At 39.7% G+C, this 142976-nt stretch overlaps 16 protein-coding genes across 27 annotated transcripts; 12 read left to right on the top strand and 4 right to left on the bottom strand.

Moving 5' to 3' along the window:
* Positions 1–2927: 2927 nt before the first annotated feature.
* RB195_015543 (uncharacterized protein) lies at positions 2928–11078 on the bottom strand (the record flags this gene model as incomplete). Of its 2 annotated transcripts, none has more annotated exons than XM_013452685.2 (7): positions 2928–2978; positions 4967–5024; positions 6929–7100; positions 8918–9032; positions 9884–9970; positions 10307–10406; positions 10984–11078. In XM_013452685.2, 7 exons carry the CDS (start codon positions 11076–11078, stop codon positions 2928–2930), a joined length of 678 nt encoding a protein of 225 aa, XP_013308139.2. The 2 variants fall into 2 exon arrangements, with proteins under 2 accessions (XP_013308139.2, XP_064062182.1); XM_064206301.1 differs by lacking the exon at positions 6929–7100 and having other exon boundaries at positions 8918–8939; positions 9002–9032; positions 10984–11072.
* Positions 11079–48998: 37920 nt separating this feature from the next.
* RB195_015542 (uncharacterized protein) lies at positions 48999–53036 on the bottom strand (the record flags this gene model as incomplete). 2 transcript variants are annotated; one of them, XM_064206299.1, is made up of 7 exons in its annotated part: positions 48999–49265; positions 49369–49497; positions 51053–51178; positions 51293–51489; positions 51986–52082; positions 52710–52778; positions 52839–53036. In XM_064206299.1, the coding sequence occupies 7 exons, from the start codon at positions 53034–53036 to the stop codon at positions 48999–49001; spliced, it is 1083 nt and encodes a 360-aa protein (XP_064062180.1). The 2 variants fall into 2 exon arrangements, with proteins under 2 accessions (XP_064062180.1, XP_064062181.1); XM_064206300.1 differs by lacking the exon at positions 51986–52082 and adding an exon at positions 50918–50982 and having other exon boundaries at positions 51046–51178; positions 51293–51424.
* Positions 53037–55516: 2480 nt separating this feature from the next.
* On the top strand, positions 55517–65660 carry RB195_015541 (uncharacterized protein; the record flags this gene model as incomplete). 2 transcript variants are annotated; one of them, XM_064206297.1, is made up of 18 exons in its annotated part: positions 55517–55612; positions 56905–56979; positions 57059–57147; positions 58071–58182; positions 58429–58526; positions 58657–58757; positions 59460–59544; positions 59663–59747; positions 59823–59907; positions 60076–60187; positions 60537–60617; positions 60684–60818; positions 62190–62293; positions 62351–62458; positions 63888–63939; positions 63988–64117; positions 64176–64345; positions 65570–65660. In XM_064206297.1, the coding sequence occupies 18 exons, from the start codon at positions 55517–55519 to the stop codon at positions 65658–65660; spliced, it is 1809 nt and encodes a 602-aa protein (XP_064062178.1). The 2 variants fall into 2 exon arrangements, with proteins under 2 accessions (XP_064062178.1, XP_064062179.1); XM_064206298.1 differs by lacking the exon at positions 55517–55612 and adding an exon at positions 56574–56582.
* Positions 65661–67023: 1363 nt separating this feature from the next.
* Positions 67024–81781, top strand: RB195_015538 (uncharacterized protein; the record flags this gene model as incomplete). Of its 4 annotated transcripts, XM_064206291.1 has the most annotated exons (19): positions 67024–67065; positions 67402–67441; positions 68595–68672; positions 68749–68819; positions 69209–69329; positions 69408–69500; positions 70772–70867; positions 71376–71446; positions 71558–71702; positions 73160–73279; positions 73674–73793; positions 74047–74142; positions 74242–74316; positions 79369–79433; positions 79509–79632; positions 80438–80536; positions 80876–80950; positions 81510–81574; positions 81650–81781. In XM_064206291.1, the coding sequence occupies 19 exons, from the start codon at positions 67024–67026 to the stop codon at positions 81779–81781; spliced, it is 1728 nt and encodes a 575-aa protein (XP_064062172.1). The 4 variants fall into 4 exon arrangements, with proteins under 4 accessions (XP_064062172.1, XP_064062176.1, XP_064062173.1 ...); XM_064206294.1 differs by lacking the exons at positions 79369–79433; positions 79509–79632; positions 80438–80536; ... (1 more) ...; positions 81510–81574; positions 81650–81781 and adding exons at positions 74441–74502; positions 74924–75224; positions 75286–75383; positions 76399–76889; positions 76997–77255; XM_064206292.1 differs by lacking the exons at positions 67024–67065; positions 67402–67441; positions 68595–68672; ... (8 more) ...; positions 74047–74142; positions 74242–74316 and adding an exon at positions 78329–78827 and having other exon boundaries at positions 79369–79430.
* Positions 74519–74893, top strand: RB195_015540 (uncharacterized protein; the record flags this gene model as incomplete). The annotated part of the gene is made up of 1 exon (XM_064206296.1): positions 74519–74893. One exon carries the CDS (start codon positions 74519–74521, stop codon positions 74891–74893), a length of 375 nt encoding a protein of 124 aa, XP_064062177.1.
* On the top strand, positions 77354–77701 carry RB195_015539 (uncharacterized protein; the record flags this gene model as incomplete). The annotated part of the gene is made up of 1 exon (XM_064206295.1): positions 77354–77701. One exon carries the CDS (start codon positions 77354–77356, stop codon positions 77699–77701), a length of 348 nt encoding a protein of 115 aa, XP_064062175.1.
* A 1255-nt stretch (positions 81782–83036) lies between the features above and the next one.
* RB195_015537 (uncharacterized protein) lies at positions 83037–83452 on the top strand (the record flags this gene model as incomplete). The annotated part of the gene is made up of 3 exons (XM_064206290.1): positions 83037–83116; positions 83167–83296; positions 83351–83452. The coding sequence occupies 3 exons, from the start codon at positions 83037–83039 to the stop codon at positions 83450–83452; spliced, it is 312 nt and encodes a 103-aa protein (XP_064062171.1).
* A 2255-nt stretch (positions 83453–85707) lies between these two features.
* On the bottom strand, positions 85708–88496 carry RB195_015534 (uncharacterized protein; the record flags this gene model as incomplete). The annotated part of the gene is made up of 2 exons (XM_064206288.1): positions 85708–85827; positions 88386–88496. 2 exons carry the CDS (start codon positions 88494–88496, stop codon positions 85708–85710), a joined length of 231 nt encoding a protein of 76 aa, XP_064062169.1.
* Positions 86246–86760, bottom strand: RB195_015536 (uncharacterized protein; the record flags this gene model as incomplete). Its single annotated transcript, XM_013439216.2, has 2 exons — positions 86246–86585; positions 86678–86760. 2 exons carry the CDS (start codon positions 86758–86760, stop codon positions 86246–86248), a joined length of 423 nt encoding a protein of 140 aa, XP_013294670.2.
* RB195_015535 (uncharacterized protein) lies at positions 87080–87577 on the top strand (the record flags this gene model as incomplete). The annotated part of the gene is made up of 1 exon (XM_064206289.1): positions 87080–87577. One exon carries the CDS (start codon positions 87080–87082, stop codon positions 87575–87577), a length of 498 nt encoding a protein of 165 aa, XP_064062170.1.
* Positions 88497–90272: 1776 nt separating the features above from the next.
* RB195_015533 (uncharacterized protein) lies at positions 90273–97668 on the top strand (the record flags this gene model as incomplete). 2 transcript variants are annotated; one of them, XM_064206286.1, is made up of 13 exons in its annotated part: positions 90273–90290; positions 91443–91506; positions 91641–91780; positions 93218–93288; positions 93347–93473; positions 93561–93649; positions 93702–93802; positions 94422–94563; positions 94778–94868; positions 94928–95081; positions 95141–95276; positions 97479–97554; positions 97621–97668. In XM_064206286.1, the coding sequence occupies 13 exons, from the start codon at positions 90273–90275 to the stop codon at positions 97666–97668; spliced, it is 1257 nt and encodes a 418-aa protein (XP_064062167.1). The 2 variants fall into 2 exon arrangements, with proteins under 2 accessions (XP_064062167.1, XP_064062168.1); XM_064206287.1 differs by lacking the exons at positions 94422–94563; positions 97479–97554; positions 97621–97668 and adding an exon at positions 94113–94227 and having other exon boundaries at positions 95141–95280.
* Positions 97669–103809: 6141 nt separating this feature from the next.
* On the top strand, positions 103810–106155 carry RB195_015532 (uncharacterized protein; the record flags this gene model as incomplete). 2 transcript variants are annotated; one of them, XM_064206285.1, is made up of 5 exons in its annotated part: positions 103810–103980; positions 104070–104296; positions 104351–104519; positions 104596–105532; positions 105860–106155. In XM_064206285.1, 5 exons carry the CDS (start codon positions 103810–103812, stop codon positions 106153–106155), a joined length of 1800 nt encoding a protein of 599 aa, XP_064062165.1. The 2 variants fall into 2 exon arrangements, with proteins under 2 accessions (XP_064062165.1, XP_064062166.1); XM_064206284.1 differs by lacking the exons at positions 103810–103980; positions 104070–104296; positions 104351–104519; positions 105860–106155 and having other exon boundaries at positions 104650–105561.
* Positions 106156–106206: 51 nt separating this feature from the next.
* RB195_015531 (uncharacterized protein) lies at positions 106207–106644 on the top strand (the record flags this gene model as incomplete). Its single annotated transcript, XM_064206283.1, has 1 exon — positions 106207–106644. One exon carries the CDS (start codon positions 106207–106209, stop codon positions 106642–106644), a length of 438 nt encoding a protein of 145 aa, XP_064062164.1.
* Positions 106645–106750: 106 nt separating this feature from the next.
* RB195_015530 (uncharacterized protein) lies at positions 106751–110557 on the top strand (the record flags this gene model as incomplete). Of its 2 annotated transcripts, none has more annotated exons than XM_064206282.1 (10): positions 106751–106842; positions 108681–108807; positions 108866–108954; positions 109009–109109; positions 109539–109626; positions 109699–109774; positions 109841–109993; positions 110094–110192; positions 110252–110340; positions 110467–110557. In XM_064206282.1, the coding sequence occupies 10 exons, from the start codon at positions 106751–106753 to the stop codon at positions 110555–110557; spliced, it is 1005 nt and encodes a 334-aa protein (XP_064062162.1). The 2 variants fall into 2 exon arrangements, with proteins under 2 accessions (XP_064062162.1, XP_064062163.1); XM_064206281.1 differs by lacking the exon at positions 106751–106842 and adding an exon at positions 106945–107072.
* An 8665-nt stretch (positions 110558–119222) lies between these two features.
* On the top strand, positions 119223–128925 carry RB195_015529 (uncharacterized protein; the record flags this gene model as incomplete). Of its 2 annotated transcripts, XM_064206279.1 has the most annotated exons (16): positions 119223–119337; positions 120664–120765; positions 120843–120917; positions 121766–121884; positions 125112–125175; positions 125313–125452; positions 126813–126907; positions 126966–127092; positions 127154–127242; positions 127295–127395; positions 127707–127794; positions 127868–127943; positions 128010–128162; positions 128458–128556; positions 128616–128704; positions 128829–128925. In XM_064206279.1, the coding sequence occupies 16 exons, from the start codon at positions 119223–119225 to the stop codon at positions 128923–128925; spliced, it is 1629 nt and encodes a 542-aa protein (XP_064062160.1). The 2 variants fall into 2 exon arrangements, with proteins under 2 accessions (XP_064062160.1, XP_064062161.1); XM_064206280.1 differs by lacking the exons at positions 119223–119337; positions 120664–120765; positions 120843–120917; positions 121766–121884 and adding an exon at positions 123966–123983.
* Positions 128926–133356: 4431 nt separating this feature from the next.
* RB195_015528 (uncharacterized protein) lies at positions 133357–141262 on the top strand (the record flags this gene model as incomplete). 2 transcript variants are annotated; one of them, XM_064206277.1, is made up of 9 exons in its annotated part: positions 133357–133478; positions 139413–139539; positions 139598–139686; positions 139741–139869; positions 140393–140468; positions 140535–140687; positions 140790–140888; positions 140948–141036; positions 141172–141262. In XM_064206277.1, the coding sequence occupies 9 exons, from the start codon at positions 133357–133359 to the stop codon at positions 141260–141262; spliced, it is 975 nt and encodes a 324-aa protein (XP_064062158.1). The 2 variants fall into 2 exon arrangements, with proteins under 2 accessions (XP_064062158.1, XP_064062159.1); XM_064206278.1 differs by lacking the exon at positions 133357–133478 and adding an exon at positions 137530–137624.
* Positions 141263–142976: the final 1714 nt, after the last annotated feature.

Raw genomic sequence — 142976 nt, 5'->3', positions numbered from 1 at the left:
TGAGCTTTTTCGCGTTTGTTGTGTGCTTCCTTGAAGGGCTCCAAAGACGAACGATTCGTATAAACATTCGATTCGTATATTCGAGTGAGAATAGCTGGATTACTGGTTTGGGTAATCTGAAACAGTCGAAAAAAGAAAGAGTATGCTTTATTTACAATATGATCAATATGTTCTGAGAAGTTGAGAATATTGTTGACTAAAATTCCTAAGTCTCTTACAGATTAATAAGTGTTAAGAGTTACTCCATTCAAGCTATGCTTAGCCACATCCCTCTTGAAACTTGAATGCATAACCAGAGACTTGTCGGAGCTAATGTGTAAATCTTATTCGGAAGCCCAGTCAGACATACTAACTAGTGATGCCTGAAGTGGAGAACGTACTCCATGGTAATTCTCATCTTCATAGATGCCATAAATCTTAATGTCACCAGCGTAAATTTGGACTCTCACAAGTGAAGAAGTTCTGAGTGCATTCGGTAGATCGATTGTGTACACAAGAAGCAAGAGGAAGGATAGAACTCAACCTTGTGGGACCTCACTTGTACAAAGGAGTTGGAGGATTTACTCAGATTTCTGCAGTTAAATTTCTAGGGGTGTATTCAAAAAAGAAACGACAATTTAAGCGCCATCCGGCACTTTCAATCGCACAACATGTAAAGCTATTCGACAGATATGCAAATCCTATTTCTCAGAAAAACAAGAAGTACTTAGAAGCAGCTAATTCAATAAAGTTCTTAAATTGCGCTACGTTATTCCATTAACCAGTTAGGTGTACATAGTGGGCGCCAAATGTGTTCAACCGGGTGACCGCAACGCACACTGATTCTATTACGAAATCCTACTATAATCCAAGAGGACTTCAGGTCCTCTAGGTGCAAGGGGAGCTAGTTCCGAAAACTAGTTCCGCCTAAATTGCGCTGGCTTTAGTGGATTATAGGAACACTAAGGAATAAGTAAGAGGAATCACGTCTTCTTCCTCTTACTTATTCCCACGATGTCATTCAGTGGATTTCCCGCTCCCTTCGGCATAGAAAAGGCATAGAAAAGTGTACGTACGCAACATAAAATGCGAAAAAACTTCGAAACAGAAGGAACATAAATTCCCGTCTTCTTGTCAGCGAAATAAACAGAAAAACAGCCTTCTGATTTTTCGTGCTTCCACTGGGAAAATCATTGAGATGATCTTCCTACTCAACTTTTTTTATCACGCGTCGAGGTATCCCAAGAATAATATTGGATTCTATAATTTCTTTACTTTTCAAAATTATGTATAAGACAACAAAATGTTTTGATTCAGGTATAGTCTTCATTTTTCACACTTCTTTACATCTTTTCTTCTTCTTATTTTCTCCTTTATCTTCTTCTTTCTCTTTTTTTTTTACCAGTTTTCCGCTTCCATTCTTGTGGTGAACTTTCAAAGCTCTTTTTGAGAATTTACTTTTTCCATGACAAAAAATACTCTTCTAGTCACATTCAAATAAATTACTACCTACACTATACCCATGGAAAACGAGGAGAAAGGTGTTTACATTATTTTTCTGGCGTAGAACTGAACTTTTGACACGTCTGCAATCCAGACTGCTATCCCTAGAGAAAACAACAGTTTGGTAGTACTATTGTTCGTTTTCAAAGTTTAACTGCACCGTCATCCATTTTTCCTTGCATTGCACTTTATGGTTCGCTGCTTGCACACTGATTGAGCTAGATTTGCAGGATTAATCTCCAACTAGAACCATATCCTGTTGGAGAAATTTTCGACCGATTTTAAATAACTTCTATCTTCTCCATTTAAAGAAAAAAACTAGCATCGTAAATCCACGGTCACATGCACTACTATTAAGTATGAAGTCAACTTCAAATAATAATGAGTTTTAGAAAAAAAAAAAGATCCACTCCCCTCCCTCAGCTGACTCTTTCCCTTGAGGCCTATCTCGACTCAAAGAAGCGCCTCTGAGTGACCGTCATAGATAGCGATCATTCGTTCTATCTGTCTGTTAATAAACCACCTAGCGCCCTTTAATTACGATCAAACGTTGTGCGGTAGCCGGTAAGGCGTGCTCGATGTCGTATATCAACCTTAAGAGGGTACGTTGAGAAGAAGACACGAGAGACGCAGTCGTGAGCGACGAAGAGATCCGAGAACTGGCTAGATCCGAGTTTCAGGATCTATTATACTTTGATGGTCAATAATCACTTTTTTTTTGACAAAGCCAGAAAAGAGTTTATAGATTTTATTCACATAAAATAAACAAAGCAAGGAATATTGCGAATCACACAAAGAAAATGCTATAGAAGAAAAAAATAATAAAACATGCCCTCTAGAAAACCTTAATTTCAAAGCTAATCTGATTCGGTAAAACTAGATACATTTCAATATTGGTACTGCGTACAGGGAAACTTCACAACATCGTAAAAAAAAATATCCAGCTTCTCGTAGTAGAAAAAAAAAGAAACTGAAAAGCAAAACCAAGAGCAAGAATATGGAATTCAGCAAGCGAAACTCTTCTGAGGACCAAATTTTTGGAGAGCCTTACAAAAGTCGAGTGTTCCCTTTTTTCGAAATTACAAAACGATAGGTTTAAATCCACAATATCACGATATTTGCAAAGCTCACTAGTAACAATCGAAAATTAATAAAACAAAATCTTCTAAGTACCTAGTTATGGTTAGCATCGGATTCAATTTACTATTGGTACATAAAAAGGGGAGTATTCAGATGTATGTATGTACTGAACTGACTAAATTGACTAATATTAAACATACCGTAATGAACAGCAACTGTTTTGATAATGAGGTCTACTCCCTGATCGAGGAAAGAATTAAAATAACGGTCGGTTTTGTGGGGATTGGTGTGATCGACTGCGCAAACAAACTGAACGCGTTTGATTTGAGGTGATAACCGTAGTTTTTGCCATGATAACGTCATCTTTATGGCCGTTGTCGTGGATGACAGTATGATTGGTCGATTTTGTGAAGTATCTGAAAAAAAAATGAGCATAAAAAAAACGGCCATAGAATAGTGATCAAGAATTTCTGAGTCATCAAAAAAAAAACGAATTAAAAGGATTTATTTGGATGTGTAAAGATTTTGGTCAAACTACACTACAACAACAATGTTACAACAACATCTTCGAATTATTTCCTTCAATGATTCCAGCAAAATGCAAACATAGAATGAAAATCTACGAAGTATTTAGAAGGTAAACGAAAAAACAGGGAAAATTCTTCACTCCAGTGGTGTCATTTAGAAGAGAATTAGAAATAATTTAGATAATGAGATTACTCTAGAATTAGAGTTATCAGAAACTTTCCGTAAAGTGTGCGCATGTTAGGTCACACCGTCACTTGCTGAATTAAACTTTTTTTCAACATTTAGTATTTGGTTCTTACCGAAATTTTTTAATAATTAAGCAATAATTTGTTGCTTGTAGACCAAAGTTGTTGGGAATTTACTTAGATAAACATTTCCAGTGACGCAATTAAGTGTTACGGTTATTTATTTAATCCTAACTTCTATAGAGTCATAAATTTCTATTCTCTATTAAAGTTTTAATTTAATTTGTTGTTTCCCTATTCACCAAGATTCGCTTTGGAACTCAGATGTCTGTCTGTGGTTCTGGAATGTACTGCTTTTTTGAATGTACTAGGAAAGATAAGGAGCGTTTTCGCAATGGAAACTTTTCCATCCCCATTTTTCTTAAATTACACCAAATTTGGACACTGAAGCGAAACCAATTTGATACCGTGCTCTTGGATAGAAGAGCAGAATTTACCCACTGCCATTCTTTTAGGAGCGGATGAGATGGAATTAATTCTGACTTTTTATTTCATCCAATTCCTAGTTTTCATCTCAAATCAGTGGACTTCTGACTTCTGAGTTGCGCATGTTCTTACACCTGTTTGACTCGAATTCCTTCTTCCAAGCGTTACTGACATTCGAATGATTACATCTATACCTAAGGGAGATTTTTTTTAGTGGGCAGTGCTCTTAAGCGCTGTTAAGTTAACCTAAGAACTTAAGGACTGAAAAATTACTAGGGCACAAAAAGCAACTCGATTTACTTGCGCTCCACCTGACCGGTATACCACCTAATGAAATTCTAATCCCTCCGGCGTAAAGTGGTCGATCCAGAAATTCTGGAACTAAGGAGACCAAACAATCTCGATCCCTATTTGAGACGCTTTTATCCCCTATATATTTGCATTTCCAGACAAACCCTCTCATACTTCACCTTATGCCGCTCGAAATCGGATCCGTTCAGTGTTCTCACCTCACCGTTCAAACAGCGTTCTAGACTACGGAATTAATTCGACATGCAATCGAATACGTCTATTGGCTAACAGATGTGTGACCGCCAGTTGTGACCAGTGTTGGTGATGTGTGTGTACTAATTTGAAAGATGAGCTAGGTGACGAGAAGCACAGTTCCCTAACGGAGGGCATCCTGGCAAATTTTACCACAAATCCCCAAGATTCGCAAAATGCGGCTTTTCGAGAAAGTTTCATCATTTTGTCGCGTCGTTCACCGAAAAGAAGAAGAAAAAGATGAGACCTTTGAAAAAAAAAACCTATACTATATTACTTTGCTATGTCCTTCATTCAAAAGAAAAAAAGAAAAAAAAAGAGCAGCGTCCATGACCTGTGCAATAATAATTCATTTTGAATGCGGTTACTGCGTGTTCGACATACATTCATTTTTCTGACGAATATGCTAGGTGCGAGGTTATTTTGCCGGAAACACATAGGACGTACGTATGACAGATGGCCGACACCAGTCAGATGTACGTACACACACACATCCATTTATAGCCAAGAATCAACATTTATTATCGCTTACTTGGCTTCAATTATACGCGACTCTATACGGTCACAGACAATTCCACTCTGGTTAAAAATCTTGGAGAAAAAAAAGGAAGTAAAGGAGAATTTTCTTTTTGAAAAATGAATAAATAAATAAAAACGCTTACCTTGCTTATTGCAAGAACCATAGCGATAGTATCGTCACGCCAGCGAAGATTGTGCAGCCTAAAAATGAAAGAAATTTTCTTTAAAATCTTATTTTAGAGAAGAAAAATGAACTCATCACATAGTTTAGGTTACTACAGTAATTGCAAATTCCTTGAATTACACGGTCCCGTTCCTTCATTTTATTCATGCTCAGTTTACAATACTATAGTGAGTGCAAATTCCTTAAATCCCTTCCTTCTTTTCACTCATCTTCAATATTGATTCACTTCAAATCCAGAAGACCACCTCTCTGCTCCTAGAAGCATCCTCAGTCTGAATTTTAACCTCTTTTAAGCAACTGCTTCGGATTATTAGCAATATAATACAATTTTAATCACTTTCGCTTCACTTTTACTCTATAAAAATAATTACATATACATTATGCACATATTTTCAAGCAGTTTTACGAATGAGACCAAATGCTCTGCCTGTATGATCCTTAGTTCCGCGAAAAAAAAATCGAAAAATGATGTTCATTAGTCCACGTATTTTGCAGCAAACCCGCACAAAAACATCTCCACTCAGTTAATCATACCGGCCAATACACCTGCACTGGCTTATCGTAAGACGCTATAACACCGTAATTTTGGCATAAAGAGAGAAAAAACCACCTGGCTCAATTAACTATCAGGAGAGATAATCGCCGTTAATTAACACTGATCTGTTATCGCTTATTCAAAAAACATTTTCATATTAAAAAAAAATTAAACACTAAATTGAATAATTTGGGGGAATACGTTTTCTGCACACAAACTCGTACATTTTTTCCGAGTCTCTAAACCTAAATATCTAATAATACAAAACGATCTATAGATGGTTCCGTAAAGTATTTAGGTATGGAAGTGCGCAAAAAATCTCATTAACTTAATGTGGTTTCAAGAAGAATTATTTCCAGGGATGAGGAAAAACTACCAGAATATCTAGAAGTGAAAAAAAAAACTGAAAGAAATGCAAAATGTGGAACCGCTCATCCAAAATTTACTCAAGAGGACTTATAAATATCCAAAAATACGATTTTCATGAAAATATTGTTAGTTTCACCTAATTTCAATATGAACTTAAAGTACCAAATTGCTCTATGCTATTCAGTTTTTCGAGGAACCCATCAGGATTTGCCACACCCTTCGAACCCTATTCTTAATCGCCTCATCTCGTGAACCTATCCAACCATAAAAGGCAGATGTGTGCTTTTAAACCTTCGATGATGACGAGTCGCGCATTGATGTGGGTCCGGGTTTCATTAGGCCATATCAAGGTCGTGGAATTCGCTACGTTGTCGCCTCAAGCATCGTGCAATTTCCGCCATTAGCTTCGAGCAGCGGTTCGCAAGCTGCTCAATACGATTCCATTGAATACGTAACGAGACACCACTAATTAAACGATCCCAATCAGCATATTCTGATAGGAAATGACAATTGGCCGGCAGTGGGACACTTGTCCCCACCGGCACCATCGCAACATGTGAGATTTGGATGCTATGCACTCGTGAATTCTTAATATAACTAGTCTTAAGCACGAAACCAACGAAATCTCCACGATTCTCCATCCCCCAGAAACTAAAAGTCCAATCAACGAATCCAGTTGAAAACCACTTCCTACAAGAAACGAAATCCAGTAAATCAAAAAGAATAGTTTGTATTTGTGCGCTATTTCCAAAGAAATGCTGACATCATTCTTCTTTTTCTCACCACCTCTACAATTTCAGGCCTTCTCAGCTCGATATCGCATTATCGAAGCAAATTCCGGCAACAAAAAGTGCAGCAGAAATGTCCGAAAACTTGATTTGAATGACAAGAAAATGCGGGTCACCGAGTGCCCGCTGGCGAGAATAGACAGCGATGAGGCTGGATAGACACAACACATGGAAAATCAAAAACACATGGAAAATCCATAGTTTCGAAATGTGAACCAGAAAAGAAAACCTCTTGACTTTGTGTCTTTTTATTCGCTTTTGCATTATGTGAAATTGAGCCGAACGGCAAAAGAAGTGGACAAGAATTCTGGCCGATACTGTTTCAGTATACATTTCCATACCAGAGGAAATGTGCCCGCAATGTTGAGATGAAGTGAAAAATTGTCCCTCAGCGGAGGTTCCTGCACAGAAAACTTACACAACTACAAAGAATGAAATGTATCGCATGGCGAAAAACAGCACAAAACTATGATGGCAAAGATCATTGCGTTTTTCATTTAAAAAAAGGGTATGTAAAATGGATCGATACGTATAAAAAGTTGTTCTATCCCCTCGCTTCAACTGCGTTTTCAAAAATAAGCCGAAAAAAAAAGCGAAAGCGAATGAGAAAAAATGCACGCAAAAACTATGTGCACTTTCTAGGTAAGCGCTTTTCAAAAGCACTTTCCAGAATTCATTACGTACACATCCCTAGAGAACAAAAGTGTGTAAGAACCCCTTCAGAAAGTGCCGGTAGACAATTATCTGAAAAAAAAAATTCTTCGAAAGACTTGTGGTAGATCGTTTTGTAAGAAAATGAATTATGTGTCCCAGAAGAATAGCTGAATTTGCTTTCTTCGGCAGCATTGTTTGTCACCATTTCGATATGTGGATTTTTTCGGGTCTAAAATGTAACGTTTTTATCTTCCAATGGAAAATGAGTAACGATTTAGGAATTGAACAGTATCGCATGTAGTGGAAGGATCAAATGTTCTCAGGCGATACGTCCCTTTATAAGTGAACTGAACTATTTCCTTTATTTTCCCAATAAATAAGCGAAGACAACATTCCTTAACCCTACCTTTTCTACCATTACATCATTTTACAAGTAGTACCTTTACATAAATGCTGTCGACCTTTGTTTCAGAGTGCCAGTTATCTTATCCAGCTTTCTCTTCCTCTCTACCTCTCCCTCTTCATCCTAAAATCCTCAAAACTACGCAGCTGTGAAAGCTAAATCGATTCAAATTAGGAAAATTTGCATGGCTCAACTAGTTTTGATGACAGGAGCGAAAGGATCTTCAAATTGAAAAAAAAACGAGTTAAACGAATTTTTTTTTCTCACGAAAAGTTAATTCAGTAGAGAAAAGTGTATTTGATGAAAATCATTCTTTCATTTTGTTCATGAAGTATCGATCCGTAAGAGAAATTAAAAGTGAACAACAAGAAAAAAACGAAATTAAAACTTCCGTGATTTTAATAACTTAGAAGTGAGTATGCTAAAAAGGTTACATATGTACGTGTGCAAAAAATCCAGTCTTTCACAGATGGCAATCACTGAGTAGTTAGAAGATATTGGGAGAAAAAAGCGGCACTTTAAGAGAACACGGTAATTTATGTAACTTATATACGTTACTGGATATCGCAGAAACACTTCAATGCAAGCGAAATTCATTTGCATTCACATGATGTGTTCACTTACAGTCAATGAGATACTTCAGCGTACTTATATAGGCTATTAGAGTAGCGCAATTATGTCCCAAATAGTAGTAATCGCGTTCATCCCTCCATCCTTCACGACGATTCTCCCTCGAGGCGATGTCATTCACATTTTCATCGTCATTATGAGATATCGGCAATGGATGGCATATTGCAAGTGCAAAGCATCATCAAAATGTCGATAGAAGTGGATGATGGAGCGTTTGACGAGCACAAACTGACTGGTCATCCATCCAAGTGCTTAGGAGCCGTTCCAGGAATGATCGAGGAACGAAAGCTCACCGTACTATATATGAAAAAGCCTTTTGGGAGGAAACTGAACTATGTCTTCGCTCTCCATCCCACCTCACGGAGGGAAAGGTCAGCTCTTCGAGCGAAGAACCTCTCAATCACGGCGCTCTTCACACTATGAACTTGGCGCTTATTAGGCTTATTTTAGTGATTGAGCCAATCCCGTAGCGTCCACAACATTGCTTACTGACCTTTAATCTGAGCATAAGTGAAGCGAACTATAACTCACTGGCTGTATTCATTGGCTCGTCCTCAATTATAGGAGCAGGAGTTGTTGTAGTAGTGGTAGTAGTGACTAGCTCAGTACAATTACGTTGTATGCAGACAGCATCGGCACCTCCTTGCTAGAAAATGGCCATTTATAGCATTCAACAATATAAAAAGAAACATATATCATAGCATCACTCAATGTGTTTTCACAAAAAAAAGAAGTTTGACTGAAAGAAGATCGAGAAAGTTCTATACTTCTTGAAACAACTGTCTTGGTAGAAAAGGTAACGCAACGAGATCGAATTACTTTCGAAACGAAACCTGTCAACGTAAAGTTGTGATGCACTAGACCTATTTCTACGAAAAAGCTAAGAGTAAACCATCAAAATACTCTGAACCCCTAAGAAGCCCTAACATCTGGAGAAGGACGAAATTTTGCCGTAAAATTTAGGAATCCCTGTCGCTCACCGTTCACAAGTACCTAAGAGACTATTGACGTATGGATTAGAGAAGTGAATAGATTGTTTCCCTAGATGTCAAATATATTCCCCAAGCACTTTTTGTTTTGTACCTTCATCGTCATGAAAAAAGTGTATGTCTAGTGCATTCCCACAAATACGGCGACGTAAAAATCCAGAGAGTGAAAGAATTAGGATTTAACACAACCCTTCGCCTAATGAAGCAATCTCAATACTTTTTCAAGTACGGAAGGGCAAATTAAAAAAAAAAGAAATCGCTTTCGACATTTTATTTCACTGAAAAACAACGATAGCACTAAAGCGCAGATAAATTAAATCTGGCTACTCAAAGAGGTTAATGTGCGTCATTCATTGCTTTTATCGTTATCAATAGCGCAATGTAGCAACGTTTCTTTGGGACTTTTGCATCCCAATACTCCATAGAACTGTAATGTGCGCCAATTGTGCAATATCATTGAAGAACTTCAGTTCACCGTCCCACACACAGGTCAATCAACGTGACTCACCTCAAGCGGAATACATCGCTGCTCGTTCGTCTGGCACTTATCGCCATTGTTCGGGTCGAACTGCATGGAGCAGCACATTGTGAAAGCCTAAAGAAAACGAAAATTGTACGAATCTCATATATTCCCAGCATTCTAACGATTCTATGAAAGAAAATTAGTCTCTAGGACCTCCAACAGAGTTACCGATGAAAAGAAAAGAAATAAAACATCAAGATATTCCGACATAAAATGGACAAATTAAAAACCTAGTGAATCATACTTCCAAATTACTGAAAGGAAACTACAATGATGGATTACTTCCAAAATTCAAAGAATAGCCATTCACATAATTCTTATAAAACCATACCACATCATATAACACCGTATCCTTATAAAAATAGACGGAAAAGGAATCCGAAACAACGTCAGATAAACTTTTCCTACCTTACAATACTGCTCAGACGTCGGCGCAAACGAGGCGATAGAATGACAGCTTTCAAAACGGTCCCGAATCGTTGGATCCCAACCGCTGACTGATAGGTCACTAGAATATTCACATCGTACGTTGTACGCAATTACAGACATTTGCATTTATTGTGGGACACTACGATGTGCAGGAGCGAAGCGTTAACCTTACTGATTCGAATGATAAGTAAGACCATTGAAAATGTGGTAAAGATGTATACTTCCAAGAAGAAGTAAAAGCTCTCTGCTGTAAATATAAAATGGATATTCACTGCCAAGCTAAAATTTTGATTTATGGTGTAATTTTGCGTAAGCGGTTGCGTACAGGTAAAAACGCTTTTCATTCGCTTTTTTGTTGCCGTGCGTAATTTTATATGACTGCGCACATATGTTATCACCGAGGCTGTCGAAATCCAGGAAATATCCAGCCGTGCTCCAGTCACGCGAACGCAGCCGTATATTACGGATTTTGGTGCAGACTTTGTGAAGTGCTTTCAATGCTTTTCTACGTGCTGAGGAAGTGGGACAAAACACGCAATGCTACATTAAAAAATGGCTGTTTTCTTTCAGCAATCTCAAGACTTTCTAAGTTGCCATTAAAGTGTACCGAAAAAAAAAACGAACAGGGGAATTGAATCGAGAATAGTAAAACCTACCTTTGCTCTTCATCAGAAAATTGCCTCCTGTGCCGAGCGTCAATTCCGTAGACGGCGATAACGATGAAGAAGAGCACTGTTCGCGACATAGTCATGTAAGTTTTAGGTGAAGAAAATGAAAAGGTGTAAGTGAGCTGATCCTGAAAAGAAGTGAAGATAGCTAGTACGAGATGAAATACACACGGAATGAAGCGTGACCATCTTAGACATAGTTGGACAACGAGAGTGAGAGCCAATTTTTCTGTTTGAGACCATCAGAAATCCGCCGTAAAAAACAGGGAGCATAGAAAATCGAAAACTAACAGAACCAAATTGATGAATAAACACAAGACCATCAAATCTAGAAACATATCTGGATATCGTAGGAATTAAAGGGACACGAAGCTAATCCAGAGAAGATATCGATGACAAATCGACCACGTCTTTGCTTCCAGAATAAGAATTAGTACGGATTTCTCTTAGCGGGGGCATCTGATTCACCTACGGTGTCGACTTTTTCTCTCGCATTCGCAGATCCCCAGCGCTTTCTAAGGATTAGGCGCCATAGACCAAGTTTCAGAGAGAGTCACCAGGATATAGAATTTCGCCCTCAAACGCAACTAGCGACTCATTAGTAAAGTAATCCTTTCAAGTAAGTCATGAATAATGCAAAAAGATGGAGTGAGGACGAGTATGGATGGATATGCGATGCACAGAGTGCAAGGGGAATTATACGGAAGCGTCGTTGACTAGGAATTAGTGCAAAGGTCCTTTAAACCAATCAAAAAATGCAATAGTACGAATAGAAATAAAGTGTGCCAAATCAATCCACGTTTAGTACACATTCAAGAGAGTACAGAAAGAGACCATCTGGTCTCTTTTGAACCCTTTTAGGCGAGAAAATACTTTGTGTAAGGCTAAGTCTCGCTTAATCCGCTCCGCGACGTGCGTACGTATTTCAATGATGAAAAACCGGCGAAGCGACCGATGAACTGAATCAGGCATGACTCATCCAGGCTTTCGTCGTCATTTAGGGTCTGGAGCGGTCATCAAGGTCCGAAATTGTATGCACTAACGCTGTACTTGAGGTTCTGAAAGGAAAAACCGAAACTAACGCACAGAATCAGCATCTCCGCCGCACTAGGGGGATCATAGACTAAATATCATAGGGAAGACTACTGACCAGTAAATTTCCTATTAATTTCTGGAAATAGGCTGCCCCTGAATTGGGTATGCGTCGTTTAAACAAGAAAAATGTTGAGAAGTTTTCTACTCATACTATATTTACTTCATCCAATTTGTGATGTTCACTGAACACCGCAAATTAGCAACTTGGGCGTAAGAAAAAGATAAAAACGAGATTTTTTCCCAGCTTTCTACTAGAAAGAGAAACGTGGATTTCAAACGGATCAAAAGAATAACAAGGAACGGAAGCAACATAGGGAGGCGCACAAATTAGTTTACTCCAGCAAGTTCCGCCCTTAGTCACAGATTTTTCCCGGAAAAAAAGGAGCATAGTCGAAGTGAAGTTGAGGTGTTGAGTGAACAATTTGTTACATGCTCTGGTTCAAGGATATTATCAAGCGAGGTTCACATGTCACAGCTGGAATGGAGAAGCGTCCTTTCACAAGAAAAGAAGAAAAAAACTACACTCTCTCTTAATTGGATGGAAATGTGGCTAAAAGTGCTGTGTCCTCTCAATCGTCCATTATAAATCCTTCCGAAAATTAGTGGGAAAAAAAACTGTGAGCAAGAACTGTGAAGCTAAAGCACCCGAAACTGTGGCATCCATAGAAAACGTTGAAAGTAAGTTGCCCAAGAGGGAATGAACACCGCGGGAAAATCCACACAGGAAACTATATCCAACGCCGCAAAAAGTGGAATTCCTGCAACGACAAACAAAACTTTTGTTCCAATTTTATAAACCTTACAAACTCCCAAGCGGAGAAGAGGTAGAATCGATCCGAAGCGATAATCTCTTTGCTTTCGTCTGAATACTCAACTATAGAGCTCTAATCCACTAAATCCTACAACTAAGGACCTACGTTCAGTCCCTTAGAGAATCTAACGAACACGAAATCGCATTTGCTTATTTTAACTACTGGTCTCATGACTATGAGCAGCATTGAGGCATCGTATTTCTAGAAAATTGGATTTTATTTTGTATGTACCACAATTCGTGCATACATTCATACGCTTATGTTTGCGTGAAGTACTGTCATGCGCTTTCGATTGGAGCAGGGTAGAGGATAAGCTCAACGGTTCTAAATGAAGAAAGTTCGTGTGTGGCTTCCGATACATTGCGGTACCCGAAGAAAGATCCAGAGTGTGTAGTTCCTACGTAGTCATTCCCGAAAAAGAAAAAAGTGACAACGACGAGGAAAATTTAGTACTTCCTGGCAGAAATAAATAGCAGTCCGCTATACCTGGATAGGAGTCAGGGGATGAGAAATTGTTGACAACTGTTCTCATACGAGTTTATCACGCAAATAACCGCACATACGGATCCGTAGTGTGATGTCACGGGGATCTTAAATTATGTGGAGACATTTTTACATATCCGAACGTACGTATTTACGTATTTACATATACGTAGATGTGCTCGCATAATATTAGACGGAAATAGGCTTCTTCTTGAATGTACAAACATGAAGGACGTGAGGAAAACGCTTGGATGACGATGAATACAATGTAGTAAGCAAGTGGGAATGAGTGTTGTGTGTGTGTTGATCGTGGCAAGACCAACCGGGGCCCACATATAACTCACCATAATCAATTTAGGTTCTCGCAATGCAATTATGCCGACAGACGATAATGCTCGACACCAGCCGCGTGTACACGCAAGCGCTGCTTAAGAATTCAAGACCTTCTCAGCATCCAGAATACTTCCAGAGTTTCGCCCGTACATTTGCGGAAATTTATGCAGACTTGAGTGTACAATAAACAGTATAGAAAAACGCTACAGAACGATTATTATGATGAATAAGTAGACATAATGATGAATCACCTTGGGCACCTAGTACAGTATGATTCAACCCTATAAGCCATATACTTCAAGCCTTAAACTGTTTGAATGAGCTGGTATTTGCTATCGTTGCTGATTCTCACCTGATCAGGGTATGAGAACAGAAGTGAGAACTTTGAAGGCTATGTCATTTTAGAAAAAAAAATGAAATCCTGAATTGAGTGACTCTCAGTGGGTGGAATCTCCCAGACTACATCTAAATGATGGAAATGTCGTTCTTTTCCGCAAGTTTTAGTTCTCATTTACTTTGTTTCCTTATTACTTCAACTGGGATGACCTTTTAGTTTTCTAGAAGAACTAGCAGGAAAATTTTTCTCAGCATATCTAGAAAGAAAACTGCATTTTGAAGAAGCTACCGCAAAAATGCACACAAAAATATTCAATATTTTCTGCTCCTAGTGAACGCGATTATCGCTCGCGCTTCCGTCACGGCTACAACAACAAAACCGCGCAACACCAGTTTTCTGACCGTGACGCGACCGCACGCATCACAATCCGTTGAAGTATAGGAGCCAGGTCGAACAAATTTTTTCCCTCGCTCGTCTTATTTGCTGGAATTGGCTTTGATTTCTTTCCAAAGCTTTTCAGAAAAAAATCTACCGTGGAGAAGGGTAAACTCAACTTGCTGAAAGTGTTTAAATTATGACAAAATTAAAATTATTACAAGTACGATATCCAGAGTAGAATCATGACGTTATGAAATGAAGGAATTTACTTTTGTCTTTCCTAGAAATTTGAAAACAATTGAAAACGGCAAAGATGAATGAATGGTGGAGGTGGAGCCGATTATATTTTCCAGGAAGTCCATGTTCACTGCATGAATTGCTAGCGAATTGCTCGCCAGAGTCCAGACAAAAGTATAAAAATTCACTGGTATTCTGAATGGAAATCACGAACAACCTACTAGACATGGCTATGTCGACATAGCAGAATGTTTACGTACGCTTTCATAGGAGCCTTCTACAACAATAATAATAGCATGTGAATGCACTACATTTATGTCACGTTACGCACTTTTGCACACGGCTGGCACGAGCGACACGCATAAAACGGAAGTCCGTGAAATTGCGTCAATAAAGGTGGTGAAGTAAAAAGTTGTGATAAATTCTGCTGTGATGTGCTGCCGCAACTAGAAACACCTACAGATAAATAGGGATAGACACGCTCAAAGGAGTGAGCTGAGGCTAAAAAGTGGGCGGGGCGTGGCGCTGATCACGCTCTTCGCGGAAATTTCGAACGCAGCACCCATAGAAATTATCGTTTTCTGTAATTTGCATGCATCCATCAGAGAAAAAAACCCTTCCCCTTTAGTCATAATTGTTTAATTGAAGCCCACCCATGGCTTGAATGCCAAGTAACCGGAAAACGTAAGAATTTTCAAATGGACGAGTTTACGGTACTATCCGACACTATTTCCGCGTACAGGATAATGCTGCAGACTCGTCCATCTGAAAAAGTTCCCCGGCAAGTAGCTGTCTGTGACGAGGAGATGGTGTGCTGTGAACTCGTACAACTCGTACATCGGAGCGATGGTGTCATTATTTCTAGACGAATGTAACCAAAATGAAAGATTCCACCTATGGACGCATTAGAACTCGTCCAAATCTACTGCTTAGTAGTAAATCTACAGGAGATTCTATTCTGGGTGATAAATCCAAGATGTTACTGTTCTTGGATCAAGACAAGAAGACATCAGGACGAAGAAAAATTACTCGAATCCTCCAGGAGAATTCTAGGACCAACTCAATATCAGCAAAATCAGAGCGTTAGACAAACCGACGCAGTTTTTTTTCCAGAAAATTGCTCTGACGTATTCCTAAAAACTAGGAAATAGGCCGAACGTCAATTACATTAGAATCATCTTTTCCGTCGTCAAACTGGTATTTTCAAAATAATGTTCGACTTATACATACTACAAAAGGCGAGGTACTGTAAGAGTGATCCGCCGAAAAGTACTGTAGATTTTAATGAGAGCTATTTACTAGCATTTTAGAGTCAAAGTTTGATTCAAAAACTTTAAAAACTGTAAGAGGGAAATTCTAAGGGTAAGAATGGCCGTGGCAAACTGTCCAGGAACGAGGGTAATTTCCCTAATTTATTTCGAGTTTCTCTCTTTTCTTTATTTAGACCTGGTTTTCGCAGTGATTTGAACGTTCCCGCCCAAAAAAGTGAGAAAAACTTAAGTTGGAAAGTTGTATGGGTTTATGTCCGTTAAAGTGACATAACTATGAATAAAGAAACGTGAGAAGAAAAATGACAGTTGTCAATCGTTCCGTGAACAACGAAGCTGTCTGTCAACGGAGACGAACGCCACAATATAATTGACTGCTGAAAGCCGTTGAGGAGTGCGATCGTATTACGTTCCCACTTCAGAACATTTTTCATTGGTGTAGTTTGGAATGTTGAGCAAACAAATATGTATATTCGACTTATATTCACGAATTAACCGAGCTACCGATGTCGACGGCCGATATTAGTGTGATTACGGACTTATTAATATCCGTTCCGTTTATGGCTCTTCTGCACCTGTTCAATTGTGGCTTTTATGGCCAGCTCATGTAGCTTTCCACAGAATTTGTAGCGGAAATATTTTCGTCCTGTAAGAGGCTTTGTGGGATGTGGATTTTCTTGGAATATTTGGATATCGGATTGGATAGATTTTCCGGAAAACTCAAAGGTTTAGATGTGTTTTTCAAGAAGTAGTTAGCTCAAGGAGCAAAGTATTCAGCTGATGTGAAGTATTTAATGAGAGCAGGATGCCGTTGAGAAAAGCTTAGCCTCTGGCCTCAGCTTCCCGTCCGTCCGTCGCTGAGCCGATGCGCAGCGCGACCCGCCACGGCTCTCCTACAGATGAACCCAATTTCTCACTAAGCTTCCGCTGCGTCTCAGCCGAAATCTCGACGAATAATTAGCAGAAAACGTCCTCGCTTTCATCGATTTCTTAGCTGGAGGAATGGATAACGGATGAAGTTACAGGAAAAGGGCACAAGACGAGGCGGAACAATGACGAACATCGCTCTCTAGCCTTTCTTCACGTTCTCTGGGGATTCGATGAAGTGTTGCTGTAATTTGTCCTTGTTTTTATTATTTCAGAATATTCTAGAATGGAAGCCTTGAGAATACGAAAAACTGTGAGAAACTGAACAATTGGGAAGACAAGCGAAAGATGTCGAAACTTTCGCCGATTCAAGGAATCAGCCGCCAACATTCTGTAATTTTGACGAGTTAATTTAAAGCTAAACAATTCCAAATCAATGTAGTTAATTTTGCTGCTTAACTGGCTCCGCCCATCACATATCCGCTTAAGCGCGGCTGCACTATCTATTTTTAAAAGGCATTAATGACGTTTCGATGGCTTACTGTGGAAACGTCGGATAGTTGAGGGATAAGGAGAAGAGGGAGCGGGAGGATCCAGAAGAAGTTTCTCGATAGAGACAAAGAAATGGAAGAACCTTCAGAAAGACTGTAAGGGAGTAAATAAGCAGTGGAGAAATTACCTTGCAGTGTTTGAATGAATTTTATCTATAAACATCAGAATATTCGGAAAGCCGTATGCTTAGAGCCATAGGGCATACCCTAAATGGTACCAATCCAGGAACATGTTTCGGAAGCATTAAGATCTTTTATTAATATCTTAATGTACAGATACAAATGAGGAAATTACATTATCGTTCAATTCTGCCTCCGAATACCACGCAAACCACCTTGTCTTTTTAACGCTTTTTAACGTACAAAAAGAGCCTTTGAAGGTTCCTACTAACGAATCATAAGCGATCGGGTGTTCCGCAGCACAACGCCGACTTCGTACAAGATGAGATTACACTCAAAAGCTATAGCTCCACTCTATTTCAGCAAAAAGGTAAAAGCTTAGCAACGGTAAGGTAGACCCTCCTCAGACGAACCTCCTGGGATTTGATTTCGAGTTGAAAGCTTTGTACCTCAGAGCAGTGGGTACAATTACACTGAAGAGTACTGTATGTAAGAGAGTCTGAATGTATAAATGTCACGAGAAACGAAAAAAAAATGAGCGGGAATCGCTGCGCTGCAGAAGAAGCACCAGACTTCCCCACAACACGGTTGGAGAGGTTTTCTCCTCTATTCCACCAGAGGAAAAATAGAGGTTTATTTCGAAAAATAGTAATAGTAGGAATAATTTTCACTTGCGAAAATCACGCACTGTACATCATCGAAAAAAAAACAGGACCAAAATAATCGGATTAAAACGGCAAGATGTCCGATGTGGAGCAGCACCATAATCGGAATAATATTTAGCTAAGTGCGCAGCTTATGGACGAGGTCAACGGATCAATCACTAGGCAAATCCTTACCCGTCCCGTTAGCTAGTCGCGGTCAACCGATAAGTCAACAAAAAACCGACTGTATCCGACCACTTCTCGCCGCTCCTAATCACTTCACGTACTTACGAGGGATAAGTTACGAACAACTACCCGGGTAATATGTATGATAAACAATTACTACCTCTAAAGGGTCATTTAAAGGACAATCAACGTGATTGCGTGGTTAAGAACCTTAGCTTAAGACGAGTTGGTTATTCTAGTCGAAAAATTACTCTCTAAATATCGATTCATATGTCGACGTTTATGTTAATATTTCTTATTCATCTTTTTTAATTTTTATAATTTATTTATTTATTTATTTATTTTACTATTTATCATTACCATTAAGATATTAATTTGTAGTTTATTATTATTATTTTATATTTATATTTATAATTATTCAATTTCGTTTAAACCCTAGTGAAATCACACATCTACCGTAACCAATTCTGAACTGAAAATAGACGATATACAAGAAATTTCCGGCAACCTGGCAACGCGCCAACTTCAACGACTTCCCTGATTAGATGCCCGGTCATTCTACGCACTTGATGTGTTGCCCTGAAGAAGGAAGGCTGAGGAAAAAAATCGATGTCATGTTTCCCACACCGCTACTTTACGAGTATAAGTAAGGTTAATTACGCATATGAAGCGTGCGGGTCCTATATGGAAATCGCAGCAAGTGACTGCGAAAAAAGCGTGTGAGAGGGTCAGTTCCGAAGAACTGCGTTTTGGAGAATTGCGATTGTTGCTAGTTTACTTAGAGCGAACTTCTAAGCAGCTTTCTTTCAAAAAATCTTTAATCAATATATCGATCGGCGTCTTTGTGACATTTCCGGCCCACAGAGTTTTATTTTCGTCTTGTGAACTTTCACTATGAAAAAAAAAGAACAAAGATGGATTAGAAGTAATTCATTTTACTGCACCATAAAGTGCACTAAGCTCGAGAAATAGATCCAAAAAAAGACTTCAAAGGTTCAAGGAAAATGAGAACACAATAAGGGGAAATTTGAAAGTCCCCTACGGATCCCTTTTATCCTATAAAAATGCTCGGAGATTACGGATTGATTAGTTTTTTTTTTTTTTTTTTTTTTTTAGGGTTTTTTTTGTTGTTTTTTTTTTATTTTTTTCCCAAAGGGTTTTTTTTAAATTTAAAAAAAAAGTGGGGGGAAATTTTGGGGGGGGGAAAATATCCGAGTTTTTCAATTCAGAGTTAAATTAAATATTATGAAAGCTGGGAAAATATACCAGAATTTTTAGAAGTCTAAGATCTCACCATTGGTGAGCACGTTCAAATAGATCACTAGGGATTTTCAGATTAAAATGACGTGAAGAAAATTCAAGAGGAAAAAAAAAACGAGAAAAAAACGAAACTATAAATGTCAATATAACGAATCTTTCCAGAACGTTTCTTTGATTTCCCCCTCTTCAAAGAAGAGTAATTCCCTTTGAAATGATTGAGCACTTTGTGAAAGAGATTGTTTTACAAATATGTGCTTTTATTATGTAGTTCATGTGTATGGTTAATGTTAAATATTAGATCTACAAAAATTACACTGCGTACTAAGCAAATTGCTAACAAAATAGAAAAGGATTTTTTTCGTGAACAATGTAGACAATAAACACTTTTATTACTTCCCCTTATACTTCAATACTCTAAAAACACTCATTAGAGATCAAATTTCGAAAAAGATACCATAAAATAAAAGTACAGTAGTATTGAAATTTTGAAGAAGTATAATATATCCATGTCTTTGAAGAGGTCATTACTAACATATTTTAAAAATATATGCAGTTTTGTAGCAATTATTGACTCTGCTTTCAAATTCTGTATTGTTGGATCTGCATCTGTTTTTTTTTCTGCTAAAAATATATTAAACATCAGTAGTCATAGATAAATCACTAAACTTTTCAAGGAAAGATTCAAAACAAAAGGAAATTTAATTATATGCAGAGGGGTTGCACTATAAAGGTGAGTGATTTTGTAGACAACATGGAAGTAACGCTCTTCGTGGAAAAACATGGAATGGACGCGGTCCTAAATGGAACTTCCGGTAGTAAAATGGAAAACATGGCCTCGATGTGCACCAGAAACACATGGAAAGCAGAAGAACTATACAAAATGTTGGTTGATCTTAAATTTCCCAATCGAACAAAATTTCAAAATTTTTTGCAAGCGTAAGAGCAACGCTACAAAAATCGATGTACTGTTGGAAAAGGAATTGCAGAACTTGCTGTTCATAACTACAATTTATGATGTTTGGGGTGCTCTGAACAGAAACATTCGTTCACTTACGTAGAATCACCCGTTTCTAGGAAGAAAATTCCATTCTTGTAAATTTCCCTTTACGCAAACCCATTACTGAGTGCTTTTACACTAATAGCGATTGGCAGTACAATTAAAAGGTCAGGGAAAAAAACACCAACTAATCCTCCTAATGCTTTTCTCCGGAATGGATCTTTTAACGAGATATGTATTTTCAAATATCAATTGATGCTAAAATATTGCTTATTGCACTATTGATTGTATTTTCCACAAGGAACCGTTGCCGAATTATTTTTATCCCTACCTAGATTACTAGGTTTCGTTTTTAACAGCAGATATTGCTGATATAGTGCTGCGTTAACCCCGACATCACTAAGACTTTGTAAGAAGCCCGCAGAGAGACAAAACATGATAAAATTTAAGTTCTTGAAATAAACTTATATGACGCATTTGGTTATAAGATATGCGAAATCAAAACATGACTCAGGAACTTCTTCGTAGCCAGACAGCAGCTAATCAACGTCCGCACAAACAAAGCGCACCGGCCACTACTAATTGAATTCACGCGAGCAGAAAATATGCATTTCTTGTGCTATTAGCAACCGACGCGCACGCGTGCCATGCTCCCACAGCCTACGCTTTTTTTGCTGCCTCCTCTTCTGGCACGATATCCAGAAAAGGACGCTGCTCCGAGAACGAGACTATTGTTTTACGGCGCCAATCGACCGTCGTGCGAGGAAAAAGCGGCACCGCACACTAAATATAACGAACTATTCACGATCATTATACCGTATACCGGTTACTCCAGGAACAAAAGAAAATATGCAACGATTAAGTGTTGAGTCGGTCAGTACGTCGCCGCCATCCAATGAATGACCTTCGTTCAGATCTCGACGTGAAAACTATAGCTATAAATTCAGCGACCTGGCCTATTCGTTGGTCGAGCAGACAAGATATTTATGACATCCAGCACAAATTGCTGTCGCCGCTTGTTAATAACAGGAGTATCGAAGAGTAGTAGGTGGAAAAAAGTTCGAACTGCCAATTTCGCGCAGCGTTGAGTAGTTCCGACTTTTTGATGAACTACTCGCATCCTGTAGCACCTTGAACAACTTCAATCTCTGTACCGAAGCGGCTGCTGTTGATGAGGGCGAGCAGAAAAGTATAAAACAACTATATATATAAACTACAGTATGAACTATGTATAAAGATCAACTATTGTACATTTTTTCATCTTCCACCCATGCTCCAAAAAATTATGGTGGTTATAATTATTAAATCGTTCTGGTTTTATGATAAGAACATTTCTCATTTCTCCACCAGGCATATATGTAGTACGAATGAGTACTGTATATCAAGGATTGTGCAGTTCTGCTCAGAGTTTTTTTTGTCACTCTATAATGACGATTCTAATTAAGAAAAACGGAAAAACTAAAGCTGCAGTTGTCAGCTTTTGACAGGCGGTTTCAGTGCGTAAAGTCGCCATCCAGAAAGAATTTGAATCAGAAATGAACGATTAAGCGTGAAGAAGAGGCAGCTGTGAGTAAAATTTTCCTATGAAAAATGCGAAAAAAATAGGTGTAATAAGAGAACTAGAACTTTTTTACATTCAAGAACTCTTCAAAATGAAAACACAGACAAATGAACAATAAGCATTCTTTATTTATCGCTTCATTCTTTCAGGACATCAGTGAAGGTAAAATAACATTTTTCTAGGAGGAAACCAGCTCCAAAAGGAGCAGATGTTAAAATTTTTATTGCATTATTATTAAATTACTATTGCATTATTCATTTATTATATTGCAATAGTTTTCTGGTCCTTCTCTAAGGAAACATAAGGTTGTGGGGATTTTGGTGTCTACGGGATTTTTCAGAAGAATTTGTTTCGATAAAACCTGAAAGAGTCATTGTTTTTTTTTTGAAAGGAAACGAAGGCAAAGAAGACGTGCAGATCGTTGCTTGTGTCGCTTTTCTCGTGTAGAATTTGCCAAAGCGATTTCACTCTCTCTGGCAGGTCTTCTCGTTTGAGAAAAAAATTGAAGAAGAGACAAAAAGACATACTTTAACATTAGCTTTTCGGATTAAAAATTGCCAGGGTCAAAAGCAAACAAAATGTTACGGTAGCGCTGCAGAAGAATATGGAGTGTACCATGAAAAAACCATAGCGAAGGAGGAAAAAGTAGAAGTCGAGGAAATGGGCGGCTAGGTGTAAAACTACTACGTACTCACATCAGCCTCAAAAAATATATATCTATGAAGCTGTTCTCGATAAAGCTACAATAAAAATACAGAAAAATATAAAAGCAGCACTTGCAAATGAAAAAATAGAAATTCTTCAACAAAATGAGTAGTTTTTCATGCGTAGAAGATTCCAGAAGAAACAGAAACAATCCGAAATACGAGCGGCATGAGGTTGAGCCGCCGGATGCTCTTAACGCTACCCACGTCTGATCCTTTAATGGCGAATCGCGCTCCTCCCATCAAACCACGCACCGCACGATCGTCGACAGCGCAAAATCGACGGATGCGTGCCAGAAGTCGTCGCCCGGCCACGCCCACTAGGTGTCAATGGGGATGGTCGCATCGGATTTGTCAGTCGAATCTTCTCGTATTTTACGGGGTCGGTGGAGGAGGGTCGTATGGTCAAGGCTGTTTCCATAAATTCTCCAGCCCAACCCAGTTGTTCTGCCAGCAGTAGAGGGTTCTGCGTACGAAATTATTCTCGTTAAGCAAAAAGCGATAATTTTTTTGTTTTAGAAATTTCGGGGGTATAAGTGATATGTCTACAAAAAAAACTAAATTCATGCTAAATTTCTGATTACCAAACTTGGCCAAATTTACCCTCCAATGAGAAGCCTCATTACCATCTTTCTCTTAAAAATGTTTCTATTCACACATTATCGATGGTACAAGAAGAGGATGCATTTTTTGTGAAAAGAAAAAAAAATTATCTCACTCTCTATAAAATACTTTTATAAAACTAAAACATGATAGAATATTCCTTAAGTGCTTCTCCTTCACTCCCCTATGATGTTAAGGGTTCAAAACTTAGAACAAATCGACAATGAATTTATTTCAATTACAATGCGAAGTACCGTAACCACCCTCTCTTCGCTTTCGTGGATGTTTCGCATAACTGTTCACTTTCATATTGAAATTAATTTGGTTGGTATCAACTCTCTACTGCACAATTATAAGAGTAATAAGTTATTTATGTTTTTTTTTATTTCAACGAGGTTTTGGTGAAACTTTATTGTTGGCCTGGCGTTTCGACCACTTTGCCTTTACCAAATGACTTGAAGATTGTCATAACTTGTGTTTTTATTATAAAGATATAATCACAAGTGTAATTCTTATATAGTTTTTAGTTTTTCTACGTATAGTTCTACGTATATTTATATATTGCATATTAGCTTCAACTGAAAGAAAATAGGAATCATAGCCAAGCTTGAAGAGAAAAAGATTGTTGAACTTTTTTTTCCTCTTTAAACAGTACACATAAATGCACATAGACAAATGTGAAGAATTCCACAAAATCATTGCCATTAAATTCGGTAGAGGAAAACTAGTTGAAAATTGTAAAATTCCAGCTATACATACTTTACTCACTATCACAGGAACACTTGGCCCTTCCTTTGGAAAAAGTGCGATATATGAGTGGAAGGAAGAAGGGAAAGCAACAAAGGATGCATTCCTATCTCCATTTTACCTCCTCAAAATAATTCGATGTTAATTTTTATAAGGAATAAATTCTAGTTTGGCTTTTGCAATAATCAAAACGATGCGAATCCCCACACGATATCCGATCAATTGGGTTACTCTGACTGTCAACAAGGGAGTTGATACAGGTTTTGAAGTTTTTTTTCTATAGAGACACAAAACTGCAGTTCGCTATGCATTTCTGGATGACTAATAATTCCTATTCATCGTTTATTACATGTGTGCATAAAGGGTTTCATAACACATTTCTAACAAAATCATTCAACGAGGGAATGCACACATTGTATTCAGTGATTGATTTACTTTCGGGAAATAACTAACGGTCAGTACTGGGTGTGGAAGGGGGGGGGGGGGAGGGCGGCGGAGCGCTAATAGCCGAACATAATCATACTGGATGATTAAGGTGCTATTTAAGGAGAAAATACTAAACTTAAAATAATGTTGGCTTGACAGTCCTACAAGTGAAGCTAATTAACTGGTAACTATGTATCTAGACCTAGTCCGAGTGTGGACGAAATTGTGTCAACAAACCAGCGGACATCGTCAACAAATGAGAATAACGTGAAACGTAAACAAATGAGAATAACGTGAAGAAAACAGTATGTTTTCTGAAAGCGTGATTCTCACTTATTTGGACCGTATTTCATTAAAAGATTGGAAACGGTAATTGCAACGCTAATGGGGGGAAAGGACCGTTCTATTTATAAGGTATGGCTTATATTTATTTTACTTCAAATCAATGTTTACGGGTATATGACGGGGTTTTCTATGTTTTGTGACTATATACTATATTTATTAAAATTATTACCAAATTATCAGATTGTTACTGAATTATTGTTATTTTTTGTTGTTAGACTTGAGTTTGCTTTGTTTAATTTGAATCCACACTATACTAAGAGGTTGCAGGTAAAGATGCAACGAATATTAGCCCAGTACCAAAACTCGTTCTATTTTCATACTATTTCAGCATTAAAAGATTTTTTTCTTTCCACTTTTCTAACCTTGTAAATGGAGATCTCACCTAGCAAAGCCAGGTGAGGGACATGCATAATTCGCGTGGTCAAATATTCCACATTTTACGACGCTCGGATTGCAGCGATCTGCAGAAAATGCTCTGGGAAAACTCCAGGGGAACCGATCACCGACCATGTCTATATGACATTCTAATCGCAAAGGTGAAGTGAAGCTCTATCGTCATTTTAAGGAAAGTGAACGACTAAGATGAAAAAAAGTAAAACTCTTATCTTGTGGAATACATTTCTTGTTCTATTTTCATGCTATTTATTAAGCTTTAAATCAATGTTTATGGTCATATGTGACGTTTCCTGTCTTTTGTGACTATACACTTGTATAATTATAAAAATTATTATCAAATTACTAGATTATTATTGAATTATTGTTGTTTTTTGTTGTTAAACTTGAGTTTGATTTGTTTGCTTGGAATCCACACCATACTAAGAGGTTGCAGGATAAGATGCAACGAAGGATAGAACGGAACTCGTTCTATTTTCATACTAATTCGGCATTAAAAGATTTTTTCTTGAGAAAAATTCTAGTCTTTAGTTTTCAGGGCTGAGATGTCATGTCCATGAAGACCCGGAAGTTCCGAAATGAAATTCTAACACTAAAAACTCTAATCCACCAACAGGCGATGGCATCAATTGAATTTTCACTGAAAACGAAACCATGACTCTCATATTAGAGCTGTGCGGCTATAATGTCACATGTCAAACGTTGTAAAAAAAAGTAATTTAATTTAAAAAAAAAACCAGAAAGCAGCACCCGAGAGCACAGTCGGCTGTCGCTGAGTAATAGCACGGTCGTTGTAGTGCTATTGGATACGTCCGAGAAGCGTCTTAGAAGCGTTTTTGTGTGTGTGTGATGTCCAGGAACAAGTTCTATACGAAAAATATTGACAATGGATCGGATTTGGTGACTGGTAGGATCGTGACTACGACCGGTTAAAGACGAGGTTCGTGGGAATTGTTGTGGTTGTTTTTTCTTTCCAACGTTGGGTAGAGTTAAGTAGATTTCTCTCATCGGGTAAATAGAAGAGTGTTCGAGCTTCTGGGAACGGTATGTAGTTGGGATTCTTGAATGCATTTGTGAGAATATTTTTTTGGTTTTGCCGACATTTCTAAAACTTCTTTTTTTTTCTCTTTCTCAAACTTTCTCAAGCTATTTCTCAAACGCTCCCCATAGCAGAAAAAATAGAACATCCGAAAATTCTGCAAACACTAATATCGAGCGAAAACAAAATAAAAAATAAAAAAAAAATTAATTTAATCTAAAAAATAAACAATAAAAATTTTATGAAATGAAAAAATAAAATATAAACTCTAACTTGCAGAAACTTCAACATTTTATTTTCTCCCTTCTTTTCTCGTAAAACAAACTGACTATAATGCACATTTTTGCCTCTGAGTGAAATGTACATAGGTCCAGGCAGGAAATATCTAAGTGTCTTAACCACAAAGAATGATTACGGTAGATTTCCACCCTGTCCTTTCTACTTATTACATAGATATAGTAGATAGATGTGTATAAGGATTAAGGAGCGAATTTTAAAATTCGCTGATAAGTTTAAAATTTTCAAAGATTTAAAGTTATATATTTTCAAGAAAATGAGCTGTAGAACATTGAAAAGAAAAAAGAAAAAGAGAAAAAAAGAAAGACATAGCGATGTGAAACTCGTGTTTCTATAAAACTATGTATAGTGAGATCGATACTCTTCGTGAAATAGTACAAAGTCGTTAGGACCTCATCTAAGCCTCAGCCAACTACTGCGTTTTTTCGAGTATACCCTAAAAAATTCATGCACGACCAGATAAGAAGTATAGAAAAGAAGTTTTGTCCTCTTGTCCTTCATATATGTTCTCTTCATCAGGGAATCCCAGCAAAATGTTCCTCCTCAGAAAATTATACGCATACCAGAAATACGCGAAAAAAAGAAAAAAATTTCTTTCCGGAGACTTATCCACGTTCACCTACAGATATGGTTGTTCCTTAAAAGTCCCACAAATTTTTAAAAATTAGCAATAGTTACGATTAATCTGTTAATGGTGAGTGGAATTGCTAATGACGGAGTCTTCTATCGGAAATGACTTGTTTAATGCATATTTTCTTATGTGAAACATAGAAGAGAATTTTGTTCGTTATTTATATTTTGTTCATTTTATTTATTTTTATTTTATATGTTTTATATATGTTCCTTATTATTTCATGAAAATACTGTTACTTCCATTTGCTTATTTTATTTTAAAAAATTTTATCCGTAATTTATACTTTATTTACTTTATTTTATTTTTGTATTTTTATGTTTTCGTAAATATTCATTATTATTTCTTGTGGTCACTTTTATTTTTATTTATTTACTTGTGTAGTTTTCCGGTATCTTGAATACTCTAAGATAGTGCAGGAGAAGTGAATTGCTTCAAATTACCGTATTTATTTGTATTCTAGTTTTTAGTAACTAATCAGTTAGTACTTAGAAGAGCTAAAAATAACGTATCATTTGGACGAAAAATAAAAGTAAATAAAAAAATTAATTAAATAAATAAATAAAGTAAAAATTTGTTCCATCTTTCTTTCTAGTCCAGAAAAAACTCAAGGACCTACTTTGCATCCTGTCCTTTGATTATTCACCTATCGAACAATTTTCCATAATTTTTTTTTTCTGAACGGACGCTAATGAGCAGACTATGAGCCGTTCGTAAATCCGCGTCCATCATAAAATATCCTCATTTGGTCCCTGTCATCTGCCTGGTTACCACCGCTGCGCTCTACTTGCTCACGATCAGCGCACCACCACCTGCATACCGTGAAATATCCCGTAGACCTCAACGTCATCCAGCGGGGATATCATGTGTTTGGAGCGGGATTTGATACGACAAGTACTATTCGATGCACTTAGTGATCGCTATGATGATAGTGAAGCGGAACGCATAGTGAGAGTAGGAAATGTGTGGGTGGTGACGACCGCGTGAGAATGGCGACGAGGGTGTGGATCAGGAAAAAGTGGAAAGTGGAGGAAAAGTGTGGAAGGAGGTGTAAGGAATACTCTCCTTGTAGTGTTTTTTTTCCTCAGAGAGGCTACCATATCCATACCATTATGAACAATCGAAGAAGACCCGAATAAAATGAAATGACAATTTTTTTTAATACTTAATATTGAGAAAGTAAGATATGATGGATTTAAATATTAACGTATTAAAGTATATCTTGTAATTTTTACAAGAAAGTTCGGACGAAAACTTCAAAAAAAGACGGGCAAATAACTCTTTGTCTCACCTTTTGTAAAACCGTATAAAACAGTTTAAAAAAAAAAAAAAAAAACAAAAACATGTATGTATAAAACGGTACTTTTAGAAAAGCTACAAAATGACTCAATCATAAAAACAGCGATTGAGTGATTCAATGAAGTTGGTTCTTTTGCAGAATAAAAAAAAAGAAGAAAATTTGCACAACACCTTGAAAAAGCAAATTTTTTTAGAGGATATCAAGTACGTGATGTATCAATAGCAAACTATTTGTAGGATACATGCAGATTTTAAAGCAAAATAGAATAAATAATATATATCTGCTTTTTCTATGAAAACAAACAAAAATAAAATATAATAAACAACAAACAAAAATAAAATATAAAAATAAAAAATATCACCGAAATCCACGACACCTCAGTCAACATCTGACAAGCCATCTGCGCAGTAATTTCAGTATAGCTGTTGAGGTAGATTTCTTAATTTATTAAATAAATTTGTTCCTGGAGCGAGATCCCAACACGTGAAACGGGGAAGGGAAGAAAAGAGCGAAGACGAAAAAATACTGAGAGTAGGGTAAAACAAGGGAATGAAAATGAGAAAAGAGGTGAGGTCGTTGGACCAAATATGTACGTCCGAAGACTAGAGAAACGAAAGATTTGAGAAAAATTGAACGAGAAAGTAAAGGAGTGGCAGTGGACGGCAAAGAAGATATTCAGTACAAGTTCCTGTCTCGAAATTGCAACATACTCGACACGACCACCTTATCGCCGCGATTGGACTGCGATTGGGCGGAGAACAAAAATCTTATATAGTTATGCTAAACACAAGCGAACGAATTCACTCGTATACTTAATTTTTTCTGTCACTATCAGACCCTTCATAGGATCCGTGGATCGTAGAATCCTTGCTTAGAAGTTTTTTTCAAGAAGATTTTTCGAACCAACTAATGATGGGGATTTCCTGAAGAAAAACAACGGAAACAATCTTGGAAACTGAAATCAAATCCCAATGCAGAAAAAATTTCCAACTTTTTTGAATCAGAAGAAAAATAAATATCGTATTCCGAACATTTTCAAGTTCTCCTCTCTATTTAACTTTACATCACTTTATTTATTGCCTTATGTGCATAATAATGAAATTATAATCATCTAATCATGTAAAGTGATATCTTCATTGATTCTCGATGAGATGATATTTTATTAGGTATCTATAAATGTTTTGCTACGCCAAGAAAAAAAAAAGGTTGAACTCGTCTGAAAAAAATCCAGGATTGTTTATTTATGATTATGGTTGGTGTAATTCTTCAAAAAAATAAAAAAATTCGTCGTCTCCAACTGAATGCCTCTGCAATCTTCGTTCGGCTGCAATCATCTGACCAATGCAAAATCGCAACGTGCAATTACAGCATGCATGCGTCCATTTAATGGAATATATTTTTCTCGGCTCGACATTGCCGGTGATTCATGTAATTAGTCATGACATGTAATCGGCACGCTGTCGCCAGCTGTCGCCTGCTTGTCGCCGCACGATATGAGCAGTGAGGACGGCAGCACGGGATCACGACACCGAGAAGGGGAATCCTCAGCGAATTCCATAGATGTGGCCCGCGGCGCCGTTATTAGCGATCGCAGCGAATGAATAGGCGCGACAGCACAAGTGCAACGTGTGTGTGTTTTTTTTTTTTTTTTTTTTTTTTTTTTTTTTTTTTTTTTTTTTTTTTTTTTTTTTTTTTTTTTTTTTTTTTTTTTTTTTTTTTTTTTTTTTTTTTTTTTTTTTTTTTTTTTTTTTTTTGTGCCATCGCCTGAAAGCGATAATGGATTTCTCATCGAGCACTTCTAAGTGGGTTTACGGATGAACGTCGAGGTTGTGTGCGTAAAAAATCCCGAAAAAAGAGGAACTGCCTGGCACACATCAGCTCCAACTAGAACTAATCTCAACCGAATGTACTTTTCATACATAATTTCTGCACTTCAACGTGTATCACCTCTTTGAAATTAGCAGAAATTTCGTTAGTTTCCAGGAGACGAGTCCGGAGGACCAGCAAAAGTGCACTGCTCTCATAATGTATTCATATCGTTCTTGACACCACCGCAGTATGGAGATGACTGATGTGACGGATATCGTGTTTCATTGTCTCCAGGAGAAAAAGAAATAACAAGGATCGTCACAAACTGCAAGCCTCTTGGTTGCTCAGCCATTTTTCACAAAGAAATTTTTTTCCGGAAAGAAGAGAATTTCTCTGGAATTTGCTGATAACAAATGCTATTAGATTGAGGCCCACGCGACTAAGTCAACCATGAAAATTCTTTCCTTTTAATTTTTAAATTATTCCGGAAGAAAAATAACTTTGTGAGAATAATGATAAATATAGGGAGCATAGATTGAAAAAATAAATTTCTAAAAATAACAAAAGGGATTTCAGGCTATTTCTTTAAAGTAATTTTACTCTTACTGAAAGTTTGGAGAAGTTGAATGAAGAAAGCATCAGGCAGCCGTAGTGTCCAGGCAAATGGTTAGGCTACTAATGCACCATTGCAAATGTATCCAGGAACCTATCCAAATATCATATTTCTTTTGCACTTTCCTTTCATAAATGGACACGTAGAAATTGCAAAGCAATGGCCGGGGAAAAAAATAGTAAAGAACGACCGTCATAAATACGTAAGGTGCTTGTCAGACAAGTGGGAACTGACCCGTATTTGTTCTAAGAATCCTGAAAGTTACCTTAAAAATAAAGGATAGGAGATAAACATTAAAATGATTGGCATCGCTTCAATCCATACATACACCGATGCGTTCCCAGTAAAACAGGATCGTTTGAGGTTTTCAATTGCCTTTTAACCTAAAAAAAAAACTCTTTAAGCTCTGAGTGCCGACTCATCAAATTGTGGTTTTTATCCTCATTTTAAAAAATCTTCTATAAATTTATTGATAAAATAGTATCTTGAATTGGGCTGAGAGGAGGCTGAACTATCTACCTCCAAATGTTACTGTAAAAATCCAAAATATGATGAATATGGCGAATAGAGACACAACAAAACACTCTCCATCGCTAATCCTATCTAATCCTTCTTTCTTCAGGAAAAAAAACAGAGAACTCGAAAGAAGACACAGAGCTTCCGCTATGTACGGATTTCGTAACATCCCGTTGTCGTCGATAAATTCCTAGTAATTTAGTTAAGTAAACCGCTGAAAGAAAGAATTATATCAGCAATAGTTTGAACGAAGAGTTTTACTGGCGCTGGAAAATTTTCCACTTCTACCGCATGTTTTACTAGAAAATAATTCTAGCTGGTGCGAGCCACCTCTGAATAGACTTCGTATCCTCAGTATACTTCTTCAAACAGATTTGCGATTTGCTACGGAAAACATAAGAAGTAACAGATTGCCGACTGTCCAGAAAAAAAAATTATCTGGCTAAAGAAAATTAGTTTTTTCTCGCGGGGCAGCAAATAAAAAAAATCGAGTAGAGAGTGGAAGTGATTCTGAATGGGGACGGGGGGGGGGGGAAGGATAATGATTTCTAAAAGAAGTTGAAGAGGTTTTTGGTAACTGCCAAGACTGTATGGAAACGCAACTGTCGGGAACCGCCACAACTACCATTGCTTCTAACTACACAAATAGACTATTTCTAACGGAAATATCTTGGGACCTCGACTAGGATTTACATCAAAAAAATAATACCTATCCGAGTGACTGGGGAATTATTCGAAATACAAGATTTTTCAAGAAATGCCTATTGTTAAAATCTTGAAAAAGGTCACATGTAAAATATTGTTTTTTAAAGGAGAGCTCGTTAATTATTATTTACTAATAATATTTTGGTTGCAGTATCGTTCGGAAATACATCTTTTCTTTTCTTTTTTTCTCTTTTTTTTGAGAGAGAGAAAGAGCAGCTTTAAAGTGATGAGTCATTGAAGGTTGAGCTATTTCAAACCCGGTTTACATCCGTATATACCTACGGCTTATCCGATGTCTATGGAAATTGTTCCTGACTCATTATACTATGTCGCCCTTTCTCTTTAAAAATTATTGTATAATATTTTGTATAATATAAATACAGTATAATATAATAATAACAAAATGGTATAATATAAATCTAATAAAAATATCACTTGTCGTGTTAATTTTATCATAAAAGTGTTCTTAATCCAATATTTGTCTTCTTAAAGGATTGGAAGACCACCAAATTCCACGTACAACAGTTTTTAGAGAATATAAGGACAAAATCTAGGCAGAAATACTTTCTGTTTGATTTTTATGTTACCTGCAGTGTTTTTCTCGTGTTTCTATTCTTCCTGAAAACAGTAGAGAAAAGAATGTAACGTTAGGGTTTTTCCACTTCTCCTGGTGCCGGTACGCATTCCTGAGTTTTTTTCTCAGAACTTTTTCTTTGTACTGGCGGTGTACAAAAAAAAAGGAATGAGAGAAGAAGAACCGGTACAGTATGCAGGTGATTTCCAGAAAAAAAAGTGATCTACGCGGAAAAGCGAGGTACACAAATGAATGAGGTGCGAGCTTTGAGATATGTATGTTGTAGATGTAAACTAAGCACAGATATATTGCAATGAAAAAATTTAAAAAAAAAATATCCAAACGTCTATTAAAGTAAAGCAAAGTATAAAGTAAAATACAACTCTACTAAAATAGGTAAAATAAATAAAATATAAGTCCAATGAACATTAATTTGAAAACCTTCAAAATATTCGATTTTCAGAAATGCTGCTATATTTTCGACTATCGCAAAATAAATATTTTGAAGATTTTCAAAACCGAGTTAAAGAGGTTTATATTTTAGCCATTCAGCAAAAGTCCCTCCTGGAAATATTTTTGGTCGTTCAAACGTTAGTATTAACTGTTTTGTTGTATTTTTGAGCCTGGGCAAAATGTCCTGAAATTTGGAATAAAAAACTTTTGTACCAAGTATTAGCCAAGATTCGATTCGTCTTATTTGTGTGTGGTGAAATACATATGCCACAAAAATATACGATAGTGAGACTATCTAAGACCAAAAACGGAAAAATAAGTCTTCTGGAATGGTCTTTCAGATTCGTGGTCACCATTTTTTTTCTCGTCGTATTGTTTGAGTGTGCTTATTCAGCTTTGCTAGGAACGAATAGAATTTCCGCTTTGTGTCAACATACCCCCTACATAGTTTTGGATTTATTGGAACAGCTTAGTTTTAGCCTGGAACTGTTCATCGTCGGCAGAAAATCAGAGTTTTCTAGACTTCGAAATGAAAAAATATGATAAAAGAGAAGAAGAAAGAGGATTTTTAAAAGTCGCGTTTTCACCAATTCTCCCCGATCTCGAGACCCTCTTGGATAATCGAGGATTAATCGCCATCAAAAGTCATAACGTAACGATCAGCTGTCGATGCGCTCAGTGCTCACCGTGTGTATGCGGTGATTAGTACCAATGTGCGGATCAGGATTCACATGGATTTTCCGGTGCCGGCCGCATCTTTTGATGTTCAACCGAGGATTAGCACCGGCAGATCGCAATCTAGCGCCGACAATTGCACGCATATTAGGTGTTGGGCACGGGATCGCTCGCTCGCTCGCTTAAGAACGATTGTAAGGGATCAACGAGACGTCCACGAAGGGACACTCAACAATTTTAAGTTGCATTTTCATTTAGAGATTTTATTATTATTTATTTATTATTTTATTACTCATTTGGAGATTTCATTCATTAATGTATTATGGAAAATAATTTAGATTTTTTTGAAAACATAAAAAATTTAGAATTAGAAACCAGGAAGGGACACTTTGCAGATTTAAGCTATGTTTCCGTTTAGGAATTATTCATAGACTATGAAATATTTGAAAATATTTCAAAATTTATAAAATGAAAAGAAATTACTATGGTGAGCGTACTGTACATAGGTTACATTGCTACTGCAATACTTGATAGTTGAGGGGGTTAATCCCGGGAAAACCATATCGTGTACCTATTTTTTTTAATCACACCCATCAATTAAAAGTCTAACTAGTAACTCTTTAACTATGACCGTATCCACTTGCTATTCTCTCATTTTTCGTTGATTGCAGTCTGAGATCTCCACAGAGATCTATTGAGGCTAAGAAGCATAGGTTTTTCCAGATTAGCAAGTGAAAAACGTGGACACTCCGGGATTCCTCGACTTCATACCTCCATAGCCCTAGTGATTCTCGATAGTTCTCGTTAGGCATTAAACGCTTCATTTTATTAAAAGAAATAGGGAACCGATGGCTTTTCTGAACCTTAAAATGGAAAGGATTTAAATCTTGCTGCGAACGATCTCCTCGAATATGGATGCTTTTCTTTTGAAATTTTAGTGCACGTCCATGCATGGCCGAACAGGGATTACGGTAAACGTTTCAGGTGGTCCCCAGAGTTACAATGATAGCAGTTTAAATTTTTTTTGAAGATCAATATAATTTTCTCTTGTTTCTATCTTACCCTCACTAGTAATGGCATGATCAAAGAAGAATGCACTTTTGAAGCTTTTGAACGAAATTAGAAAACATTGAAACTAAAGTTAAAAGTAGTAAACAGGAAATGGCAGAGAATATTTGAAAAAAAAAAAAAAAAAAAAACAATAACAACGATAGTACACTGCTCAGTGCACAGCAATGTTGTGCATGACGCCCATTACACAGATAATCCGCCGGAACACCAACAACTCGACGGAACACTCTTGGGTGAAACTGGCTGGAATACCGGTCCGAGCACAATCCGTGGACGTAGAAAAGGAGCAGATGTGCAGACGACGTAGATTAACATGAAAAAATGTGCACAGATTTATTTTCGGATGATGATAGGAATTTTTCTTACACACGTCGATCCAGTCGCGGTAAAAATCCAAGATTTCCCACTTTCACCCCCTTTATTTGCTTTTCACTGCATTTCTGAAAAATTAGCTGCACGAAACATTTTATTTCTGAGAAATTAGCTGCTCAAATGTAAATAAACTCGCTTTTTTAATCCACGTTGATTCACTAGCATTTCACGATTAGAAATTTTAGGTGAGTATTTGAATAATCGCCCTTGTCTACCTCAAAAATATTTTTTCGAAGGCTATCCCTCATAAAAAAAAGAATGCGGGCAGTGGCAGTGTTTTCTAATGTATTTTCTATCATCCACCACTACGAGCCCTTTTTCTACTATGGACTGTCATACAGTAAAACATACTTTCTTTTATCGTACTCGCCTTCCAGAACCTTTGTGCCGAATGTTCACCTCGAGCTTAAAGTCACTAAAAGGGCTTAATTATAAAAAGAGTCACAAGAAAAAGTTTGAGTTATAGGAAAAAAACATATATAAAGCAATGAAATTATAGATATGACGTATTGTTTACTATAGAAAAGAACTGTAAATGTATACAAAAAATAAAAATAAATAATAATTAGAAATAAAAATAAAGTATAAATCGTTTATTTCGTGTGATTTTCTGGGAGCGGAAATTAATTTTTTCAATGGTTTTTGCACCATAATTCACTAAATAAAATTGTAAAAAATGCCCGATTAATTGTTTTTGGACGAACATTTTTCTCTTCTCGAATATTATATTGTGCTATTGTCATAGTACATTAATTATTATATTATTCTATATTGTTATGCCATTATTTATTGTATTCAATATATAATCAATTTTTAGTACAGTATTTGATGATGACATCAACACTGCATTTCTCTAAAATCCAAATTTCCCAAATAATAACGTTGGAGTCGAACAAAAATGCGATTAATTTTGAACCGACCGACGTCGGCCGATAATTTCATGTAATCCTAACCATTTAAACAAATTTAGTATTTGGAGGACTCACTCTTGGATAAAATAACATTATCGGGGAATCTGAATAAAGTGCAGACTATGTACTATGAAATTAAAGCCTTTTAAAGGGACATAACCCTCTTCTGGATGTTTCTTTCCTAATATCTGCGAACTTTGCTTCTTCCTCTCCTGCATAAATCTCCTCCATTCCTGAATAGGTCCTCAAGCGCTCATAAAGGGCACTAAAGGGCAACAAAACGACGATGGCCCAGTGGCTCTTTCGATTCTTTTTACGACCACCTAAAAATGCGCGACCTATTTTTTTCTTCAAGGGAAAGAAACCACGATTTCTATGGAGTTTGTGCTAATGCTTCTTATAAAAATGATGGACGTCTCCGGAGGATGCGGACTTTGCCTCAGGGAGTTCACCGCTACAAAGGAGAATTTCGACGAATGAATTCACTGCTGCAAAAAAAAAAATCAAATGAGCACAACCATCTACCCATCTGGCTTCCATTCGATCACGCAAGGATAAAGAGGAAACGCATAAAAACTGAATTAATAGCTAGGAGACGGAATTTGTGAATGGAAATCGGGCACGCCGTGCTTTCCATTTGTAGTCCTTTAAAAATTCGAAACCTAAATGAAACAGAAGAGGAAGGGATAGAGGGACGATCTTTCTTTGCTAGACGAAATCTTTCCATGAACAAAAAAAAAAATAACATTCAATCAATTTTTCAGAATGGTCTTCAAGGAAGGAACTCCGGAGAACAACAAAAATTATTGCAGCTATGGAGTGAAAAAATTCCTTTTTCCATTTTCTTGATATCTTAGAGAAAACGTCTTATTTATTTAGTTCCTGCCACTGCATCCTCTCTTTACTGTGTGTTTGAACAAATTCAAGAAACTGCATATGTCGTCATCGCTGTCGGGTGCCAAGAATCAAGGTAAATAAAATTGTTGGAAAGGTCTTAAGTGGAAGTAAAACCATAGAAGATCAGTAGAAGTGGATGAAAACAATAACTCAACTTTAAGGAAAATCTTAGTGTAGCTAAAGGTTTGTTTACTCCTCTTGCTCCCAACGATCAAATACAATGTGTAGCCAAAAATCAAAGGTTATCTAAGGGATTTTTAACAATCAACAATTCCGCTTTGATATCGGGAAAACGACCAATACATGATCATAAACGTAAGAGATGCTTTTCCTGCTAGTTTTTTGTTGTTTACTGCCGCTTTTTGGAAGAAAAAATAATAAACCAGAGGCGTTTTTGAAGCAAGTAACTCGGTTACACCACTGAATAAAATCTGAAGTAGAGCGTACTTAAAATTGAGTTAATAATAATTAATAATAATAATGATATTGATTAGTAATTAGTAGTAATAATTCACTTTCACTTATTTTTATGAAGGTCTGCACTGTAACATCGACATGTTGAGAGGCGGCTACAGTAAACCAAGAAGTTGACGAAGTGAGGAAGCATTCGGCAAAAACCCGTCTAAACAAAAGTTTGTTCTTATAACTGAAGTTTAATTGGCCAAAAGTCTCTCGCAATCACCTCGCAATTATTATTGTTATTATTTATTTACCTATTTCTTAACATATTATTATTAACACCTATTTCTAGACTGTTACCTGTACAGTTAAGGGGCGGGTGTGGTGCAGTCGGTTAGAGATCCGTTGTAGCCACACGGTCGAGGGTTCGAAATCGCCCTAGTGCAAACCAGGCCTTTTATCCCTCCGCGGTCGATAAATTTGGTACCAGACTTGTCTGGGAGGATAAAAACACTGACTTGATCATCGGCTGGCCCCCGCAAGTCATTGTATAGGCCAACACGCGTTCCAAAACCTCAACGACTAAGAATTCCAGTAAAACGCGTTGGCGCATCCCAAGTGGATTGATAGTGAGTCTATCCTTTTTTATCCTTTTACCTATAGAGTTTAGATGCGTTTAGCCGATCCCTTCTAGATTCCACGCCACCCAACTCAAAAGACCTTAGCAACGAGCTCCAGCAGAACGTTATATTTGTTAGAAGCACTACACTTGCAAGCACTAACAAATGTTTCCTTCTTATTTCTTTGATTTTGCCATCTTCAGAAGTGATCTCAGGCTCCTACAGCTCTGTCATAACCCTAATGGTAGTGTTAATTGGAGAAATTTTCATCACCATGTTGCCATGATGCATCTCAAGAACCGCATCGGGCAAATTAACGCTGTTCTCATCACAAAAACGTGAACAAAGCGTGCCCTTTTCATCCGGGAATCCGCCAAAGCAAAGCGCATGTGTGTCAGACAATAAACGCACGCACAAGCACCACCGCGTTGCCGCACATTCACATAATGGACGGCATCGGTCACACTTAACGCGCGTAGAACGTGCTAAGACCGCGAGCCTCCTCAGCAGCCACAAACAAATACTCAACATTAGTTCAAGTGGTGGTTGTCCATGTCGCCAAGTCGCACCGGAACATATGCCAAGGTCGTCAACATGCTTTCGTTGAATGTTGATGAGGGAAAGAGAGATTCTCCCCTTAATTGTACCAGACATTTCTTTTTGCAAAGCAAAACTCTTCTGGGTCAAAGAAAAAAGGCGGTGGAATTCCCACCAAATCTCCACAATACTCAGCTTTCCACATATTTTCATTCTTCTGATGGAAAATCATTTAAATTTGTCATCCACGAGGAATTTTGTCTTCAGAATAATGAGTTTTTCTCTTTTGTTAAGGTATAACCAACTTAAGAAGAACAAAATTCCCAGATCTAGCAACTTTGGAAACTTTTCAATATAAATATAAGCAACAAATAACTAAAGATTAAGTCAAGGGTATCAAAAATTTGTTCATGCTTTCGATCAACGAATTGAGGAGTCCTTTCTCTAAAAGATTATGTAGCTGTAGGTACGTTATTTATAGATTGCAGATAATAGCTATTTGGTGGCAACGACGTTAGTGAAAATTGAAAAAAAGTTGAGTTTCAGAGATAAAATTTTAGGGAGGGGGAATATTAACTTTACTTAAATGAAGGACAGATGTAGCGCAGTGGCAAGGGGTTCGGTTGCGACTGCACGGTCGATGGATCGAAACTCTGCTGCACCAACCAAGTCGTTCCCGTCTCCGGAGTCGACAGAGCGGTGCCACGATTGTCCTGGAGAATGAAAATACTTGATAGACCCACTGGTCTCGCTGGATATATCTGATGTATGGGACCCAGGCGGATTCAAAAGCTTCAAACGATTTTGACTGAAGTTATCGTTAGCGCATCAGGGACTTGTTAGTTTCAGACATTTATCCTTTCATCGCTTTCGCGAAATTCATCCTTTTGCGCGAAAAAAGAAGGGAGGACAACGAGCTAAGAATTCCACATGATTTGAGGACCATAGACGTTTTCACAATCTGTTGTATATGAGTAAAAAATCATTACATCACTCATTTTTATATTTTTGCGTTTTTTTTCCTGAAAAATACACAAACTCAAAAGAATGAGACTTTCGGAAGTCTTTAAAGTTTACAACTTTTCTCCACTACGCTGCTTTTCGAGGAAACTAGCGATGATTTCTTCCTAGCAGTAGAAATATGACTTCTTAGCATAAAAGTGAATCCCAGCGAGAGTTCAGTCTTCTAAAGAAGATCAGAAAAGGATCAGTTCCTCATTATAGGCAAGATATCGCCGTCTTTCGAGCTTTGTTTGCAGATTGTTGTCGATCGGGTCGATCCTACCTATGTACTCGACTCGCGCCTCTTTCGAAAGTGCACCTGTTGTCGAGTCAGCAACGGATGAGGACGGACGGCTGTTCAAATATGGTGCCGCCTGCTTGGTCCGTTAGTAACTCTATCATCAACAGACAACAAATAAGGTCATAGGGACCTTTTTGATTGGGATGGTGAGGTGGGTGCTTGGAAGCACCCAATGGATAACTTAATTTTATTGAGTGCGCACATGAAATTAAATTAAGGCTACAGTATGCTGGCCTAGTAAAGAAGTTCATTTATTGATTTATTTATTATTTATCATTTATTATTTATCTGCTATCAAGAATTTTCTATGCTTTCGGTAACCAATTCTAGGATTGACATTCCTTTTTGAGTTCTCGAATAAACCAGTAGTAAATCAAGAGATCTCATTTGTTCTTCAGTGGTCATCAGAATGTTTAGAGTGATGAAGCAGGTGAGGAAGATTTTCAGAAAATTTAACAACAACCCCATCAAACATGAAATAAAATAATATAAATTAAATTAAATAGACCTAAGTGCTGCATAGCGGTATTTTCACTTTAGTTCCAACAAGAATCGTATGCTCTCCAGTACTTAAAATGGAATAATTATCCATATTTCGTTCGTTTGTTTCTTTCATAAGAGATGAATAAATCGTCTTTAACCGGTTAATCTTTAATCGGTTCTACAAAACAAAGGCTAGAGAAAGATATTCTAAAAATCCAATTTTTTCAAGGCAATTGAAAATTTGGATTTATCAAAAAAGAGATAAAAATCACCAATGCCGTTCCTGTACTTTGTTAATTAATTGGAAAAGTTGGAATTCAAAAAAAAAGAACGATCATAAAAGCTGAACAGTTGATGTGCTTCGCATAAATAAGGATTATTTCTCAGAAAATAGTCCAGGCGGTTTTCACATAAGAAGTACCTCCATGTGGCTACAAACAACAATTAATTAATATGTGCCGCAAGTGTGTGCACAGTGGTAACCGGATAGTCTTACCACACCGCACACACCAATACTCTGCCCAACAACCCACCCGAAACGCGTCAATATTATTCGATCGCTCAGACGGATTAGACGATTGAAGAGATTGAAGGAGAGTGAATTTTTGGGCCACCGAAGTTAGTGGAGTTAGAGTTAGAGTTTTAAGAGGAGGTATTTCCATTTTGGTGATTACTATGTACATACAAGTGAAAAAGGCACCGCAAGACGTTGTTTTTGGACCCGGTGCCTTTTTATTAACTCGTAGAAAGTCGGATTATTTAGTGTGGATCATGAGGATTTCGGTGCATCTCTTAAACCTCTAGTTAAACAAAACTAACATGAGAGAAATTTTTTGTGATTATTCTCTTTGTTTCAGATATTGAACTTATTAATTTGCAGCGTTACAGTGTGCACTTACATCTAATACCTTGAACAGAACAGATTCAGGCGAATCAGGTGATTAAAGGCATCACTCCACGAATCTGAGGTGGTACGGAGTATTGGAATACGGGCTCGTGGATTATGGAGAGGGGGGGGATGATTCTGTCCATTTCTTCCTAATCGTCGTAAAAAAAACGGCCTGGAAGCTACGGCTTCGAGCGTGGCGCGCCCATTCAATTTCGACAACGCGTTCGATTGAAAATTGCGTGCCAGAACGCTCGAAGCAGTATCTTCCGGGCCGTTTTTTTACGGCAATTAGGAAGGAATGGACGGAATCACCCCCTCTCCTTAATTTACGATCCTGTATACGAACACGCCACCTGAAATCCGTGCCACCTCAGATTTGTGGGGTGGTGCCTTTAAGGCGATTGGGGGACTTATGAACTGCCGAAGCTAAAACGGGATGTACTATTATTTGTAATAATTAATTATATGTGAAAAAAACATTGGGTTCTCGAATCAACCGCAACCTTAATTTAGTAAATTTGCGATTATTTTTGAGACCAATAACCATTACTATAGATTTCAGTGCCTTTCTTAAACTTTAAATTGATAACGTTGAATAACTAACTAACTCATAAATAACTAAATAACTAATAACTTTGGATGAAAGTAATATGCGAAGAAATTAATTATTTGTTTTCCTTCACATATGTAATCGAGCATATTAATTTGCATGCTTTACCTCTAATACCATGGAAAAAGCTGCATAGCACTTCAAAAACATCTACAAGGATCAGAAACGAGGGGAATGAACATATGAAACGTCCAGGATAGGTATAGGATACAAAAACGCTCGAAAAACCTAATAAGAATTAAGGACAGCTGAAAAAAAATAGGAAGGAAAGATTACCAGGAATAGAAGTTAGGAATGGAAGAAGTTTATACAAGCGGTATGGTCTCCTTCGAGTTCTTGGGCACAATTAGAAGGTTAATTTCAAAAAGAGATGGAAGATAATCAATTATGTAATCTTCCTGGAAATAACCAGCACCGCTGTGATGAAGTGGCTCTGATACCCACTGAAAAAACAACGCAGGAAAAAAGCATCGCTCTAAAAACCAGTTTCGCAATGTTTCCGAACATTCTGCAAAAAAATAACTGTAAATTTTTTTCTGGATTGACCTACTGGGCCCGTTCTCTGAAAACTACTGGGTTCCTCGATGTGCTAGAAACAAACATTTATTTTTTTCGTGCGTCATAAGATGTACAATACTCTGCATGAACATTGAAAAACCGACGGTGAGTGACGGTGAGGCACCGTCGACCACCGTCGCTTGCTCATAACTGCTCATAAAATGGAAACGTCAGGACAACTTATACGTCGTTAGATTCCTCTCTTTGAGATCTATACAAAAACCGAAATATTGTTGAGAAAGGAGCAAAGTGACGCCAAATATGCGCCGAAAAGCAATAATTGGAACCTAACATAGGTAACATAACATAACACATAACATAAGGTTATAGTTGGAAAAGTGTTCAGAGACTCAAACTTTCACATTTGGTCAGAACAGCAAGAAATTGTTGTAGGCAAGTACTTAAAATTGTTGACATCTTATTTTTTAGTCATTTATGCGTCATTTATAGTCATTTTAATTGTTGTGTAAAATAGCGGTTCGTCCTCACTTTGAACGTTTGTTGCAAGGAAAGAAGTTGTCAAAACAGCCTATAAAATCGCGGTTGAGCACAACTCTTCCTGAGTTTCGTGAGATCTGTATTGTATACAGACAGACGAACCCCGCTCGTACACTAGAGGATTGCAAATTTTGAAAATCCCACTTTTCGTCTTTTTCCTTTCATTTCATCTCTACTTTGCACCTCCGTTAATCATCAGAACAGAGGTCAAATCGAAAGAACCTAAGCAGAACGCTTAAAACAGATAATGTACATTAGTTTGTAAGGTTTGTTTTCCTCTGAATAGATTTTATCGCTCTATTATAACACTTTCTTTTCATAACATTCCACAGAAAGGAAGAGTATGAAGCTCACTATTAAATTTTATGCAACTATTTCAATACTATGCTCCTTGATTTACAAAAAGTTGAGTTCGCCACAGCATTTCGAGTTGAATGATATCGTTTCCAAAGTTATTCGAGATTTTTTTTTCCATCTGACTGCGCAGCCCGGCTATTTTCGCACCTCGTTTCCACCAGTTTGTGAAGTCCGGTCCAAAATCACTGACATCCGTCCGAATATGAAGCCTAAGAATTTGGCGACGAAAGCTTACTCAGTGCAGTTTTCGTCGAAAATTTGGAAATTTTCTTACTTGTTTTTTTATTTATTTACATCGTGCGCTTAGGTAAGTATCGTACACTTCTCTTCGTAAGCTACTGTCATTTTATGGGAATGGCACCTGCGTAAAAATACACCCAATATCGTCAGCTACTAATTTTTCAGTCTGTGGTCGCAGTTTTCTTAGTCTTTAGTGTGACCCTCAACAACGACAAACTGGCCTATTTCTACAGCGTTAGTTCAATTTCGTTTCAGGACCAAGATTGGAATTTTACGGAATGCAACGAAGCAGTGAACAACAGTGTTACGCACTAAAAAAATTTATATTCATGATGCTGATCTCAGCGACATGATTGCGAGAAAATATAACCGATAAAATCAAATAACATTAATGCCCTTCAAAAGCTTCTCCATGATAAAAGTTAAAGGATATAGTTCTTTGTTAGAAAAAATTCTGATAAAAAAAAAACAAAATACAAACAAAACTCTTTGGATTTTTCTCGAGAGTCAGCGCAATGAAGATGTGGGGAAACAGATATCATAGTAGGAAACGTCACGTCGATCTCCGTTGATTCCAAGCCGAATCGTCATGGATGTAACAGCTGCACATGGAAGAAACTATGTGCTTTTCCTGCGAAGATTGTGACTAAACCCACCAGCTGGGGGCGATGCTACGAAAAAGATGTGAATTCGTCGTTTAATGGCATTTTTAGTGAAATGCTACGATAATAATTTGAGTAATTGTTTTATCGTTCTTATATTAAAAGTTGCGTTCATAACTATGCGAGTACACAAAAGAGAACATATAAAAAATACGAAAATAACATCGATCTTTGATCTCAAAACAAATTTTGATTTGATCTCAAAACAAATTGATCAAAAAAGAAGCTCGTAAGCTAACATGTGATCCAAAAAAATTACGCACCAAGGGGATATTTTTCGAAAATCATTTCTGCATGCGGTATGTCTATGGAGAATTAAACCTTTGCTTTTACTGAGTTACATAATAATATCTAGTAGTAGAAAAATGAAATTTCCGTCAAGTTCTGAAAATCCTACAATTGTAGATCGTAGCGATCAGCGGCCTGTAAGAGTTAACTACAGGAACCAATATTTTACGGGTGTGTAGCTAAAATTACGGATTTTATTAGCACTTAAAGCAGAAGCCCTTTTTCTATCAGTTGTTCCTATCCTAACTTACACTTGCAGATAATTTAAAAGCTGGGAGATTCAGCAGTAGATTCCTAGAATCCGATAATTGATCTCGTCTTCACAATGATGATCGAATGATGTCCAGATCTGAAGTTGAATGGCCTCAAGTGAGGTTCAGGTTACGAAGAGGGTACTTAATTTTTAGTGATAGGAACCCTGAAATAAGATGTACGAAATGGAATGTGAACTGCTACGCCTACGGAGACGTACATAACTGACTCATAGGATAAAACATGCAAATTATCTGCCCGAAATCTTTGAAACATCGAAATGCTACGCGGATTTCTAGCCTTACACAATCGACGCAGCCCATTTTAGCCTGATTTTGAAGACGCAATTATGCGCCTGGTGAAAAGAAGCTCGTCAAAAAAACAACGTCAAAAAAAAACAGAACAAAGTGTGATGGAGGGGGGAGTGGGGTTGGTAAGAGGGCTGAGTGCGACTGCACGTCCACTGGTTCGAAACCTTCCTAGAGATACCAAGGATTTTCACATCTCTGCGGATGATAAATTGCTACCAGACTTGTACCAAAAACAAAAAATGTTTATATGTCTACCTTCCCCTTTTCCCTCCAATCATTACATAGGAAAATATGCGTTTATAAAATCACAACGATTCCAAATTCCAGTCAAATACGTTAGCGGATCCCAAGCGGATTGATTAACGCCATAGACTTACTCCTTTTTTAGTGACAACTACACTCAGAAACACACACAATTACAGTAACCCAGTATGTTTCGTTGCATTTGTTTACCGTCATATGGTATAATAACACAACAACGAAAGAAAAAAAGGACAGATGGATGAGATGAACGCGCGCTTGGCGAGAATCCATTGCGGGATGTTGGCTATTTGCCATCGCAAGTATGAGGGAGGGAAGTGATGTGTCACTGATCATCTTTTACATTATTTATTACGGTCCTTTAACGGATATTTGATTTATCTGCGGTCTTTGCCGTTGGTAGTAAGATGGATTTTTTTGAATTCGTTAAGAGTAACGTTTAAGAGTGTGCGTACACTCGGACACATCCGAAGATTTGTGGTACCGGTTGTGCTTAATATTTATTTATCCTCCACTATAAGAAACTCACTCATTGATTAACTTACGAGGACGAGTTTTACTGCTGAATCGATCGATAATGATTCAGTACCTTCGTCGGGCAATTGGGGAAGACACACACACACACACACACAAATTCCTTTGACTTTTCAATATACTGATTATAATGGCTGATTATAAAAATATAATCGATAAAATATCAAGTTAAATAAAATGTAAACGTAATAAAAATAAATAAAACAAAACTATAATAAAATATAATTAAAATATAATAACCAAGTATGACGGAAATATGTAATGACTATGACCTTATTTTTTTTTTAAATTTTCCATCATCTAGCAAATATTTTTTAGAAGCGATAGCAATTTTTATGGAGACTGAAGAAATTCGTACTGAACTATTGATAAAGGTTTACAGTAGCAATAGTACATCCAGAAATTCAGTCCTAAAACCCACAGGTATATTTAAAATCTTGTCCACATTCAGGAGACCTTCAGGAGAGAAAACGAATTTATAGTTCTTAACATTACCGTAAGGCGATGCTCTCAGATTATTAATAAAGGTTGTAGATTTTAAAATACGTAGCTCCCGGCAACATGAAGAAAAGCTTTTTTCTATTCGATTGTTTTGAGAAATTTGTAGGTAACATTCGAAAGAAGCTATTACCGTTGGTGAAATCCATGAAATGCTCCTAGAGTACTTTTTTATCTACAACCAGTAACTATTGTGGCAGTTTCTGTTTTGAGGAGGAAAATAGGGCGACAGAAACGGAATTAAACTGTTTCAATTTTAAAAAAAAGCGAGGGCAGATCGAAACTAGGCAGTTTTACCGTATTCTGCCATAAGAGTCTCCCATTCTGCCCTAGTCGGGTTAGTGGACCTGATGAACATGACCTTAAAGATTTGAGACATTTGAGGTTACGAAGGGGAAGATTACGTTCGGAGAAGGGTTAACATTTTGACTTGAGTTGATCAGTGCAAAAAAAAACTTTTTTTTTCACAGCTTTGCGGTACTGTCGCCAAAATCTCAGCTCATGTTTATTTGTGAATCAAATTGGACTTGGAAAATTGTCTCCTGATGAACATGACCTTAAAGATTTGAGACATTTGAGGTTACGAATTGAGAGGTGATGATTTAATTGATGATGTCGAGTAAATTAGCACCTAGCTAATGGAAGGTATTGTAGGGGGGCGCGCGAAATATTAGACGGGTCAGTGCGTTCACGCAATCCGTACCATCTGTATGGTGGTTACCGCCGCTGATTTTATGAGTAGGGGGGATTTTTTGAAAAATACTCTAGGAAGAGAGACGAGCTATTTTCTTTGCATTCGCTTGTATAAGAGACCACTTCAAGCAAATAAAAATAAAAAGCCGATAAAGTCTTTAAAGTAACTGACTCTTCTTATTTTAACTTAACCTATATAACCTATATAAATTCGGAAAGTCTTATAAACTACGAACTATCTGGCACTCTCTCCCTATTGAATAAGTTATTCTCCTTTTTTCCCTTAATTCCTTTTATTTCACAAATTTTACCTTCTTAATTCCTTCCTTTTCAGTTTTCCCATCTAAATGAAGTTTGCCTGCAGTCAAAACTGCTATTATGATTTCTCAGACGTAGTCTCATAAAGTCTGGAATGTTTTTTGTGCATGTTCCATCTAAAACAATGGAACTTTGCTGGAAAGAAAAACACTAGTGGTTTCACGTTTAGTTAAAGGAATGAATCTGAGGTGGTACGGATTTCAGAAGGATTATCCGTCAACGGGATAGTAGATTATGGAGAGAGGTGTGATTCCGTCCATTTTTTCCTAATTGCCGTAAAAAAATGGCCCGGAAGATGAGGCGCGTGTACAAGGCTGGCGCGCTCCAATCGAACTCCTTGTAGAAAATAGCGCGCCGAAATCATGGACGGAATCACCCCTCTCTCTATAATCTACGATCCCGTGCACGAAAACTCCACTTGAAGTCCGTGCCACTTCAGATTCGTGGAGCCTAGATGCCTTTAATTTAGGTGCTTCTGCTTCATTTTTGCTGCTTTTGTTAAGATTAGTCTCCGTGTAGGTTTAATATAAAACCTTTAAGTTATGTCGAAATGATTTGGAAGAATTTTTCAGTTAGAAACTCAATAGGAAAGAGAGTTCATGACGACGGACCGTAGAAAGGTACTATTAAAATTTGACTTTCAGCTGACTGCCGAAACTATAAAATTCTGGAAGTGCTGGAAAAATTTTACGGACTTCTGAGAAATCTATTGATGACTTTTCTTTTGTCATCACATCGTTGAGTATATACGAATGACGAATGAATGGGTGCGTAAAATGCTATGGAGAGGACATCGGAACTCGGAAAGTGCGAAATGTCGCACTTGAAGACGTTTTGCGTGGCAAAGAGACTCTTTCTTCAAAGGATAAACTTAGTTTTTAGTAAGAATGCACGACAATTCGATGATTCCTCGCACTTTTCGGGAAGCAGTTTTCGAGGTGCTCTCGACTATGCAGTAGGGATAATACTGAATGAAGGTATGGTTCACAATAGCATAAGATAAGCATCCAACCGCTTAAAGGCATCACCCCACGAATCTGAGGTGTTGCAAATTTCAGGTGGAGTATCCGTATACGGGATAATAGATTATGGAGAGGAAGGTGATTCCGTCCATTTATTCCTAATTGCCCTAAAAAACGGCCCTGAAGATACGGCTTCGAGCGTTCTGGCGCATAATTTTCTACAAAGCGGAGCGGACTGGAGCCCGCCAGCCTTGTGCACGCGCCGCACCTTCCTGGCCGTTTTTACGGCAATTAGGAAGAAATGGACGGAATCACCCCCCTCTCCATAATCTACTATGACGTATACAAATACTACTCCTGAAATCTGCACCACCTGAGATTCGTGGGGTGACGCCTTTAACTGTATGTGCCACTGTGATAAAAGTGTTTGAGTGTTATAATTGTTGTCATAAGAAGTGAAATTTAATTCATTTTTGAATTTTTTCATCACAAGAAAATGCGCTTATTGAGCCATAAGCGGTTAGTTCTGAATGGATTTTGCAAACCCGATACGCTTATTGCCAACATCGTAAATGTTACAGTATTCACGAATGAACGGATCGCCAAGAATCCATGACGGGCCAAAACTAGGACTAGGATATCCGAATATCGACACGATACATCGGCCATCTCCGACGTGGACAATAAGGTTTTCTGGTCCAACCACATAGTTCTTCTCGCCGATGGTCAGCTCCAGGCTTGGTGTAGCTTTACAATCCACGAAAAATAATCGTTGTTGCTGATCGAACTAAAACGAACGAAAGAGTTTTTTTTTTGCGATTATCGTTACTTGTTACTTGCTACGTTCAAAATTATTACTCTAAGGTAACATCCCAGAAATATTTCCCTACCTTTCCTCCAGCTTTTCTTGCAATTACGAAAGCGATTGCACTTGGAGCGGCAATTAAAGAGGTACCTGTGTCGGAGATCACTTGGAAACTCCTCTTAAGGCTGTAGTCGTCTATTTTCACTTTCGTCATCTAGAAAGAAACCTTTCAAAGTGTTTTTGAAAAGTATTTTATCTGTGTTACTCTGCGTTTTGTTTACATTATGCATCTTTCTTTAAAGGGGCGAGTGTAGCGCAGTCGGTAAGACGTTCTACCCGATCGATCGGGGATTCGAATCCACCTTTTTCGTGCTCACCAACCCTTTCATCCCTCTGGGGTCGATAAATTGGTACCAGACTTGTCTGGGAGGATAAAAACAGTGACTTGGCACACCGGATAGCCCCCGCAAGTCATTGTGAAGGCCAGTTACACGTTCGTGAAGCTCAAACGATTCTGAATTGAAGTGAACGTGGGGGCGCATCCCAATCGCGGAATGATTAATGCCAGAAATTTTATCCTTTCTTTTCCTTTTGAAATTGTACTTGAATTTTCAAAAGAACGCTAGGAAGAAGTGAGGTTTATTTTAGTAGGATTGCAACCATCCAAAGAAGTGCTGTTGATTTAAATCTCAGAGTTTTCTTTCCAAAAGTCCAGAAGTTAAAGAACGTTTTGGGAAAAAAGAAAAGAAGTTCGGCTTCTTTTGAATTTTTCCACCAGGACTGCAACTGCTGGATTATAAATCTAAAAGAAGAGCACCTACATCATAGAAACTTAGCTAAGAAGAACAGTTAGGGTTCTCTTAGTTCATGGTTTCGTATGCGATCTCTTACGGTAAGATAACTTGATCTGTATGGGACATTTGAGAGGATATCTTACGAATGTTTCCAACTTTTCATTTTCCAGGCTCTAATGAAGGCGACGACTTAGCTTTAGCTTTAATAAAGAGTGTTAGATGGAAAAAGTTGTGTCATACCGGCTTTGACTTGGGACATCCAGGCAAAAGTTAGTACAGTTTTAAAACATTTTGGAATCATAGAAATACATTTTGTGAGAAATCGGTAAGAATTCTTCAGGTAACATCAAATTTTTTGAATAAATAGCATGAAATCATTGACTTATGCTCTGGTTCCCTTGTGATTTCGGTTTTCATCTTTATCTTTGTATGAATTTTGTGTGTTCGGGGAAAGAACCTCGATGCAGGTGGTATTATCATCACAGCTCATGAATAGAAAATCTTGCATATTTAACAGTTAGTTGTCCTATCTTTAAACTGACCCGTAATGGACGTTTTAAAAAAACGGAAGAGTGATTCCGTCCATGGCCGTGACCTCAAGACTGGCCAATAACCTTTGTACAAATAAAAATTTTTTTCGTTTTTTTTTTTTTTTTTTTTAAAAATTAAAAAAAAATCCCCCCCCCCCTTTTCCTTTCCTTTTTTTTATTATTCTTTTTTTTTTTTTTTCCCCTCCCCCTTTTTTTTTTTTTGTTTTTTTTAATTTCCCCTTATTGGTTTTTAAAAAAAACCCTCAAACTGCCAGTACGTTGCAGCCGATAGCGGCTGGTATGCACGGACCGGTCCGCAGTTTTCGTCGTCGATTCCACCATAAGTATATACTCCACCGTAAACGTTCTCCCATACTTCAAAAGAGAATTCATTTATTGTTTTCTCCAGCAAAACTGGCTGAAAAATAACACACCGACCTCCTACATTTTTCAAGAATACGGTAAAGATTGGATCGACGAGACCGTCATCAACAGCTTTCAGGAAAGGCGGTGTAACACCGTCAACTGCGATCGACTTGAAGGCCAGGCCAAGAATACCATCAACTGGTTGCTAAATTTTTCTTTCTTTTTTTTTTCTTGAAGAAGAGTGAAACCTATTAGAAGATTGTAGTTAGGAAAATGGTAATTAGGAAAATGTCCATTAATAAAACCATAAAGTACTTACTCGTGCAAAGAATGGAGCCAGAATGGTTGCTTGGCCAAATACAACGCTTTCAACAACAAGCTGTTCTGATTGAGCCGATCCGAAGCGAACTGTATCCATCCCAAGGAATCCAGAGGCCGAACCAGTACCGTACTGAGAGGCAGAATATGAAGGTTGTGTACGCAACTGTGCTACAGGAACCAAGGATAGAAGATCCCCTCAAGTCACGTTTATACTATGAGTGGGAGAATCCCCTTGTCGCGTATTCAAGAGCATTCTCTCGTAGAAGAAAAGGAACGTTTCCAACAAGTTTTACAACTTGGTAGCATTTTTTAAATTATAGAAAATCGTATACAGTTTATAAAGCCACTCTAGTCACCATTCATCATTTTCACTTTTTCCATTTTTTTCTCTTCTATCTTTTTCCCTTTTCTTTTTTCTTCTTTCTTTTTTTTTAGATAGAGAAACCACTGAGGTGTAGAGCTCTAAAATCACATTAAAGAAGCACTAGTTACCCGAATCTCAAATTTACGTCCATCCTTGTGGTAAGTGCTGGATCTATTGGAGTCGAATGAGTTCTTTCCTTCACACGGGTCACGTCCTCTCTCTTGACTACAGCAATTAGGAATGGGACACAAAAACACGCACAGCTCTGCAAGCATCGTTGTAATTATTCTTTTCAAATTTGAGCAAATTCTCTACACAAACAGATACCGTCAGTCGAGCAAACCGTCGAATCACAATCGAGCTTTTCCTTCCCGCATGTTTTATCCGGGATCCAAAGATTAGAAGAGCCGGTATCGAGAACTACCTGAAATTCTTGAAAAAAAAAATGAAACTTTCAGATAGAGAGCGGCAGATGAAGGATTACGGAACTAGAACAATCTTCTAAAATTTTATAATCGTCTTCTAAAAATCAAAATTTTTCTCAAAAATAACGGGAGAAATAACCATAAATTCACCGCAACTTTTGAGGAGCACGAGGATGCTTGAGCCGAACCAGGAGGGTGATTTACAATCATATTCTCACGATTTCAACGCAGTCGTTCTCGACAGCACGCAATTTTCCCAGAATTTCAAGATGTCGCGATGCCGACCTTTCCACAACTCTACTTTGTCTTAGATACCTTGAATTTTTTAAGGGGACATATCAGAAGAATTAGTTTATTCTAACTAATATCAATCGAGTTTAATTTATTCACATTTAGGACTTCGATCTTTTAGGATGATCTAGAGTAAGCCAGCAAAATGAGAACGCTGCAGTAAAATTTTGCGAGTAAAAAGGTTTTTAAAAACCCAGTTTCTGTAAGGAAATCGAAATACGTTTATGGGATAACTTATTTTTTATGGAAATCCCCCTGGATCAACTCGTAATCTTTTGGAATTGCTCTGAAGAGTAATTTCGGAACAAACACATTCACAGCGCTCTACGACCTACCTTAAACTGTTGTTCGGGTGTTCCAATTGTGATGTTCCCGATGTACTCCATGTCGTCATAATCTTTGACCTTAAAAGGAAACTAGCGCTGCATATTTCTTCACGGGAAAAAATTCTCTTTATTCATTACTGGCTGATGTTCAACATTGCCCAGCGCAAACATCTTCGAAGGACGTGCACGTGCAGCTTCTTTCATCTGAACGTGTTTAGCCCAGGTTCCTTCTCGGATCATCTTCGTTCTCATCGATTCCACCCTGATCAACGGTATCTGATGGACGCGAGCCACTGCGGAGCCCACCAACACTAACAATGCTATCGAAATGTGCATTGTACTGGAAACGAAAGGATTTTACTGAACAATTCTAATGCATCCGAAATTTTCACTGAGTCAGAAAATAAAACAAGACCGAGGAGAGTACTTCATAACAGTGCCTTATCACTTAGCCTCGTTCTCTGAGTAATATATGGCTCTTTGAAGTAAACAATGCTCTATTCACTATCAGAAGAGTGCGGATCAAGTGTAACTCAGCGATATCCGAATTGTTTTGCTCGTCCCCGCCATCCTTGCTTATCAAGATAAAGATGAGATCACAGAGGGAAAGGTAGCAGGAACTTTTTATCTACAGAAATAAACTTTTGAACGGTCTGTTTCCCACTACAATTTGCTTCAAAGATAGAGATTTTCGATTTAACATTCTTTTGATTAGTAGCCAGGGTTTCCGACGTAGTTCAAAGGCAAAACATCGGATCCATATCAAAGAGAAACGCCTTCTGTGAATCCAGAACTCAGATGCCTCAGGAGCAACGGAGGTATCAGTTTGCTCAGCAAAGTTATACACTCTAGGGGTGGGCGGAAAATGCATAAAGAAGATTTTATCTTGCGTATGGGTGTAGACGTTCGCCCTGTTTTTATAATTTAATTTTTCAATTTAATTTATAATGTTTTTACCTCATAGTCGCCGTACTATTTCTTTCTCCTCCAATAGCTTCATAACTCGTTATCACCCAAAAGTTTCCTTGTCAGTCAACTGATAACTTCAGTCCTCTTGATCTTATTAACGCCCAGATCCTTACGGGGTATTCAGCGGTGTGGCTGAAAAACCCCCAAATAACAGTCACAGTATTCTCCCCGGTACTCGAAAGAATCCAACATCGAGAATCTCCCCGAAAACTACCTTCAAAAAAATGGCAGCATTTGGTTATTTAACGACAAATTATGCTATAATTGTTATAAAACTGCGTTATCTTAAACAAATTCTGCACTTATAATCAATACCAGTCATCTCATCGCAACAAAGTGCTGTGAGTGATTACCTGACTTTTGTGATGAAAACTAAAATTTCTGTAAGGAGTTACCTAAGTGCTACCTGAGTGCTCAGTAATAAATCTCAGTAATGAATTTTCTGCCAAAACTGCAAATATTGGGGTTATACAAAGTATTGACCACAAATATAGCGTTAGCTATTTTAACTCAAAGTGAACGTTGTTTTTGTGACTCATTACAGAATAACTAGGCAATTTTCAACGGCATCGCTATCACCATTTCAGTTGCTTTTCAGTTCCAATAAAAAAAGCATGGTTGTTTTTCTCCACTAACATCACTGGGAAAATTTATTTCGGCTTTCAGAGATATTGTTCTAATAATAGAGTAACTGTATTTCCTTAAAAATAGTATAGTTGAACAGAATGCATGTTATATTCGTGATTTATTGGTGAAATAACCCTTTATGCAGTTGAAAAGTTCGCCTTTCAATGAACCTCGGGATAGTAAGATGTCGTATCGATTTTAAATGAGCTGTATACGAGATTGTCAAAAAATTTTATTGGCTAAGATCTCGGAAAAATTGTCTGCTTTCTGAAATGGGCGAGTTGCGCACCAAACGTGCGCAAGAATCGTTGAAATCGCCTGCTACGGGAACCGAATAGCAGCAGTTGTATTGAGGAGGAATTCAGAATCTAAACGACCAACTCTCCAAACAACTAAACAGATAAACTCTTAGCGTATTTTTTCAACCTACTACACTGAATGTTTACCTTTTTCCAGAGAAGTCTTGTGCTGATAGCTGAGTGATAATAGCGAATGATTCCAATGTCTCTTTCAGATCGGAAGAACTACCCTATACGATATATGGTACGACTTTCCACCTTATCGACAGACACTCGTCTTTGCTATTCATCTCAGGAATTTTGGGTTGGTTCCAAAATGCGTTCACCGATTTTCGAACCAACGTTTCAGATTAGTGCGCCAAAATGTGAACCCTGATTTCAAAATTGGTTCCGTCATGTTTTGCGTTCTGTGGGTGCCTAAATTTGTTCATTTCCTATTCCTTTTCTTTCCATTCATAAGCTCTTTGATGTGATTGTACAGCGATAGCGCCGTTCCACCAATGTATTCGTCGCCACTACTTCTGCAAGAAATCAGGTAGATTACATTACAACGGATCTCAAGCAGTCTCCTGGTTTACCAATGGGACAAATAATGTGACTCATATCGTAGAAGCGACTCTGAACAAACTGATTTTTTAAATTGTTCGGTGGTCGATCGAAACGGAGCTATCTAATTCTGGTCTCCTCAGACACCACCTAATGGCAGTGCTTTTTTCGTGGGAGATGTGAGGTAAACGGAAAGGTTTCTTATTTGTGCTGCGGGCTCCCAACTGTCGTGCTTGTACACTTTTTCTCTTCACTTCCTCTTGTTTCAGACGTTCGGATTTCATAATCATTAAAAACAGGACTTTTTTTACCCAAAGTTAATCAGTCCCTCCTATACACAAGTCCACTACAAACGGTTTTTGCCGTGGGGAACATATGGTTAATCACGGTTTTCTTTATTTGAAATGGATGAGCAGAAAGAAGGCGAACCAAGATGTCTTTGTTACTAGGCTTGCGAAACAACTTTATTTGGTAAGCCCCGTTTGAGTTGTCAACCTGATCGTGTTAAAAAGGAACCCAATTGCCCTCTCGTTCCTTCCTAGTGAGTCTTGCGTATTCGGACTGTCGCTTCAACAAGTCAAAACATTTGTCTATCTCCGCTTAGATGGCACAGCTGACAAAACAATCGTCGATGTACAGAGAGTAGAACAAAAAGAAGAAAGTTTCAGAACTTCATACGGGTGATTCTCACTTTGGCCAGAAGGAAATAGATAAGGTGAGAGTCAATTTCTGCCCAAAAGCCAAACCTCTAAGTTCTGCAAGTAATTTCCGTATAATTTCAAGATACTGCAGTCGAGGCACGCCTTGAGAAGAACCAGTTACTGGGGTGTTGTGAATCCGTATAAACTGATGGTTCTTCAGTTCAAGTAGATCGAATATAGCCTAAAGGCAGAACGAGCCAATGTTTCAATCTCATGCCTCTTTGATCTCTTTTCTCGCATCAACTTCTTATTTGGGATATTTCTCGTTAAGAAATGCAACCCAGAAAATAGCGCCCCTGAACGCTCAACCCAGCTCAAAGGCATCACCTCACGAATCTGGTACGGCTTCGAGCGATCAGGAGCGCTATTTTCTACAACGAGTTCGATTGGAGCGCACCAGTCTTGTGCATGCGCCGCATCTTCCGGACCGTTTTTACGGCAATTAGAAAGAAATGGACGGAATCACCCCCCTCTCCGTAATCGTATAAGAATACTCCACCTGAAATCCGTACCTCCTCAGATTCGTGGGGCGATGCCTTCAAATTGATGGGAACCTTCCACCCGACAGCGCTTATTGATGCCGCTCACCCAGCAGAACGGATCTGATTTTTTTCGTATTGATCAACATCTATATCATTATCCGTAATACCTCCGCATCTGTCTTGGACGTGTTTATTCCACTTACTTTCGAGCAACACGGGTTTCGAGGGCTTTCCATTTTAATTGTTAGTATGTTAAAGGTTAGTCGCTTTAGTCGAGTCAGAATGACTGGAAACCTAGTCACGTGAGCGGCTCTGGAGACAGCGACTGCGGCTGAACTGAAACCTTTTCTCAGAGGCGCGTTTCCAGCAAGGGAAGGTCTCGTTCTTCGCAACCGTTTGTTCTACTGTGCCACTTCGAACGCAGCCGCTTACGTAACTGCGTTCATTTAATGCAGGATTGCAATCCGATTCTTCCACATATTCCCACGTACATTTTTATAGTTTTGTACATTAAGTCTCCATCAGTTGAAAATACAGCAATGTTGTTCAATCCCTGTCGATTCATAACAGTGCCTTTTAGTCAATTGACGAAAAAGATGACGAACCATTAATCTTAACAACAAATCATTTAAAAACTACGAATGAAAGCTTGGAAGTAAGCTCAGATTCTCACACATAAATTTTCCTCCAAACAGTTTTTAAACCCATTTTATAATATAAAAAGTCGATTATAGTTAGATGCTACTCAAAGTGACAGCACCGAGGAAAATTGTTATGCGAATCTCGATCCGGATAAACTAGTGAATGCTTATGGTTTTGGTAGGTGAGTGTACTCATTTTTCTCAATGTTTTCAAAGAATTCGCTGCAACGCAAAGAACAGTCAGGCGCATGCCTCTTGAGGAACGCAGTGAGGTCGAAAGTAGAACCTAGCTAATGAAGAAAATCTTAAGCAACTGATTCTTTCGTACAAACACACATTCATTCCAAAGCTATGAGATTGGAAAGCAGCCTCCACTAATACTCATATCGACGGCATTTGGTTTCATTTCTTAGCTAGCTGATTTTCCACTTCTGTTAAGGATTCGGACAGTAGCTTGGAAAGTTTGTGAAATTTCAATCCTCATTAATTTCTCTCTATTAAGCTATTCTTCACCAATGCTGCACCATCTGAAACTATAATTTTCAAAATTCACATCACCTAACCGATTGCTTAAAAAATCTCTGTATTCAGAGGCAGTATACCACGAATCTGACGTGGTGAGGAAAGCAAGGAGAGATGAGCGGAACCAACCCTGATCCAGTAATCTACAACCCTAACTCTAGATTTTCCCATTTGTTCACCAAGCCAAATTTTTCCACTGGTACATTTATACAGTGGTATGCCGCCTTTAAATGAACACATAAATTCCTTAAGCGAGGATGCGGCGCGGTCGGTAAGAGATGTAGTGTCACCTCACGACCGATGGTTCAAAACCGCCCTAGTGCCAACTAATCTTTTCACTCTTCCGGTTCGATAAAATGGTGCCAAACTTGTCTGGCTAAAGGTCCCCGTAAGGCATTGTTAGGCCAACATGCGTTCTAAAAACTAATCGATTACGAGTTTCAGTAAAATGTGTTATGCCAAACGGACTGATGCTTTCGGATTGATTGATATTTTACCTCATAACTTCGTTGAAAACTACGTAAATTAAAAAAGTCGGCAAAACAAAAAAGTGTATAACTATTGATAATTTTTGATGTTTTAGATATCAAATGTTCGGCTATTTTCTGTGCGAATTTCTTAACTTTTTCTATTCGGCTGCCTTGTACGTTATGCCATACGTGGAGGCTAATCCTGTGCTTGAATGCACTTACAAGGTGAATAAAGACTTGCTTGGAATATTGATTTGAAAATCTGTTTGAATCCTTATTTATTGTTCTAAGCTTTCATACTGATTACATACATGTGACCCATTTATATGCAGCTTCTTTCATGGGATCACAGTGGAATAAGGAAAATGGAGAGGTTTCTCAACCTTTCATTTTTCTTTCATTTCCAAATATGCGGACCATTAATATGAGATGCAACATTAACAGTAGCGAAATGCGAGACTTTTATTTGAGAACCAATCTCTGAACGTGGACGGAACCTGCTGGATTGCACCAAAAAACAACTACTCTTTAAAAGGAAAATGTGGTGATGTTGGCGAAACGAATTTAATGTAGGCCCAAATTTCAAACAAAGTTTTATAAGCGTTTATTATTGTTTTTTATTCTTTTTTATCTTTTTTTACCCGAGATAAATTATAAATCACTTTGTCATTTGTCATGATTAAGAGAGTGCTCGTTTAGCGTGAAGGATCCCCATCATTCTACAACGCTTATTAAAGAGTTCGGAATAAGTTGCAGTTCGTTCGTATGGAAAGAAGCTGGCCTAACGGCATTCACAGTAGGTGAGAGTGAAGCATTCATTAACCTTTCATAAAAAGGAGGACGAAACATGGGAAGACAAAAGTACGAAAAAATTTCGAGATTAGTATCCTTACGCTGCATACGTCTGTCAAAATAATTGGATTTATAATGAAATAAACCTCGTTACCAAGGTGCACTATTATTATTACTATTGTTATTATTATTATTATTATTATTATTATTATTATTATTATTATTATTATTATTATTATTATTATTATTATTATTCTAATGCGATTCCATTTGTCTCGCCGCACTTCTTTAAAGGCAGCATACTGCGAATCTGGAGTGGTACGGATTTCAGTTGGAGTATCCGTATACGCGGTTGTAGATTATGGAGACGGAGGTGGTTCCGCTCAGCTCTCCCTGAATCACTGCAAGCAGTCGGTCGCTGAATGCTGTTTTGTACGATGACTTCTATTGCAGCGCGCCACCCTTGCACGCGTAGCGTCCCTTACTGCCTATCGGGGCAGTTCGAATTGATTTTCGACGAATCGCAGGACGGAGGCGGCGCAAGAGGTGGAGCATTGTAATAGATGGCGTCGTACAAAACAGCATTTGGAGGCGGCTGTTTGCAGTGATGCAGGGAGAGATTGGCGGAACCACGCAGGTCTAAGACCCTGTATACGGATACTCCACCAGAGTATTTCCAGAGAAGTACTATCTACTTTGCTCGTTTGCAGGAGCTATAATAGTAGTCCCAGCGATGGCATCGATGGCAGACGAATATGGTCGACGAAAAATAACTTTAGCTTCACTTGCAATATCGTAAGTTTTCTTCCAGGGCGTTTCTAACAGCTCTAAATTCCAAACCACTCTTCGTTATCGTTTCGTTTTTAAGTTCAATTTCTTTCGTTCAATAAGTTTTAAAAATTCCTTTTTGTAGGTTTCTCGGTCATTTACTCGCCTCTTTTGCTCCAAACTACTACATATTCATTTTGTTACGCTTCATTATAGGTGCTGCTAGTGATGTAAGCAAATTTATTTTTTCCTATAGTTAATCATCGTTCTCGTATTTTTGCTGCTAAAAATCGCGTCCTGTTCAGACTTATCTCTCATTGTGCGCAATAATGAGCTGTGAATTACTTCCATCAGGGAGCAGAGCTTGGATCACCTTGGTTCAAACAATAGGTTTTATTTGTCTTAGTATTTCTTTCAAAAAAAGAGATCATTTCAACCACTAGCCTACTGTGCTACTTGGCTCTTTCATGAAGTTCACTAGGATTCACGTGCAAAATATTTTACTCCGGTTTATACATGAATAAAGCCGATTGAATTAAAAACACAAAACTTTTTCAGCATGGGTGTTTGGAATGTTCTGGGTCGGTGTGTTATCTCTTTTCGTGAAAGAATGGCGGCTGATGTATATGGCGTGTGCGGCACCGGGAGCACTAACGATTGCATACTTTTTGTAAGCACCTTCAAAGTTTTGATGCCGAGTCAACTGGCGGTGGATAGAGCGATGCCAGCCGGACTAATTCTGAAACATCTTGATGTTATTTAATCATGCGCCAATTTTAATCAAGTGAAATAGAGGACCCAACTTTAAACGAATCTCTTCTCCATTAGTTCTCCATCGTCCTTCAGAATGCTTAGTACTAAAACAGTAATATGGAGTATACAGAGCATCTGGCGGTCACAGCTAACACGAGACGCCTATTCCTTTGCTGCTTGATGCCTATTGATCATCGGTTACCTATCACACTATTTTCAGCAAATGTACTGGAATTTTTCGAATTTCATTTTGCATTTGTTTACAGTTTCCTTCCTGAGTCCCCACATTGGTTGATTCAGCATGAAAAGTACAAAGAAATAGAAGACTATATTAGAACATCAAATAGGTAGAATATTGTTAGCTTGGTGATTACCAAGAAAACATTTAACTGATATTAAAAGTACCGCTTTAGGTGGAACAACACCAAAATCGATGTCAGTGTCTGCAGACGCATTGGCCCACCGCCACAAGAGAAGCGTGAAACGATCGGAGCAATAATAAGAAGTCCAGAGATGCTTAAGCTTCTGACCATCAACGGATTTATCCAGTAACTGCTTCTATTGAGATTTTCTTTAGTTATCATTGGAAAAAGCATGGTCTCATTGTTTCTTTGCAAAAAAAAGGTAACAGATGAAAGAGAAAAGTAGGAAATAATTTTATTTCTCCAAAGAATATTGAGTATCAGCTGGTTTGTAGTTTGAGTTTATAGTTTTTTTTCTTGTTAAAAATTTTTACTGGATATCAGAGCAAACATGTCAACACGTTAGCCAGTTATATATCGTACCTCATTGTTAAAGATCTTAAGAGAGCTTTAAAGGGGTCGAATAAGTGATGATTCAGGGAAGGTGGGGCCATGTCGGTAGAACGGAAGGGGTGCTCTGTCCCAGCCTTGTTCTTCGCTTTTTTGATGGGTCTCCTTAGCTACATGGGGTCTTGCGTTATCGTTAAGCCGAAGCTCATTTCGGATTCTTTTCTCGAACGAGTCCACGAGGCGTAAATGAGAGCCGTGTCCGTGTTTCGTTGCAGGACCAGCTCGTAGTACAGCTTTACAGTGTGTAGGCGACCCGATCGTGGCTTGAATTTGAAAATCGACAGTCCTGATCGTAGTAGTGTCCTTGTGAAATTATCATCTTGCTTAAAATTAAGAAGAGTACCCTGCCAATCGTTATCGTTATCCGCATCCATGGATACCGATGAGGAATTGAGAGTTCTGGACATCTGACAAAAAAAAACCCTGACAAGACTTTCTTATCAACCTAATGCATCCTAGCAACTCATAGCTGAGGTTTCTTTTTGTCGCAAGAAACTACTAGAATATTTAATGTTTCCGCAAAGCACATTTCTATCATTGTAAAAGAACTGATGAAAACTGGTTGCATTTGAAGGCATCACCCCACGAATCTGAGGTGGTATGGAGTATTGGAATACGGGCTCGTGGATTATGGAGAGGGGGGGGGGGATGATTCTGTCCATTTCTTCCTAATCGTCGTAAAAAAGCCTGGAAGCTACGGCTTCGAGCATTCCGGCGCGCTATTTTCTACAACGAGTCCGATTGGAGCGCGCCAGCAGTATGCACACGCCGCATCTTCAGACCGTTTTTTACGGCAATTAGGAAGAAGTGGACGGAATCACCCCCCGTCTTCATAATCTGCTATCCCGTATACGAATACTCCACGTGAAAACCGTACCACCACATATTCGTGGTTCTGCCTTTAAAGCCCATGTTGCGATTCCGTACCATTTTGAGCTGACCATGACTAAGAGCGCAGCGTAGGTAAGTGTAAAGCTTTTCACAGACATGAAACTGGCAGAACCGATCGAATTTCTATTAATCCAATCTTTCCTACCCTGAATTTTTGCGCACGTCTTTGGCATCACGTGTTGGTGCGAACTTCTCGCGACGTTCACTTGACTTCAGGTTCGTGATGTCATTCTACTACTTCGGTCTTTCCTTTCTTTCTGTTGATCTCAGTGATGATCGTTTTACGGCTTTTATGCTCTCCGCTTTTGTTGAGCTACCAGGCGAGTGAACAGTTTTCATCACATTTAAAGTACCTGCATTATTTACAAGGATTACAGGAGGTTTGGTTGTAATTCCTTTAATGTTGTATGCAGGACGTCGAATATTGTGCTTAACTACTATGGTGGTACAAGGCGTGGCTATCATCATTGCACCATTTTCCCGCGGTGAGGCGTAAAATAGCTTATCTTTGGTAAATGATGCCTCTGAAATAATATTGAGCTCACGGAATAGAATGCAACCATTCGTCATAGGTAATCCAAATGACATCAATCGATTATCACTAGTTTGCTATCAAAACGACGTCGTTATATTGAAGGCATCAGTCCACTGTTCTGGGGTGATGCGGGTTTCAGGTGGATCATGCTTATACGGAGTCGTAGATTATGGAGGGAAGGATGATTCCGTCTATTTCTTCCTAATCGCTGTAAAAAACGGCCCTGAAAATACGAATTCGAGCGTTTCGGCGCGCTATCTTCTACAAGGAGTTCGATTGGGGCGCGCCAGCCTTGCGCACGCGCCACACCTTCTGGGCCGTTTTTTTCCTGCTATTAGGAAGGGATGGACGGATCACCCTCTTCTCCATAATATACGACCCCGTATAGGAACTCTCCACTTGAAATCCACACCACACCAGATTCGTGAGGTGATGCCTTTATGTTGAGCTACAACTTCTGCCGGGTACATTGTACCTGCTGTTATTGTTTACGCAACCAATGTGTTACCCAAATCCCAAGGATTGATGCGCCGGCGCCAGAAATTGGGAAAGTGGAGGAAAAAAGAAAGAAAAGGAAAGAAAAGGAAAAGGAGGAAAAAAGGGGAGGAGGGGAGGTTCGCACGGTCTTGGAAGAAGAGTGGTTCCGTGTAATAACTCCAAGTGAATGTGAAATTATCCTTAAATGACTAACGACAGATCTCGCTTACTACTGCCTTTGTCAAACTGGTGCGAATTTATTTGCATTCTTCCTTGCAACCGTAAAGTAATACGTAGCATCGCTACGTTTTTGATCCCCTTACTACTCTACTTTATCTCACACTTATTTTCCACCCATGAATAATATTTTGTAGAATATGTATTCGTTAGTGCCACCTCTACGTTATAGTACGTTTCTATTCCCTCTACATTAGTATATTGCTTCAGTGTTTATTCGTTCGGTCGAAAAAATGAGAAGTATATTGTTTTTGATTCTTGAAGTTTTACTTTTGCATAAAAGGGCGGGTGTAGTGTGGCGGTTAGAGGTTTGCTGCCTGCACAATCGATCGGATGTTCGAGTCCGCCTTAGTGCTCACCAAACATTTCATCCATACGGGGTCGAAAAATTGGTGCCAGACTTTATGTGGGATGATAAAAATACTGACTTAACTCGGCTTAATCGGCTAGTCACAGCGAGTCAATGTATAGGCCAGTTACACGCTCGTGAACCTCAAACGATTCTGAATTGAAGAGAACGTGGTGGCGAATCCCAAGCGGATTGGTTAACGCAAGGCACTTTATCTTTTATCTTTTACTTTTGCATACTAATGTGAAAATTGCGAATGCAGTTCTTTAATTATAATTCCTTTTGTGGTACTTTCTTAAACAGGATAACATTTCAGAACCTGAATGGTGTCTGGTCGCATTTGTGCTGTTCGGTAAAATGATAAACAGGTAAAGACACCTTCTTACCAAAACAGTAGATAAAAAACACTTCTTCAGCGTAACATATGCCGTTCACCCTATTTACGTCTCCGAACTTTCACCTACATCAGTCAGATCTTTGTTTTTCTCGATTATCAACGTACCGCAGAGCATAGGGATTATTGTTGCCCCGTACTTACGTCATCTGGTAGGCCAAGTAATGCACTTGGATATCCACACAAAACTGTCACAATTTCGATCTTTAGGACATTGGACCTGAATATACCAAATACGTAGCTGTTGGTGTACTGTGCATTATTTCTGGTCTACTGTGTGTGTTTCTGCCGGAGACAAAGGATCGTCCATTACCACCGGATATAAAAACTGCTTCTGATAACTTTACTGCAGATTGGAGAGACAGAGAAGAGTTGATGAGGTTGGTGACATCGCCTTTATCTGCTCTCCTAGATCCTAGAGGGTCAAAGTGCAGTGTTCTATAGGAAGTGGCTTTGCAAGACTTCTATGTGTTGATATCCAGAGTGAAAATTCATTGCTAGCTAATATTTTTAATGGAAAACTGATCATGGCTTCTTGCACGATACATTAACAAAACTGATTATATTTTTGAAGCTTTTATCTTGCAATGTTGTAAGAAGATCATCGAGTCGTAAGATCATCGAGAAGTAGAAGATCATCTAGTTGTAGTCTTGCGAGTTCTTTCCCAAAGAGACAAAAGTTAACTCCCAAAACCGTAGTGCTTGAAGGAACAGAACGGTTGAGTGGAACGCCTGGAAAAGTGCAGAGAGAGCTCGGACTTTTAAAGGCAACACACACTTCTTCCTGAGGATTTACAAGCATCGGGCCGGGAGATCGGAGTTACTGTGTGTTAAGATTGTTTAAAGGCAGCATAACACGAATCTGAGGTGGTGCAGATTTCAGGTGGAGTATACGAGGTCGTAGATTATGGAGACGGCGTTCCTCTCGTTCCTCTCCTTCCGCTCCGCTCGGCTCTCCCTGCATCACTGCAAACAGCCGCCTCCAGAATGCTGTTTTGTACGACGCCATCGATTGCAGCACTCCACCACTTGCGCCGCCTCCGCCCTGTGATTCGTCGAAAATCATTTGGGACTGCCCCGATAGGGTGCAAGGGTGGCGCGCTGCAATAGAAGCCATTTTCAAGTTATATAACACAGATATACGTACAAAACAGCACTCAAGGACTGCTTGCAGTGATTCAGGGAGAGACAAGCGGAACCACCCCGGTCTCCATAATCTACGACCCCGTACACGGATACTCTACCTGAAATCCATACCAACCCAGATTCGTAGTATGCTGCCTTTAAACGCACAGGGTTGTCTTTTATGTAGACGTTGCGCACATCTACATATACAAGTTTCATGCACATCGAGCTGTTTTCAGGAAAAATCTTTCCTGACTTTAAGTAGATTTTTTTCTACATGGATATTGTATTTGAATATCTGCGTAGTTTCATGGTAGTCGAAAGATTAAAGTGAAAGCAATGTGGCCTACACTTACTTGCTGCAATACCACTTTATAATAAATACATAAATTCACGTTCCCGCCCAGATGACATAATGTCGACTCTGGTCTCAATTAAAAACCTATCTAGAACAACGGTTAATTTTAATATTATTTCAGGGAGCAAGAACTAGAAGAACACGAGTATCCTGATGAAAAAACGCCAGCTGTTTTCCGAGAAAGTCATTCAACCCCGATTTTTCGTTCCTAGCACATGCTCCAATTCTTAAGGAAGAAATAAAAAAAATCAGCTTGTGTGGTAGACCGATACAGATGTGAAGTCAAATTCTGCACTGGAAATAACTGCGAATTACTTGAAACATGCAAAACAATGTAAAAAAAAAACTTCCACTTTGCTACTACCATTGATTAATTTGCTATGGCTGAGCCCATCTATACCAGGATGTAAGGATTTACAAAATGATGGGACTTTCCTAGATTTTCCTAGAAAGATATCGCAATTCATTAAAGTCCTTCTTGCATTCTTTTCAAGATACACCATTGGTCGAATCTCGCTAAGTAGGGAAACAAAACGTCTCATATTCATCGCACCCAACACCAGTGATTAGGAACTTATTATTAGAGAGATACCTTCATATCAAAGGTAGCTATCATCAAGGAATGTAGCACTTAAATGCATCATTCCACGATTCTGAGGTGGTACGGATTTCAGGTGGAGTATTCGTATAGGGGATAGTAAAGTATGGAGAGGGGGGTGATTCCGTACATTTCTCCCTAATTGCCGTAAAAAAAACGGCCCGGAAGATACGGCTTCGGACGTTCTGGCGCACTATTTTCTACAAGGAGTTTGACTGGAGAGCGCCAGAATTGTGCGGCGCCGCATTTTCCGGGACGTTCTTTTCGGCAATGAGGAAGAAATGGACGAAATCACCCTCCTCTCCGTAATCTACTATCCCTTATAAGAAAACTCCACCTGAAATCTGCACCACCTAAGATAATCGTGAGGTGATGTCTTTAATGGATACGGTTCGGATATGGAAATTGTGGCAGCAGATTCGCAAAGAAATGCTCAAATGCGTGAAATGCCGACGCTTCAGTGCACTACCGTACCCTTACGTACCGTACCCGGACCTTACAGGTCTACCGGCCTCTAAAACGTACGCAGGTAGTACAGAACCCTTAATAACACCTCTGTTGTCACTCTCATCGTTTTGCTTGTTTACATTCATTATGTTCACATACATGCTTTTTATATGTTTCATGCTCGTAACATAGGGCACAGGCTAGCCCTCACAAGTCATTGTTCTTCGTTCTTCTCTCTCTGTCTTCATCTTCTAAACCTAAACCTCAAACGATTCTGAATCGAAGTCAAATGACAGACACATCCCTGTAGGGATTGCTCAAATAAGTGCATTTTATTTTTTATCTTTACAATCTCCAATCACTTGGTTTTCTGCAAAAGATTTTCAAACTACTCTGCATATCTATTTAAAAAGTATATCCTTGCGCTCTACTTTCGCCTTGTTTTTATTGGTAATTCAACGGTCAAACCTGTCCTTGACTTGACTATAAAAGGAATCAGTAATGCGACTAATTGATCGTCTATTCGTTAAATGCAGGAATTTTCTAGTCATATCTTTGCCGAATGCCTACTGGTAGGTTATAACAAAATAATTTGCTTCTAAATTCAAAAAAAATTACCGAATTACAAAGAAAATTAACGGAATTTTCTAAAAATTTGTATCCTCCAAATTCTTTAAATTCTGATTTAAAAATTGCCAACAAATAAGTCTTCGCGTGTGGACAAACGTGTGAAGCGGTTTATGAACTCTCCACGCGCGTGGGGGAAGTTCAAAATCCTCTCCTCGTGTCAGAATGACTCATCCATACTGTGAGCTCCTTTCTAAACTCATATTATAAACAATTCATTGAAATTAGTAGTACTTCACTTCATTCGAAGGTAATTTTAAACGTTACGTCATTCTTTTTAGGCACTCTTCTGTCTCACATGCGCAACCGCCAAATCATATGGTGAGTAAAATATGAGAATATTAAGGTTGTGATTATACTGATTTTCAAGAGTTTCGAAGTTGAAATTGGAGAGTATGTATCAATAAATCGAGCAGTAGGTAAGTCACATAGCGACATTTATTGGCAGTAGTTCGATGTATTGGGCGACAAATATGAGGCCAGCAATTGATTTCTGATGTTAAAATTCATAAAAGTTATATGAACGTAGGATGACAAAATAGTTTTCACCGATCTCAAAGAAACATCAATGAGGGGGAATTTTTGAAAATTTTGGAGAGCTTTTTGGGTAGTGAGCTCTTATGGCGTTGAGTTTTTGTTTTTGTTATTGTTATTTGTGTTTTAACAAGTTCCAGTGTTAAAAGTATCACCCCACGAATCTGAGGTGGTGAAGATTTCTGGTGGAGTATTCGTGTACGGGATCGTAGATTATGGAGAGAAGGATGATTCCGTCCATTTCTTCCTAACTGCCCTAAAAAACGGCCCTGAAAGTACGGCTACGAGCGTTCCGTCGCGCTATTTTCCACAACGAGTTCGATTGGAGCGCGCCAGCCTTGTGCACGCGCCGCATCTTCCTAGCCGTTTTTTACGACAATTAGGAAGAAATGGAAGAATTTTTTACGACAACTGGGAAGAAATGGACGAAATTACCCTCCTCTCCATAATCTAATATCCTGTACAAAAGTACTCCACCTGAAATCCCCACCATCCCTGATTCGTGGGGTGATGGCCTTAAGTGAATGATAGTATGTCGAAAGAAGAACCAAGGCAGAAAGGATAGACTACTATTTGATATTAACTTCCCTAAGGTGCTGAATAACCGTGGATCTGTAACATGTCCTGTGGATCAGAAATATCCAGAATAATACTTATTTCTTCAATGGTTTCTCTTTTACCCTTAGCGGAACATATAATAATCAATGGAATCTGATTCAATAAGGTCTCTCTTTTTGAAAAAGCAGACAAGGGAATTTATTATTTGCGTGGAATAAAAAAAAGGAGCTTGCATACAGTCCCCAACAAACCAACAACGTTCGCGCTAGGATGGAAAACATTTTAATGTTACTCCGACATTCCCTGAGAAAAGCCATCATACCCAAGAATTGTAGATTTCTATTCCTGGCAAAAAAAATAGTCACGAACATTTGTATGTCAGGACCATGTGCAGCCGTTCGCTGTGGATTCAATACAAGATGCATTGAATTTAACGGAAGCGCCAAGTGCTATGACACAAGTACGTAAAGGTTATCAAAGTTCACTTAAAATTCTGTGTCGAGTTGCTTCACGTAAGCCACTTCATTTTTTTTTAGCATGTCCCACCGGCGAAGTCTTTTCTGAGTGTTCGTCCTACTGTGAACCTACGTGCATTCCATCTGACATTGTGAGATTTTCTGAGATGGAATTTAAGCTGAAGCGGAGGAAAAGTCAGTAATGATGCAATAGGCTCGAAAATTCGAGCAAAGAGAGGGGTTTGAGGAAATAAAAGGGCTACAAATAAGATCGGCACAAAATTTAGGGATACGAATTGAGAAAAACATGATTTTCATACTGCTTTACCTGGTATGAAAAGTCACGTCTGCCGGTCCTTTCATGCCAGGATGGTGTGAGAAAAACACAGTAACGCGAAAAGTTTAAGAGTTGAAAGGTGTGAAATTATGGATTATGATGTGTGAAAGCATACCTGCAGTCAGCATGTGTTTTCAAACGCTGCCTCCAAAAAATATTTGCCTCTATTCTTCTGTCATATTTATCCCAAAAATTAACTATCAGGCCTGCATCCAAGTCTGCGGTCCACCTGCCTGTCAATGTCAACCAAGTTTTTTGCGAGACAATGGGAAATGCGTTGATCCCAAACTATGCTCTAATAAAAAAGTTACAACTCAAAGCTACGGTGAGTTCTAAGCAGTTGCTAAACGGTTTGAAAGCTGTGAGTTCTTGCCTACGCCCTTATATAGTTCATATTTTGCAGTAGATGAGCCGATAACACCTTCAACATCGAGTTGTTCTCCTCCTTGTAAACCAGGTTTCCACTGCGATGACAAAACCTGTGTTGCTGACGAAAGTAAGTGGAATCTGGGCGCTAGTATGGCGTAAATTATGGTGTACCATTAGTATAAAATAAATGTACCATAGGAAGTATGGTCTAAAAATGAAGAGGGAGGCGATTGACTTGGATCAGTCCCTTTGGGGAGCACTATCCTGATCGACCTTAAAGGCAGCATACCACGAAACTGGGGTAGTACGGATTTCAGGTGGAGTATCTGTATACTGGGTCGTAGATTACGGAGACCGGGGTGGTTCCGCTCATCTCCCCTGGTTCACTGCAAACAGCCGGACTCTGAATGATGTTTTGTACGATGCCTTCTATTGCAGCATGCCATCCTTGCATGTGCAGCGTCCCTTACTGCCTATCGGGGCAGTGCGAATTGATTTTCGACGAATCGCAGGGGTGGAGGCGGCGCAAGGGGTGGAGCGTTGCAATAGATGGCGTCGTACAAAACAGCATTCTGGAGGCGGCTGTTTGCAGTGATGCAGGCAAAGATGAGCGGAACCACTCCCGTCTCCATAATTTACGACCCCGTATACGAATACTCCACCAGAAATCCGCACCACCTCAGACTCGTGGTATGCTGCCTTTAACGTACCTTATAATAACCAAAGTGGATCCCACGCGATTCCCTATGACGATTAGGGAGAGGTGGGAGAAACATCCCTGATCCCGAAATCTACAATCCCATCGCTAGCTTTTTCTCCGGATTCCTTCATCAAGTCAGATTCGTGGTATGCTGTCTTTGATTCAAAATCGTTTGAGGTCTATGAACGCGGCCTACAAAGTGACTTGTGTCGGTCAAAGAATGTGTTGGTGTCTTATGTTCAGTGTTCTTATCTTACCAGAAAAATTTGGCACTAATTTATCGCAGATGTGATTATCAGTCGGACTGTTGTTAGTGAAGGTGTTGAACCATCAACACCTTCACTAACAACCCTGGCACACCGGTGACTTTTTTACTGTGCCGATCGTCTCCATACTGTAACAGCATACAAAAGTACTGTTGTTGCACAGCTACAGCTTTTAGTTTGTATCTTTCTCTTTTCCCGCAAAGCTCCTAATCGTATTTATAATTGAGTTATCTTTTGTGATCTCTATAAAATTCACTAACCATTTTGAGTTTTGGGCCATTAGGAGCTGAATGGTGGCTTAGTGGTCTCAAACAACAAAACAATTTAATATAGCAGAGCAATGAGGCGTCTACGGTTCTGTTACGACCCGTGCATATTCCCAATGTAAGTCAACGTTAATTCAAATCCAACAAAGATTTATGGATATTTTAGTGAAGATCCCCAGATGTGCTGAGGTCCGTGTGAAGTGCCAAGCTGGGCATCACTGTGAAGACACGCCTACGGGAATTACATGTGCTCCTGATCCAAGTGAACTCTTTTTGAATCCTTCGATTTCAGCAGCTCGCAGAAACTACGGAAGATCATCTTGAAGGCATCACCCCACGAATCTGTGGTGGTGCCGATTTCAGGTGGAGAGCTCCTATACGGGAAGTAGATTATGGAGAGGAGGGTGATTCCGTCCATTTCTTTCTAATTGCGGTAAAAAACGGTCCAGAAGATGCGGCGCGTGCACAAGACTGGCGCACTCCAATCGAACTCGTTGTAGAAATAGCGCGCCGGAGCGCTCGAAGCCGTGTCCTCCAGGCCGTTTTTTACGGCAATTTGGAAGAAATAGACGGAACCACCCTTCTCTCCATAATCTACTACTCCGTATAGGCATGACCCACTTGAAGTTCGCACCACCCCAGATTCGTGGGGTGATGCCTCTAATCGATGAATGGAGTGAACGGCGCAGTGCACTTTCAGACTTCATGAAAAGGGAGATTTTTCTGCCCAAAATATACGCCAATGTAATCATCAGTTGTTTTCGTTGCAGTCTGCCCAGCTAATGAAGTTTTCAACATATGCGCATCGGACTGCGAGCAGACTTGTGTTCCTATGGGGCGAGTGAGTTAGCGCTCTTTTCATTTCACCAAAACCTCTATACGCTACAGAGAACTTCCAAAATACGTGTCTTTAAAAAAGAAATATAAAAGATATGTTTGTCCTTTTCTTAAGCCATGCACGCTGAACTGTCTGCCACCCAAGTGTCAATGCAAAGATGGCTATGTACGCGAAGGTGGAAGATGTATAGATCCGAAGAAGTGTCCAAATCGGAAGCAATCGACAGATCGAATTCACGAATCCGTGATGCAGAGCTATGGTTCGGATTTCTACTTATGCTTCTTTTTAAAAAAAAGTTTACGAAAAGCTACACCTATGAAGAAGATTAGAATGAAAAAAAAACATGGTGGTATAGTCGGGATTGTCATCATCAATCTACTAGAAGTAAATAAGGTTTGAATGCTATAAATAGTAATTATTAACACCACAGCAGCCAGCTAGCTAACAGTACACTGTTACAACTTTCAACATCACTCACTATAGTTGTGATTGATATCATTAGTTGATTACAAACATGGCAACGACCTTCACCTTGACTCCCGGTTTTCTTCAAATGATCGAACTGATAGTGGTTTTTTAAAGCAAAATACATCAGCAGCTTGAAATCTTTGTTTGGAGAACTTTATGCATAGTAATTGGAAAAGAAGTCATAGACGGTCTTTTGCATTCTATTTCTCGATACAGTGGTTGTTCCATCTGCGTTCCTGAGAGCAGTCATCTTCGCCTTGGGATTGAAGAAGTCACAGCGAAAATAGTAAATACTACTTCCCACTGCTTTAGCTTCCGCCAACATTGTTGCTCTTCTCTCCTTAGGTTTCTCCTTTATCGCCTTTCTGCAAAGTCTCGGACGTGAATTCGTGGTTGTATGCAGCTTGTGCGGCCGCTGGAGATTCCAGAGACAGGAATCTCTTCAACGTACTTCAGAACATTTACTGGCGTCGATGATGTGGTGGTTCTCGTCCAGCGTAGAGAGGTTCTTGGAATTGTTAGTTTCCAACATTCCTTTAATGTTTCGGCGAATCCGGTACTTGTAACATCACTAAATATATGCATGAACGGACAAACAAATGATTATGTATAAGGATAGGGGCCACATGAGTCTGTCTCCTGTTCGCTGTGGCTCTGCATGTGATAAATACAATCAAACATAGTATATACGCTCTGAGCATGCCGCCAAAGCTTAACCCAAATATTTCAAATACCTAGAAGGAGAATGAAAATTTTAATAACAGCTCCGCGCCTCCTCACGGTGAATTCCCAGATATTGTCGACGCGAGAGTACTCGTGTTGATTGGCGGTTCACGGAAGAAACAATATCTCCCATACTATGAATCAATGACGAATGAATGGATTCTATGCGAGTTCTCATTGTAGATGGAGATGTTAGGGTAGAGATATGTTCGGGAACGATATGTACCTCGGCGAATATGTGAAATGTCGGTAGCTAACGACCACCTTTCCACCGACTACGTTAGAAAGTTCTTGGGAAAGAATCTTATCAAATCGTCAAACAGGGTATTGTACCATGCTGGACTGATATATATTGAATGGAAGCACATTTTAAGAGATTGGAGGGGTAGAAAAGGGCTGGACGAGCCAACGATAATGTCACCATCTATGTGTTTATGGCGACTTCTTACTTCTTACTTTTTACTTCCTCATCACACCAAACCTCAGTAAACCCTGTAGCATAACCTAACTTTCACCACTTTCCAGTTGATGAACCGATCACTCCGGTCCCACTCAATTGTCAATCGGCAACTATTCAAATCCTCTGTGTTGAAGGATTTCACTGTGAAATTGCCAACGGTGCACCTACATGTGTTCCCAATAGAAGTATGTCAATTTTTAATCACTTGAATGACCAATGAAATTGCAACGTCTCTGGACTTCCTTACGTTTTCCTTTTCCTAAAATAAGATGCTCTCCATTGCTCGTTATGTTTTTGTCCACCCAATGATTAGCGAAAAATTTGGAAAACGTATCCGGATACAGAAAAACAACTGCAAAGCGCACAATCATACAGCGCTAAGGTATCCCAGGCATATTTCGATTCCAGATCGAGTTTCATTCTAAGTTTGTACCTCTAGTGTTGTGAAACACTCCACTTATTGAGGATTTAAAACGTCTTGAAGTTTCTTTTGAAGGCTTTGGTTTTCTGCCATACCTCTCAACTTTGCTTCTTCTAATTCTTCCCACTTTTTTTGTGTATTCGCAATTTTTCTGAAAGGAGTCGCACCGAAAAGAGGATCGCAGCCGTCAGTAACATGCGCCACTACTCTCATGTTATGCAGGGATGGTACACACTGTGAAGACATCAACGGAAAACCCAAGTGTGTGAAAGATAGAGGTTCGAGTTACTCTCACTTATGAAAATAGATAGAAAAGCATAACTAAATGCTGATTTTGGACTTTGTAATATTACTAATCTTAGGACGTGTAATATTACCAATCTTAGGATACAATTGAATTTCTTAGAAATTTTTAATGACGTCCGACCAGGACGATACCTGCCGAACATCTTTGCTTTAAATAACTGAAGTTATTTTTATATTTCTTTACTATTTTTATACTAACATCTATCGGCTAAAAATTACATTTAGGTGTATCTACTGACATGCCATGCAAAAATGTAGTCTGCCCAAGTGGTCAACATTGCGAATTCTATCGAGGTGTTGCTCAATGCACAAAAAGTCCAGGTACTTATTAACCATTAATTCTAAACCTAGTGATGAGTGATGACAAGAAACTTTGGAAGATCTCAGTAGGCTCAGCACTAATCCAGATATCTCTTGCAGGTCCATGTGCGGCCGCATTTTGCGCTGGCGGAGAATGTATTGAATACGACAACACTTTCGGATGTTTCAATACAAGTAGGTCCAGTTTTCAGTCTGTAAGATGTTTTTTGGTCCTGGACCGTCATTTTGCTTCTTGTCGTTCTCGAGAACTTTTCAGTATGTTAATATTAGCGTGCGTATGTGTTTGAACCCAATTAAGACAAAATTATCGGTTCTATAGCAATGACCCACGGATCTCCTTCACTACAGGGATCACAGCAGGTTAGTCGCGGGCTATATGGCGCGTCGCCGGGTGGCGGATAGGGAGCTAATCGCGGACCAAAAGCGACCTTGTGCTTGCTCAGAGACGCAGGTGGATTCAGGGAATGGACTCCCTGTTTCTGCTGAGCTAGGACTGGCTCATGACATTCTTGTACCCCGTACGTCGATCCGGCCAAAAGCATGCAATCAAGTGATTGGGAGGCGCAAGGGAGGCGGCTTGGAGTCGCCTCCAACAAATAAGCTCCACATGTCCACTCCGGGAAAACGGAAATTCTCCCAGAAACTCATGGGACTAGAGGCTTGCAACCTGCCCATAGGTTTTAAAATTTTTATGCAAAACACAGTAGTAGAAAAGAGTCTCCTGATTCCGGAGGAAAGTTTGGTACGGTAGCACCAGGGACGGGATAGGACGGGGTTGCAGGATTCACGTAGGCTACCGAAAGGGAAAAGGACTAGGATGGCGATCTGTTCTTATAACGCACGTACGCTTGCATCGGAAGCGGCCATCGAAGATCTGATGATGCAAGGCAAGAAGATCAAGTACGACGTCAACGGGCTGACCAAGACGAGACAACGTCACCCTTTCAACGCCGTATATGAAACTCTAGAAGAACAGTTCTTAGGAACATGCGACAGCAGAGGTGTTGGTGGGGTTAGCGCCCTCGTCAACACGAGTATGGCAGAGAACATCGACCCTTTCGAGCAACTTACCACCCGAATCGGTCTCTGCGGATGAGAAGATGTGGTCGAACCCCGGCCCTATCTTCGTCGCTCAACATCAAGGAGAAGAACAATTCGAAGCTCTTTATATGGATCCAGAGAAATTCTACCAAGAAGATTATGCCTTCTACAAGGTAATAATTGGCGATTTCTACGCCAAGGTTGGCCCAAGAAAAACGCCTCAGGATTTTCACATCGGGATCCACGGCTTACAATGGAATGAACAGGAGGAGAGACTCTCCTAGTTCATCATGACGGTGACAGCTGTATAACTCAATGATCTAAAAGGACAGAACTAGTAAGATTGCAGTGAGATTTCTTATGCTGGAAATAGCACTACCAGAGATACGAAACGTTCACAACTGTACAAAAAACTGAGACTGAAATTGGACGTCTGCGAACTATTACCTTAGAAGCCCGCTATGAGTAAAATAAAAGCAAAACTAAAGGCAAAAGTTTTAAGACTTTGTGATTTTATCCAAAAAATATTATACGAAATGAAATAATGGAGAACCAGCAAAAAGCAGAAAAGAAAAAGCAAAAAGAGAAGAGATGATGAAGAGAACCTGCTAAAACAGCGAAATCTAAAAGAAAAGAAGGAAAGGAAAATAAAGAAGGAAAAAGAGAAATACAATTATTGAGAATGAAACAAATGCTGTGAAAAACTGATAATATGATTTAGTTTTCTAAGCATATTCTGCTAGAGATTGAACTCAAAGCTGCTTTCTCATGTTAAACACAACTGGAGTAGCGAGAACAAATCAATCCAGTATCTTATTTTCCCAGACCTCTCTCCAAAAATAATAGCGATAGTAGCAAAGAAAGAGTGAGAATGGGAGAAAGCGGTAGAAACCGACGGAAGCATATCAGACCATTGAAGCTCAAAATGTTCAACAGATCAGTAATTATGAAATGCGTTCGAGCGAAAGAGAGAAATTGCTTACGGAATTTTCTGAAAGGACTGAAAATAGGAATTCCGCTCATACCTAGTTAAAATCCTTTGTCAATTATTACCGGTAGCAACACTCACTTAACCGCTAACCATTTCTGCGGACATTTCCATCAAGGGTTGATACGAAATCCCCTCTCCCGACTGTGTATGGTTCGAAACTAGGACTATGTTCGAGGTCTGGATATCAGTATGGTGATGTCAGTATCTCCCGTCCAATATGACAGCTAGGAACATGCGACAGCAGAGGTGTTGGTGGAGTTAGCGTCCTCGTCAACACGAGTATGGCAAAAAACATCGACTCTTTCGAACAACTTACGACTCGAATCGGACGTCTGCGGATGAGAAGATGTGGTCCAACCCCAGCTTTGAATATCTTCGTCGCTTACGCTCCAACATCAAGCGACGGAGAAGAACAACTCGAAGCTTTTTATATGGGCCCAGAGAAATTCTACCAAGAAGATTATGCCTTCTACAAACTAATAATTGGCGATTTCTACGCCAAGGTTGGCCCAAGAAAAACGCCTCAGGATTTTCACATCGGGATTCACGGCTTACAATGGAATGAACAGGAGGAGAGGCTCTCCGAGTTCATCATGACAGCTAAGACTATTCATGTGAACTCGCAATTCCAGAAGCCCTCCTCTCTACGCTGGACGTGGGAGTCATCCGGTGGAGGATACTCTAATGAAACAGACCACATCATCGTCAATAAAAGGTTCTGCCTGTCGCTGTTTTACCAAAGTTCTATACGGGATCGGACCATCGCCTCCTCCGAAAAAGATTTTCCTTCACAAGGAGAGCAGAGAAAGCCGCCAAGTTCAGAGAGAGAAATCCTAGGACTATCATCAACTGGGATCTCTTCGCTACACTAGCCGGCTTTTGGGAAGATTCCGCAATGGACAACATCGACGAAGAATATGACCGGCTTGTTGAACACCTTCACGACTGCGCGAAGAAGGCTGAGAGTTTTAAAACCACCAAGAGACGCCTGTCTCTTGAAACTCTTGAGCTGATACGCCAGCGTGGAGCAGCACGAGCCACAGGGAATCAAGACTCGCAAGGCTTTGCAGAGAGGCGATAAAGGAAGGCCTTAAAGAGAGAAGAGCAGAAGTACTGGATGAAGCTGCAGAGGAGGGAATCCGCTATGCCCGTCGAGACTTCACCAGTCGCAAAACGAGGATGACTGCTCTCCGGAACCCAAAGGGAACAGTCACTGCATCGAGAAGGGGGATGGAGAAAAACATCTACGACTTCTACTCTAATCCCTTCGACAGATATGTCCACTTGCCTCCTTACCATCTAAGGGAAGACGGACAAGTCATTCCAGAGGTTCTCCCGTCCGAAATACGATATGCTATCATGTCGGTAAGAAATCGTACGGAACCCGGTCCCGACAGAATAAGACCAGAACACCTGAAGAACCCGCCAGTACTCATCAACATCCTGGCGAGGCTCTTTACAGGTTATCTGTCGGAATGCAAGGTTCCTAAACAGTGGAAGACCAGCAAGACCGTGTTGTTGTATTAAAAGAGAGATCCACATGACATCGGCAACTATCGCCTATTCTGCTTACTATCCATCATCTACAAGCTTTTTACAAGAGTGATCTTAAATAGGATTAAAAAAGTCTTGGATGAAAGACAGCCATGCGAGCAAGCAGGGTTTCGAAAAGGATTCAGCACGATTGACCACATTCACACTGTTTCGAAGCTCATCGAGGTATCACGAGCAAAGAAGGCCTTCGATTCAGTTGAGACGGAAGCGGTCTGTCTTGCAACCAAGTTGTCCCCATCGACTTAAAGGAGGCCTTCGATTCAGTTGAATCCATTCTAAAAATATATATTGACGTGAAGCGGTGGGTCACAGGGTGATGCAATTTCATCCAAAGTATTCAAGCCACCCTCACCATCGAGTAAACATGGAGTAAGGTGACTGTCGGAGCTACACCAGTTGCCTTTGCTGATGACATCGTACTGGTAACACCTAGCATCAGACAAGCGGAATGAATTCGCCAATTCTACAAAAATGTGGATCATCAGTCTTGACGTGAATCTAAAGAGTTGATGGTCATCGGAACAGGGTCTCGGATGCCACATTCACGCTCAATGGTTCACACAGCTACGTTCATCTGGGTCGGGCACCCTTGAGAACGCAATGCGAAGTTGGAATGGGACGACATGGGAGCGAAGGTTGATGGTCGACAGCTACACCATTTGCGCTTTGCTGATGACATCGTGCGGGAAGAAAAAGGTGAGCGTCATTGAACGCGCAATTGAGAGAGTGATGCTAGGAGTATCCCGTTTCACGCAAGTGAGGGACGGGATTCGAAGTTCTCTCCTACGTCATCGATCGAAGATTAGAGAAGCCGCCGTGTTTGCCAAGGATAGTAAAATAAGGTGGGGCGGACACGTGATGCGCTTTAACGACAACTTTTGGACCGGAGCCGTGAGCGACTTGGTTCCGCGCAATATTAAGCGGCACTACAGGAAGACCGTCGACTCGTCGACTTTCTCCACGAAGTCCTTGAAGAAAAAATTTGACGCTCTTCGTGTTCCACGCGAACCACCACTGGGCTACTCTGGTTCGCGATCGGGACAAATGGAAGAATTACTGGCGCCCGCTCCGACTAGTTCGAAGATCAACGGGAGTCAAGGTGATTAAGGTGATAGCAATGGCATTTTTTCATGTTCGTGAATGGGTTTGGTGCCCCTCAAAGCGCTTTTTTTACGTTAAAATTTCAGCGATACGTGAAAACAACTTTGCTCCGCTCTCTAGAATCCTACACAATTCTTCTATTTCAAAAAAAAACTATGGAGCTTATACAAAATCTGAACAAAATGCATGGCATTTTCTGATAATTGAGTAGTGCAATGTTTTTCTGCTTTTCCCTGTCTGTTTCTCCTCCATTTTTGCCAAATCTGTGTGAAACTAACATTTCCAATTCTGATTCCAAAGCAAAAATTGGTAACCAAAAAAACCAACGTGATTTCATTGCGCAAACCACTACCTAGAAAAGAATTCGATTCTCAACTGCTCGCAGGTGACTGCGAACGCACTATTGAAGCGCAGACAGTGGCTGCCTTATAGGTCCCATTGTGAGGGCATCTTCTATAGACCTTTGCGATCTAGAATAGAGCTCAGAGCGCAGATAGCAAATTTTTGACTGGATCTGCCTTAGGATGACCATTTTTCAGAATGTGGCCCGAATGAAGAGTTCAGGCGATGTGCTTCGTGTGAACCAACTTGTGGACCAATAGTGGTTGGTTATTAGTTCTTTGACGTATACATATATGTAGGTAATCAATATCATAGTAATTATCAAACTGTATTTTAGCCATGTCTGCCTGTTTGTTTTCCGCCTGCCTGTCAGTGCATTGGTGGATATGTACGTGACAATGGAAAATGTATAGAGAGGAATAAGTGTAAGAAACAGAGCGAAACTAATGGGAAGCCGACAAGTGAGCCGAAATTGTTTTTCTCTAGGGTTGTGCAACAGATTACAGCTACACAACAGTGAAAGAGTGGGCAGAGTAGAGACAACACAACACTTGAGACTAGGTTGAGAAACCTCAGAAAGTTTTAAAATAAATAAAACCCTTTTTGTACGTTGTAGATCTTCTATAACAACTCTTTGAAATGTTCTTCTCTACTGTTCAAATGTGTTTTAAACATTATCCTACTCTAATTTCCCCTGTGTCCGACCATATATGCGAGGAAAAACTGTGTTTATTCTTCAATAATTGTTTTCTTTAGTAGAGCCGTACACGAAGTTGTTATATATGTTTATTCTATATGTTCGCACAAATAGATGTATGAAGAAACATAAACACGAACGTAAAAACAAAGCAGTGGTAAGAAAAACAGTTAAATCCAGAAAACAATCTCTTATCTCTATATAAAATGTTCAAAAATGTTCCTGGAGAGACCAGGCTGCCTCGTTCACGGGAAACTAGGGTATGTTTCCACTTCGAACTATTTCGAGGAATGCTTCTTCATTCCCGCTACGAAACTGGCCTGAACTAGTAATATAGGCCTGAAAACAGTAATTTTCTGGTTCCGTGGGTATGGTTTTTTTTTGTTTTTGTTAACTTGTTCACTTAAATTTTTTCCTGACACTGGAGACTCTTTACTCGACAGAATTCCTATTGTGTTTCTGTACTAGCTACACGTTTAGGACACAACCTACACAACTTACCAACGTGCAGAAATTCTTGAGATTTTGAGAAATTTTTGAAGGGTTGATTTCTGATTGTTTTTTTTCAGGTACTATAACTAATAGTTTTCCATGCGCAAAAGTGAAGTGTCCACCTGGTCAGTACTGTGAGTTTTATGAAGGCGCGACTATGTGTGTGCCCCTTCCAGGTAAATCTTCTCCTTTTTCGTGCAAAATAAACACTAACTTGCCCACGAGTGAAAAGACTTGTCATACACATCTAGCCATCTTTTCGCCGGAAATAAATTCTGTAGTCGAGTCAAAACGACATGAAGCACGGACAGTTGCGCAAGCGGCTACGCTCGAAGCGGTGCAGTGGAGACAGCGGTCGGAAGTGAGATGGGACTATGGCGATCTGCAGAGATGGGTGGCAGTAGCGAGGATCCTCATACGGTCCCAACCGCTATGCTCACCACGCCGCTTCAAGCGCAACCGCTCAGGCAACTGTCCGTGCTTCATGTCGTTTTGACCCAGCTATATACTTCTAGGTCCGTGCGCTAGCGTCCGATGTGCAGGAACTGAATGCATCGAATACAATGACACCTTTGGCTGTTTTAACACAAGTGAGTTGGAACCCGTAGAAGAAGGTTGCAACAGATTTCGTCTCTCTGCTTCTCACGCAGTTTGTAGTGTGCGCCGAGAGTTTCACAGAGTACAGAAGCTAAAATCATTGCAGCAGTTCAATCATAGAATGAAATGAGAATGAACTGGGCTTTGTCGTATGGCAGACAAGTAAAACTTGTTCAAAAAGTATAGCATAAGGCATTGAATTAATCGTGCTTTAACTTTCTTAGCTGTGAAAGGAATGTTTATTTCCTTCATCTACTTCAACACACAGAAGATGCGCCGTGGAAACGGAGATCAAAAAAGAACTGAACTGTAACCTGCAAAATGAACGAAAAAAATGTAGGATGCTGCAATCTGACATTTTGGTGCAGTTTTCCAAACTGTTCTACTAATACAGAGCAAAATTTCTTAATGAATTCGAAATGTTTTCAAAGAAACACTTTTGTCAAGGATTGAATGATCATTCTCACCCAGTCGGAGTCAATTTATTATGCTGAGGACGATTTGTGAACAAAAAAACTTTGAATCTCTGAATTGAATCCAGCAGTTTTACAGCATGCGGCCCGAACGAGGAATTCAAACGATGCGCTTCCTGTGAACCAACATGTGGACCAATAGTGGTACGTATCAATTATTGTTTAGGACCAAATTACAATCAAAAATTGGGGCAACCGTTCCACAGTCTTGTTTTCCAGCCCTGCTTAGATGTCTGCCAACCGCCCACGTGTCAATGTAAAGGCGGATATGTACGCAGCAAAGGGATGTGTATTAAGCAAAGCAGCTGTGAGAAGAGTGGAGAACACGGAAACAATCCTTATCACCGATAATTTTTCAAACTAGTAATAAAGGATGAAAGATAATGTTTTTGGCGTGAATCAATCTGCCTGGGATTCGCCCCCACGTTCACTCCAATTCAGAATGCGAATTTTTTGTGGTTTACGAACGTGTAACTGGCCCATACAATGACTTGCGGTGGCTAGCCGATGTGTCATGTCAGTGTTTCTATCCTCTCACACATATCTGGTACCAATTTATCGACTCCGGAAGGATGAAAGGCTTGATGAGCACTAGTTCGGATTCGAACCTCCAATCGATCGTGCGGGAAGCGGAACCTCTAACCGCTACACTACACCCGAAACTAGTGATACATTTCTGTATTCCTTTGCCGGAATGCATTTACATTGACTTGCTTCATAAGTTCATTTGATTTTTTTTCCATTTGGCTAAGCCATTTTTTTGTTGTTCAACTAAAAAGATCAAAGTAGTCATTTATCATCAGCTTTTTAGCAGCATTCACTTTTTTAATGAATTTATCTGAAATCAAACAATCATTACTACTGATTTGAAATTGATAATTACCAAACATTGCTGCAACGGTAATAAATTAAGGAAATATATGAGTGATCATTAGCTTGACTTTCATCTCTAGAACTGTTTCAAATAGAGTTTAAAAAAGCGAAATGTAGCTATGAACCTAATCCGCCAACGCATATCACTTAATTTTAGAATCGTTTGGGATTTCTGACTGATAATACACTTTTGAAATTTAGGACGGATGAACTCTGAAATTCTGTGCACTTTATTGTTTTTTCATGCCAACCTCTTACCAGTGCCCTCGGATCTCCGTTACTAGAGGAATCACAGTCGCCAGGCTACGTGGCGCGTCTTCAGTAGCCGGGCAAAGCGCCAACCAAAGGCGTCCTTGGGCCTAACCTGAGACGCGATTGGATTCCAGGGAAGGACTGAAAGTTTCGACTGTGCCAGTACTGACTCATGACATATTTGTATCCCGTGCGTTGGTCCTACCAAAAGCCTACGATCAAGCAACTGGGAGGTGCAAGCAAGGGGAGGAGGGCTGTTTCGAGTCGCCTCCAACACGTAAGCTCCATTACTTTGAAAGAACGCAACGTTCTCCCAAGGACTTGCCGGACTAGAAGCCAGAAACCTGCCCACCGATCTTTAAATTATTTACAATTCGCAGTAATGAGAAAGCGTCTCCTAATGTTGAAGAAAAGTCTGGTACAGTAGGACAAAAAAAGACGGGAGAAGTCATCTGCGTCACCAAAACGGAACAGAACTAGGATGGAGATCTGTACTTATAGCGCACGTACGCTCACTTCGGAAGCGGTAATCAAAGAACAGACGATGCTGTCACGAAGACGGTACGACGACGCCCTCCTAACGCTGCATAAAACTGAGAACTGTTTTTAAGAACACGCGCTCAAATGGAACAACAACTGCATCGAGAAGGGAATGGCCACTGGCCTCCTCACCATCTGAGGGAAGGAGGACTTGTCATTGCAGAAGTTGTCCCGTCCGAAGTAGGACATGCTATCATGTCGGTAAGAAATCGTACGGGACCCAGTCCAGACAGCATAAGATTCAAACATCTAAAGAATCTTCCGCAATTTCTCATCAACACTACAGCGAACCTCTTTGCACATTACCTACCGAAGTGCGAGGTCCCTACAGACCAGCGAGACTGTGCTGTTGTGTAAGAAAGGAGATACACATGATATTGGCACCTACAGCCCAAAGTGCTTGCTATCCGTCATCCACAAGCTCTTCACCAGGGTGATCCTTAACATGGGTGGAAAGGGCATTAGATGAAGGACAGCAATGCGAGGAAACAGGATTTCGAAAGGCACAATTGACCTCAGCTGTTTCAAAACTTACTGAGGTATCGCGAGAGTACCTGATTCCGCTCGTCTTACCTTCATCGAAATGAAGAATACCTTCGACTCAGTTGAGATAGAAGGGGTCGTGGAACCCTTAAACACCTAGGGCGTGATTACTCAGTAAATAGAGGTACTTTTAGAGCTTACCCCAACTTCACAACCGTAATTTCACCATTCTATAAGAACGGAACGTAATAAGAAACTAATAAGAAACTATAAGAATCTGCGTTTTGTTGATGACGTCGTCCAAATAAACTCTAGCATCACCCAAGAAAACGGATGTTGATCTAATCTGATGAAACATGTTAACCAATGTCGGTTTTCAACCTAATCTAAAAAGGTCTCGTTTATGCAAAAGTGATGGGTTTTACGCTCAGCGAAACGCACCAGCTACGTTTATCTGGTTTAAAAAATGAACATTAAGAACGACCTGACTCCGGAGCTGGGCAGGAAAAAGCGAGCTGGTTGGGGAGGATTATAAGATGATCAAGGATTTATTGACGAAAATCAAAAACACCCACCTCTGTGCTCAATTCCTTACCACCAGCTTTCTTTCTCAAGATATTTTGATGTTTTTCGTGTTCAACGCAAAAGGAGGAACCACTGGGGGACTCTGAGATAGGTGTTATATGCTGAATATTATATATGTTGAGTTCATAAACTTTTAGATGCCGGTCTGATGCTTCTTGTTTTTGGAAAGGGTATCAACCTTATGGAAGATCAAATCCTCGAGATATTAGGTTGAGTCGAAAGTTCTCGGAGAAATTGACAATATTTTTATTTATTTTACAATTTTTAAACAATAACTGTAAATCATTTGAAGTATACCTCATTGGTATCGAAGGTCTTCTGCCAACGTTTAGGCAGATCGTAGGTGCCATTGCTTCAGAATGCAGGGGACTGCTCCTTGAAGAACTGCTCGAGTGCATATTTGATGTCGTCGCGGGTTTGGTCTTGAAGTCTAGACCATCCAGATGACGTTGGAGTTGGAAAAATAGGGAAACACTGCGTAGAGAGTATGCTCATTGAACTGACAGCAATTAGGATCATCCCTCTCTTTAGCTAGCGAAGCTTCCTGAGAAGGGTTGGAGTGTGTGCGAGAACAAGTAATGATGTAGGCTGATGGCAGGCGAAAGAATAAGAAAATAGCGTGTCTATGTTTACGGTCGGTGAAAAAACTGGAGAAGAGCTGCTTGATAATAAAGCTCACGACAGCTTCGGATCAGGGAACGGATGCTGACTGAGCTGTCACGTTGGACGGGACCTACTGACATCACCATACTGATATCCAAACCTCGAACATAGTCCTAGGTTCGAACCATACAGAGTCTGGAGAGGGGCTTTGGTATCAACCCTTGATGAAGGTATCCGCAGAAATGGTCAACGGTTTATTGAGTGTGGCTATCGGTAAGAATTGATAAAGGATTCTCCATGTGCGACTTTCGATAAACCTCGGCATGTGATTGCTTCAATAATTGTTTTCTTTAGTAGAGCCGTACACGAGGTTGTTATAATCCTTTATTCGTGGCTAACGTTTCGGCAATATTGCCTTCTTCAGAGCCTTAGGATCAGCTCTGTGATCTTCTGTCTCAATGATAGAGCCTCTCGCACAAGTCGATGGTATCTGGCTGGCACGTTGCGAAGAAGTCTCCATGTGCGACTTTCGATAAACCTCGGCATGTTAGTGCTTCAATAATTGTTTTCTTTAGTAGAGCCGTACACGAGGCTGTTGATAAAGGATTGTAACGAGGGAGGAGCGGAATTCCTATTTTCAGTCCTTTCGGAAAATTCCGTACGCAATTTCTTTCCTTTGCTCGAGCATATTTCATAATTACTGACCTGCTGAGCATTTTGAGCTTCAATGATTTGATATGTTTCCGTCGGTTTCTACCGCTTTCTCCCATTCCCACTCTTTCTTTGCTACTACCACTATTATTTCTGGAGGGAAGTCTGGGAAGATAAGATACTGGATTGATTTGTTCTCGCTACTCCACTTCTGCTTAACATAAAAAAGCAGCTTTGAGTTCAAACCCTAGCACAATATGCGTGGAAAACTAAATTGTATTATCAGGTTTTCACAGTATTTGTTTTACTCTGAATAATTGTATTTCTCTTTTTCCCTCTTTATTTTCTTTTCCTTCTTTTCCTCTAGATGTCGTCATTGTGTCAGGTTTTCTCATAGCTCTTAAGCAGATCTGTAAAGAGAGGAATCATTTAATCCTCAGAAAATAGTTGGTGTAAAACGCGTTTGAGCGTAATGACGACGGATGATGACGACGAGCGACGCGTCCATGTCGACAGTGCGCGCTCGGCTCTCTCCGAGCAACTCTTTTCTTTTTGCTTTTTGTGGTTCTCCATTATTTCATTTCGTATAATATTTTTTGGATAAAATTACAAAGTCTTAGACCTTTTTCCTTTAGTTTTGTCGTTTATTTTGCTCATGGCAGGCTTCTAGGGTAACAGTTCGCAGATGTCGAATTTCAGCCCCACTTTTTTGTGCAGTTGTGAACGGTCTCTGGTAGTGCTATTTCCAGCATAAGAAATCTCACTGCAATCTTACTAGATCTGTCTTTTTAGATCATTGAATTATACAGCTGTCACCGTCATGATGAACTAGGAGAGTCTCTCCTCCTGTTCATTCCATTGTAGGCCGTGGACCCCGATGTGAAAATCCTCAGGCGTTCTTCTTGGGCCAACCTTGGCGTTAAAATCGCCAATTATCACTTTGTAGAAGGCATGAACTTCTAGGCAGAATTTCTCCGGGTCCATTAAAAAGCTTCGACTTCTTCTCCTCCGTAGCTTGATGTTGGAGCGTAAGCGACGAAGATAGTCAAAGTTGGGGTTGGACCACATCTTCTCATCCGCAGACGTCGATATGGTAAGTTGTTCGAAAGAGTTGATGTTCTCTGCCATACTCGTGTTGACCACGACCCGAACTCCACCAACACCTCTACTGTCACATGTTCCTAAGAACAGTTCTTCTCCAGTTTCATATACGGCGTTGAGAGGGTGAGCGGCGTCTAGGTTAGTCCGACGACAACGTACTTAATCTTGTGGGCTTGCATTATCACATCTTCGATGGCCGCTTCCGATGCAAGCGTACTTGCGTTATACCCGCAGATCGCCATCCTAGTCCTCTGACATGCCTAAAATTTTAAAACCCATGGGCAGGTTGCAAGCCTCTAGTTCCATGAGTTTTTGAGAGAACTTTGCGTTCTCCTGGAGTGGACATGTGGATCTTATTTGTTGGAGGCGACTCCAAACCGCCTCGCTTGCACCTCCCAGCCAGTCCTTACTCCATAAATAAAGATACTTGGTGAGTTGCATAGCAACTTCACGACCAAAATTTCCCCATTCTACAATGATGTCATAATCAACGTGAAGAGAAGGGTTCGTCAGGGTGACACAATTTCATCCAAAATATTCAGTGCCACTCTCGAGAACGCGATGCGAGAATTGGAATGGGATGACATGGGATTGAAATTAGACGGCAGGTATTTACGCCATCTTCGTTTCGCTGATGACATCGTTCTTATAATAACAAGGATCAACCAGGCGGAGCGGATGCTGGCCGAATTTGATGAAACGTGTGGAAGGATCGGTCTTCGGCTGACCCTAGACAAGACGAGGAACGGATGGGTTTTTGATGCCTCATTCATGCTGAACGGAACGAACATGTCTGAATGCTCCAGCTATGCATATCTAGGTCTGGAAATCAGCGTGATGAAAGACCTAAACTCCAAGCTGAGCATAAGGAAACGAATAGCTTGGGGAGCATTCAAGAGCATCGAGAATGTAGTGAAGAGGACCAAGAACATCCGGCTTCGTGCTCACCCCTTCAACACCACCCTTCTTCCTGCTTTAACCTACGCTTCAGAAACGTCGGCGTTTTGCGAGGAGGAGAAAAATACGATCAGCGTCATAGAACACGTAATTGATGGGTGATGCTAAGAGTAACTCGCTTTAAGCAAGTGAAAGAAAGGATTCGAAGTTCACTTCTACGTCACTGGTCGAAGATCAGAGACGCCGCATATGCCAAAGAAAACAAAGTTAGGTGGGCCGGGCACGTGATGCGTTTTAACGACAACCGCTGGACCAGGGCCGTGAGCGAGATCGATCATGTTGCAGCCACTACCGAACCTCTTACCGACTGCACCACAGCGCACTCTCCAAATGCATAGAACTATTCATTTCCTTCTACTTATCTATGCCTAACTTTGCTAAGCAAGATCGTCTCCCACAGCTATCGCTATGTTCTTTGCTTGATACTTATCTCCGAATCTCAGAGGGTTTTTAAGGTTTCAGTCTGTAACACCTGCCTACTTATTCAGCCGCCACCATTGCGAATTGCTGATGCTTGCGTTAAAAGAATCACTCAGAGGTTGGGCTATACTTCTAACAGTGAGTGTGAGACTGTTTTTAAAATTTGGAAATGTGAATTCCCATTGTTACCACTAAGATTAACACATTTTGATAATTAGTTCACGCACACTACGGACATTTGTGTGGAACATTGAGTAATGAGTAACATAGAGTTCGGAAAAATTCTTTCAATTTTTGACGGCACATCCACTGCTCTTTAGAGTATGGCTTAGTATCCTCCAACTTTAGCAGAAATAGCTATGTTTCCACGTTCTGTAGAACGATTTTTCCGACTAATAAGAACAGCAGACTTTGCTTCGACCTAATCTCCGCATCTACAACTGGTTTCCACTTCAGATTCAGGTAGATAACACTAACTTTCTAGACTTACCAGAAGAGTAGCCGCCACTGCTGCTAGCTGCAAGCAATGAGTTTGTGGACGCACAAATCCGCCAACTTTTTGAAGGAACAGACGCAGAAAAAATTGCGTAGGAGGTGGCATTTCGCTTCTCAATAGAGGAGCCTGTGAAATCGAGAATATTACTGACAAACTATTGTTTCCAGATGCGGGGATTTCATGTCGCGTGACAGCGAAAATTGATTAAATTTAGTGTTTTCAAAAAAGGAGAAACAGATTTAATGTCAAACGTTTTCTTTCGTTTCTTCCCATGGATGTGACTGCAACTGCTAAAACAACAAAAAAAGGTTAATATGCAGTGAAGACAATTCCAAAAACGGAAAAGGGATCCAAAGATTGCTCAGAGCGAGTCTGTCGATGCTTTTGGCATGTGTGTTCTTTAAAGAATAAGACCATAACCCAAAGTATAGAAATAAACTTCCGTCTATTTGCCGATGATATATACAAAACGGAAGCTCGATATGTAATCACAAACCAGCTGGGTATGGATACTCGAGAGACTCTCACAAGACCTCTCACTCTACCGTCTACCTTATGTCAGCGAGTTCATGAAGAAGTGTGACATTCTAAACAGAGAGTGGCTTGGGAGAGCAAGAGTCGCGGAGCTTCTTCCTTTATGGGTTGCTCGAATTAAGATTGACCTACTGACTTGTACATGCTCTATCTCCTTATCAAGACGCAAACCTCTAATCCAACTGCGTTGTAGCCTTCACTGAGCCTTTTACAATCAAAATGCGACCTATAATCAGTACTGTAGAGAGGGCATTTGTTTTTGTTTGTACTTGCAGTTACATCCATGAAGAAAAGGAAAACGTTTGACATTAAATCTTTTTCTCCTTTATAAAACCACGAAATTCAGCCAATGTTGAGGAGCATTCAGAGCTCGGAAAAATGTGAATATTACCGAGTAACTATTGTTTGGGTTGTCATCTCGCTATCGCGCGACGTGACATCCCCCGCAAACAATAGCTCAGCTTGACAGTTATATTTGCATTCATGCGAGGTCTTCTCTTGAAAAGCGAAATGTCACGTTCTATGCAATGGATGTAACTGCAACTGCAGCACAAAAACAAATGCCCCTTCTACAGTACTGATATTAGGTGGAACATAGATTGCAACCGGCTCAGTGAAGGCTAAATCGCAGTTGGACTAGAGCTTTGAGTCGTGATAAGGAGATAGAGCATGCACAAGTCAGCCGGTCAATCTTAAGGCTAACAACTCATCAAGGAAGCCACATGCCAAAAGCATCGCCATCTTAATTCGAGCAACCCATAAGGAAACCCGACTCTTGCCCCCAGCCACTCCTTTTAAAGCACACTCCAGAACTCACAAAGAACGGTAGAGAGAGTCTTGAGAGTCTCTCGAGTATCCATACCCAGCTGGTTTGTGATTACATATCGAGCTTCCGTTTTGTATATATCATCGGCAAATAGATGGAAGTTTATTTCTATACTTTGGGTTATGGTCTTGTTGTTTAAAGAACACACATGCCAAAAGTATCTGCGAACTCCCTCTGAGCAATCTTTGGTTTCCTTGCCGATTTTTGGAATTGTCTTCACTGCATAGTAACCTTTTTTTGTTGTTTTAGCAGTTGCAGTCACATCCATGGGAAGATGAAAACGTTTGACGTTAAATTTGTTTCTCCCTTTTTGAAAACACTAAATGTAATCAATTTTCGCTGTCACGCGACATGAAATCCCCGCATCTGGAAAAAATTGTTTGTCAGTAATATTCTCGATTTCACAGGCTCCTCTATTGAGAAGCGGAATGTCACCTCCTACGCAATTTTTTCTTCTTCTGTTCCTTTAAAAAGTTGGTGGATTTGTGCGTCCACAAACTCATCGTTTGCAGCTAACAGCAATGGCGGCTACTCTTCTGGTAAGTCTAGAAAGCTAGTGTTATCTACTTGAATCTGAAGTGGAAACCAGTTGTGGATGCGGAGACTAGGTCGAAGCAAGGTTTGTTTTTCTTATTAGTCGGAAATATCGTTCTCCAGAACGCGGAAACATAGCTATTTCTGCTAAAGTTGGAGGATACTAAGCCATACTCTAAAGAGCAGTGGATGTGCCGCCAAAAATTGAAAGAATTTTTCCGAACTCTATGTAACTCATTACTCAATGTTCCACACAAATGTCCGTAGTGTGCGTGAACTAAATATATATGAGAATGTCTTAATCTTAGTTGTATCAATGGGAATTCCCATTTTCAAGTTTTAAAAACAGTCTCACACTCACCAACCACGGAGCGGTTCTTTTAACGCAAGTATCAGCAATTCGCAATGGTGGCGGCTGAATAAGTAGGCAGGTGTTACAGACTGAAACCTTAAAAACCCTCTGAGATTCGGAGATAAGTATCAAGCAAAGAACATAGTGATAGCTGTGGGAGACGATCTTGCTTAGCAAGTTAGGCATAGATAAGTAGAAGGAAATGAATAGTTCTATGCATTTGGAGGGAGCGCTGTAGTGCAGTCGGTAAGAGGTTCGGTAGGGGCTGCAACATGATAGATCCGAGGGTTGATTCCGCCCCGGTGCAAGCCAAGCCGTTCATTAATGCGGATCGATTAATTGTTACTGACGGACTTGTCTAGGAGGATAAAAACACTGACTTGACACATCGCGTACCCCCTGCAAGTCACTATACAGGGGCATTCGTAAGCATCCAACGATACTCATTCGGAGTGAACGCGATGGGCGCACTAGAAGCGTACTGATTAACCCCAGCCTGTTTATCCTTCATCCTCTATGCAGGTGAAAGGTTATCCAGAATCAAGCCCTTCTCAGTCCTCTCTTGAAAGGTTTATGGAGAAAACAAGATATCTGTCTCCTAAAGTTCTATTCTTTTTCTTCACTCTTCAGCACTACTATCATCATCTAACGCTGAAGAAACAAAGAGGCCAGAAAAGGGAATAGCCAATAAAATAGAAATCGAATGTAAAAACAAATCTACAATTTGCTCCATGTATTTGAATTCCACTTACTGTAGTTTCTCCTTGTGAAATTTGATGGTCTATAATCCAAATACATTTTATAGGCTGCTATTATCGTTGTTTTCACCGTGACAGCTATAGATGCTACTGCAACTACTAAGATGACAGGTTAGTTCTCACCACTGCTTACGAATATTCCTTGAGTATTGTTTGAAAAATATTTGTGTTATGATGATTGGAAATGACTATATCTGTAACCTATGACCAACTGCTCAGTAATACAAGCTATGCTACTTTTTTAGGTATGAAAAACTCTTTGATTTCTGATCAATGGAGGAAAACAGTTCTGAACCTTCATAACGAGTTTCGTAGAACACTCACCTCAGGAAAACAGATGGGGAAAACTGCTCTTCTGAAGGGTGCCGATGACATGAATGAGCTCGTACGTCCACTTTATACGATCTTAACCAATATAAGCGATCCTTCGATCATTCGACAGCTAAACGCTCTTGCAACAACTCACTATCATTGTAAGGATACAAATGAAAAGAAGAAAAGTTGATTTCTGAAATCCCGAACTTTCTCACGGAGTAATCTAAGTTCTCTTCGAAAGGAGGAGTTATTGTCAAATCAAGGAGTCGGTGTGAGACATATGAATTTCTATTTCGTTGCTAACGTTTGGTTAAAACCCAAATTCAAGATTCCAACATCAGCAAGAGTAAAAGGTTCTTCTCTGATTTGAACGAAGACAACAAACTATTTTTTTTTAACATTAGAAAGCTATTTTTTGTTATACACTACTGGACTGTAGGGCATGAAAACCATTCTGCTTTCGAAGTCGCCAACAAAACTAAGCACTAGTTAGAAACGAGAGGCGCACACACAGCGGAGTGTGCTTATTTTAACGGCTTGCATATGTGACATAAAGTTTGGTGAAAAAAAAATTCCAGGAACATAGATTATTGACTCTGTTTAAGAAAAATATCGCAAGAAATGTAAAGCTAACTACATATAATGAGGACACCTGAGCACTGCAAAACTTAATCTCATTCGAAGGGAATTCGATCGATGTGAAGAATCTTCAGTACAAGAAACATCACTGCAATGTTACCAGTGCTGTTTTTTTCACATCATTGAATTGAAGAGCAAGAAGAGCAAAACGTGCCATTTTTGTCATCTTCTGCTTTTTGCAGTTAATCGAAATAATAAAACGCTTGTTGCTGCTCGAGCGTTGTGTGCTCTGTAGTGAGAAAGATTAAGGCATAAGAAATTTAAAAAAAGGTGAAGATAAGGTACAAAGATAACGAGTAAGATAAAATGTGGACAAACTAGTAAGAGGCATCGCAAAACTTATTGAAGACAGGAGAAACCCGCTCAGATCTACGGAAGGAAAAACAATGGTGAGCACGAAATAGATTGATCTGCTGACATTTTTCGGTTTGAAAAAAAAACTAGAAAGACGGATTTCCCTTTAATCCACCACAATTTCTTAACCGATGGGTGACCAGTTTCAGTGGTCAAAAATACATTTTTTGTAGGATGAAGACCAGCGGCGCTTCTTTCTCTACGTTCAAGTGTAGGTGCTTATGCTTCTTCATGCACAGCACCAGTCTTAGTTTCGAAAGCTGCGAATCTTTTTTCAAATGCAAAGAACAAATGGTGCTATGTCCTGTCAACACTATTCCGAAAAAACTAAAATCAATTAATTCGAAAAGTCAAAACAGTACATGTAAAGTTTTGCCAGTACTTTTCGTTTCTATGGATTTTTAGGTTCGAAAAACGGTTTCGACTTGTTTTCTCATATTTGTCTCCCTAGATTGTCATATTCCAAATCCATTTATCAGTCGCCTTAATTTTTACTCATTTTTCTTTCGATTAGAGTTGGGACTACAATGCAGAGGTGCTTGGCCCCATCACCGCCCCAAAGAACTATGGATCTACCCAGAACATGTAATGCTCCTTTAAAAAATTATTTCACTTGCCTGATATTTAATTCTCTCCGTTCAAGGATCAGTGTGAAGAAGACATGTGACGCAACCGAAACAGTCAGGAAAGAAATATCGACGTGGTGGAAGGACGGCGCTACTCAGCAAACATCAAGCACCAAGGTTGATAAGAATGATAAGTTTTCTCAGGTATGCTTTTCGGAGAAGAAAATTGACCGTCAGTGTAGAATTAAATGAATGTAAAAGAAAATAGAATTAGAATGCACAAGTTTTCAGATGGCTTACTTTGAAACTAGTGCAGTGGCCTGCTCATACTATCCATGCACTGCCACACAATTAAGTTTGGTCTGCCTCTATAACAAAAAGTAGGGAACAAGTTTCTGATTATTTTCTACGGATCAAACAGAGCATTTGCAGCGGAGCAGCAAAAACGGTCAAGGAACTTTACAATGAAACTACAGGAACATGCACTTGCGCAGATTGCATTGCATACCTTTGCCCGTCGGAATTCACTCCTGGTGAGAAATTTTCAAGGAGTTCCAAGAGGAGAAGTTCCAAAGAACTAGAAAGTGTTCATGAATTTTTTCAGCTCTATATTATACACGTGTTACTTCTTAAGTGTTAAAAAGTTTCACTGTTTCAATATAAAAAACATTTACTGAATGAAAATCAAAAGCTTGAAATTAGTATAAAGAACCATAACTTGACTTTTGTATGTTTCTCGAATAATCCTGTCACTTCCGCGTGGTTTTATTATTTCAATCTCCAGTGTAAGGAAAATTTATTCGGAATGCGGTGCCAAGCAACTAATTATTCCAAATTTTGCAGCTCAACTGCCAAGCTCAGTATGCTCTTCCTGTGCCCCATCAAGTGAACTCTTCAGAGAAGTTGCGCTGTATTCACATAATTATTACAGGCATGACCATTTAAAGTACAATAAGGGGTATATTTATTGCATTAAGAAGAATTAAAAGAGACAACTTGTTCAGAAGATTGTGCATGGTAGGATGCACCAATGATGAGATGGGGGGCTTCTCGTCTAGCTACTTTATTTACTTAGGGCAGTGCAGTGGCGTGCTCATCTGAATCCAAAAAAAGATACATGCCCAGCAACTCCCGAAAATCCGAGTTATGCAGGAGAAAGCTTTTGGACAAGCGAGAAGTACTCACTGTCTGAAGAAGAGGCCGTCAAAAAGGTTGGGCGAGAACGAGTTCATTGCTTTGCATTTTCCAAAATTCACTACTCTGCAAGCTGTTCTCCTCACAAAAGAGATGATATGTTTGTTTTACAAAGGAGTTTGAATTTAAAATAAAAGATACTGTAAAGTGAATTTATTAAATTAGAACTATTTTTAATGGATTTTTGCGTATTTTAAAAGAGGTCTGATAACATTTCACCTCAGTAGTGCGACTGTTTTGGAAATTTTTGTTTTACTTAGACAGTTGTTTTGAAAGAGAGTATATATATATAAACTCCTCACAATTTTCTCCAGGCCGTTGAAAAGTTACCTCAAAAGCAGTGGTCTCGGAGATAATATGGACTATGCAAGTCTTAAAAAAGACTCAGGCAAGCAACTCGCAAATGTTAGTCGATAAACAAACTCATTTGTTAGAAAGAGTGAATAACAGTGTTTTCATTGAAGGTAATCCATGACAAGACCACGAGCGTTGGTTGTTTCGTTAAACGTTGCGAGAAGCAGGGAGTAATTGTTGTCGATTGTCGCTATGATCCGTATGTTATAACCCATGAAACAAATAACACTGCTACGTTCTTCGGCATAAACGTTGAAGATGCTCGTTACTGAGCTGATTCGTTCTTAAAAATTAGACAGGCAGAACTTTTGCACTTTTTTCAGTGCTGCAAGTGGAGACGTTTACGAAACTGGTAAGACCTGCAGCTCGTGCGGCAAATCTGCCAAATCCTGCTCGCCAGCTGGTGGACTTTGTGCCTGAGAAAGTGCTTATGGGTTACTTAGATGTGCACAAAATGATGTAAGCATCGCAGTAATCTTCGAATAAATCGAAAATCTTCGAATAAAATCTTCGTTTTTCATCTGCATAGCATGTGGCAGTACAACACGCAGAAATAAAATGCCCTTGTTTTTGTTTCATGTGTAGTGACGGATTTGTGATTTTATTCTCACTCTTCCACCCTTTTCCCCATTATAGATAAATCCAATCTTTTCACACAAAAGAGAAAGCGCGGGCTAAACAAACGACGTTGAGAAGTTAGAATTCAGTAACGCAAGGGTTCCTATCAAATGAATTTAGATTTTTCCCGGAAAGGAATCTTTACGTAGCTGAGCTAACGTACAGGTAAATGATGAGAACGCATGCGTATCTGCTAAGTGAACAATCAAATAATATGTAAAAAAACTAAATCAACTCTGAAAAGAACGAAACAACGCGCAGAAGAACAGCTCCTCAGTTTCGAAATAACAAACAGGCTGCGATTTTGATACTAGAGCGAGCAATATTGTGAATGAATTGACAGTAACGAAATTTAAATCTGTAATCTCAATGGGAGCTCTTTGAGAACCATTTTCATCACCTGATGGGATGGTTTCAGCAGCATGCGGTGAAATTGAAAACATCTCTAATAATGCGAACTAATTCTTTGCAGCGATCACTAATATTTTTCGTCACGAATGTTTTGCATGGTTTGACGATACGGAAGCTGCTCGGAAGACTACAAACTTAGTCTTTTACGAGAGCACAAGCATCAATTTTTCGCCTTCAACATATGTCGTGAATACAAGCTTTTGTTCAAGCTCTGTCTGTCCTTAACGAATATCTTCCATAGAAGTCATCATTCGATGAATTCTTCAGACTGCGATCAAAACGGCCTGACTTGTAATGTAACCGCGTGCACCTCTTTTCGGACTTTTGCTAAACCTGTCAGGCTGCGAAGCTGAGCGATTGTTTCACCGTGCCACTTCGAGAGGAAATGCTTTATGGAAATGCGCCATAAGTCAGGTCGTTTTGATCCGACTGTTTACACAAAGCAGCAAAAACAAAATAGACCGTAGCCTCCCAACCCAATATAGGTCTGGGAAACCACGCCCATGTTAGAAATCTCAGTGAAGGCAGTACGCTCTGATTTGCTCTGCAATACTGCCTAAACGGTTGGAAAATAAACTTGTCAGCGGTTGAAAATCAGTCACAAGCAAATGCGAGCATTTCTCTTCTGAAAATAGACATTGGCTTCCTTCCCGGAAGCGGATTAAAGGCAGAACACCACAGAACTGTCGATGACAGTGACAACTTTTCTCATGTACTTTTATTATAAGAGATGAAGATAGTTAATATATAATTATTAGCGCACAATTTTAATGCAGTTGTTTTTAGATTGGTTACTTTAACACTAGTGCAGTCCCAGGCTACTATCCACCCACTCCTTCACAATTAAGATTGGTTTCCTTCTATAAGAGAGAGTGAAGGTAAAGCCTTCTCATGATTTTCTACGAGCTGAGGAAACGTATTTGCTGAGGAACGGGTGCAAACGTTACAAATCTCTTCAAAGTGCAGACGGATGAAATTGTACAGGCCGTACAGCACCTGGATGCATTTTTGTCCTTTTGAATTCAATACTGGTGAGAAATTTTGAAGAAATTTCAAGAGGTAAGGTTTTCAAAAAAAGTAGAAAATGTTTCTGGATTCGCTGCTGATCCATTTGTGCTGCTTCTGAGTTTTACAAAGTTCCAACGTTTCAGTATAAATTACATTTATTATCCAAAAATCAGGGGACAAAATCAGCATGAGGAAGCCGCAACTTTATAATTCGCCTCCGCATTCCTTTTTATGTTTGCTGCAAAATCGGGAAATTCCAGGAAAGGATCCGTTCCGCATTCATTCTTTCTAAAACAGCTGTGACTAGAAATATCCCAAACGCCCGTTCTTTTACTATTGCAGAATTTTGTGTGCTTCTAGAATAACCGTGTCATTTCCGCGTGATTGTATTATGTCAATCTCCAGTGTAATGAAAATTATTCGGAAAGCGGCACCAAGCAACTAATTATCCCAACTCTTGCAGTTAAACTGCCAAGCTCAGTATGTTCTTCCTGCGACCAATCAACTGAACTCTTCAGAGAAGTTGCCCTGTATTCACATAATTATTACAGGCATGACCGTTTAACGTACAATCAGGGCTTTATTTATTGTATTGAGAGGAACTAAAGGAAACAACTTCTTCAGAAGATTGGTGGCCACAGAATGGGCTGAGGACAAAAAGCGCAAATATGCGAAAGCGGCGACGGTAATGATAGGAGAGGTGGGTTTCTTCGTTGTCTCAGCTACATACGTTATTTATATTTCAATGGTACCTCATACGTTATAGACAGGAATTGGAAGAAACCATATAGAAATTACTCGGATGCAAGTGTAGACACATGGGCTCCAGAAAATCAAGACTATGTTGCAGAAAACTTTATACAAGCAGTGAATTCACATTGTCTGAAGAAGAGGCTGTCAAATAGGCAAAAACAAGTTCATTATTAATAAATTTTAATGTTTATTATTTTTTAATGTAATATACTCTAATATATTACAATTATAAGTTTATTGTTATTTTTTCTAAAAAGAGCTTGGACTTTAAGAATAGAAGAGAGAAAACTGGATTTCTTAGGTCAAATCTGTATTCAATAGGATTTCCAGTGCTATACAATATACTTGATAAGACTTCGCTTCGAGAGTGGGACCCTCATCACAATTTCCTATCTATTTTCGTCAAATTTGTTTCGAAGTGAATGCAATGTCATCTCCTCATAATTTTCCTTATATTGAGTAGACCGTGCAAAGTTGACGTACTTGTCCAATGATGTCTTTGCAGCCGTCAACAACAAGCATGCTACCTTTAACAAACACATCTGTGAGAAGAATGGAGAAGACGGTAATACTTCATTCACTACTTCACTACTTTATGGCTATCAACGTTTCCAGCAAGAGAAAAAAACACAACTATCATTTACCGCCGCTCCCACTAGCCGCACATACAACATGATTTCTTCGAACAGGCGTTTCAAAGAAACACATCGAAATTTTACAAGAAAAAACACCCACCTCTCGGAAACTGCGACCCTACCTGCAACGAAAACCAGTGTGTTGTGCATAGTTCAATATATGAACAACTCGATTGTATATTCTTTTCGTATGCTTATCTGTCAATCTGTCAACGTTCAATTTTACCACACGTTACGGCATAAATACCGAAAATAGTATTGTACCATCAAGAGATCATTTTATTACAATGACATAATAACATACCTTATCACTTTATCCTTTTATTTTCTGTCCAGTCTGAACGTCCGGCAAAGCCGGACTTCAGACTGCTGTTTGCTTCGCTCGCCTTCACTGATCAACGAAATTTAAAATTTTTGCGTTTTTCTATGAAATTGGACTTGTGTATCTCCTCCAATCTTTCTTCCTTATTTATATTATAACTAAAAGCGAAAGGTTTTCTTTCTAAACTCGTCAGTTCTACATTTGGAGAACACTCGAACTTTAGCTTCAAACACTCTTTACCAATACATTTTAGACAAAATTTAAAAGTATCACTCGAAATATGGATTTTCCTACTGTTTTCCCCAGACAGTTATCAAAGGATGATGTTTTGGCGTAAAATGACGTGAAGGACATCATCTTACTGATAAACATAACTTTCCACGTCAGATCACATAAACATCTAGCTACTATTTAAGCAGTCGTTTGCATACGTGTTTCGACTTTCTGAGAACGGCATGCTACAAACGTGAGGCAAACGAAGAAGGAAATAGGCGCGCGAAGGAGTCATCGCGAAGGAGAAAGATGAAAAGCCAAGCGTCCAGTGACCACTGCTATCAAGCGGCTGCAACCATCTATCTTTTGCGCCATGCACACGAAGTTATTGCGCACCAATCCGACGCCGCAGAATCTGTCGCAGCCAATTTTATAGCTGTCTGGCGCCGGCGTACCAATCCGACGCCGGTGGATCCGTCGCACCCCCTTCTATAGGTATCTGGCGCCGGCGCACCAATCCGACGCTTGTGGACCCTTCGCCCCTTCATAATTAGCTACCTGGCGCCGGTGGACCCGTCGCACCCCTTCTATAGGTATCTGGCGCCGGTGGACCCGGCGCACCCCCTTCTATAGGTATCTGGCGCCGGCGCACCAATCCGACGCTTGTGGACCCTTCGCCCTTCATAATTAGCTACCTGGCGCCGGTGGACCCGGCGCACCCCCTTCTATAGGTATCTAGCACCGGCGCACCAATCCGACGTCGCGGGACCCGTCGCAACTCATTTTATAGCTATCTGACCCGTCGCACCCCCTTTTTTGAATTTCTTGACACACAGACAAACAAACACACACACGGACTAAGCTCGTTTTTTTTATTTTTTTTTTTTTTTTTTTTTTTTTTTTTTATTCATCGTTATTTTTTATTTTTTTCTTTTCTCTCCCCCACCACGGTTGTGTTTAATAGGTTGGGCCGGCCTCCCTCCAAATTTGAGAACTGTTACGAAAGCTATTTCACACACATACACATCTCACTGTGCCTCGCCTATCATATTTCTCGATTGTCGTGGACAAGCTATCCCTTTATTATGAGGGAGGTGACAGTCGTAACCAATTACTCTCTCCCCTGGATCCTCTCCACAGAGCACGCCTGCTTGATAATTCATTCAAAAACCACTTCTACAACGACAATCATGATTACTTACGAAATCCCGTCGAACAACACATTGCCTACATCGCATCTTATAGCTCGAGTACTAGCTTACTCAAGAAATGTAGATGTGGGGATGCAGTTGCAACAGCTGATATACATCAGGTGTTGTCGGAGGCAGTCCTTCAACGAGATAATAGTCTCCCCTCTTTGGCCACCCGGCTGGCGCGACCTCCTCTTTCCTACTCCCCACTTACGATTATGTAATGTGTAAATGCATAGTGATAAATATTAACAATAAATAACTGAACTCTCTGTAACACATCAAGTATAAGTAGACGTTCCTACATCTTGACAGAATAGAGCAATCAACTAAATAAAGGGATTGACAATAACAAGGTTTAAAAATGTTATCTACACAGCTCTTCAAAAGTCATTTTCATCTGCAGATGAGATGTTTTTTTTTTGAAGTTTTCTTTCTGTTTTTTTTGTTCCTTATTAGAGGTTGAATTTAGCTTTTTGCGAAAGCGCAAATGCTGTTCTTTTTCACTCAGCGAATCTCATAAGCACATGCTTATTTCTGTACTTGCTAAATATCTTCGACAAGAGCTCATTATTCCATAAATTTCCAAAACTGCCGTCCACTCAAAACGGTCAAACTTGTAATCGAAATGTGCTGAATTCAGACTGCACATCGAGGATGTAATACAACCAGGAATATTTGTTTCCGTATTCACCTCTTTAAGACCATCGTTCTTCCTTCTTTGACCTATAGTGTAGAAAACTTGACTCTTCGCAATCAAGAAGAAAATGTAGTCGGCTTCAGTGAAACTTCAGTCAAAGAACTGACGCTAGGAGTATCCTTCTTCACCAAAGAGAGAGATTATTGGAAGTTCTATTCTGCTTCACTGATCGAAGTATAGAGGCGCCGCCGCAATTACCAAAGTTAAATAAGATTGTCGACCATGTGATGCGTCTCAACGATACAGTGATTATACGTGGGACCAACTCACGCGATTGGAATGCTGGCGTCAGAAAGAATTTAAATGAGGTGAAATGGACCGCCTACCGTCAGATTGGTGAGCCAACGCTGGAACGTACTGAGAGCGGTGAGATCAATCAAAGATACCGAAAAGCGGTAAGACCGAGCTAGCGCCGACACTTGAATGAGGTCATTTTAGGGTGCGCTAACATCACAAAAATTTAGTTTGGCGGTATTGCAAAATCATTATCTTTACAAGTGTGGTTGTCGTATTCATTTGGTTCTATCTCGAGAAAAAGGAGAACTCCCCGAATATTTTGAATGTTTCCAAACTGTGGTGGATGCAGCCCTCATGTCTGACTATCGTTGAGCGATTGCTGTCGAAATTCTGTTACAGAATGAATACAATTTTTGAAAAACTTCATCTATTGTTGATGTCGCTTTCGAAATTCTATCGTTGAAGAACTGACATGATTAACAAATTTCTCTCCATTGTTAATATCCGTTGGATTAGTGCAGTGATTTTTTTAAATACAAATTGAGAGCAGTTGAGAGAAAATTGAGAGATTTGGGATCGCTTTTAAAATTCTATTGTTGGAGAACCGACATGATTAACAAACTGTCGTTCATTGTTAGCCAATCTTTTCATTTGCCTTTCAATATACGAACTGTAGTTTTGAACAATTTTATAAACCATTCCGGATGGCAGTAGCTTTCCAGGCAGTTTCATCTGTATGAAACTGCGATTATCGTGGGAGAGAAAAAAATATTGCTTGTTGGATTTGTAGTTCTAATTCATCGTTAAAGCACATATTCACGACTTAGAAGTAAAACTTATTAAACACTATTATTATTAGCAACTTATTAAAACACACATGAGTAATAGAAGGATTTGCTTTTCCACACCGATCTTCTACTCTAAAGATCAACAATGGATGTATTAGGTTGTGCAAAGAGAAATAAGCCTGAATTCTTCTTTCTCGTTTCCTTGGATCTGTTAAAAACTTCTGCATTGGTTGAATAAATAGACGACACAAATAGGGAGGGACCGCCGCCTCGAGAGTTTTGTGCGTGCCCGAAAAAAATCGAACAGATGACGGAGAATGATTTTCACCACAGGGGTAACTTAGCTTAATTTTACTTAGACGTGGTCGGTGGAAATGGGATTCAAAAGACTCAAAAGGGGAAATGCAGAGAAAAAACTCGTCGTCTGAGGTAAACTATCATTTTTGAAATGAATCTAAACAGATAGCAAAATATTCAGAAATTTTTGCAAATGAAAGATTATAAGTAATATAAACAAAATGTTGTAGTTGTCTAGAGGCTGCTAAAACACACAAATCCACTTTGTTTAGGACTTGACAGCGAGAAATAAACTGGACTGACCGCTTGAAAGGACTCTCACCGTTAGAATTTGCAACGAAGCCAGCTATTTCCTTCAAGGAATAGCTAACAAAGTGCACCTGCTTAGGTCAATGCAGTAGTAGCAATCAAACAGCAGATCTGGAAACCAACAGATTTTTGCTCTTCCGTCTCTGAAGTACAGACGGGTGAAACTATTTATGAACTTTGAAAAGGACATTAGGCGTCGCACATAAGTCCAACGCAGACGATCCTATCACTTTCTTAAATCATAAACTGAATGAAAGTTATTCATATTATCCAGTTAATGTTTACAAATATACATACATCAGTCTGGTTTCAGAGTCTTACTTGGACTAAACTGCAAAGAAACAATGATTCTGCGAGATTTACATACGTAAATTACCTTTCTTTTGCCTTCCTTTCTCACAACTGCCTTTACGTCAACGATTTAAGAAGTCTGGCATTAAATCCCTTTCTCTTTTGAAACTATGGAATTTTATCAATGTTTGCTACCATGCAACGTGACTTTTCCCGTACGTACAAACAATAAATAATATTCTCCTGTGTCACTAATATTTACATTTTGAAAGTTCCTTTACTGGGAAATTGAATTTCATGTTGTACACAACTTTTTTATCTGCTTCTGTTTCTTTAAAAGGGAGTGACCGTTTGCGTGTCCTCATACTCATCGTTTCCAGCTAACACCATGGCGGCTACTCTTCTGGTAAGTCTTGATAGTTAGTGATATGTTCTTTAATCTGAAGTGGTGAGTTTGAGATGCGAAAACTGGACTACAGCAAGGTTCACTGTTCTGATCAGTCGCAAAAGTCTTTCTTCCTTGACTCCCAACCACAACTATTTTTGTTAAAATTGGAGCAATGCAGATCTAGTTTACGAATACATAGCATTTGCTGTGCCTTCAGAAATTCAGAGAATTCCTCTGGACTCCACGCTACTCACAACCCTCTTTTTAGGAAGAATGGTCCAAATAAATGGCGGAGTGTGCAGAAACGAATAATTAAAATATTGCACTCGCTGCAACGAATGAGAACACCTCTCCTGCATGATACCCCAATTTTATAAGCATCCATCCAATACTGTTAGATGCCTGAACTGTGATCCTCACAAAGCAGACATCAATTACTCGCATTGGTGCAGGGCGCAGAAGTAGGTGTAAATGTGAGAGACGGTCATGCCCAAGAAAGCTCAACAGTAGTCAAGTGAAAAAAAAAACACTTTTTTGTAGGTGAGAGGTGATAAGGTGGCGAGTTCTCAGTTTCCCTTCTTCGAAGAAGAAAAAAATGATAATTGCCTTCCAAAGTTTTAGTGCTTCTTCTTTGTTGTCTAGCGCTATATTTGTCATGTAATACTGAAGTTTGAAATATTCCTTGAGTAGTATTTGTGAACTGTTTGTGTGGTCTTGACTGCAAATGACCCTGGCTGTGATCTACCCATTGCCTAACCAACCGCATAGTAATAATCTATGTCAGAATTTCTCAGAGTCCAGGAACTCACTGATTTCTGATAACTGGAGGGAAATGGTTCTGGACCTTCATAACGGATTTCGTAGAACACTCGCAGACGGGAAACAGGAGGGCAAAGGCGGAGCCTCTCTGGTTGCTGCTGCAGACATGAATGAACTCGTATGTCAAATTTATGCGATCTTATTCACTACCCACGGATCTCCCTCACTAGAGGGATCACAGCCGGTTAGTCGCGAGGCTACGTGGCGCGTCCCCGGATGGCAGATAGGGGGCTAATCGCGGACCAAAAGCGACCTTGTGCTTGACCAGCAAAGGTGGATTCAGGGGATGGACTCCCTGTTTCTGCTGAGCCAGGACTAACTCATGACATCCTTGTATCCCGCACGTCGGTCCGCCCAAAAGCCTGCAATCAAGTGGATGCGAGGTGCAATGGAAGCGTTTTGGGGTCCCCTCCAACAAATAAGCTCCACATGTCCACTCCGGGAGAACGGAAGTTCTCCCAGAAACTCATGGGACTAGAGTCTTGCAACCTGCCCCAGGGGTTTTAAAATTTTTACGCAAAACACAGCAATAGAAAAGAGTCTCCTGATTCCAGAGGAAAGCCTGGTACGGTAGCGCCAGGTAGGACGGGGTTGCAGGAGTCATGTAGGCTACCGAAACGGAAAAGAACTAGGATGGCCATCTGTACCTATAACGCACGTACGCTTGCATCGGAAGCGGCCATCGAAGATCTGATGATGCAAGCCAAGAAGATCAAGTATGACGTCATCGGACTGACCAAGACGGGACGACGTCACTCTCTCAATGCCGTATATGAAACTGGAGAAGAACTGTTCTTAGGAATATGCGACAGTAGAGGTGTTGGTGGAGTTTTTCGTCCTCGTCAACACGAGTATGGCAAAGAACATCGACTCTTTTGAACAACTTGCGACCCGAATCGGACGTCTGCGGATGAGAAGATGTGGCCCAACACCAGCTTTGACTATCTTCGTCGCTTACGCTCCAACATCAAGCTACGAAGAAGAAGAAGTCGAAGCTTTCTATATGGACCGAGGAGACCATGCCTTCTACAAGGTCATTATTGGCGATTTCAACGCCAAGGTTGTCCCAAGAAGAACGCCGGAGGAACTTCACATTGGGACCCACGGCCTACAATGGAATGACCAGGGGGAGAGGCACTCCGAGTTCATCATGACGACTAAGACCATCCATGGGAACTCGCAATTCCAGAAGCCCTCCTCTCTACGTTGGACGTGGGAGTCACCCGGTAGAGGGTACCGTAAAAGGTTCTGCCTGACGGACGTCGGTGTTGTACCAAAGTTCTATACGGGATCCAAGTTCAGAGAGAGAAATCCCAGGACTACCATCAACTGGGATCTCTTCGCTACGCTAGCCGGCTTTTGGGAAGATTCCGCAATGGACAACATCGACGAGGAATATGACCGGCTTGTTGAACACCTTCACGACTGTGCGAAGAAGGCTGAGAGTTTTAAAACCACCAAGAGGCGCCTGTCTCTTGAAATTCTTGAGCTGATACGCCAGCGTGGAGCAGCACGAGCCGCAGGGAACCAAGAACTCACGTCCGAGTTTGCAAGGCTTTGCAGAGAGGCGTCAAAGGAAGACCTTAAAGAGAGAAGAGCAGAAGTGCTGGCTGAAGCTGCAGAGGCGAGGAGAAACATCCGCTACGCCCGTCGAGACTTCGCCAGTCGCAAGGCGAGGACAAGTGCTCTCCAGAACCGTAAGGGAACCACCATTGCATCCATCCAGAAGGGAAATGGTGAGAATCATCTGCGACTTCTACTCTGATCCCTTCGACAGCCGTCTTCCACTTGCCTCCTCACCATCTAGGAGAAGAAGGAGATGTCATTCCAGAGGTTCTTCCGTCCGAAATACGACGTGCTGTCCCGACAGAATAAGACCAGAACACCTGAAGAGCCAAGGTGCAAGGTTCTAAAACAGTGGAAGACCAGCAAGACCGTGTTGTTGTATAAAAAGGGAGATCCACATGACATCGGCAACTAACGTCCAATCTGCCTATTGTCCGTCATCTACAAGCTCTTTACAAGAGTGATCCTTAATAGGATTGTAAAAGTCCTGGATGAAGGACAGCCATGCGAGCAAGCAGGGTTTCGAAAAGGATTCAGCACGATTGACCACATTCACACTGTTTCGAAACTCATCGAGGTATCACGAGAGTACAAGATGCCGCTCTGTCTCACCTTCATCGACTTGAAAAAGGCCTTCGACTCAGTTGAGACGGAAGCTGTCATGAAAGCCTTGGACAACCAAGACATCCCTACTCAGTACATAAAGGTACTTCGAGAGTTGTACAGTAACTTCACGACCGGAATTTCGCCATTCTACAAGAACATCATCATTGACATGAAGAGGGGGGTCTGACAGGGTGATACAATTTCACCCAAAATATTCACAGCCACCCTCGAGAACGCAATGCAAAAGTTGGAATGGGACTACATGGGGGTGAAGGTTGATGGTCGGCAGCTACACCATTTGCGCTTTGCTGATGACATCGTACTGAGCCAAGCGAAACGAATGCTGACCAAATTCGACGAAACATGTAGATGCATCGGTCTTCAGCTGAATCTACAAAAGACGATGTTCATGCGGAACGGATGGGTCTCGGATGCCCCATTCACGCTCAACGGAACGAACATATCCGAATGCACCAGCTACGTTTATCTGGGTCGGGAACTGAACATGATGAACGACCTGACCCCCGAGCTGGGCAGAAGGAGACGAGCGGCTTGGGGAGCGTACCAGAGCATCGAGGATGTAGTGAAGAAGACCAGGAACACCCTGCTCTGTGCACACCTCTTCAACACCAGCGTACTTCCTGCTTTGACCTATGCTTCGGAAACCTGGGCATGACGAGATGATGGACGGGATTCGAAGTTCTCTCCTACGTCAACGATCGAAGGTTAGAGACGCCGCCGCGTTTGCCAAGGAAAGTAAAATAAGGTGGGCCGGACACGTGATGCGCTTTAATGACAACCGTTGGACCAGAGCCGTGAGCGACTGGGTTCCCCGCGATATTAAGGCCACTACAGGAAGACCGCCGACCCGATGGTGAGATTTCTTTACGAAGTCCTTCAAAGAAAAATATGATGCTCTTCGTGTCCCACGCGAAGGGAAGAACCAGTGGGCTACTCTGGCACGCGATCGGGACAAATGGAAGAATTACTGGCGCCCGCTCGACCAGTTCGAAGATCAACGGGAGTCAAGGTGATCAAGGTGATTCACTACAAGCTAAGCTTCAGTAATTTGACTCCTAAACGTTGTTCACCATCACACCATATGTAAGGATGCAGATTAATAGAAGAATAAGATTATTCCCAAATACCGAATTCTGTCACGAAATGATCTAATTTTTCATTAAAAAAGAAGCTGCAGTTTAGTCAAGCAGATTAAGGCTCATCAATCTTTATTTCATGGCTAACATTCAGTTCGAAGCCATTTTCAAGATTGCAACAACAACGAGAGCAAATAGGTTCCTTTTTGATTGAAACCTAGCAAACAAACTATTTTGTACACATTAGAAAATTATTTCTTATTTCGCACTAATGAAGTAAGTGCGCCTTCGAGAATTCTGCCTCGAGAATTATGCTTTCGAGGTCACCAACAAATCTGAACACTAGTCACAAACGAGAGCAGGGGCTACGAGGAGCACTTAATGAATTTTAACTGTATATGCACATTAAATGTGCTAATATTTAGCAGCACATGGATTATTGGTTAGGAGTCATGGACTATTGATCAGGAAAGTATCATAAGAAACATGATGCAAACCGTGTTAATTGAAAATGTCTGAGTAATACAAACATGAATACCATTCAAGAATACAATCTAAGTGCAAAAGCTTCTGCATTAGGAACCTCACTACAATCTTAGTAGCAAATAAAGCCGCTGCTGATTTTTAGGTTCTATTAATTCCTTTTTTAAATCACTGATATGGAAGAGAAACGTAAGCGAAATGGAGGTTTTTGGACACCTCCTTTTTGCATTTAATCAAAGTGATAAAGAAGTTGTAGCCGCTTGCGCGTTGTGTGGTGCATAGAGGGACGGAACAAGGTCTAAGAAAACTATTTTGAAAAGTCAAAATAAACTAGAAGAATGTACAAAGAAGACATAAACACAAAATGGGACAGATTAATATGAGGAGATGCAAAACTTACTGACAACGGGAGAAAATCGTTGGGAACTACAGAGGAAACAACAGTGATGCACACGAAGTTGATTGATTTGTTGCAGGTTTCGGTTTGGAAAACGGAGAAATACGAATTTCTCTTTAATCTATCACAATTTCTTAACCAATGTGTGAACAGCTTTTGAGGTCAAAATTACTTTTTTTTTGAGGACGAAGACTAACAGTGTTTGTTTTTTCACTTTCAAGCATCTGTTCCTCTCCATACACAGCAGTTTGAAAGGCTACGATTCTTCGATTAAATGCAAAAAAAAAAAACAAATGGTGCCGAAGATGACTAATGAAAAACAGTTTCGTGCTGTCTGAACACCGCTTCAATGATCTGATGAAAGGCTAGAGAAAGTAAAATTAAAGAATCAAAAACACTTATCGTTTAGAGCGAGATGAAGTGACATGCAGCATTTTGCTAGCACTTCTATTTTTCTGTAGTTTCGAGTTCAAAAAAAAAGCTAACGACATGCTCACTTGTATAGTTATCTTCGCGGTTTGCCGTTTTCCAAATAGTATCTCACGTCGTTTGATTTCTACTCGTCTCCCTCTATCGCGCAGAGTTGGGACTACAATACAGAAGTGCTTGCTCAAACAGAAGCTAAAAAATGTGGCGCCATCACCGCTCCAAATGGCTACGGGTCTACATACAGCAAGTGATGTCCTTTTTAAGATGCCTTTGCTTGCACCATAACATTCTTTCTTTCGTTTCAAGGATCACTGTCGGGAAAACATGTGACGCAAGCAAAACAGTGAAGGAAGAAATAACGACGTGGTGGAAGGACGGTGCAGCTAAGCAGGAAACAAAGACTAAGGTTGCTGACAATGATAAGTTCTCTCAGGTTCGTTTTCCCAGCAAAGAAGACCGTTGTTGTGCATATAGGATGCACTAGTTTTCAGATGGCTTACTTTGAAACTAGTGCAGTGGCCTGCTCATACTACCCATGCTCTTCTACGGAGCTAAGTTTGGTTTGCCTCTACAACAAAGAGTAAGGGAATAGTCTTCCCAATATTTTCAACGGACTCAGGTAAAAAAATTTCAGTGCAGCGGATCAAGCCGTCACAGATCTTTACACTGCAAACCCAGACCAATGCCAATGTCAAAATTGCAAATCGTACCTCTGTCCGTCGAAGTTCACTCCTGGTGAGAAATTTTTAATCAATTTTAGGAGGTGAGGCTCTATAAAACTTAGACGCGCATATGAATTTCGTGCATCTATAATATTCACATGCTATTTCTTGAGTGTTACATAATTCTATTGTCCCGTTGAGTGATACTTCCTAAAAATCGAGGTACAAAATTGGCATGGGAAAGTTATAACTCTCTTATTGTCGGACTTCTACATCTCAGCATTCCTTTTCAAATTTGCTTAAACTCCTAACTAGGAAAGTATTCATTCTGCATTCATTCATCGTAAAACCGTGTGACTGAAGATATCGGCGTGTTCTTTTACCACTCTAAAATTTTGTGAATTCCTGTATTTCCGCATAATTGTATGTAATCACAACCTTCAATGTAAGTAATATGCATTTGCAAAGCACTCCAGCCAACTAATAATTCCTAACCTTGCAGCGGAATTGTCAAGTACTGTATGCACTGGTTGCGACAAGTCAACTCAACTCTATAGAGAAGCTGCGTTGTATTCACACAATTACTACAGGTGAAACCATTCAACGTACAGTTAGAAGAGTAGTTCTTGTAGAAGGAAAATTGATGGAAACAATTTGTTTAGAAGGTTGGTGGTCACAGGATGGGCTGAGGACCCAAAGAGTAAATATGCGAAGCCGGCGAAAGGAATGATGAAACTGGTGAGTTTCATAGTTATCTCTGCTACTTTACTTACATTTCCTTCATACCTCATATGAACTTGACAGAAATTCGAGAAAACGTTAGAAGAAAACGCAAAAAATTACTTGGATGTAAATGCAAACACATGTCCCTTAACTCGGGAAAGTGCAGACAGTATTGGAGAGAACTTCTGGAAAAGCAATAATTTCACATTGTCTCAGGAAGAGGCTGTCGATAAGGTTGGACAAATAAGTTGATTATTCTACATTTCGAAGGTTTTGTCAGATTTGTTTCGAACGCGAATACAATATCTCGCTTTTCATACTTAACCTTCTCCAGGCTGTCGAGGAATGGTTTAGTTACCTGACAGACATTGGTCTCGGTGATGACATTAAATATGCAAACCTTAAAGGGGATTCAGGAAAGATGTTCGGAAATGTTAGTCGGTAAACTGGCTTTTCTGTTGAGAAAAGTAAACAGCAGTGTTTTCATTGCAGGTATTCCATGACGAGACAACGAAAATTATTTGTTACGTGAAAACTTGCGCGAAGCAGGGAGTAATTGTTGTCGATTGTTGCTATGATCCGTATGTTATAACTCGGAAAGCAACTAATACCGCTGCACTTTAATCTCTAAACGTTGAAGATAACAGCTTCTGAGCTCACTCAGTATCAAAAAACCGTGTCCGCGAAAAATCTGCAACTTTTTTCAGAAAGGCTGACGGAAATATCTTCGAAACTGGAAAGACGTGCAGCTCGTGCGGCAACGCCAAATGCTCGCCTCTTGGTGGACTTTGTGCCTGAGCACATGCTAACAGATTATTTTAATGTTTGCGAAATGCTGTAAGCAAATCCATCACATCCATAATCCTCAAATGAATGGTTTTTTTTCACTTGTTTGATATCTAACAATGCAACCCAATATAATAAGATGGCTTCATTTTCTTTCCATATATATTGACGGAATTGGCCCTTCTTGTCACTGTTCCACCATAATCGCACTTATGAACGTGTCTTAAGTAATTGATTAACCAAAGGATTGTTATCAGTTTAGTTTGGATATTTCCCGGAAACTTCAGCTGAATGACGGGACCTGCTGACAAAGCAACCAAATGGTCCCCATAAAACGAGAACGCTACAACGCGCGAAAGAACATCTACTCAGCTTTTTTTACATAGAATCACGGAGTGAGATAGCGCTGTCTGCGGTTTGATCATGTTACGGAATTCATTGCAGTAATTAATCCCAATTTTGCCCTTATGATTTGATGTTACAATGGCCAGACGGAGGATTCGTCTTCTGCGAGATGACATGTCCTGGACTCTTGCATATAGGGTAAAGCTACCAACAGAAAAAAACGAGGAAAGAACATCCAGAACTTCTAGGAACAAGGGCGTAGTTGAGCCCTCTCCCCAAAAAACTACATTTCAGCAAAACTCTAACTCGAGGGGTTTTTTAAGGACGGTTAGGAAGTTGAGTATGGTCACGCTCATCTTCATAGTATATACCTCTAACTCTTTATTTGTGAGGAGAGCCCCCAATATCGTCAATTTCGTGGTGTGATGCCTTACATACAACACATCTATGAGAAGAATGAAGGACACGAAAATACTTCTCATCACTAACATTTTTTTTCCTAGATTAAAGGCAGCATACCACGAACCTGAGGTGGTGAGGATTTCAGGTGGAGTATTCGTAATAGTAGAATAGATTATGGAGAGGGGGTGCGGTTCCGTCCATTTCTCCTTAATTGCTGTAAAAAACGGCCCGGAAGATGCTGCGCCGCACAGGGCTGGCGCGCTCCAATCGAACTCCTTGTAGAAAATAGTGCACCGGAACGGTCGGAGCAGTATCTTCTGATCCCTTTTCTACGGCAATTAGGAAGAAATGAACGGAATCAATCTCTTCCCCATAATCTACGAGCCCGTATACGAATACTCCACCGAAAATCAGTGCCACTCCAGATTCGTCGGGTGATGCCTTTAATAACATATTGAGGATTTCTACTAGCGAAGGAAAACAACATTGTGTTGAATTATCTTGCAAGTTCATTTGGTTCTTCTTGTGCCATTTTTCTGAGTTTTGCGAATAAATAAACATGGAGTTGGTCATATACCATCAGCTGTTCACTGTCATTTACAAGAAAGGAAACAATCATTGGTACTTATTTGGAACTGCTAATTACCAAACATTGCTGCCGAGAGTAAACACGAGGATGTAAGTGATCAACTGTTTTCTTGTATTCTAAGAAATTGTTCCTAATGGAGTCTAAAAAAGCGGAAAGCGGAGCGCATGGAACAAATCTCCCAACCCAACGCGCACGTTCGAGGTTAATGATTGATGATATTGCATTGAGGTTCATTGCGGACGATCCTCAAGCTATAAGCTATTTTTCGTTGGTTGTCCTTCTTTCCTTTTGTTTAGATGGGTGGATAAATAAAAAAGTGCTCGGCACTGATTAACTCCTCTACGATGCTTAAGTCAGTCAAAATCCTACAAGATTTGTACGCAATGATTTACGGAGTCAGACTATGAATGAAGACATTCCTTTTATCCTTCCAGATGAGTCTTTTAACAATTTATAGGTCGCGGATGGATGAAAGGCTTGAATGACCTGTAGCGGTTTCAAACCATCGACCAAATCAGAACCGCTTACCAGCGTGTTGCAGCCGCTGTTACAACCCAACAAATATTCTTCTTAATTTTTTTTACTGCTATTATTATATTAGGTTCGCACCTTATATATCACCAGAAACTGATCTTGCTGTTTCTAACATCCTCAAGTTTTTTTTTTCAAGGGGCTTAAGAGTCACCTTCACTTTTTGTATGGAACATTGTTAAAAGTTAATGTTTCTGGCGCTAATCAATCCGCTTGGGATGCGCCACCACGTTCACTTCAATTCAGAATCGTTTGAGGTTTACGAACGTGTATCTGGCCTATACAATGACTTGCGGTGGCTAGTCGATGTGTCAAGTCAGTGTTTTTATCCTCCCAGACAAGTCTGGTATCAATTTATCGACCCCGGAGGGATGAAAGGCATGGTGAGCACTAGGGCGAATTCGAACCTCCGATCGATCGTGCAGGAAGCGGAACCTCTAGCCGCTACACCACATCCTCCCCTCATGGAACATTGTTATGTTCAACGAATTGACAATGATTGTAATGTAAACAAAACTGTCGGCCTTACTCGGCCAAGGTGACTGGACACTTCACTCGTCGGCTCGAGATAGGCATGAGCGGCATTGAGAGTAAACAGGTGAGGACGCTATTTAGATTATCTGGCCCTGCAGCAGAGAATGACCCTCTCAGATATTCTCATCATCATGCTATCTCGTTTAAAGTCCATGAACCTAGTGCCAGTCACAGAAACCTCCTGAGAAAACACGTGATTCGCACTAGTACAGAGCGAAGAATGGCGTGGGAATTTCAGTCCCTCTCCCGCTCCTATGTAGACCTTTCGGCCTATCAATATATCTGGATGATCAAATAAAGTTTCATGTGATTCCGAAGATAATCCGAAATGATTTTTTACGTCACCAAAATTAACGGTCCACCTCTCCCTGTATAGAAGCTTTCCATGGGAAATCCACAGCACGTCAGATCGAGGATATGCTCGTCTTTAAAACTAAGAGGCAACATACCATAAGACCCCCTCAAACGAAACAATCTGACGTATTTACGAGGGATACAATTTATTGACTCAACATTTTAAGAGGACATTCTTACTATGGTCTGGCAAAAAAATGCCGACCAAATATTCCTTCTTGACTGATTGCACGGGTCACACGAATGTCAACACAAAACGTGGATAATTTTAAACCAACAATCGAAGTATCTTTGAAAATTGGAAAACGAGAATGACAAATTTTGTGAATACAGACAAGCAGAATCGAAATGGCATGTGAAAAATAATTGCTTTACTTCCCAATCAAAGACAAGACAGTCTAAAACGGACGTTTATGAATTACAAGTGGATCTTATTATTACATATTTATTTTCGCCAGTTGTTCTTGTATTGTGTTTGTTTCGGTCATTGTTATTATATCACACCCCATTTTAATTCTTCAGTTTAACTTTTTTTTTCCTTACCTTCTAGGTGCCAGAATTTTCACACTTCATTTAATTGTTCGAGCTTTTAAAAATAAAACACTCATTTAGTTTAACGAAGGTGTTCCTGTAACAGAGGACTGGCGACTGTATTCGGATCCGCAGACTACAGAGTGGCTCAGCAGAGCTGCGCTTGAACACTTTTATTATTTATCTTTTATTTATTGCGTACAAGATAAATAGCGAAAAAAAATCTGCAAACAACTACTTTGAAAAGATAGGCAGGAATAATTTCAAAATCCAAGTGGTTTAGGCCACAAAATAGTGGTTTAAAATTCACGAGGAGACCACCATGGGATCTCGTGCAACTAAGTCGTTTTTTACCTGAACATTTGCCACAAAGGTTTCTATATGATAAAGAAGCATAGATTTCAATATGTAGATTTATACCTGTGGAGAAACCAATATTGCACAAATCTCAGTGAAGCAGTGATTTGGAGCAACCTTTGCAAACGATTTCCCTAATTCCGTTCGCAGACTATCATTTAATTTCTGCCTAACCGGGGAAGGCTGGAGAGTCGCAAAAAGTCGCAACGACCACCCCAGGCCAACCAAGCCACCCTTCGTTTCTACGGGGTCGATAAGTCGGTAACTAATTTGTCTGGGAGGATAAAAACACTGAATTGATACATCGGCTTGTTCCCTCGCGTCTCTGTATACGTCGCGGACGTGTCTACAAACCTCAAACGATCCTGAATTGAAGTCGAACGCGTTGATGCGTCTCATAGAGGTTGATCAACGCCAAGTTTTTAAAGAAAAGTGGAGTCTCACGTACACGCAGAGGCTGTCGCGTAGGTTGAGTGAAGATAGCACAGATATTGAAAACATTCTGCGCTGAAATCATAAGACGATCATTGTTGAGCACCTTTGCAAACCACATATTTAAAACCAATTGGTGGTTCTTGGCTTACTCTTCTAGAAATTATCCCCGTGAAAGTTTAAGTTGCTGTTTTCTTGTGATGCGATTATTTCCGAACAAGTTCGAGTTGTTGGTCTCTCATGGAGTCAAAGATTTCTCTGCCTATACTTGTGATGTGTATCTACCAATAAAAAGTAGAACAAAAAACGGATTGTTCACCAAATTCTGTTAGTAAATAACATTTAACATTTAACATCATATGAAATATTGTCAAAAGACCTTTATGGACTACTTGAATTCGAAATATTTCACCTCGCAATTCAAGGTTTTTCAAAAGTTTTGTGGAAATTTCAAGACTGTACCCCACTTGTCCGTGTACTTCTTACATTACTGTCACTGGTCGGTTCGCAGGAAACCAGTCGATGCGCCTTGACCCTGATCGCGCTGCTTATAAAACTCATATATACTACTACGATCGCTTCTCTCAGCTATGGATCAGTTTCTCCTTCAGCGGCGGAATGTCGTAGTGAGTATCAAGAGTTATATTTAAGCAAGTAAGACTATATAACTTCTTTTTTTTAATTGAGTTACGAATTGTTCCAGATTATTCTTTTGTTATGTTTCTTCGCAACGCCTCATCATTGTTTCGTGAGTAGTTCACAAGACAAAGTTCATGGTAAGTGGCACATGGAGCAGTTTAAACGTTCAAAAGTTCAAAAGTTTGAAAATTGCATAATAATAAATAACATATATTATTGCTGCAAATGTATGATAGAACTCGTAATGGAAAGGTTCACAGGTTCCGGAAAATTTCGCCAGTTTATGAAAAATCTCGAAAATGACCTTTCGGGTCGAGTTGCTGCGTGCCCTCAATGATACATACATAGAGAAAAGAGATCCAAGCAAACCCCAAATTCCGAGGAGATTGGAGACATGAGTGAGTCGTCCTGATTCCATTTCATGCTCAAAAGTGTAGGTTTTTTTGCATTTCCTTTCGAAGTGCGATCAAATTAATATCGATCTAAGGCACAATAACTGTTCTTTATCAAAATAGTGTGAGGATCAAAAAAAATCAAAATAGTGTGAGGATCAAACAAATGAAATTTTCCGGAAACTTCTAACAGTATCGTGCTGATAATGACTTGAAATGGTTCCTGGTCTTGATTTTAAGTCAAGCGAACACAAACTGTATGAAATTGGAGTCAAACACTGTGTAGTACAGGATCATGATAGATGTGCAGGATTGCAGCTCGATTTTTTCTTTTAAATTCGTTCTTCTTCATGGAATGCTTCAATTTTCGTTTTTGAGTTCGATAAATAAACGGATAACACTACATTTGAACAAATTTGTCCTTTCATTTTTTTGTGGAGATTTAGCACGGGAATAATTCTCAGGTGCGCAAAATGCACGATAAAATCATATAACGTGAAAAAATATATAGCTACTAGTCTTCGTTCCTTTCCAGTCGCCATAGTTGCAATTTTTTGTAGAGATTATTGCGAATTCCTAGCCGAGCTCCACAGATGAACGAAGTCTCAGAAGTTTCCTATTTTAACCTTTCCTCGTGACAGTTCCGAATATATTGTTCTTTGAATAAGGATAATCCCTGACTCGATAGGAGATGCGAAGTTATGGATTTTAGCCGGAGATTTTTTCAAACAGCAATTTCAGAGACCGGCTGTTGTAAGGAAAAACCATTTGGGCGCTAGGCAGAAGTGGAACTCTTGTTTTTATTATCCTTTATTTATTTCATAAGATTTTGCGATCTATTTGAGTTTAGGAACATGTAACTCCATTCGCTGCTCCGAAGATACCGAATGCTTGGAACATAAAGGGGAAGCAAGCTGCTACAATACAAGTAGGCTTATTCACATTGAATACCGTTCAAGTTTTGAAATTTTCTTATGAGAGATCTCTTCCAGCATGTCCCGTGGACGAGGTTTTTCTACTGATTTTTTCTACTGAACCGACTTGTGAGTCAACAACTGAAGTAAGCGATAAGCACAGCATTTGTTGAAATCTGTCATTTTTTTGCCCTAACATCTTAGGAAAATTGCAGACTTGCAAGAATTCCTGTGGGCCACCTACGTGTCAATGTCGACCTGCTTTCGTGCGCAAAAACGGGAAATGCATTAACAGGAAAAAGTGCCCGAAAACACCTACGAAATCGGAGACACCGAGTTTGGTTTGACTGCTGAGAGCGTAACTGTGAACTCTTTCATCTAAATAGCGAATGTTTTTTAACTTCCAGCTGAGGGAAACCTCCCTAAGCCGTCTGACTGTGTTTCGTTGCATTGCTCTCCAGGACATCACTGTGAAACAGTTTCTGGACAACCGCAGTGTTTGCCTGACACTGATGGGTATTCTCACAGGAATTTCTGACAGGAAAGCGACTGTTTACGTATCTTTTTTCATCGTACTTTGATCGGCTATGTGCTACAAATTTACGAATCAGTCTCCGTTTTCCCACTTTATTACAATAGTTCATTACGAAGTAACGATCTATTGTAATTAAGTTCTTCAGAAATCTGTTAAACGTTAGAGCATTAGAGACTTGTAGAAATGTGCGATGACTGGCGCCACATAGGCTTACTAAAGTTCCAAATTGCGACTGGATAGGCTTTTTTTCTACATAGTTTCTACATACATATACATATATTATTCTTTTTTTCTACACAACAGCCTGAGACTGCGCTATGACGTCACCCCCGGAACATTGGAGCAGCAGTGCCGCGTTAGATTAATGTGAAAATTAAAAGAAAATCTCCTGACATTGACTCGAGAAAGATCTCATAGACGAGGTTCACCGCTGGCGCAAAATGAGCCGGCGCTAACAATGAAATCGTGACACCTACAGTTCACCTTAGGGGCTAGTAACATCAGGGCGACAGTTTTTAAGACCAAAAATTAGAAAACGATTAGTCACTCATCACACGCCCTGGACGTCTCGTGAACAGCGTGGGACTGTCCACAGAGATATTCTGGGTATGTTTCTTTTCTGTAATATTTCGAGGGTGACATTAATGTAATTTTTGGGCCAATATATGTGCAGGATATAATTATAGGATATAATTAAGTTAATTAATTGTAAGAGGATATAATTTTCTCGCTTAATGAACAAAAAATCATGTCTTCCACCTTCCTGAATTATTAGATGTCCGAGTTGGACGCTTTTTGTATGGTAAATACTCCATCCATTACTTTTTAATAACCTTTGTAGAAATTATGATCCCTGAACAGACACTATTCGAAGTACAATTATGTAGTATCTCTTTATGTATGGAGTTAATGCTACCCTTTATGAACAGAATACCACGGAATTGACGATGTTGGTGTATATCCATGAGACAGACAAAGTTAGTGGTGTTGAAAATGAGTTTGAGCGCGTCCATGGTCAATTCCCCATAATCGTTTTGAAAAAGATTAGCGTGGGAGACGCCCGGTTTTCGAATTTCTTATGAGGCGCTTCACTTCTCGCCGCATTCGCGAGCGAGAGGATGGAAGTCAATGAGCCCATTCAAGCAAAATGAATGGACATCCTGTTAAGGAATCTGGCACGAGTACACGTTGGCGCGTTATGAGGTGCCTCGTAGCGAAATGCGCACACAAAGACGTTTCCCACGCCAATTTCCGCGGAAACAGGCGAATTGAGCACGAACGCGCTTATATTTTTGAAGATCAGTGCTTAGCTATTTTTTTTCTTTGCTTATTTTTTTGGATAGGAGGTCCTCTACAACTGGGCATTTTAAGAAGAAGAGCACACCACATTGAGGAAAAAACAAGCACTTCCATAAAATTTACTACTTAAAACAGACATTTGGTTTTGCATTAAGAAAAATTGTTCGGCATTTACTTATGCGTAACTTATTGTCTATCACGTTCTCCATGTTCTGATAGAACTATTTGATTTTATTGTTCCGTATTAAATGAAAAAACATCTTTTCATTTTGGTTTCTCTTCTGAAAAGGTAGAAAGCAGAATGCGAATTTTCTCTTCAACTCTTTCACATTCCATTGTCCAGCTGTAGTCAAAAAGTAGACAACTACACAGAAGACAATTTTCTGTAACAGAATCGAAGCGGCTAAAGGGTTATTTCACATCATCTTAAGGGCATCACCCCACGCATCTGAGGTGGTACTGATTTCAGGTGGATTATTCGTATACGGCATCGTAGATTAAGGAGAGGGGCGTGATTCCGTCCATTTCTTCCTAATTGCCGTAAAAATGGTCCGGAAGATGCGGCGCCGCACAGGAGTGGCGCACTCCAATCGAGCTCCTCGTAGGAAATAGTGCGCCGGAGCGCTCGAAGCCGTATCTTCCGAACCGTTTTCTACGGCAGTTAGGAAGAAATGAACGGAATCTCCCTTCCCTCGATGATCTACGATCATGTATACCAATACTCCGCCGGATACTCCTTTAAAGGACTGGAGAGCTAACGGAACACGGACTCCAACTGAGTTGTTTTGTGTGACTGATCCAGGAAATTGCGAAGTGGGATATAATGGATCTTGTTGTTTTAGCTCTGAACCCTACTTGTGCTATGGTTGATATTGATTGCCTTCCCGGATATCACTGCGAAGACACGAGCACAGGAATGAAATGTGCACCGGACCGAGGTAATTTCCCTCCAGCATCATCGATCTATTTGGTCCGTACAGGACTGCAGTGATTTTTGTATTCTTGGAACTTCCAGAGCAACCAAGGAGTCATTCCGCCAAAAAAGCTGTATAGCGATTATTTTGAGAACAACAAACGTCCTAAAGAGTGAAAATAACCTAAGAAATCAACAACAATAAATTATTTTTTTTGTATTTTTGTATGTATGGCCGTTTGTTTTGATCTGGGGTCGTCAAAGTACAGTTTTATCGTTGGAACAATGCTTTTCTTGTAATTTCTCTTCTTTTCTTGTTTCTTTTCTTGCAGTCTCTTTCAAGCTATATGGTTTTGCAAAAGCTATAAATTTTGATATTTGACCTAGTAGGTAAATATGTATATATCACAAAATTGTTCAAAAATGTCTCCTTTGTATCTAGACAGTATCTAGAAGTCCAGTATCTAAGCATTTAAATAATCTCAATGAACGAGAGTTATTCGATGTCAGATGACGGAGAAGCCAAGCGAATTCCACCTCTCACCTGCAAGAATACAAAGAATCCTCCAGCATGTTTGGCCGGGTATCACTGTGAGGTCATCAACGGGAATCCCAAATGCGTGTTTGGTGCAGGTCGAGAGTTTTACTTTTTGGTTACATCTCATCATCCAAAATCCCATGCGCCGTAAAGGTACTGTATCTCGAAATTTACGGTTTGAGGATGAAGAATGAGCTGAGTTACAACTTCCGGTTCCAAATTTAGGGAGCATTTGTGCTTTGCGAATTCTAACGTACGTCTTTGAAAAGAGGAGAAATGCGAAATCGAAAATTTTTCTTCGAAAGTTGGAAAGTCTTCACTTTTCCAAATTTTATTTTCCGCATTTCACCAAACCATTCATCCTTCCGGGGTCGATAAATTGGTTCCAGAGCTGTCTAAAACACTGATCTGACAAATCAGCTACCCGCGTAAGTCATTGTCGGGCCAATTGCACGATCGGAATCCTCGAACGAATCTGAATTGAAGTGAACGCAGTGGCGCGTCCCAAGCGGATTGATTAACGCCAGACAGTTTATCATTTTACTTCACCCTTATGATACTTTCTAGGAAAAATCAAAAATTATCCCATTCAAGAACGTTTATTCGTACTACTTTCCGTGGTGGCCGAAAATTCTTGACACCTAAGTGAGACTTGTAAGATTTGAAGGAAAACTTATATAAATTCCACAATCACACTAATAATTATAACGTAGCACAATCTGCACTGAAGTTATACTATATTAAATTGCAATGCAGCAAATACCATTTTTTCTCTGAACGAATTATCAACAAAACTGATGGAGCACATTTCAGCCCCTTCTCAAGAAAGTAAATCATCGTGCGCTTTACTCGAGTGTCCAGAAGGAGAATATTGTGAAGTTCTCGATGAGGGACCACGATGTGTTGTCTTGTCAGGTCTATACTTTAGATTGACTTTTTCATGATTTTTGAGATTAGAAGATGTTCAATGATGCAGTCATCTTCCGTTTTAGAGCTCTGTGCAGCAGTAGTCTGCGCTACTGGTCAGTGTGTCGAATTCAGTGGCAACTTTGGATGCTTTAATACAAGTATGTTACTCAGTTTATTCTTATTCCATATATGCATAGGGTGGGTCCAGACTAATCAACATAACAATGGCGAGATAAAGCTGCTCCCACCCCTTGATTCTTTGTTTTCTCTTCCTCTGGTTTTTCTCTTCGTACTTTAAAAGGACACTTTTCCAACAGTTTTATGGTTTTTTTTTTCTGTTGAGGCGCCTCTAAAATTTCTTTTTGTAGGTGATGGATAGGCTGACAGTTTTTCTTGTAATTGTGGATAATTGGCTTCTCACTACGAATCATAAGGAGCAATATGGAATGAGATTCATGCACAATCAAAAAAAAAGAGAAAATTAGGCCAAAATCTTGTCGCTATGAAATGAAAATGAAGTCTTAGAGGCACCATAGGAGCAGAACAAACTGAAAAGGATTCTGCTGCTAGTTCTAGTCACGTACTGTTCCACAAGAAAGAAAAACAAACAAAAAGCAGAAAGAAAGAGACCCTATCAGCCCCCGAGGAATGGGTCCTCGATCGCTTTATTCGAAAGTGTAATGCGTATGTATATGTAATAATTAATGTATAAATATGGTGGAAAACTCCGTTGAGTATTCATTTTCAATAGTAAAAATCTAATTCATAAATGGAAAACAGTCACATTAAAGCTCTTTTCCAACCGCCATCTGGAACATTCTGAACGATAGCATACGAGTTCTCATATGTCAACTACCGCGTGTGCCGCAAGTGCACCCAGAATGGTCATTTTCGGCACTTTGCATTACTCTAACGATCTTTTACCTTCAACTATCCAGAGACGTTCAAAGTTCGACCTTTTTTGAATCTTCGCATCATAGAGTTTGAATGTGTACTACTTTTTAAGCAGAACCAAGATTGTTATTGATCTTTATTCTGGCTAACGTTTCGGCGTCGTCGCCTTCTTCAGAGCCTGGAAAAATCAAAGACTCGTGTAATCTACTCTCTCAAACGCCTCGATATAAGGTTTCAATCTGTAACACCTGCCTACTTATTCAGCCGCCTCCATTGCTAATTGCTGATACTTGCGTTGAAAGAATCGCTCCGAAGATGGGCTACACTTCTTACAGTGATTGCGAAACTGTTTTTGAAATTTGAAAATGGTAATTCCCATCGTTACAACTAAGATTAAGACATTCTCATATATATTTAGTTCACGCACACTACGGACATTTGTGTGGAACATTGAGTAATGAGTTACATATAGTTCGGAAAAATTCTTTCAATTTTTAAAGGCAATCCACTGCTCTTTAGAGTATGGGCTTAGTATCCTCCAACTTTAACAGGAACAGCTATGTTTCCACGTTCTGTAGAACGATTTTTCCGACTAATAAGAACAGCAAACCTTGCGTCGACCTAGTCTCCGCATCCACAACTGGTTTCCAATTCAGATTCAAATAGATAACGCTAACTTTCTAGACTTACCAGAAGAGTAGCCGCCATTGCTGTTAGCTGCAAACGATTAGTTTGTGGACGCACAAATCCGCCACCTTTTTAAAGGAACAGAAGCAGAAAAAATTGCGTAGGAGGTGACATTCCGCTTCTCAATAGAGGAGCCTGTGAAATCGAGAATATTACTGACAAACTATTGTTTCCAGATGCGGGCATTTCATGTCGCGTGACAGCTAAAATTGATTAAATTTAGTGTTTTCAAAAAGGGAGAAACAAATTTAACGTCGAACGTTTTCATCTTCCCATGGGTGTGACTGCAACTGCTAAAACAATTTTAAAAAAGCCAAGAAAGTTAGTATGCAGTGAAGCCAATTCCAAAAACTGGAAAGAAAACGGAAGATTGCTCAGAGGGAGTCTGCCGATGCTTTTGGCATGTGTGTTCTTTAAAGAATAAGACCATAACCCAAAGTATAGAAATAAACTTTCGTCTATTTGCATGTATACAAAATGGAAGCTCGATATGTCATCACAGACCAGCTAAGTATGGATACCAGAGAGACTCTCACAAGACGTCTCACTGTACCGTCTACCTTATGTCAGCCAGTTCATGAAGAAGTGTGACATTCTGAACAGAGAATGGCTTGGGAGAGCAAAATTCGCGGAGCTTCTTCCTTTATGGACTGCTCGAATTAAGATTGACCTACTGACTTGTGCATGCTCCTTATTAAGACGCAAACCTCTAATCCAACTGCGTTGTAGCCTTCACTGAGCTTTTTACAATCAAAATGCGACCTATAATCAGTAGAGAGGGCATCTGTTTTTGTTTGCAGTTGCAGTTACATCCATGAAGAAAAGGAAAACGTTTGACATAAAATCTGTTTCTCCTTTTTTTAAAACCACGAAATTCAGTCAATTTTGAGGAGCATTCAGAGCTCGCAAAAATGTGAATGTTACCGACTAACTATTGTTTGGGTTGTCATCTCGCTATCGCGCGACGTGACATCCCCCGCAAACAATAGCTTAGCTTGACAGTAATGTTTGCATTCATACGAGCTCTTCTATTGAAATGTCATGTTCTACACAATGGATGTAACTGCAACTGCAGCACAAAAACAAATGCCCCTTCTACAGTACTGATATTAGGTGGAACATAGATTGCAACAGGCTCAGTGAAAGCTAAATCGCAGTTGGACTAGAGCTTTGAGTCGTGATAAGGAGATAGAGCACGCACAAGTCAGCCGGTCAATCTTAGGGCTAAAAACTCATCAAGGACATGCCAAAAGCATCGACAGACTCGCTCTGAGCAATCTTTGGATCCCTTTTCCGTTTTTGGAATTGGCTTCACTGCATATTAACTTTCTTAGCTTTTTTTTGTTGTTTTAGCAGTTGCAGTCACATCCATGGGAAGATGAAAACGTTGGACATCAAATTTGTTTCTCTCTTTTTAGAAACACTAAATTTAATCAATTTTCGCTGTCACGCGACATGAAATCCCCGCATCTGGAAACAATAGTTTGTCAGTAATATTCTCGATTTCACAGGCTCCTCTATTGAGAAGCGAAATGCCACCTCCTACGCAATTTTTTCTGCGTCTGTTCCTTTAAAAAGGTGGCGGATTTGTGCGTCCACAAACTCATCGTTTGCAGCTAACAGCAATGGCGGCTACTCTTCTGGTAAGTCTAGAAAGCTAGTGTTATCTACTTGAATCTGAATTGGAAACCAGTAGTGGATGCGGAGACTAGTTCGAAGCAAGGTTTGCTTTTCTTATTAGTCGGAAATATCGTTCTCCAGAACGCGGAAACATAGCTACTTCTGTTGAAGTTGGAGCGAAATACACATACTCTAAAAGCATCGGATATGACATTAAAAATTCAAAGATTTTTCAGGACTGTATGTAACTAATTACTCAATGTGTCAAACAAATGTTCGTAGTGTGTGATCTAATCGTCAAAACGTCTTAATCTTAGTTGTAACAATGGGAATTTCCATTTCCAAAATTTAAAATCAGTCTCACACTCACTGTTAGAAGTATAGCCCAACCTCCGAGTGATTCTTTTAACGCAAGAATCAGCAATTAGCAATGGGGGCGGCTAAATAAGTAGGTAGGTGGGATTGAAACCTTAAAAAATCCCTGAGATTCCAAGATAAGCATCAAGCAAGGAACACGGCGATAGCGGGACGGTAATGATCTTGCTGAGCAAATGTCAGCATAGATAAGTAGAAGGAAATGAATAGTTCTATGCAGTCGGTAAGAGGTTCGGTATTTGCGGCAACATGATCGAGGTTCGATTCCATCCTAGTGCAAGCCAAGCCTTTCATCCATGCTGATGGATTAATTGGTACTGACGGACTTGTCTAGGTGGATAAAAACACTGACTTGACACATCGAATACCTCCTGCAAGTCACTGTACAGGGGCATTCGTAAGCATCCAACGATACCCATTCGGAGTGAACGCGATGGGCGCACTAGAAGCGTACTGATTAACCCCAGCCTGATTATTCTTCATCCTCTATGCAGGCGAAAGATTATCCAAAATCAAGCCCTTCTCAGTCCTCTCTTGAAAGGTTTATGCAGGGAACAAGATACCTGTCTTCTAAGGTTCTACTCTTTTTCTTCACTCTTTAGCACCGCTATCTTCATCTAATGCTCAAGAAACAAAGAGACCAGAAAGGAAATAACGAATAAAATAGAAATGAAATGTAAAAACAAATCTACAATTTGCTCCATGTATTTGAATTCCACTTACTGTAGTTTCTCCTTGCGAAATTTGATGGTGAATAATCCAAATACATTTTATAGGCTGCTATTATCGTTGTTTTCACGGTACCAGCTATAGATGCTACTGCAACTACAAAGATGACAGGTTAGTTCTCACCACTGCATACAAACATTCCTTGAGTAATATTGTTTGTAAAATATTTGTGTTATGATGATTGGAAATGACTATATCTGTAACCTATGACCCACTGCTTAGTAGTACAAGCTATGTTACTTTTTTAGGTATGAGAAACTCGCTGATATCTGATCAATGGAGGAAAACAGTTCTGAACCTTCATAACGGGTTTCGTAGAACACTCGCCTCAGGAAAACAGATGGGGAAAACTGCCCTTTTGAGGGGTGCCGACGACATGAAAGAGCTCGTACGTCAACTTTATACGATTTTAATCAATATAAGTCATCCTTCGATTATTCGACAGCTAAACACTCTCGCCACAAATTCTCACTATCATTGTAAGGTTACAAATGAAGAAGAAAAGCTGATTTCTGAAATCCCGAACTTTGTCACAGAATAATCAAATTTCTCTTCGAAAGGTGAAGTTATCGAACTGATTTTTTAACATTAGAAAGCTATTTTTGTTATACACTACTGAGGAACTGTAGGGCATGAAAACCATTCTGCTTTCGAAGTCGCCAACAAAACTGAGCACTAGTTAGAAACGAGACGCTCACACACGGCGGAGTGTGTTTATTTTAACGGCTTGCATATGTGACATAAAGTTTGGTAAAAAAAAATTCCAGGAATTCTAGGTCATTGACTCTGTTTAAGGAAAATATCGCAAGAAATGTAAAGCTAACTACATATAATGAGGACATCTGAGCACTGCAAAAGGGAATCCCATTCGAAGCGAATTTGATCGATGTGAAAAATCTTCAGTGCAAGAAACCTCACTGTGGTGTTACCAGTGCTGTTTTTTTCAGATCATTGAACTGAAGAGCAAGAAGAGCGAAACGTACCATTTTTGACACCTGCTTTTTGCAGTTAATCCAAATAATAAGACGCTTGTTGCTGCTCGAGCGTTGTGTGCTCTGTAGTGAGAAAGATTAAGGCATAAGGAATTTTAAAAAAAGGTGAATGTAAGGTACAGGAAGGTACAAAGTTAAAATGTAGACAAACTAGTATGAGGCATCGCAAAACTTACTGAAGACAGGAGAAACGCGACCAGATCTACGGAAGAAAAAACAATGGTGAGCATGAAATAGATTGATCTGCTGACATTTTTCGGCTTGAAAAAAGAACTAGAAAGACGGATTTCTCTTCGATCCACAATGATTTCTTAACCGGTGGGTGACTAGTTTCAGAGGTCAAAAGTACATTTTTTGGAGGAAGAGTCCCGTGGCGCTTCTTTCTCTGCATTCGAGTGTACGTACTTATACTTCTTCATACACAGCACCAGTCTCAGCTCTGAAAGCCGCGAATCTTTTTTCAAATGCAAAGAACAAATGGTGCTTTGTCCTGTCAACGCTACTTTGATTATCCGAAAAAGAAAAACTAGAATCAATAGGATTGAAATGTCAAAACAGGTACCGAGTAGAGCAAGATATACTAAATCAAGAGACATATAAGGCTTTGCCAGTACTTTCTCTTTCTATGGATTTCTAGGTTCCAAAAACGGTTTCGACTTGTTTTTTCATATGTGGCTTAGCCAAAAGCCTAGTTTGTCATGTTTCAATGATTATGAGTCGCCTTGTCTTTTACTCATTTTTTTTTCTTTCGATTAGAGTTGGGACTACAATGCAGAGGTGCTTGCTCAAGCAGAAGCTAAAAAATGTGGCGCCATCACCGCCCCAAAGAACTACGGATCTATCCAGAACATGTAATGCTCTTTTAAAAAATTATTTCACTTGCCTGATACTTAATTCTCTCCGTTCAAGGATCAGCGTGAAGAAGACATGTGACGCAACCGAAACAGCCAGGAAAGAAATATCGATGTGGTGGAAGGACGGCGCTACTCAGCAAACATCAAGCACCAAGGATGATAAGAATGATAAGTTTTCTCAGGTATGCTTTTCGGAGAAGAAAATTGAGCGTTAGTGTACGATTAGAATGCACCACTTTTCAGATGGCTTATTATAATACTAGTGCAGTGGCGTGCTCATACTATCCATGCACTGCCACACAATTAAGTTTGGTCTGCCTCTATAATAAGGAGTAAGGAACAAGTTTCTGATTATTTTCTACGGATCAAACAGAGCATTTGCAGCGGAGCAGCAAAAACGGTCAAGGAACTTTACAATAACGCTACAGGAAAATGCAATTGTACAGGTTGCACTGCGTACCTTTGCCCGTCGGAATTCACTCCTGGTGAGAAATTTTCAAGGCGTTCCAAGAGGAGAAGTTCCAAAGAACTAGAAAGTGTTTATGAATTTTTTTAGCTATATATTATACACGTGTTACTTCTTAAGTGTTAAAAAGTTTAACTGTTTCAATATAAAAAAACGTTTACTGAATGATAATCAAAAGTATGAAATTAGTATAAAGAACCATATCTTGACTTTTGTATGTTTCTCGAATAATCCTGTCACTTCCGCGTGATTGTATTATTTCAATCCCCAATGTAAGGAAAATTTATTCGGAAAGCGGTGCCAAGCAACTAATTATTCCAAATTTTGCAGCTCTACTGCCAAGCTCAGTATGCCCTTCCTGCACCAAATCAACTGAACTCTTCAGAGAAGTTGCCCTGTATTCACATAATTATTACAGGCATGACCGTTTAACGTACAATAAGTGGAATATTTATTGCATTAAGAAGAATTAAAGGAAACAACTTGTTCAGAAGATTGGTGGCCACAGGATGGGCTGAGGACAAAAAGAGCAAATATGCGAAACCGGCGAAGGCAATGATGGAATTGGTGGGCTTCTTCGTTGTCTCAACTACTTTATTTACATTTCAAGGGTACCTCATATGTAATTGACAGCAATACGACAAAGACTTAGAAGATAAGGCGAAAAAGTACCTGAATCCAAAAAAAGATACATGCCCAGCAACTCCCGAAAATCCGAGTTATGCAGGAGAAAGCTTTTGGACAAGCGAGAAGTACTCACTGTCTGAAGAAGAGGCCGTCAAAAAGGTTGGGCGAGAACGAGTTCATTGCTTTGCATTTTCCAAAATTCACTACTCTGCAAGCTGTTCTCCTCACAAAAGAGATGATATGTTTGTTTTACAAAGGAGTTTGAATTTAAAATAAAAGATACTGTAAAGTGAATTTATTAAATTATAACTATTTTTAATGGATTTTTGCGTATTTTAAAAGAGGTCTGATAACATTTTGCCTCAACAGTACGACAGTTTTCAAAATCTCCGTTTTATTGAGACGGCTGTTTTGAAAGAGAGTATATATATAAACTCCTCACAATTTTCTCCAGGCCGTAGAAAAATGGTTCAGTTACCTGAAAAACAGTGGTCTCGGAGATGATATGGGCTATGCAAGTCTTAAAAAAGCCTCAGGCAAGCAACTCGCAAATGTTAGTCGATGAACAAACTCATTTGTTAGAAAGAGTGAATAACAGCGTTTTCATTGAAGGTAATCCATGACAAGACCACGAGCGTTGGTTGTTTCGTTAAAAGTTGCGCGAAGCAGGGACTGATTGTCGTCGATTGTCGCTACTCTCCGTATGTTATAACCCATGAAACAAATTATACTGCTACGTTTTTTGGCATAAATGTTAAAGATGCTAGCTACTGAGCTGATTCGTTCTCAAAAATTAGACAGGTCGAACTTTTGCACTTTTTTCAGTGAGGCAGGTGGAGATGTCTACGAAACTGGTAAGACCTGCAGCGCGTGCGCCAAATCCGGCAAATCCTGCTCGCCAGCTGGTGGACTTTGTGCCTGAGCAAGTGCTTATGGGTTACTTGGATGTACACAAAATGATGTAAGCATCGCAGTAATCTTCGAATAAATCGGTTTTTCATCTGCATAACATGTGACAGTACAACACGCAAAAATAAAATGCCCTTGTTTTTGTTTCATGTATAGTGACGGATTTGTGATTTTATTCTCACTCTCCCACCCTTTTCTCCATTATAGATAAATCCAATCTTTTCACACAAACGAGAAAGCGCGGGCTAAACGAACGACATTGAGAAGTTAGAATTCAGTAACGCAAGGGTTCCTATCAAATGAATTTAGATTTTTCCCGGAAAGGAATCTTTACGTAGCTGAGCTAACGTTCAGGTGGATGATGAGAACGCATGCGTATCTGCTAAGCGAACAAGCAAATAGTATGTAAAAAATCTAAATCAACTCTGAAAAGAACGAAACAACGCGCAGAAGAACAGCTTCTCAGTTTCGGAATAACAAGCAGGGTGCGATTTTGATACTAGAGCGAGCAATTGCGTGAATGAATTGACAATAACGAAATTTAAATCTGTAATTTCAATGGGAGCTCTTCGAGAACCATTTTCATCCGCTGATGGGATGATTTCAGCAGCATGCGGTGAAATTGAAAACATTTCTAATAATGCGAACTAATTCTTTGCAGCGATCACTAATATTTTTCGTCACGAATGTTTTGCATGGTTTGACGTTACGGAAGCTGCTCGGAAGACTACAAACTTAGTCTTTTACGAGAGCACAAGGACCAATTTTTCGCATATCTCATGGATACAAGCTCTCCTTCGACCCTTCGACGAATATCCTCGATAAGAAGTCATGTCAGTCATCGATAAGAAGAAGTCGATGAATTCTTCAGACTGCGATCGGGTCGAAACGGCCTGACTTGTAATGTAACTGTAGGATTTGCACCTCTTTTCGGACTTTTGCTAAATCCTATCAGGCTGCGAAGCTGAGTGATGGCTTCACCGGACCACTTCGAGAGGAAATGCTTTATGGAAATGCGCCATAAGTCAGGTCGTTCTGATCCGACTGTTTACACAGAGCAGCAGAAACAAAAAGACCTTAGCCTCCCAACTTATTATAGGTCTGGGAAACCACCCCCACGTTAGAAATCTCAGTGAAGGCAGTACGCTCTGATTTGCTCTGCAATACTGCCTAAACGGTTGGAAAATAAACTTGTCAGCGGTTGAAAATCAGTCACAAGCAAATGCGAGCATTTCTCTTCTGAAAATAGACATTGGCTTCCTTCTCGGAAGCGGATTAAAGGCAGAACACTACAGAACTGTCAATGACAGTGACAACTTTTCTCATGTACTTTTATTATAAGAGATGAAGATAGTTAATATATAATTATTAGTACACAATTAGAACGCACATGTTTTTAGATGGGTTACTTTAACACTAGTGCAGTCCCAGGCTACTATCGACCCACTCCTTCACAATTCAGATTGGTTTCCTTCTATAAGAGAGAGTGAATTAAAGCCGTCTCATTATTTTCTACGAGCTGAGGAAACGTATTTGCTGCGGAACAGGTGCAAACGTTACAAATCTCTTCAAAGTGCAGACGGATGAAATTGTACAGGCCGTACAGCACCTGGATGCATTTTTGTCCTTTTGAATTCAATACTGGCGAGAAATTTTGAAGAAATTTCAAGAGGTAAAGTTTTCAAAAAAAGTAGAAAATGTTTCTGGATTCGCTGCTGATCCATTTGTGCTGCTTCTGAGTTTTACAAAGTTCCAACGTTTCAGTATAAATTACATTTACTATCCAAAAATCAGGGGACAAAATCAGCATGAGGAAGCCGCAACTTTATAATTCGCCTCCGCATTCCTTTTTATGTTTGCTGCAAAATCGGGAAATTCCAGGAAAGGATCCGTTCCGCATTCATTCTTTCTAAAACAGCTGTGACTAGAAATATCGCAAACGCCGTGTTCTTTTACCATTGTAGAATTTTGTGTGTTTCTAGAATAACCCTGTCATTTCCGCGTGATTGTATTATGTCAATCTCCAGTGTAATGAAAATTATTCGGAAAGCGGCACCAAGCAACTAATTATCCCAACTCTTGCAGTTAAACTGCCAAGCTCAGTATGTTCTTCTTGCGACCAATCAACCGAACTCTCCAGGTAACATGCGCTGTATTCACATAATTATTACAGGCATGACCGTTTAACGTACAATCAGAGCTTTATTTATTGTATTGAGAGGAACTAAAGGAAACAACTTCTTCAGAAGATTGGTGGCCACAGAATGGGCTGAGGACAAAAAGCGCAAATATGCGAAAGCGGCGACGGTAATGATAGAAGAGGTGGGTTTCTTCGTTGTCTCAGCTACATACGTTATTTATATTTCAATGGTACCTCATACGAAATTGACAGGAATTGTAAGAAACCATATAGAAATTACTCGGATGCAAGTGTAGACACATGGGCTCCAGAAAATCAAGACTATGTTGCAGAAAACTTTATGCAAGCAGTGAATTCACATTGTCATTTATTTATAACTTCATACAAGCAGTGAATTCACATTGTCTGAAGAGGAGGCTGTAGGCAAAAACAAGTTCGTTATTATTAAATTTTAGTGTTTATTATTTTCTAATGTAATATTCTCTAATACATTATTATTATTATTTTATTATTATTTTTTCTAAAAAGAGCTTGGACTTTAAGAATAGAAGAGAAAAAAACTGGATTTCTTAGGTCAAATCTGTATTCAATAGGATTTCCAGTGCTATACAATATACTTGATAAGACTTCGCTTCGAGAGTGGGACCCTCATCACAATTTCCTACCTATTTTCGTCAAATTTGTTTCGAAGTGAATGCAATGTTATCCCCTCATAATTTACCTTATATTGAGTAGACCGTGCAAAGTTGACGTACTTGTCCAATGATGTCTTTGCAGCCGTCAACAACAAGCATGCTACCTTAAACAAACACATCTGTGAGAAGAATGGAGAAGACGGTAATACTTCATTCACTACTTCGCTACTTTATGGCTATCAACGTTTCCAGCAAGAGAAAAAAACACAACTACCATTTACCGCCGCTCCCACTAGCCGCACATACAACATGATTTCTTCGAACAAGCGTTTCAAAGAAACACATCGAAATTTTACAAGAAAAAACACCCACCTCTCGGAAACTGCGACCCTACCTGCAACGAAAACCAGTGTGTTGTGCATAGTTCAATATATGAACAACTCGATTGTATATTCTTTTCGTATGCTTATCTGTCAATCTGTCAACGTTCAATTTTACCACACGTTACGGCATAAATACCGAAATTAGTATTGTACCATCAAGAGATCATTTTATTACAATGACATAATAACATACCTTATCACTTTATCCTTTTATTTTCTGTCCAGTCTGAACGTCCGGCAAAGCCGGACTTCAGACTGCTGTTTGCTTCGCTCGCCTTCACTGATCAACGAAATTTAAAATTTTTGCGTTTTTCTATGAAATTGGACTTGTGTATCTCCTCCAATCTTTCTTCCTTATTTATATTATAACTAAAAGCGAAAGGTTTCACAGTTTTCTTTCTGAACTCGTCAGTTCTACATTTGGAGAACACTCGAACTTTAGCTTCAAACACTCTTTACCAATACATTTTAGACAAAATTTAAAAGTATCACTCGAAATATGGATTTTCCTACTGTTTTCCCCAGACAGTTGTCAAAGAATGATGTTTTGGCGTAAAATGACGTGAAGGACATCATCTTACTGATAAACATAACTTTCCACGTCAGATCACATAAACATCTAGCTACTATTTAAGCAGCCGTTTGCATACGTGTTTCTACTTTCTGAGAACGGCATGCTACAAACGTGAGGCAAACGAAGAAGGAAATACGCACGCGAAGGAGTCATCGCGAAGGAGAAAGATGAAAAGTCAAGTGTCCAGTGACCACTGCTATCAAACGGCTGCAACCATCTATCTTTTGCGCCATGCACACGAAGTTATTGCGCACCAATCCGACGCCGCAGAATCTGTCGCAGCCAATTTTATAGCTGTCTGGCGCCGGCGTACCAATCCGACGCCGGTGGATCCGTCGCACCCCTTCTATAGGTATCTGGCGCCGGTGGACCCGGCGCACCCCCTTCTATAGGTATCTAGCACCGGCGCGCCAATCCGACGTCGCGGGACCCGTCGCAGCCAATTTTATAGCTATCTGACGCCGGTGGACCCGTCGCACCCCCTTTTTCGAATTTCTTGACACACAGACAAACAAACTCACACACGGACTAAGCTCATCACATACACATCTCACTGTGCCTCGCCTATCATATTTCTCGATTGTCGTGGACAAGCTATCCCTTTATTATGAGGGAGGTGACAGTCGTACCCAATTGCTCTCTCCCCTGGATCCTCTCCACAGAGCACGCCTGCTTGATAATTCATTCAAAAACCACTTCTACAACGACAATCATGATTACTTACGAAATCCCGTCGAACAACACATTGCCTACATCGCATCTTATAGCTCGAGTACTAGCTTACTCAAGAGATGTAGATGTGGGGATGCAGTTGCAACAGCTGATATACATCAGGTGTTGTCGGAGGCAGTCCTTCAACGAGATAATAGTCTCCCCTCTTCGGCCACCCGGCTGGCGCGACCTCCTCTTTCCTACTCCCCACTTACGATTATTTAATGTGTAAATGCATAGTGATAAATATTAACAATAAATAACTGAACTCTCTGTAACACATCAAGTATAAGTAGACGTTCCTATATCTTGACAGAATAGAGCAATCAACTAAATAAAGGGATTGACAATAACAAGGTTTAAAAATGTTATCTACACAGCTCTTCAAAAGTCATTTTCATCTGCAGATGAGATGTTTTTTTTAAAGTTTTCTTTCTGTTTTTTTTTGTTCCTTATTAGAGGTTCAATTTAGCTTTTGGCGAAAACGCAAGTGCTGTTCTTTTGCACTCAGCGAATCTCATAAACACATGCTTACTCCTGTACTTGCTAAATATCTTCGACAAGAGCTCATTATTCCATAAATTTCCAAAACTGCCGTCCTCTCAAAACGGTCAAACTTGTAATCGAAATGTGCTGAATCCAGACTGCACATCGAGGATGTAATACAACCAGGAATATTTGTTTCCGTATTCACCTCTTTAAGACCATCGTTCTTCCTTCTTTGACCTATAGTGTAGAAAACTTGACTCTTCGCAATCAAGAAGAAAATGCAGTCGGCTTCAGTGAAACCTCAGTCAAAGAACTGACGCTAGGAGTATCCTTCTTCACCAAAGAGAAAGATTATTGGAAGTTCTATTCTGCTTCACTGATCGAAGTATAGAGGCGCCGCCGCAATTACCAAAGTTAAATAAGATTGTCGACCATGTGATGCGTCTCAACGATGCAGTGATTATACGTGGGACCAACTCACGCGATTGGAATGCTGGCGTCAGAAAGAATTTAAATGAGGTGAAATGGACCGCCTACCGTCAGATTGGTGAGCCAACGCTGGAACGTACTGAGAGCGGTGAGATCAATCAAAGATACCGAAAAGCGGTAAGACCGAGCTAGCGCCGACACTTGAATGAGGTCATTTTAGGATGCGCTAACATCACAGAAATTTAGTTTGGCGGTATTGCAAAACATTGTCTTTACAAGTGTGCTTGTCGTATTCACTTGGTTCTATCTCGAGAAAAAGGAGAACTCCCCGAATATTTTGAATGTTTCCAAACTGTGGTGGATGCAGCCCTCATGTCTGACTATCGTTGAGCGATTGCTGTCGAAATTCTGTTACAGAATGAATACAATTTTTGAAAAATTTCATCTATTGTTGATGTCGCTTTCGAAATTCTATCGTTGAAGAACTGACATGATTAACAAATTTCTCTCCATTGTTAATATCCGTTGGATTAGTGCAGTGATTTTTTTAAATACAAATTGAGAGCAGTTGAGAGAAAATTGAGAGATTTGGGATCGCTTTTAAAATTCTATTGTTGGAGAACCGACATGATTAACAAACTGTCGTTCATTGTTAGCCAATCTTTTCATTTGCCTTTCAATATACGAACTGTAGTTTTGAACAATTTTATAAACCATTCCGGATGGCAGTAGCTTTCCAGGCAGTTTCATCTGTATGAAACTGCGATTATCGTGGGAGAGAAAAAAATATTGCTTGTTGGATTTGTAGTTCTAACTCATCGTTGAAGCACATATTCACGACTTAAAAGTAAAACTTATTAAACACTATTATTATTAGCAACTTATTAAAACACACATGAGTAATGGAAGGATTTGCTTTTCACACCGATCTTCTACTCTAAAGACCAACAATGGATGTATTAGGTTGTGCAAAGAGAAATAAGCCTGAATTCTTCTTTCTCGTTTCCTTGGATCTGTTAAAAACTTCTGCATTGGTTGAATAAATAGACGACACAAATAGGGAGGGACCGCCGCCTCGAGAGTTTTGTGCGTGCCCGAAAAAATCGAACAGATGACGGAGAATGATTTTCACCACATGGGTAACTTAGCTTAATTTTACTTAGACGTGGTCGGTGGAAATGGGATTCAAAAGACTCAAAAGGGGAAATGCAGAGAAAAAACTCGTCGTCTGAGGTAAACTATCATTTTTGAAATGAATCTAAACAGATAGCAAAAGTATTCAGAGATTTTTGCAAATGAAAGATTATAAGCGAAATAAATAAGATGTTGTAGTTGTCTAGAGGCTGCTAAAACACACAAATCCACTTTGTTTAGGACTTGGCAGCGAGAAGTAAAATGGACTGACCGCTTGAAAGGACTTTCACCGTTAGAATTTGCAACGAAGCCAGCTATTTCCTTCAAGGAATAGCTAACAAAGTGCACCTGCTTAGGTCAATGCAGTAATAGCAATCAAGCAGCAGATCTGGAAACCAACAGATTTTTGCTCTTCCGTCTCTGAAGTACAGACGGGTGAAACTATTTATGAACTTTGAAAAGGACATTAGGCGTCGCACATAAGTCCAACGCAGACGATCCTATCACTTTCTTAAATCATAAACTGAATGAAAGTTATTCATATTATCCAGTTAATGTTTACAAATATACATACATCAGTCTGATTTCAGAGTCTAACTTGGACTAAACTAAGCAAAGAAACAATGATTCTGCGAGATTTACAAACGTAAATTACCTTTCTTTTGCCTTCCTTTCTCACAACTGCCTTTACGTCAACGACTTAAGAAGTTTGGCATTAAATCCCTTTTTCTCCTTTGAAACTATAAAATTTATTCAATGTTTGCCACCATGCAACGTGACTTTTCCCGTAAGTACAAACAATAAATAATATTCTCATGTGTCACTAATATTCACATTTTGAAAGTTCCTCTACTGGGAAAATGAATTTCATGTTGTACACAACTTTTTTATCTGCTTCTGTTTCTTTAAAAGAGGATGACCGTTTGCGTGTCCTCATACTCATCGTTTCCAGCTAACACCATGGCGGCTACTCTTCTGGTAAGTCTTGATAGTTAGTGATATGTTCTTTAACCTGAAGTGGTGACTAGTTTGAGATGCGAGGACTGGACTACACAAGGTTCACTTTTCTGATCAGTCGCAAAAGTCTTTCTTCCTTGACACCCAACCACAACTATTTTTGTTAAAATTGGAGCAATGCAGATCTAGTTTACGAATACATAACATTTGCTGTGCGTTCAGAAATTCAGAGAATTCCTCTGGACTCCATGCTACTCACAACCCTCTTTTTAAGAAGAGTGGTCCAAATAAATGGCGGAGTGTGCAGAAACGAATAATTAAAATAATGTACTCGCTGCAACGAATGAGAACACCTCTCCTGCATGATACCCCAATTTTATGAACATCCACCCAATACTGTTAGATGCCTGAACTGTGATCCTCACAAAGCAGACATCAATTACTCGCAGGGCGCAGAAGTAGGTGTAAATGTGAGAGACGATCATGCCCAAGAAAGCTCAGCAGTAGTCAAGTGGAAAAAAAACACTTTTTTGTAGGTGAGAGGTGATAAGGTGGCGAGTTCTCAGTTTCCCTTCTTTGAAGAACCGTCGAAAAAAAAGGTATTTGCCTTCCAAAGTTTTAGTGCTTCTTCTTTGTTGTCTAGCGCTATATTTGTCATGTAATACTGAAGAAACAAGGAGAGTGGAAGAAGGACCGTCGAAATAGAAATAAAATATTAACGTTAATCTACTCTTGTTTCCACGCATCTAAATTCCACCTACAGTGGTTGCTCCCATTTAAATCCTAGGGTCTATTATTCAAATATTTCTTGTAGGCTGGTGTTATCGGCGCACTATCGCTACCAGCTGTAGATGCTGCAACAATTGCGATGACAGGACAGTCTTTCCCACTGCTTTGAAATATTCCTTGAGTAGTATTTGTGAAATGTTTGTGTGATCTTGACTCCAAATGACCCTGGCTGTGATCTACCCATTGCCTAACCAACCCCATAGTAATATAATCTATGTCAGAATTTTTCAGAGTCCAGGAGCTCACTGATTTCTGATAACTGGAGAGAAATGGTTCTGGACCTTCATAACGGATTTCGTAGAACACTCGCAGAGGGGAAACAGGAGGGCAAAGGCGGCGCCTCTCTGGTTGCTGCCGCAGACATGAATGCCCTCGTATGTCAAATCTATGCGATCCTATTCTCTACAAGCTAAGCTTCAGTAATTTGACTCCTGAACATTCTTCACCATCACACCATATCAAAGAATGCGGGTTTGTTTGGGGGGGTGGTTTTTTTTTTTTTTTTTTTTTTTTTAAGGGGGGGGGGGGACAAAAGAGAGGGCCCTAAAAAAAATTTATAAAAAAAAAAAATTTTTTTTTTTTTTTGTAATTAAGGAGAAGGGAGGCCCCCCCCCTCTTTTTCTCTCCTTAACACCCATTGGGGGTGCCTTAATAGAAGAATAAGGTTATTCCTAAATACCGAATTCTGTCACGAAATGATCTAATTTTTCATTAAAAAAAGAAGCTGCAGTTTAGTCAAGCAGACTAAGGCTCATCAATCTTTATTTCATAGCGAACATTCAGTTCGAAGCCACTTTCAAGATTGCAACAACAACGAGAGCAAATAGGTTCCTTTTTGATTGAAACGGAGCCAACAAACTATTTTGTACACATTAGAAAATTATTTCTTATTTTGCACTAATGAAGTAAGTGCGCCTTCGAGAATTCTGCCTCGAGAATTATGCTTTCAAGGTCACCAACAAATCTGAACACTAGTCACAAACGAGAGCTACGAGGATCACTTAATGAATTTTAACTGTATATGCACATTAAATGTACTAATATTTAACAGCACATGGATTATTGGTTAGGAGTCATGGACTATTGATCAGGAAAGTATCATTAGAAACGTGATGTAAAACGTGTTAATTGGAAATATCTGAGTAGTACAAACATGAATACCATTCAAGAATACAATCTAAGTGCAAAAGCTTCTGCATTAGGAACCTCACTACAATCTTAGTAATAAATAAAGCCGCTGCTTATTTTTAGGTTCTATTAATTCCTTTTTTTTAATCACTGATATGGAAGAGAAACGTAAGCGAGATGGAGGTTTTTGGACACCTCCTTTTTGCATTTAATCAAAGTGATAAAGAAGTTGTAGCTGCTTGCGCGTTGCGTGCTGCATAGAGGGACGGAACAAGGTCTAAGAAAACTATTTTGAAAAGTCAAAATAAACAAGAAGAATGTACAAAGAAGACATAAACACAAAATGGGGCAGATTAATATGAGGAGTTGCAAAACTTACTGACAACGGGAGAAAATCGTTGGGAACTACAGAGGAAACAACAGTGATGCACACGAAGTTGATTGATTTGTTGTAGGTTTCGGTTTGGAAAACGGAGAAATACGAATTTCTCTTTAATCCACCACAATTTCTTAACCAATGTGTGAACAGCTTTTGAGGTCAAAATTACTTTTTTTTGAGGACGAAGAGTAACGGTGTTTGTTTTTTTCACTTTCAACCACTTTCTGTTCCTCTCCATACACAGCAGTTTGAAAGGCTACGATTCTTCGATTAAATTCAAAAAAAAACCAATGGTGCCGAAGATGACTAATGAAAAACTGTTTCGTGCTGTTTGAACACTGCTTCAATGATCTGATGAAAGGCTAGAGAAAGTAAAATTAAAGAATCAAAAACAGTTATCGTTTAGAACGAGATGTTCTCCATGAAGCGGCATGCAGCATTTTGCTAGCACTTCTATTTTTCTGTAGATTTTCGAGTTAAAAAAAAGCTGACGACATGCTCACTTGTATATTTATCTTCGCAGTTTGCCGTTTTCCAAATAGTATCTAACGTCGTTTGAATTCTACTCATCTCCATCTATCGCGCAGAGTTGGGACTACGATACAGAAGTGCTTGCCCAAAAAAGGGACATACAGAAGCTAAAAAATTTGGCGCCATCACCGCTCCAAATGGTTACGGGTCTACATACAGCAAGTGATGTCCTTTTTAAGATGCCTTTGCTTGCACCATAACATTCTTTCTTTCGTTTCAAGGATCACTGTCGGGAAAACATGTGACGCAAGTAAAACAGTGAAGGAAGAAGTAACGACGTGGTGGAAGGACGGTGCAGCTAAGGAGGAAACAAAGGTTAAGGTTGCTGAAAATGATAAGTTCTCTCAGGTTCGTTTTCCTAACAAAGAAGACCGTTGTTGTGCATGTAGGATGCACTAGTTTTCAGATGGCTTACTTTGAAACTAGTGCAGTGGCGTGCTCATACTACCCATGCTCTTCTACGGAGCTAAGTTTGGTTTGCCTCTACAACAAAGAGTAAGGGAATAGTCTTCCCAATATTTTCAACGGACTCAGGTAAAAAAATTTCAGTGCAGCGGATCAAGCCGTCACAGATCTTTACACGGAAAACCCAGACCAATGCCAATGTCAAAATTGCAAATCGTACCTCTGTCCGTCGGAGTTCACTCCTGGTGAGAAATTTTTAATCAATTTTAGGAGGTGAGGCTCTATAAAACTTAGACGTGCATATGAATTTCCTGTATCTATAATATTCACATGCTATTTCTTGAGTGTTACATAATTTTACTGTCCCGTTGAGTGATACTTCCTAAAAATCGAGGTACAAAACTGGCATGGGAAAGTTATAACTCTCTTATTGTTGGACTTCTACATCTCAGCATTCCTTTTCATATTTGTATAAACTCCTAACTAGGAAAGGGTTCATATCGGCGTGTTCTTTTACCACTCTAGAATTTTGTGAATTTCTGTATTTCCGCATTACCGTATTATCACAACCTTCAATGTATGTAATATGCATGCGCAAAGCCCTTCGAGCCAACTAATTATTCCAAGCCTTGTAGCTCCACTGCCAAGCTCTGTATGTTCTGACTGCGACAAATCAACCCAACTATTTAGAGAAGCCGCGTTGCATTCACACAATTACTACAGGTAAAACCATTTAACGTACGGTTAGAAGAATAGTTCTTGTAGAAGGAAAAATTAAAGCAAACAATATGTTCAGAAGGTTGGTGGCCACAGGATGGGCTGGGGACCCGAAGAGTAAATATGCGAAGCCGGCGAAAGGAATGATGGAACTGGTGAGTTTCATAGTTATCTCTGCTACCTTACTTACATTTCCTTCATACCTCATATGAACTTGACAGAAATACGAGGAAACGTTAGAAGAAAACGCAAAAAATTACTTGGATGCAAATGCGAACACATGTCCCATAACTCCAGAAAGTGCAGACAGTATTGGAGAGAACTTCTGGAAAAGCAATAATTTCACATTGTCTCAGGAAGAGGCTGTCGATAAGGTTAGGCAAAAACAAGTTGATTATTCTACATTTCGAAGGTTTTGTCAGATTTGTTTCGAAGGCGAGTACAATATCTCGCTTTTCATACTTAACCTTCTCCAGGCTGTCGAGGAATGGTTTAGTTACCTGACAGATATTGGTCTCGGAGATGACCTTGAATATGCAAACCTTAGAGAGGACTCGGGAAAGATGTTCGGAAATGTTAGCCGGTGAACTAGCTCTTCTGTTGAGAAAAGTAAGCAGCAGTGCTTTCATTGCAGGTAATCCATGACGAGACAACGAAAATTGGTTGTTATGTGAAAGCTTGCGCGAAGGAGGGAGTAATTGTTGTCGATTGTCGCTATGATCCGTATGTTATAACCCATAATCCGTGGAACAAATAATACTGCCATACTTTTGTCCCTAAACGTTAAAGATAACAGCTTCTGAGCTTACTCATTATTAAAAAACCGTGTCCGCAAAAAATAGCAACTTTTTCTTTCAGGAAGGCTGACGGAAATATCTTCGAAACTGGAAAGACGTGCAGCTCGTGCGGCAACGCCAAATGCTCGCCTCTTGGTGGACTTTGTGCCTGAGCACATGCTAACAGATTATTTTAATGTTTGCGAAATGCTGTAAGCAAATCCATCACATCCATAATCCTCAAATGAATGGTTTTTTTTCACTTGTTTGATATCTAACAATGCAACCCAATATAATAAGATGGCTTCATTTTCTTTCCATATATATTGACGGAATTGGCCCTTCTTGTCACTGTTCCACCATAATCGCACTTATGAACGTGTCTTAAGTAATTGATTAACCAAAGGATTGTTATCAGTTTAGTTTGGATATTTCCCGGAAACTTCAGCTGAATGACGGGACCTGCTGACAAAGCAACCAAATGGTCCCCATAAAACGAGAACGCTACAACGCGCGAAAGAATATCTACTCAGCTTTTTTTTACATAGAATCACGGAGTGAGATAGCGCTGTCTGCGGTTTGATCATGTTACGGAATTCATTGCAGTAATTAATCCCAATTTTGCCCTTATGATTTGATGTTACAATGGCCAGACGGAGGATTCGTCTTCTGCGAGATGACATGTCCTGGACTCTTGCATATAGGGTAAAGCTACCAAGAGAAAAAACTAGGAGTTAGCTTCCAGAACTTCTAGGAACAAGGGCGTAGTTGAGCCCTCTCCCCAAAAAACTACATTTCAGCAAAACTCTAACTCGAGGGGTTTTTTAAGGACGGTTAGGAAGTTGAGTATGGTCACGCTCATCTTCATAGTATATACCTCTAACTCTTTATTTGTGAGGAGAGCCCCCAATATCGTCAATTTCGTGGTGTGATGCCTTACATACAACACATCTATGAGAAGAATGAAGGACACGAAAATACTTCTCATCACTAACATTTTTTTTCCTAGATTAAAGGCAGCATACCACGAACCTGAGGTGGTGAGGATTTCAGGTGGAGTATTCGTAATAGTAGAATAGATTATGGAGAGGGGGTGCGGTTCCGTCCATTTCTCCTTAATTGCTGTAAAAAACGGCCCGGAAGATGCTGCGCCGCACAGGGCTGGCGCGCTCCAATCGAACTCCTTGCACCAAAATAGTGCACCGGAACGGTCGGAGCAGTATCTTCTGACCCCTTTTCTACGGCAATTAGGAAGAAATGAACGGAATCAATCTCTTCCCCATAATCTACGACCCCGTATACGAATACTCCACCGGAAATCCGCACCACTCCAGATTCGTGGGGTGATGCCTTTAATAACATATTGAGGATTTCTATTAGCGAACAGGAACACAGCATTGTGTTGAATTATCTCGCAAGTTCATTTGGTTCTTGTTGTGTCATTTTTCTGAGTTTTATGAATAAATAAACATAGAATTGGTCATATACCATAAGCTGTTCACTGTCACTTACAAGAAAGGAAACAATCGTTGGTACTTATTTGAAACTGCTAATTACCAAACATTGCTGCCGAGAGTAAACAAGAGGATGTAAGTGATCAACTGTTTTCTTGTATTCTAAAAAATTGTTTCTAATGGAGTCTAAAAAAGCGGAAAGCGGAGCGTATGGAACAAATCTCCCAACCCAACGCGCACATTCGAGGTTAATGATTGATGATATTGTATTGACGTTCATTGCGGACGATCCTCAAGCTATAAGCTATTTTTCGTTGGTTGTCCTTCTTTCCTTTTGTTTAGATGGGTGGATAAATAAAAAAGTGCTCGGCACTGATTAACTCCTCTACGATGCTTAAGTCAGTCAAAATCCTACAAGATTTGTACGCAATGA

This window comes from Necator americanus, chromosome V (genome assembly GCF_031761385.1).
Source record: "Necator americanus strain Aroian chromosome V, whole genome shotgun sequence".
Taxonomy (NCBI): domain Eukaryota; kingdom Metazoa; phylum Nematoda; class Chromadorea; order Rhabditida; family Ancylostomatidae; genus Necator; species Necator americanus.
Note: the sequence above shows the minus strand (reverse complement) of the source record. Positions and strands in the feature narration are given on the sequence as shown.